At 39.8% G+C, this 121,896-nt stretch overlaps 2 protein-coding genes across 6 annotated transcripts in view; both read right to left on the reverse strand.

Moving 5' to 3' along the window:
- Nucleotides 1–731, reverse strand: part of LOC6502221 (uncharacterized protein CG3556) — a 5,976-nt gene extending 5,245 nt beyond the window's left edge. The window contains exon 1 of the mRNA XM_001965971.4: nucleotides 300–731. The gene's annotated coding sequence lies outside the window, so the exon portion shown is untranslated. The remainder of the gene's footprint in view (nucleotides 1–299) is intronic.
- Nucleotides 732–58,505: 57,774 nt separating this feature from the next.
- Nucleotides 58,506–121,535, reverse strand: LOC6502220 (optomotor-blind protein). Of its 5 annotated transcripts, none has more exons than XM_044717222.1 (7): nucleotides 120,037–121,535; nucleotides 94,975–95,088; nucleotides 94,346–94,499; nucleotides 65,424–65,570; nucleotides 65,248–65,324; nucleotides 60,470–60,720; nucleotides 58,506–60,368 (listed from the first exon to the last, which is right to left on the reverse strand). In XM_044717222.1, exons 1-7 carry the CDS (start codon nucleotides 121,095–121,097, stop codon nucleotides 59,254–59,256), a joined length of 2,919 nt encoding a protein of 972 aa, XP_044573157.1. In that variant the 5' UTR covers nucleotides 121,098–121,535; the 3' UTR covers nucleotides 58,506–59,253. The 5 variants fall into 5 exon arrangements, with proteins under 5 accessions (XP_044573157.1, XP_032308719.1, XP_044573156.1 ...); XM_032452828.2 differs by having other exon boundaries at nucleotides 60,470–60,723; XM_044717221.1 differs by having other exon boundaries at nucleotides 94,337–94,499.
- Between the last annotated feature and the right edge of the window lie 361 nt (nucleotides 121,536–121,896).

Below are 121,896 nucleotides of genomic sequence, written 5' to 3' on the forward strand. Positions count from 1 at the left end.
AATAAATGCAACAGCAACAACACGGCCCCGTAGACAAAGTCCTTTTTTTGGGTTCGTTTGTGTTGGTGAAGGGTGGCATAAGGATACCAGAAGGGTAGCTCAAGTGCTGCAAGGATATAGGGGGGGCTGCAAAGAAGACGGGACGGGGGGGTAGGGCGGCAGGACGGCAGGACGACGAGGACGACAACGACGTTCAATTGCCTTTGACAATACAGAGTTCATTGCGGGGCACAAAATCACACAAAAAAAAAAAGAAACACAGGCTTACATAATAATAATACAATAACAACACAACTCACAGGGCGAAAAGGATATCCCACTACGAATCGGAGACGTAAGCTATATATTCCGAATATAGCTATCCGACTTTTTTCTTTTTACTTCGACTCTATATATGCTTGTATATAAATGTCCTGGCGAGGTGTTTTGTGATATTTCCGTTTCCGGGGGCTAAAAGGCGGGGGTCGGGGACGAGGGGGAATATCCTTTGTTCTTCCCAACAAAAAAAAACAACAAAATTTTTGGGCACAAACAAACGGGAATTAAAGTTTTCCGGACTTTTCGTAAATTTTTTTCGTTTAATCAAATTAGCGGACAGGGCGGGGACACTGTTTTTATAATTATTTTTTATTCCGTCTAATTTTTGTGTCCTTTTTGGCTCGCGTCCTGCGTTTCTGCGATTTCCGTTGGGGCGAACCTTTTAGCTTTTTTTGGCCCCCGCGGCATTTACCAACTCTGTTTTTTGGCGTTTCTCAATACCCTTTCCGGCTAAGCGTTTTCCAGCACTCGTTTTCTGCAGGTCCTGCAGATTTCACAGGATTATCTTTTTAATTATTTTATTAACTTCAAAATTATCTAATAAATAGCTAATTATGTTTGAGTTTTAATTTTTTGAAACATTTTGCAGCACTTTTCTTGTCCTTTTCAATGGTAGCGTTTTAGGCGTATTTATGGTTTGAAACATTGTTGTTGGTTTCATTCCAGGACTCTTTCGCAGCCAGGACATCTTTTAGTACTGCTACCTACCGATTGAGGGCGCTATTTGTGCTTTCTCTTCAAAGACAGGGTCGTTTGTCCTTTCTCTTTTGAATTTGTGCGCCTTTTTGGAGATTTCTTAGCTTTTTAATATTTAAATATTGTTTTAATATTATTAAATGTGATAAACTATTTATATATATTTATTATATATTTAATATTAAGAGTAATATATTTTGTTTTTTGAACTTTGTAAAATAATAAAGATTGTAGCAGCAAAAGTTTGTAAGGATTTTGTTTTAAATTTAAAATAAACTGTGTTAGTTTTAATTATGCCTTATTATATTATATCTATTTTATTTTTAAAAAATAAATATAATGATAAATATTTACGTTAATATATGGTTTTATGGCTCATTTGTTAGACCTTTTATTTAATATTATTTATATATTTTATTTATTTTTTTTATTAACTGCAACTTGTGGAGTTGTGTGCTGTTTCTATTTCCCTCTCCTGTCCTTGACGCTGTCTCTGAGGCCAAAGTGAGGCCAAAATGAGGGTGATATATATATATATTATTTGTGTGTGTGGGTTGTCCGATCCCCAGTCAGTCAGTCAGTCAGTCAGTCAGTCAGTCAATGAGCTAGCTGGATATGTAATTCGATATAGTTCTGTGTTGGCCGCAAAAGCCGACAATCAAAATGCCGCCGAGACCGTCCGACCGCCAAATGGACGCCGCCCTGTCCCTGCTTCCCCCTCTTATACACCACCCTCCTGGCAGTACCATATCCATATCCATATCCATGTCCTGATTCCAGACTTGCCGATGATGATTGCCTGTCATTTTGGAACGTTTGCGAGCAATTAAAAGAACAAGCATCCAGCCATCCAGCCAGCCATCCAGCCATCCGTATCGGTTACCGCCGACAAAATGGAATGAAATCTATATGGGGAATCCGGAGACCGGCAAGGAATGAACAAAGGAAGGAAGTTGGAAGTTGGGAAGTTGCCAGCCGCTGCCCGCGAGTCCTGTGATCCCATTGTGCAGTTATGACAGGCGTCCCCCTTTTAGCCGGCAGGATCTCTTTTCCACAATAAAACACACCCAAGGGAAAATGTTTGAAGGGATTATTATGGGTTCTGAATGGGCCAATCGGATATTAGCAGGATATGCTAATTTATTCCCAGAAAGTGCTCGAAAATGCTAGAGGGTTTTTATAACTAAGGGGGTTGGGTTGTACTTTCTTATATACTTTGGTTTTATTTTTTAATCCTTACTCTTACTTGACTTTAAAGTGAGATAAGAAATGGTTTATAAAATTAGTGACGAAATTACTTTTATTTTTAACATATATTTTTGGAGATTATAATCTCATTTATTAATATTATATTTATAAATAAGAAATATAAACAAGAATGGGAAATAATATAAACATTTATTTGTTTTATTTTAAAATTTAGGAACTCTTACTTAAAAGCTTAAGATTATTTGTGACAAGAGCACTATGAAAAAACAAGAAAAGGTAAAGTTTAAGTTGAATAAAGGCATTAAAGATAATAATGTAATATTTAATAATATAAATATAGTACCAATTAGCAATATTTCTCCCTGGCTGTATAATTTTTTCTGTCAAAGTCGTCGGCCACTTCAAAAAGTCGGGGCCCGAGCTTTTGTCCAACTTCTTGGACGACGAACTCCGCCGAGTTGGCCTCTGCTCCTTAGTCCTTAGTCCTTGTTTTTGTTTATTGTTTATTTTGTATGCGGGATCCTCGACAGCTGGCTGCACGCACAATTAGAGGCGATTGATCCTGGAGGATTTGCGGGTAATCCGGGGACAACTCTTTCGTATCTTGTATCTGTAAGTGGGTCTATCTAAGAGCGGCAATCGCAGCTATTTAGCTTCTCGGCTTAGACTTAAATGGTGGCCTAAACATCCTTTCGGCAAGGATATCAGCTCTCGGCAATCGGAATCCCTATTCTATCATTCAATTGTCTGTTTCCGCCGACTCGCACAGAAAAAAAAGAGAAGAGAAAAGAAGAAAAGGAAGCACCTTCAGCTCATTATCGGAAATCTTGAAATCATCGAAGGATGATTCTTTCAAGGAAGGCGAGGGAGTGCGAGCCGAGGGAGATCCTGCGCAATATTTGGCAACCCAATTACTTTGTTTGCTTAGCCGACAAATTGTTTATCCAAGGATCCAGAACCAGAACCAGAACCAGATCGAAATCGAGGACTCGAGGTCCTTGCATCCTGCAGAACAATAGAGCCATACAGCCTTGAGCTATTATCCTGCCGCTGGCTGGATCGCTAACGAAATTCACGTTTCACGTTTTTGCGCAATCGAAACAATTGTTTTGGAGGGAGATTGAAAGCACCGACGAGTCCTGCGAGTCCTCTGAGTCCTGCCTCGAGTTCAATTCAACCAAATAGACAGATGATAGCTGATAAAAAAAAATATATATACAAGGGAGCCGACACCGAAACCGAAATGGTAACAACAGCAAAAAAAAAGCGGAATAAATAAACAATAATAAAGGGAGAAAGTAAATCCTGCGAGGGCACTGAACTGCATCCAAAAATATCCACCAATTATCCTGAATTCAACAAATTGGGTTACTTTCCAGGACGATGCTTGAAGCGCGGAAAATGAAATATTTATGGATTCATAAAAAGGCTGGGAGCTTAGGATTTAGAATCTGTACAGAATTGCTGGATAAAAAAATTCAAAATAAAGATTTTCTGGCAGGATTTTGATGCAGAATAAAGGGGAATCTATTCAAAAATATTTCAAAATACTCTCCTTAAAAATGGGATAAAAATTAGACAAGATATAGCTATCCCTAGGAGCCTATAGGCCTTTGGAACAGTATCTCATTTTAAATTTTATATTAAAATATAATTTTTGAGAACTATGCTTCTTAATAAAATTGTCCTTTTTATAAGTTCCCCTCCTGCATCATTTTCTTTCAAATTAAATCTTTTTCTTTCACAAAAATATAACTTTTAATCAAAATCTTAAGTTAAAGAAGCCACGAAAGGTATTCGATCCTGAATATCTTTCCTTTAATTCCAATGAAGTGTGTGTTAATTAACTTATATTTGCGATTTCCCTGGAGGTTAACGGTAAGTTCCTCCCGGGAATTTTCCGTAGTCATAGTATCATATACCACAGGGGCAGGGGATTGCCAGGATATGCCAAGGATACTCCAGCCGGGGCGGGGAGGATAAGAACACGGTTACGGCTAGCAGAACGGACACGGACACGAACACGGATACGGACAGGACGTAGCAGGGTTGTCATAGCAACGCAGGATAACGCGTCACTTTACGTGTCGAATTCGGGTGTTGGCAGCCATATTTGCTCTTATAGCGCTTTACTTTTCCTCGCTTTTTGCCGGCAAACCCTCCCCTATATAGCAACCCTCCTTTACCGTTATATACCCCATACAAATACATAAATATATATCTATATATATATCTGTGAGTATACAATATATAGCGTACATGTCTGGAGTGGCTGCGGGGCGTCCCTTTGTCACGCTTCTCCCAACCTTTTCTGCCATCATCCTGCCATCGTCCTTATCGGGCTGCCCCTCGTCCTTTGGTCCTTGGCCTGATGCTTTCGGCCATGGCCGTGGATCTGCAGCTGAGTTTTTGGCCCAAACTTTCAGTTCAAAACACACACAAAACAAATCCTTTAGGTTTATCTTAAAAATTATGAATAAAAATATTATTTTTTATGTTCCCTCCTTATAAATCTTAAATTTTATGTTTGAGGCTCTTAAAATATTCTTAACCCCTTAAGTTACTCTTAAATTATTATAAAATAATTTACATTTAACATTAGTTTAATCATTTTTAAGGTAAACACTTTTGTTTCTGTGTAGCCAGCCAGGTAGTCCTTGTTTTATTTTCGCCTTAGTGTCATCTGTTGTGCTGTCCTGTCGCGTCCTGCCGCGTCCGCGTCCGTGTCCTGTTCTGTCCTGTCGTATCCTGTCGCCTACCGCCTCCTGCTCTCGTCCTCCGCCGGGATCCTTCAGGTGTTGTTGTGCTCACCTGTCTGCCGCTCCTCTGCTCTTTGGTAACTTTTCGCCCCAACTCCCCCCAAAAAAAAAAACCCAAAAAGCTCTCCTCCTACAACTGTTTTATTTACTTTTGTACTCTTTCCGGAAAGGTATTTCGGTTTTAAAGGGATTATTGAGGTAGATAATTATTACTTTATAATATTTAAATATAATAAAGCTATTTCTTTAAGTTGTTTTTTATTTTTTAACTATTTTCCAGGATAAAAGATATTCCAGGAGGTCTAAGGCTCTTTCTAGATTTCTAGAAATTCTAAATTTTTAAGAGCACCCCCCTTACTTCTAAGAAGGGTATTTAAACTTCATCCTTACCAGAAGGAGGAGCTTCTTATATATATTTTTTCGTTTTATTTTTGGGGGGCTTTTTGGGAGAAGTATATAGAAATCGGATGGGAAGACTTATATACCAATGGCGGTTGGGATTCTGATGTGGCCTGGCCCTGGTCCTGGTCCTGGGCCTGCTCTGGGTCCCTATCGTTGCTGTTTCAGTTGTCCTGCCTGGTCCTGCGACACTTTATCCACACCAATCCGGCACTTTTTGTTGGGATCTCTATCTATTTTTGTTCACTCTTGCTTGCCCCATTTTCTGTTTGTTTGTTTGTTGGTTTTTTGTTTTTTTTTTGTCGGTTGACGAAATCATTTCGTAATTTTCCCAGAACTCTGGCACAGGATCTTTTCGTTTTCCGCCAGAGAGAGGAGAGACTTTAAAAGGTCCTTTAATTTCAAATATCCTTATCCAATTTATTCAGAAATTAAAAGTGTCGCGATAATGTCGTTAGATGTTTTTTCAAAAGCTGCCTTTGAAGCGCCAATTTCAACACAATTTCGACCGCAAGGACGCAGGTCCTTCATCAGGCTTCCGAGTCCCGAGTCCTTCTCCTCCTTTTGGCCAACCACAAGGCTGGTAATCATCAGTGCATTTGACTTTTCTGCTTCGCTGATGTGGGTCTAATAAAGTGCAAGCCAGATGATAAGGTGCAGCAAGTAGAAATCTTTTGTTTTGGCCTGCCACTCGAGGAAATGAGCACGTCGAGGTCGCCCCGTCAATTGCCCCGGGGGGGGGGGGGTGGGGCAGGATAAGCCAGGAGGAGGAGGAGTGGTGGTCTGAGAGGGTCTAAGACCCACCCACAAGGACCCCGGGAACAACATCAATGGCACTCACACATTTCTAGTGACTGGCTGGCAGAATTTTTCTGTCATCTTCTTTTTATTTTTCAGTACCTCGGGAAATAGTTTAAAAAAGGTATATTTAAGATTTATGTAGTTTTAAAATTAAAAAATAATATTTATTATTAAGGAAGGAAGATAGAAGACATTTTCTTTTTAATAGCAATGGTTTTGTATATTTTTATTTTCTATTTGAAATTATATCTTAAATTGAAGAACTAAATAGGTTTTCAAAAAAGGACATTCCTTTAAAAAATATATTAAAATATATTACAGAACCTCAAGGAAAACCCTCTACAAAAATGTAAAAAAAAAACACGGTATAGAAAATGTCAACTCAATATCCTTTTACACAGTCCTGTCTCTTGCAACCGCAATTCGTCATATTGGCACATGTCCTTTGAAAGGATAACCACTTCCTCCGCCCACCCGCCTCATGTGGCTGTAATTATGTGGCTCGAAAGCTGGAGGAGCTAAAGGATTTGTGCAAAAAAAAAAAAAAAACAGAAAAAATAGGGGGGAAAAAATGAGTCTGTGTACAGGCCACGCCCCTTTTGGCTAAGCACCTATACCAGCACGCCCACATGTGACATCCTCGTACATCAACTTGACAGTTATTAAGCTAACGACGTTGAAAAGCTTTTTGTCATAAGCATCCAAAGGACGAAAAACAACAACAGCCAGGCGCAAAAGGATGCGAAAGGATGTGTGCATCACACATGACTTATCAAATAACGGTTCTTATTTACACAATCGATTTCCTGGCATATCCTGCTGCTTCACATATCCTTTTATTAAAATACTTTAAACTTTTAAAGTCTAAATGTTTTGAGAGACAATAAATAAAACTTGATATTATAAAATCTTTAATTAGACTATGAAATATTATTAAATTTAATATTTAATCATTGTAACAGACTAAGTAAGGCTTGTAGTTCGTCACCTCGTGAACTACCGTCTTCAGTGCTAGTTTAATAAAGTTTTTAATAAAATCCTTATGTTTATTGTGCCTGTATATTTTTAAGCTAATAAATTATAAAAATAAATATATAAATACATTAAAAGTAAAGCCTAAATTGTAATCTATTCTTTATTTTTTTTCTTCGAATTTAAAGAACATTTAATATTTTTTATTCAAAACTCCAATTTCATCGCAGTTATGTTCCTATTTTTTACCTCTTACTTATATATTGTTAGAAAATGCCATAAAAATGAATGACACTATTAAAAAAAATGTCAAAGTGAAATATTAAAGATTCTTCTTCCGAATTAGAACTTCCGAAGAGCCTGATAATTGGTTTCCTCTTTTCAAATCTTGCTCGTTTTTAATTACGCATATTGCGATGCTTGGGATGCTGATACTTGGGGAAAAAAATGCCTTGACAGCCTCCCCTTGGCCACGCCCACCTCTGACAGTTCCCTGACATTTTCCAGGACTCAAAAAAAAGGACGAAAAAAATACAGAGAAGTGGGGAGAGGGGGAGGAACCAACGCCGCCAACGGCACTCCAGTCGTGAAAATCCAAACGGAAATATGCGCAAATTAAGCCGTTTGTTATTTACGGAAATTATAAAACGCGTCAAGTGCGCCAAAGCCAAAGTCCCCCACCTGCCAGCCCTTAGACCTGCCAGCTCCCCCCTTTGATCCAGTGGATTCAGTGGCGGCATCCCCCCCTTTTTTGATATTACCCCAAAAAAATACTGCGGCTCATTACGAATCTGAGGCAAGCAACCCTTCGGAGCGGCTAAAAAGGCAAATGGCGGTCCCAACGACAACAGCAACAACAACATTAGCCCCCCCTTAAGTCCCCTCCCCCCTTGACAGACCCTCGAAAGGCACCCGCCCCCTTTTTTACCCGCCCTATTAAGATTGGCTCAGTCAATGCAAGAAAATGTCATGAATGCTATTTGTTGACAGAACCAAGAGGCGGCGTAAAAAGGGGGGCACACTTTTCCCCCCAGGGGGGGGGGAGGGTGACAAACAAGGGTGGTGTACAGAAGGGGGGAGGGGGCTTAGGCCACTTGAATGCATGTGAATGACTGGCGGATTCGAGGGAAAAACAGGCCGAGAATAAACCTTCAGCCTTTAGACTCTTGGCTAAGATGGCTGCCGTATCCGGGGGGTGGTAGGATGGCGGATGGGGCAGTTAGGGTAACGGTACTTGAACGGCATTGCAGCGCCATGCAATTTTTGCAAGCTTCAATACCTAGACGAGAGGGCATCACCGTCACAGCAGTCCTTTCGCCAGGGACAGTGTCCTGAAACAGGGATTTCAAGGGTTATATAAGAGGATATGTTAAAAGATATATTACAGGATATATATATAGGATATATCTATCAGATACAGTAGATCGATTTTAAGTAGTTTACATCGAGAGTAGAGTAGGAGAAGCAGCATTAGTAGAACGTATTATATAGAACTTATTTATTTTTTGGAATCTATTATCCTTTTGTTTTCGAATTTTTTAATTTTATTTATAGGATTGTCCTTAAAAAGGGATATCATATTAATAAATACAAAGAGAGAGAGTAGAACCTACAGAAGAGTAACACAAATAGTATAAGTACCGGGTATCCTATAGCATCTACTTTATAATCCTTTTTTATTTGATCTTTAAAGGACTATTATAATTTCTTAGCACGTCCTAAAGATAAAACCAAGTACCAGATATTATATAGCACTTATAGTTTTATTTTAAAAATATATTACCTTGATTATTGTATATTTTTTTGGGAACTTTTGGGACAATGTTCGTTTGGATTCTTGACTGTTTGCTTCCTATGGCCGCCCCTCGCCGCTGGGTCCTGCCCCTCGGCAGTCCCTTCTTGACTTGTGTTTGACTTGCATTTAGCGCAGACGACGAGTCCGCCACTCCCACTCCCGTCACTCCCATGCCCAATCCCTGGTCCTCCTCCGACCAATTCCAATTCGGAAACCAGAAGCCAGGACCGGGGAGCATTTCATCATCATATTTGCAGATTGGCTGCCGCTGTTCCAGGACACAAAAAAAGGGGAATGGCATTTCTAGGACAAGAGGCGGATAGGGAGTGGAGGCAGCAGCAGCAGCAGCAGCAGGATGAAGCTGGCCAGGATGTTGTATCTTTGGCAGTGCATGCAAATGCCATGTTGATTTGATTTTGCCAATAAAGTAAGCTGTCACAGTCAGCACTTTTGCCTGGCAAGGACCCTGGCATGGCATTGGCTTTTGTTGTCCTTGCCCAGGATGGGGATGGGAATGGAAATGGGAATGGGGGGAGCAGGGACCCGGTTACAGGACTAGGAGCTACCAGGAAATACGGCTTATTGTTGACTTTAGGCCGATTCTTTATCCATCTACCATCTGCGGCTGATTATGGCGCAATTTTCTAAGTGCTGCGGCGCAAAAATCTCCAAACGGGGCGTCGAGTGGTTGGGTGGTTGGGTGGCTGGGTGTCTGGATGGTTCCAGTGGTGCACTGATTCCTAGTCGGTTGGGTGGTTGAGTGGCTCTGTTCAATGGCCAACAGTCAGCCAACTGGACAAGCACTGAAAGAAATCAACTATTATTTTATAAGCTTGGCAAAAAAGAGGTTTTGATGGTTTTTAAGTTTGTTTTTAAGCTTTTTTCAATAATAATTAAATAAAAAACTGAATAATTTATATATCATCGATTAATGAAATAATTTAAAAATATTTATTCCCCAGTGATGTCCTTCTTAAAATGCAATTGCTGTTATTTGAGGATCACTAATTGGGCGACCCGTCTAAAGTTGCAAGCATAGTTTGTCCCTGCCTCGAATTGTGTCCTTTCGTTGATCCTTGCTGCACCTAGTCCGCCACCCAGCCATGTCCTTTGGCCAGGACAATGGCCAGCTCATTAGGAACTGCACACTGGAGACATTCGAGATGTTTTTGGTGGACTTGCGACTCGTTCAGGATAATGGGATGTCCTGGCCGGCAAGAAAAGTGTATGTTTTGAGAGGCAATTACTTGGGTATTTGTTTCTCAATGTCTCAGATTTGTAGAAAACAGTAATATTACTTTTTTTGTGACGAAATAGCATGCGATTATTAAGTAGAAGTTAATGATTAATTATCTGCTAATAAGAGGGAAATATTGATCATTTTATCATCATATTCCTTCAAATGTTTCATTTCTCCTTTAAATTCCATCTAGAAACTATTTGAAAAATTTCTCCAGCATTCGTCATCAGTCTTTGTGTCTTTTCATATTATTTCTGATTAGTATTAATTAGTATTCCCAGCCACTGGCATGCCTTAAAGATTCAATAACGTGAGTCTTCAAAGGCCAAAATCACATTTGAATTATAAGGCATGTTTGAATAAATCTCATCAGCCAGTGCGAGGAGTAGTTAGCACCCAGGGGCCACCCACAGACATCCTGTTGAAAGGATATGTGTCTGTGCGTATATATGCTTATCTATATAAATATTTACAGAAGCCGGAGTGGCCAGCGAGCCAGGAAGTGGCATCAAATATTGATGGCGCCTCTTTTAAAATTTGTCTTAAGCACCGGAAATACAAATGCTCCGCCATCATGACCTCGTCCTGTCGACCCTCGCCCCCGCCTCATACTCCGCTCTTTTCGGCAGGAATACGATTCCGGGTCCGGGTTCCTGTCCGGCGCAACACATACAATATGCATGAGACAAGAGATCCGGACAGCAGGTACAGTCGCCTCTCGACCTGTTAGTTCCGTGTCAGTCAGACTCCTAACCAGCCCTCCCCCTGCCACCAGCCACCTGGCTCCTGTCTCCTGCCTCCTGGCTCCTGGCTGGTGCCCCCCACCGTCCACTCCACCTGTCCGACTGTCACTTGCATGTCTCAGTTCGCCTTCGCCATCCGCTATCCGAACATCCGGAATCTGAAATCCGGATTCCGCCTCCGCCTCTGTCTCTGCCCAGGCGCCCTGACTCTGAGCCGAATTTTCGGCTGTCAAGCTCAAAGTATATCCCAATTTTCGAGCCCAAATCAGCGGCACTGTGTGAATGTAAATGAAACGTCTCATTTCCGTTATGGCCACCCAACCACCCACTCAGCCAGCCACCCACTTAGCCACCCAGCCACCCAACCACCCAGCTGGGCAACCACCCTCTTTTTCTGTTTTGCAAACAACCACCGCCAACAACACCAAGTGGCTGGAAACAAGGGTTTAACTTAAAAATACCCATTAAAATATTATATAAATTATTAAATTTAAAATGTTATTATATTTAGTATAAAAAATTAAATTATAAAATTATAATATTTAGAATTAAAATATTTAGAATTAAACTCTAAAAGATTAACTCTATTTCTTCTGACAACCAGTCCTTTAAGTTTTAATATTCGACTTTGTAGTGTAAAATACTCTAAAATATGTAAGTAAAAATAATAAAAAACATAGAAAATAAACAACTCATTAATTTAAGAATTCAATAATATTATAAGAATGATTTTTTAAGGGTTTTAAATAATAAATTACAATATTAAAGTTATTCCATGTCCGGAAAAGGAAGAAAGTTTCAAGACAAGAGCTAGTCTCCTAATAGAATCCTTCTTTAGTAAATAATAACCTAAGAAAATAAAATGTTGAAAATTTTTTAACAAGATAAATTTATATATTTTTAATAAAAGGACTCCCGGCATACCCTGTATCCTTTCGTTTGGGCGGCTTTGGGTGTAAAAGGCAGGCACAAAACAAAAAAGAATGCCTTTAGCAGCCCTTGGCCCTGTTCCTGTTCCTGTTCCTGTTCCTGTTATCCCACACCCACACACACGCGCCCCCCCTCTACAGTACGAGGGAGAAGGACCCGTGTATCCTTGTTGTCCTGGCATATCCTTGTGTTCGTGTCCGTGTCAACCATTCGTCAGGCGTGGAGGAGTCCTTCAGTGGTTGTTGTTCCAACATCTTATTGTTCACATCCCATAAATATATATATATATATATATATATATAGTATGTATGTATGATGTATATATTATATGTGTGTGTGTATTGTGTATATGTATGTGTAAGTGTGTGTGCTTTTGTGTTTGTTTGTATGTATGGCATGTGCGGGCAAAAGTTCTTCATCAGCTTCATCATCGTCACCGCCTCCGGATGTGAGTTATTAAATTGAAGAATTTGCGCCTCGCATTTTCATCCTGTGCCTCCCCACCCCCCCCCCCCCCCCCCCCCCTCCTTGCCACGCCCCTGGGAACACCCCACCCTTATAGGTGTGTCTGTGTGTAAGTGTGTGTGTGTGTGCTTGCCTCAATCTGCGTGAATTTTTGCTCTCTAATTAGAACGCCTCTCCACCAAATACTCGTACATACCACACTCCACCTTCCCCAGCCCTTATTTATATACTCTATATATATAGAAGGCGATGTCATGGCAAAGAGGGTGCCATGGTTGTCCAGGAAAATGCTATTTTATTGTGGTCCCCAGGACCTCTTTGGTCCTTTTTTTTCCTCTCATCTCAGGCACACTCACTGGCAAAGGAAATGCGAAACGATTTCCTAAGCGGCAAAATTAATTCACAGACTAAAAGGCCATTTAATTCGAGAGGCACTGCCTTCGGCCATCAAATACTTCTTATATCCTTCCTGTCCCAGGGGATAGAAGGACAATGGCCACGAAACAAATAAATCCATCCATCCATCCTGAGAATGCGTTTTTAGCTTTTGGTCTTTTTAATAAATGGTAATACAAGATAGTAGTCGTTTTTTCATTTTTACTATAATTATTATAAGGATTTTGACGCAGAATGCCTGGAAATCGATCCAAAAATCGCGCCAGAATTGGCAGAGATATAGCTATGAACATGGACCAAGTACGAAAATCCAGCATTTTGAAGGGCATCCCCCACAAAAAATTAAAAAAATTTTCAAAAAATATTTTCTGTCAGGATTTTGACGCAGAATGACGCGAAATCGATCCAGAAATCTTTTAAGGTATTCCGCTTAGGGATCGGATCAGAATTGGCTGAGATATAGCTATGGATGTGGGCCAAGTACGGAAATCCAGCATTTTGAAGGGGATGCCCCACAAGAAATTGAAAAATTTTGAAAAAATATTTTCTGTCAGGATTTTGATGCAGAATGACGCGAAATCGATCCAGAAATCTTTTAAGGTATTCCGCTTAGGGATCGGATGAGAATTGGCTGAGATATAGCTATGGATGTGGGCCAAGTACGGAAATCCAGCATTTTGAAGGGGATGCCCCACAAGAAATTGAAAAATTTTGAAAAAATATTTTCTGTCAGGATTTTGATGCAGAATGACGCGAAATCGATCCAGAAATCTTTTAAGGTATTCCGCTTAGGGATCGGATCAGAATTGGCTGAGATATAGCTATGGATGTGGGCCAAGTACGGAAATCCAGCATTTTGAAGGGGATGCCCCACAAGAAATTGAAAAATTTTGAAAAAATATTTTCTGTCAGGATTTTGATGCAGAATGACGCGAAATCGGTCCAGAAATCTTTTAAGGTATTCCGCTTATGGATCGGATGAGAATTGGCCGAGATATAGCTATGGGTATGGGCCAAGTACGGAATCCAGCATTTTGAAGGGGATGCCCCACAAAAAATTGAAAAATTTTTAAAAAATATTTTCTGTCAGGATTTTGATGCAGAATGGCGCGAAATCGATCCAGAAATCTTTTAAGGTATTCCGCTTAGGGATCGGATGAGAATTGGCTGAGATATAGCTATGGATGTGGGACAAGTACGGACATCCAGCATTTTGAAGGGGATGCCCCACAAAAAATGACAAAATTTTGAAAAAATATTTTCGGACAGGATTTTGATGCAGAACGACTGGAAATCGATCCACAAACGTTTGAGGTATTCCGTTTAAGAATCGGATGAGAATTGGCTGAGATATAGCTATGGATGTGGGCCATGGTCGGAAATCCTTTGAAAGTGCTTCGTTGGGAAATAAATTCCATGAAGTCGCAGGATCAAGGCCCCAAATGGGTCATAATGTCCCTTGTTATATCACTTGGGTCTCTCCCGTTGTTTGCCCACCTCCTCCCTCCTATCCCCACTCCCTTTTGTTGTTGTTGTTGTTGTTGCTGGGTGGAGTGCTTTCACTCCGTTTCAAAATGGCGGCATTACAACAAAACAATCTTTTCAGCAAACACCAAACAAAGGCGGCAATATGCCGAGGACCTCCTCCCACACCTCCCACCTCCCACCGCTCCCGCAAAAAAATATCCTCTCATTTCGTCACTCCCCCCACCTCCCACCTCCCACATTCGCCTTTTGTCAAACGCCCAAAAAAAGAGGGGGAAAAAAATATAAAAGTAAAACAAGAAGAGAAAAAGAAAAAACACTTGCTGATTTTTTTCTCTCCTTTCCTTTTTTGCAGCCCCTTCTCTATTTTCTCAAAGCCCCAATGAAGTTGTGGGTGGAGGGGAGGTGGAGGTTGGAGGTTGGAGAAAATGAGAGGGAGCAGCAGTGGGTGGGAGAGTGGGAGAAAGGGAGAGAGCGACTTGCAGTTAATTAAAATCGCTCGCTTGGAGCAGCAACAAAATATCCTTGAGAAATGACAAAAAAAGCCATTTTGCAGCTCTGGGTGTCCTTTTTGTCCACCTCCCCTCCCCCCCTTGTTGTTGTTGTTCTTATTTTTGTTTCCTTTCCTTTTGGCCATATGTTTTCGATGGGCGGAAAATTCTGGAAAATGAGGGGGCAAAAATCACAGAACGTGCTCAAGTCGCTGAAAATGATTTTCCTTTTTTTTCCTCATTTTTTTTTTGCTCTTAAACTTTTCCATCACAAATGGAAATTTTGATTCCGACTTAGTCCTGACTAATTTTGTTGTTCTTTGAAATCTTTTTCGACTTTTACTTACTTTTTTTTTAAAGATTTCTATTTAAATGGATTATCTTTTTAAGATTATTTAAGATTAAGATCTTTAAGACTTTCAAAAGAATAAGGTTACCAGGTATCATATAGTCCTTTTTTGAAGGTTTTCTCATTTCAGGTTTCTATCTTTTTTAAATGTGATTGTAAATTAAGAAAAAACTTTAAAAATAAATAAGAATCTCTTAAGAAAAATCTGGAGTAAGAAAATCATAAAAAATAAAAATCTGGAGTACATATTATACATTTTAGGAATATTTATACCCGGTACTTATAACTTAGAAAAAATGAGACATATTTATGGAATTAGTTAGAAATTATGTAACATTTCTTCGTTTTAATAGAATATATTTTAAGTTTTAAATAATACTTTATTATTTATAGAGTTTAAATGAAAAAGAAAAGTACCGGATAGCATATAATATACTGTTTTTACATTATTATATCGTATTATATACCGTATAAAATCGTATATCGTAGAAACTCCACTACTTGGCTATTCCTTCTTATTAACAATATTATTCCATAAATATAAGATATAAAATTAGTAAAAAAAAAAAACTAAGTAACTAAAATTGTTAAAAAATAGTCAACTATTCCCACTGAAATCCCAAAATCCCCTTGATAGCTTCTTTTAATCCCCGTATCCAGTTGAAGCCCCCTTGATCAACTATCAATTACAAACTGACAAAAGGCCAAGGATTGGCACTCGGAACTATCGGACTAATTAACTATTTGAATGCCAACAGGACGTGAAGGACTTGTTCTTTTTTTTTTTTTTAAACCATCAATCATCCGCATTATCCACTTCCTTCACACCTCCGCAGGATGCGCCCTGGCAGGGAATCGAAATCGGAATCGGAATCGGTTGGAATTAATCACAGATCCCATCCAGGCCATCCAGTTCCTAATACCCACTTCGGGCCCTAATCGGGCTCCTCTACAAACTTGGCTCATTAGAGGTGGTGGTGGTGGTGGTGGTGCTGGCTCCCCCAAAAGCTGGCCAAAAGCTGGAGGGAATGAGTCCGGAGGGGGAAAATGGCAATGGGGTGGTGGGCGAAAATGGTTGGAAAATGCAAAAATGAAAAATCGGGCGAAAATCGTGTGAATGGCCATTGAATGAGTTGGGACTAATTAACAGCATAAATTATGTTCAAGTGCATTACGGCAACACCCGGCACCGGTTTACTGTTTACGGTTTACTGTTTACTGTTTCACGGGTTCCGGCACACACATTCTCCGCCGGATGCAGTTACCGGAAAACGAGTGCCGGCCCGGGTAGTGGGTGGCGCCAAAACTGGGGGGTCTGGGCGCTCAAATCGACACTTGAGCGTCGAACAAAGGGCGGAACAAAAGCCATTGGACCTCCCGAATGCCCAAGACACTCGGAAAATTCTTTATAATTACATAAGGGGTTACAACTTCAATATACAAAATTTGTATATTATAGATACCCAGTATTTCTAGCATTAATTTGTATTATAAAATAATAAAATCTAGAATAGAATTCTAGAACTATCTCAAGAATATATACTATTTTTAATAAATAAAGACCAAATTTTAGAGAAAGGGTATAAATTTCATAAAAAAAAACATTCAATAATAAACAAATACTTGCATAAAAATAAGTATTTTTAGTCTAAAAGTATCGGGTATAATATATTCTAGATGGATTCTAGATTCTATGATCTTTTTTGATTTCAAGATATAATAAAAAACTTATTGTAGATATAATTTATAATATAATATAATATGAATAAGTTAATATGAAATACTAAACGTTATTGAATTATTTAATCTTTAATATAAATATTTTGATTATAAAATGGTAGCTATTTTATATTTTTAGTAGTTCTAGCACCAATTAAATTCTTTAAAGCTGACAGTACCTTAAAATTAAACCAATAATAATCCCAAAAAACATGTTCAGAAGAAACAAAACTATTTAGTTTTATTTATTATTTATTTTTTAATAAAATACCAGATGAAAATCAATCAGATCAAATAAAGTATTTGTATTTTCCTGCCAAAAAGTACAGCAATTTATTAGTTTTCGGAGTGAAGAGCCTTGTTTCTGGAAACAAAGTGGGGAAAAAAGCGTGAAATATTTCCCATGTGTACAATGGTGGTGCAAAATGGCCGGGTGGTGCATATTCATTTCATTAAAAGTCAAAAGGTCCAGAGGGGGGGAGGACTGGGTACTGAGTACTGAGTGGTTGGGTGGGTGGCTTAGTGGGGTGGTTACACGTGTCGCACTTTCATCTCATCTCTCTCATCTAATTTCGTTTTCATTTTCATTTCGCTTCGTCAGGCTTTTATTTTATTTTTTTTTCAATATTTTTTTTGTTGTTATTTAGGCTTTTGGCCAGGGTTGCCACAGCACCGCCCAGCATAAAAATGATTGGCATAATGGCGGCCGCCCTGGCACTTTATTTCACTTTTCTTCTCCAGCTGCCGCTGGCGGCGCTGCCGTTTTTATGAATACAGGATTTTCGAGGATATATGTATGGAATGTGGCAAGTCCTGGGTGTTTTTTGCTTGCTTTTTTTTTTTTGCAACCCCCAAAGCGATGAAAGTCGAAAGCAAAAAGCATAAAGCAACCCTATAACAGGCTTCCACAACAGAGGTGGTGCGGCAGCGTCGCCAGTGGTGGTGGTGGTGGTGTGATGATGGTGGTGCAGATTCGGACGCGGCGACACAGCGAACGTGTTATTTACCAAACACTCGACGACGGCACGGCACATAACACATAGTCCTGCAGGACGAAAGGTCCCAGGATTCAGTCAGTGGGTGTAGGGCACCCCCTTCTCACTTTCCTGTAAGTGTGTGTGTGTGTGTGTGCTTCGTATATACAGATCATACAGATATAAGTATAAGAAGAGTCCTGGCTCTCGTCCTTTTGTTCTATCGCCCTTTTCCCGATTGTTCAGCCACTCTGCCACTAAATCCTTTAAAAGGTTCAATTTAATTACAGGACACTAGCGGTGTATTAATAAATAGAATAAGGACAATTGGGAGGTATTAGGGTTGAATTAAATATTAAAAAATAGTAGTACTATAAGGATACTAAATCTGTTTTTTAGAGTTCAGGTTCTATAAGATACACAAGAGTATCAAAAGGGACAATGAATCTTTTATCCTTTTATTCCATATTTAATTAAATATTATTAATTTAAACTTATTTATTATTAAATTAAAATTATTTAAAAACGAAATATCTTTAGTCCTTTTAAACTTCGTGACTATCCTGATTCAAAAAGAATTTAAAGTTTGCTTGTATATTTAAGGACATTAAAAAAAAAACTATAAAATACACACAAAAAAAAAATTAAGAAGAGAATAAAGAGAATAAGAGAAATGTGAATAAAAGATAATAAAGGGAAGGGGATTGGGGACATTGGAAAAAAATAAAAATAAAAGTAAAGTAAAGTACATCGTCTATTAGTTTTCCCTTTTTTTTGGGGGGAGGACATATTGGTCCTTGTTGTTGTATTTATTTTTGTTGTTGATTCTCGTCCTTTTGCAAACAAAAGAAAGAGACAGCAAGGAGATAGACAGAGAAGGAGAGAGAGGGGGAGCACACATGGGTGTTTCATTTCATTTCGCTTTTTATTTGCCTGTCCTGTCCTCCCTCCCCCTTTCCCACCTTTGTGCCACACTCAGCTTTTGCCCCCAAAAAGGGGATACAAGGGGGCGTGGCAAGAGCCAGGAGCAGGAGCAGGAGCGGGAGCAGGGGCAGGGGCAAGATTTTGGCGAGTGCGCGTCAACTGTGTCGCCAACACCAGAGGAGCAACTTTGGCAGGATCACTGAAAAAAATAGTTATCAGAAAATTAAATTCTTAAAATAAATATATATAATATTATTTTTATCCTTTAAAATTACTAGAAAGAAAAATGAACTCAATTTTGTTTAAATTCAAATTTTAAATCCATTTTCTTCGATTTTCTCTCACTGTAGTTGAGTCCTTGGTCCTCAGCTGGAGCTGGTGGAGCCTGGGTTGCATGCACAAAGGATTTGTCATGAAATGTCGCCTCCCCGCCATCCTTGCCACAACAGCTCCACCATCCAGTTCGTCCTTTTGGAGGTCCATCAGGATATGTGTTTGTATTTGTAAGCATGGGTGTGCTCCTTGTTCGGGATGCTCTTGAAAAACACACTACACAGAGCAGACAAGGATGCGCCAGGACGAGGCGGGAGCTCAGAGTGGGAGTCTGAGTCGGGAGAGTCCTTTTGTGTAAATAGATTACAAACGACAAAACATTTCACGTGACTGGTGCTGGAGCCCAATACGAATCAGAATCAGGATCTGAATCTGGAGCCTGCTATCCTTGCACAAATAAAGGATGCAGGATACAACGCCTTAAAGCAGCCTTAAGGACTCGGTCTGGTGGGCCGTTCTCTTACGCTACTTTTAAATAATTTTATATAAAATATACTTATACTATTATCACTAAAATATAAAATAAAAACAAAAAAATTAAATTAAAAAATCGATAATAATAATTGACTTTGAAAAAGGACACTCCGAAAGCTGCATAATTAATTTCGTGAAAGTCCTCATGTTTGCCAATTTCGTTTTGTTTTGATTGCTTGTAACCCTTTAATAAATATCCTTTATCCTTTCCCCCAAACCATCCAAATCCATATCCTTTTCAAAGCTTTTGCCGCAAACTGCAGTTTTGTTTTTTGGGCGCAAGGATGTGGAAGTGGATGTGGATGTGCCAAAGTGTTTACTTCCTTGAGGCCTATCGAGGACTTCCGCTGACGGCTGTTGTTGTGTCGAGTGTCCTGCCAGCTCTCTCTCTCTCTCTCTCCTCCAGCGCGAGTCTTTGCTGCTGGCTGCTGCCAAAGTCCCGAGTCCCGAGTCCTGGGTGCCCGGGGTTGGTCCTTTTTTGGAGTGCTTTTTGGTCCTGACTGCTGCTTCAAGGGGTGGCTGTTATAGCTCGCTTATCCCCGGCTTAGCCTCGTATCCTGTCCCCGATCTGGTCCCGGTCCACCCTCCTCCCCTCCTCCTCCTCGCCTGTCGTATCGATTTCAAGGACCAGCGTCGGCGACGTCATCATTATCCTCGAATGTTTTCATTATTTTTCCACTTGGTTCAACTCCTTGTCAGTTCGAATGGCCGCTCCAGGATATTTCTAATATAATATCAGGACCAAGGGGGTGTCGTGTGGTGAGGAGGGTGGTGTATGTATGTATGTGTGTGTGTGGCACAGGGAGTGTCGCCTAAGCCCACAAGGGGTGGTGGCTGCCACCATTTTGATCTGACTCCCGGGAATTGTCGCAAGTTGTTTGATTTGATGAAATGCCTGGGTAATCCATATCAGAATCAGGCTTTATTGTAACCACTACCCCCCCTCTGGAAGCCCCTTATTTTGCACCCCCTTTTCACCCTATTTACTGCTGGCACATGTGCCAGCATTTGATTAAAAGCGCTGAAGAATTAATTTCAGCATCTTTTTTATACGCGGTAGGAGTAGAGTATAAGGGTATATTGTATTTCTTGGAATTTGGACTAAGGGGTATATATATTCATGATTTTTTGCCACTTCTATTCAAATCTTTACACAAGTTTTATCTTCAATATATTCCAAAGACCAATCTGTCTCTAGAAAACAAAATTCATCCAAATCGGACTATTTTTACAGGATTTATTGACTTGTTTCAGTGGCGTCTTCCCAAGCCCCTAAAAAGTAGGCAACAAAATTGTATTTTAAGAAAATAAAAGAAGTGTACCAGGTATCATACAGTCGAGTCTTGTTTCCACAACCTGGGGTGCTGGTTTATTGATGTTAATGCGGATATTATAACGGATCTTGAAATGCAAATGCAAATGCGGATGCGGATGCGGATATGCGGATGTGTCGCCGTCACTCGACAACTTGAGAAGCACTTGAATGCTAAATGCCGGCCTTTGTATTTTAGTTTCGAAAGGGTTTCCTTTTTTTAACTCCCGGGTTAGGGGTTTTTGTATTAATTAGGGCGACAGTTGAACCATTACCCCCCCATACCGCTCCTCGGAAGCGCAACCACCCCCACGGGCGGCCATTTTGTTGGCATTTGATGGGCTTCGCTGGAAATTTGAATCCTTTTTCTTGATTTTTTTTTTGATTTTCTGATGGCATGAGAAGAATTTCATTTACCAAAGTGGCATTTATTGCAATAGAGGGGAAAAAAAATCAAGAACTTCAACTGTACTTAATTAAAAAAAATAAAAGAGAACAGGGGGGGTGGCCATCACAAAATAACAAAAATAAATAGAGAAGGGAGAACCTTATTGAACCACTTTTAAGGACTTGGACAATTTCTGCATTCTATATGTATTTTAATTAATGACCAGAAAATCAAAAGCCTGCTACCGTTGGTTGGCTAACCAAATGTCGCATATACATACCTCCTGGACGGGAGCAGGACCAGCAGGACCTCCCGCCAAAGGACACTCGAAGGGAAGTTCTCATTAGCCCAGGATTCGAGTCGGGGCGGTGCTCATAATTCGAATTTCGAGTGGTGCTTGACGGTTGAGCCACCACTACATTTATTTACAACATGATGGCATTGCCACAGCCAGGAGCCAGGAGCCGGGAGCCGGGAGCAGTGGCAGCACCACTTGTCGCACCACCCACCCACTGCCACTGCCACCGCCCCCGCCAGCCCCCCTTTTCACTTCGGGCTTCATTTATGCCAATTTTTCAAACTAATTGGTGCTGTTGACATCTTTCCTTTTTTTTTTCCTGCATTTTTTTATTTTTCTGCCCCAAGTTTCCACTTCGGAGCTGCGCTGGTTGGTTTCGGTGGCTCCCACCAGGTGGGGCAAGTGGTGGTGGTGACGCAGGTGCTGGTGGTGGTGCCTCCACCACTCCAAGGCCCACTAAAAGCACTCAGCAATGAAATTAGTGCACATTGCTGCACTTCGACTTTCAGCCATTTCATCCCAACTTTTTTCTATTCCCAGCGCCATTTTGGGGACAGCGGGCGAGTGGGCGTGGATAGCTGCAAGTGGGCGGGGCACTTGGCTGCTACACAAAATTGGCTAAAGTGATTTTAACCCGGCTTAAACCAAAGTGCTAATCGAAATTGTTGTGTTAGAAGGGCACTTCTACGAACCAGAATCCCTTCAAGAGCCACGAAAAGGGTTTTGTTTTTTTAAGAAAGGGTTTTTTTATTTTTTTAACTGATTATTCAACTATTAAAATGATTATTTTATTATAATTAGTCAATTATAGTGTTATAGGTTGATAGATAAAACCTTTTAGATAATACTTTCTTTAAATTATATACTCCTTTTAAAATAATCAGTCTCTTCTCTCTAGAAAGTTTGTAGAATTTCCAGTCCACCTTTCATTTAGAGAAATATTAAATATTACATTAAACATTATTTACTTGATGTATTATTTATTAAAATACTTATACTTATATAAATGCACTTATTTATATTAATTATATATTATTAGTACTTATTAGTTATTTTTTAAAATTGAAAGGCATATGAGTTTCAGTCTTTCTAAGATAAATTATGAATCTGTTTCTTAAAGACAAAGATTCTTTCTTTCCTTTTCTTAAAGAAGATTCCCTTCTTTTTATTTATAAATAACATTTTTTGTAGTTAAAGTATTAATTTAGTTTAAGAAATATCCACCAAAAAATTGTTAATACAAGTACTATACCATTTTCATTGCAACAAACCCCCTCAACTAAACCATGTTTCATGCGATTTCCAACTGCCTTCAAATTTAAAATCTATAAAGTAAATAAAGTTTCCTTCTCTAAAAAATAAGGATACTTTTACAAAAAAAAAAATAAGTAAAATAAATAAAAGGAATGTATAAAAAGAAGGTAGGAAAATGCACCCGCAGGAAAATCTGGACAATGCCCAATTGTAAACAATATTCCAAATTTGAACACTAACAATGCCAGGTCCTGTGGGTGCCAGGACTCCCATGTGCATGTTTCTGTGTGTGTGTGTGTGGGTGAGTGTGTGTGTTGAAGGTGCAAGAGCCACTCGGGCCGTTGCACAATCAATTTTTGATGGACGTGCGAAATTTATGGTGAAAAATATTTGACTATGCACAATGAACTCGCACTGCCCCGCAGGATCTGCCAATTCCATGGTTTTCAATAGTGTTGAAGGAATCGCCAATGCACACAAACACCAAATCCGAATCCGGATCCGGATCCGGCTTGCTAACCGGAATGGCTACCACCTCCTCCATAGTCCTTGGTAGTCCGTAGTCCGGACTAGGACTCCTCCTCCTTCTCCATTCAAAAATGCGGCTTCCTGTTCTGGCCATCCCGGTTCTTCCTAAAAAAAAATTCATACTTTCCGTGCTTCAAATAACTTCAAATTGTTGGATGTTTTAATTAATATTATATAAATATATTTTAAAATTAAACTTGAAGTATTTTTAGGAAAATATATACATATTTTCAGGAATTTAGGGATTATGGTTTAAGTTATTTTTTTATTAAATAAAGAGCACTGTATTATTTGTTTCTTAAAAGATTTAAGTTAATATATTTAAAGTGAAAAGTTCAGATCCGTTTGATCCATGTTATATAATATTATTTTTATATTTTTTTTAGAGTTTCTCTCAGTGTAGGGCCATAAAAAATATTTCCCATGTCCGCCCACACACATTCATGTATGAATTTGTTATGTTTTTGTTTTTGCTTTTGTTTAATTTTTATGTTTGTTGCGTATTTATGACGCTAGGGGGCGTTGCTGTGCGGTGCAACTCCTTTTCGGCCAGATGCCCTGTAATGTAGGCTATGATATTTAATTAAAAGCTTTGAAATAAAATATTTCTAGAGATTAGTGCAGGAAGTATAGATTTTTATGAAGTTAAATAAAAAAGAAAATAATACAGAAACTGAGAAATAAATAATCACAGTATATGGCTGTTCAGAAAGGTGACGAATAACCTATAATATAGAACCATTTTTGAATTCTATAAAAAGTTGTAGAACTAAATAGAGTCTAGGTTTGTTAAACGAACAACTAATTCTAAGAAATCTGAAGAAAGGGAATCACATAGTCGCTATTTATTGAATTTTGTTGGAAAACTGTTGGATCAGCAAACTTTTGAAAATGTTGCACTTGTTTTTGGGCGCTCTATGGAGCGTTCAGAGCGCTTCCAGGCAATTTGCCGATGAACAATCAGCGCGAAATACAACATAAAATATTTAAAAGTCCTTCTGCCTTGTGCCTCGCCCCCTCTTCTATGCCTCTACGCCTCTTTTTCATTATGTCCCTGGACGCTGACCGCTTCGGTACAGGACCACCCTTCGTCCACGCCCCCTTTAGTTGGCCCTGGTCAGCGAGGCGCTTGGTGTTTCTGCCGGTCCGTTACCTCGTGCGGCGCGTTTGATTTGATTTATTTTGAATTTGCATATTTGCCGCCCATTTGAATGACCCCCTCTGGACACTAGCCTCCTCCACCTCGCACCCTCCCTCCCTCGCACTTCGTTTGCATTTTTAAACACGTTGCATACTTTCGAACGCCTCTGCATATGTGAGTGAACGAGATTTGAATTTTGAATTCGATTTTTGATTAGCTTCGAGCTCGATTGCGTCAGGAATGCCGTTCCGTGCTCTCGTTTACGATTTATTTTAGATACATTCATTTACCATCTATTTCCAATTAGTGTCTAAATTTCTAAATATTTATTTTTCACACATTTTTGGGCAGATATTACTGGGCAGAAATTTGTAAACTAGCATTCTACGCAAATATTTGTTAAAAATTAAACCAAAGTACCTGGTATCATATACCATAGCCCTAGAGACTCTCATATTTAACCCCTTTTCTTATTTTAATTTAAAAAACAGTCAGCTCTTTGTTCAAGTAAATTGTAAAACTTAGAAAAGCCAATACCAGATCCCTTTGAGATAAACTATTTTACCAAAAAGTAAAACCCTTAAAAATAGATAAATGTCATGACTTGACATACTTAAAATCAAAACTATTTTCAAAGAATTCTCCCAAAGAGGGAAACGATATTTTGTGAAAAACTGGTTTTCCTTTCAATTTCACAAATTCCTGATTTGGACATTTTGTATCGAAAGGACTTAATCCTTTGGCCAACTGGCCAACTTGCCAACTGCCAGTACAAATATGTCAAATCACTTGGCAAACTAATAAATCGGTGTGCTTTCCTGTATTTTATATTTTGTTGGAAATAAGACTTCAACTCGATTTGATGTCGGGGTGTTGGTTAAGTGAAGCCCAAAACTCAAAACTGCAACTATAAAATAAACAAAGTTATATATAAAATATTTTCAACCATTTCTCTGTGGGCTTTTCCCCATTTTTTTTTTATTTTTGGGAGGTTGGGTTTGGGGTGTTGTTGGTTGAAAGTTTTTGGCCAGCAGCTGTGCATGCAAATTGCATAGTGGCCGGATTTGGTTATTAGAATTGCATTGGATTGGATTTGAAATTGAAATATTTAACACACACCTCCGTCCGGTTGGGGAATCCCATTTGTTTCTTTTTTTTTTGGCCCAAATTCAGGCTAAAACAGAAGCCCCCGGGGTCTGTTTCTCATAATAATATTTATTTACCTTTTCGCCCGGCATATCCTTATTTATTTTGTATCTATTCCTTGGGTTTCCCTCTTTTTTATATTCTCTATAGATTGTTGTGTTTTGTGAAGGATCATCTGCTCTACCTGATGGTGATTGGGTTCATTGGCGAGTTGAGGAAATTTCAAATTTCAAATTTCAAATTGCGCAATCAGGCGCAAATAACAAACACAACCAAAACTAAACCAAGGCATACAGTTTCCAAATAAAATGAGAGAAGAGAAAAAAGTGCGCAGTGAATTGAAATGAAGGAAATTGCGGGGCAAGGACTAGGGCGGCCAAGGATAGCAGCCGCAGAGGCAGCCGCCGCCCTTAGATCATATCGTTGGCCAGGTCCTTGCGCTGGGTCCTTGTCCCTAGGGGCTGCAAAAAGCGGACAGGGACCTCGCCTGGTGAGACCAAGACAACAACGCTAACTAATGCACTGAGAGAAAGTTATTAGGAATAGTAGACTTAAAGATAAATGAGTTAAAAATAATTAGTTAATAAATTTATTAATTTAAAAAAAATATAAAAAATAGTGTAATAATATATTATTAATTATGTATTTATCGATTTAATAATATATTATTTCCTAAATTAAAATCTATAGCTAACAAACACAACTATTCTCAAGATAAGACGACCGGGTATGGGTATTCCCAAAATAAAATGAATATTTTATCCCCTAATTTTCTCTCTCTGCACAACTACAGCAACAACTATAACAACAATCAATGATAAAAGTATTTCAATTAGTGTTGGCAAATGGCCTCATATTAGGTCCTATATCTTTACCGTTGTTTTTGCCGCTTCCCGAGCAAATCAATATACATAAATGATGGCATCTTGAATAATTTGCAAGCTGCCGGGTGCCGGGTGCCGGCTGCCTCTCAACCTATACGTACTTACATAATAACAACAAAAGCAATACAACTACATAAATATATATATTATTAAATACATACTTATATACACCATGTACATAAGTATATAAGTATATGAGATGTGTGTTGTATGGGGTGTGATGCTGTGTATAAGATAGATGTTGAATGTGTCTCTCGCTTGAATGCCTTATTTTCACCCTCAGGGCGACAACGCCAACGCCAAAGCCAAAACAACAACAACAGGGACAACCAGGACAACAAGGACTTCAACAGCAACAACAGCAATAACAACAACAACTTGGCAAAAAGTTGAAGAAGAACAACAATGACGGCTGAAGCTGACGACGGTTGACACGAGAGCTCAAATTGAAAATATCAAAAAAACAAAAAATTAAATAAAAAATACGGCAGGACGAGGAGATTGGATGGAAAATGGTGCAAGGAGCAGGAACTGAGCAATAAGGAATAAAAAGAGGATTCAAGAAAATATTATATGAACTTCAAAAAGAGCACACTTCTTTCAAAAACAAAAATGTAACATAAATAATAAATCATCTTGAAAAGAAAATACAATCCAATGAGACCATCTAATTTGTATTATTTGTATAATTTGAGACAATGGTCACACTGATTTAGTCAATATTAATATCATTTTTCTACAGAACTATTTCTTATAGAAAACAAATTGTTGCTTAAGTTTATACTTCGGCAAGTATTCTTTAAACATTTATATTGAGATTCTTATACATATAAGCTATAAATAAGATATTTAGAGTGGAATTTAAGAGAAAGATTAAATAGAAAATAAGATGTACTTTACAGGGACTTTCTTTCTTTCTTTTCACAATAGGTCTCAAATATAATCAGAAATTCTATAAATTGAGGAACTATAAGAATTAAAAAATAAAGCAAATTAACTATGTACAGTTTTGTATTAAAAACTAATTTTAATGAACTATTTGTTAAATGTATATAAAAAAATATGTTTAGTTTTTTATTAAACAAAAAGTAATCCCTAAAATAAAATTAAAATAAAAGAAAATGAAAGGGAAAGCAAAAACTTGTTTACATTCGGAAAAGGCCAGGCAATTTATTTTCGGGAAAAGATCAAAACAAAGGACCATCTCGAAAAAAACGCGACGTCGACACCCAATTTCATCAACATCCTTGTCAAGCTGTCCTTTTATTTTGTTGAGGGGGCGATGTCAGCGAGAGGGGGGCTGAGGTTGAGGATGAGGATGGAGAGGGATAGGGTCCTTGCTTTTGGCTAGGACACGCGCTGCCATTTTATTAGAAAAACGCCATGTAAAACGGCAGCAAGAGCAAATTCACCATTTTGTCACAAAACAAGCCACACACACGCACACACACACACACACACACACGCCGGGTGAGTGCTCTCTCCACTCGCCGTGGTGAGAGTGAGAGTGAGAAGGCTGGCGGGCGAAGAGAGAGTAGGCAACAACAACAACCCCACCCCCTTTGGCATCCCCACCCCCTTGGCGGGTGACGTGACAAATCTAAAACAGCGGCGTCGACAGCGACAGAGAAACTCACCACGACGTCGCCGCTAACAGCGACGCCAGCAGCGCAGCTGGCTGACAGAGCAGAGCTCGCTCTCCCTCTATCTCTCGGTGGAAAAACTACCCTCGCCGGGCCGGCTCTCGTTCGTTCGCTGGCTCTCTCTCTCTCACTCTCGCTCGCCTTTGATCTAAGTCGTTGTGGGTGCAGGTGTGTGTGTGTGTGTGTGTGTGTGTGTGTGTGTGTGTGTGTGTGTGTGTGTGTGGTGTCTTCGTTGTCCTTAGAGAATCACTTGGCCAATGGTGACACATGACCACCAGGACACTGCTGGCCCATCGACACCCACCCTGTCGCATCCCCACTCCCACACTTTCTCTTCTCTTTCGAGCCGAGCCGAGTGGGTGGCATTATCCTTAGAAATTATCCTGCCAAATCCTTATATTTTATATCCTTTGTTTTTTGTTTTTTTGCCAGATATAGCGCATGCTGATTTCGGCAAAAATATCCGAAAATGCAACAACAGGGCAACAAGTGGTGCCGGCTGGAAAATAAAAGGATAACAAGGATTCGTGGGAGAGTTTTCTGTTTTTGAATTTGTTTACAGTTAACTGTGAAAAAGGATATAAACTATTATTTTAATTTATTATTGCAATTAATTCTATATACATTCTTATATCCTACTTAATTTTTTTCTTTTTAAATCCAGCTATATGTTCTTTTTTCGATTCTACAGGATATACAAAAATTATGAAAATATATGTTTTAATTTTAAAAAATTCAGTTCAAATTAAGACTATATCTCTTAATTTTTTTTGTAAGTGCCGATTTAACGATCTTTCTAGGCTACCATCAAGTATCCTTACAGGATAATGCCTTCTGCCATAGTCTATTTGCGAACAACCCTGTCTTTCAAGAATCCACCCCTAAAGCAAAGCTACCGAAGACGACCAGCCCCTTTGGCAGTGTTTCTGCTTTTCTCAAGCTACCAAGAAGCACGTCTCGAGCTGCCGGCACCATCCCACAGGTGGCGGACATGTGCTGGCGACGTTGCCCGACAGATGGCGGGAGAGTGAGCTGAGAAGAAATTGAATAACTCTTTTAAAAGGGTTTTTGGTTTGTTTTTCTTAAGTTAAAAAAAGAAATTTTAGAAAAATTATTCAAGAAATAAAGTGGGCTTCATATTTTTCTTAAATTTGTATTTATTGAAGCCCCTTTTTCTTTCTAGGCCCCTAAAAATACCCCAAATTCCAAGCAAATCAATATTTTATTTGCCTTCTACGATTAAATTAAAATGCCAACTGTGACACTGGCCAAATTAAAATTAATACTCGACATACCGGAGACCCAGGCCTTGGCACAGCCGGACGGAATGCAATACGCTTACGGATTCACTTAAAGACTGGGGGGAGAATGGGGGAAATTCCGGGGACCACCGACATGTGAGCTCCATTTCGGGTCACTCTAATAAAGAGTCCTTCCCGGGCTATGTCCCTGCCGTCCCTCGGCCGAGTCCTGCTGGGTCCTGGCTGTGTTTGCTGCTGCCTTGTTGACTGGAAAATATAACCGGCAGCTGTTTGTTGTTCACAACCAGCCCCTCAGCCTCCAGTCCCCCATTAGCCCCACACTCCATCACCAAGAAACATGGGAAATTTATGCACTGATGGACCAAGTCCCCCTAAAACAGGACTCTTCTCTTTTTCTCTAGTTAGTTTTAGTTGTTTTTTTATATTTTATTATTGGAGAACAAGGGTGATGTTTATGTGATGTTGGTGTTAAAAAATATTACTTAAATTGTTCTTAGAAAATATTAAAAAATATTCTTGAGAGTCTATGGAATAATAGTTCTGAATAAAAGAAAAATAAATATTTAAGAAATCATTTGAGAAAAAGGATGTTTATTTAATAGTAAAAAGGAGTGCTTTATGATAGAGTAAACGGTTAATATATATTACTTATAATTTAATGAAATTCCTTTACTCTTCAATAACATTCTTAAAAAAAAGGTCAAATAATTCTTTAATAAAAATCTTTTAATTAGCAATGGTATTATTAAAATAATAAAAGTTTAATAAAAGTAAAAGTCAATGTATGTAGCTCAGCCTGTCTTCTGTTTACAATTTCCTATATATTTTATATTTATTTAATAAAGATTAGATAGTTTACTAAATATTCTTGAACTAAAAGATACTTGTTTATTAGAATAAGATAAATATCTGTAAGTATAAGATTCTTTTCATGTTTTAAAAAAAATCTAAGTCTGTAATATTTATTTAAGAAGCTAATAGTGTCATTTTGTAAAGCCCTCTTGTTTTAAAAATATTTAATAAATTGTGAGGCTTGGTCAAGGGACCATCTTGATTAACTTATGGCTCGAATTATAGTGGGTGGAGTCCTTGTATTAATTTGCTGCTTTGTGATTTTGGCACATTCATGTATTTTTCCGGAACTCCCAATTGGGGTCGAATCAAAATGGCCGACTCTCTGCCTCTCACTCTCACTCAGTCCTCAGCCCCAGATCACATCCTGGCTGCTGCTTCAACCTCATTTCCATTCCCCTACCCACTGCCCATTTCCATTTCACTTCCCATCCGCAGGACACACTCAATTTTCACGGGCGCACCAGTGTGTGTGTGTGTGTGTGTCCAGTCCATAGCCAAAAGTTATGGATTCAACTTTTGGCCAATTTAATTTTCTCGCCTGAAACGGCTATACGGCAACGTCAGCAGCAGGAGCACCAGCCAGTGGGCAGCAGGACCCACCCACCCATACACACACACACACTATACACACGCATCCTTGTTGGCACACACATGTGCGTGTGGTGGCTGCCCGGCTGCCCGGCTGCCTTCCTGTGCATTGTGAGGACGTGGTCGACTGTGCTGATGGCCATTCCTGATGATGAGGCCATTCGATGATGCCGTTGAGTAGGTGGCTCCAATGGCCACCACCCCTCCATCCCCACCCCTGGCTCCATCGGCATCGAAAACCCAAAACCCCCAACCAACTAAACCAAACTTAACTGAACCAAAGAATACACTGAGAAAGAAATTGTATTTTTAATAAAATAATTTATAGTTTTCATTAAAAAATAATTATAAAAAATAAATAGCCATGAATATGATTTAAAAAATTGTAGAAATAGAGCCAAAAGGACATGTGCTTAGAGGACAGTCTCCGAATTTCTATACTCAGTTTCGCTCAGTGTAATAAAAGTGAACCTTGACTCTCGTGCCGAGGCCCGCATTTACAGATGATTTAGCTCATGTTTAAGGCCAGGACTCTTTGCTCTCGACCCGAGGCGATCTGAGTGTGTGTGTGTTGGTCTGCTTATGTGTGTGTCAGTGTGTGTGTTGGCGTGTGTGAGTGTGGACACATTGTGCCCCATTAGTTTCTGCCACAACAACGAGCAGCAGAAGAAGAAGTAGTAGCAGCAGAAGGGCTGAAAGGAGCAGCATCGCTTCCCCCCGAAAATTTGCATCGAGCTCCTTTTCGTCCTGTGTACAGAATTTGTGGAATGTTGTTGTTGTGGGCTTCGTTTGTGTCCCAGGATATGGCAGGACCTTTTACTTGCTCTTACTATTCAAGCTCTGCTTGTTGTTATTGTTGTTGTTGTTGGTTTTGTAATAAGCTATGTTTTATGCACGCACGCTCCACAGGATGAACAGGATGGATGGCAGGATGGATGGATGTCCAGCAGACGTATGCATGAATCCACCCTCGCTTTTCCTCGGAAAATTTTCAGGTTTTTGTGAGAGCAGAAGCAGGAGCAGGAGGAGGTGACCAGTTTTCCAGTCCATTTAATTTTGCTGCCAGCCCGCAGTTTTTCGTCCTTCGTCCTTTCGTCCTCTCCTGCAATTTGTCCGGCTTTGATGATGATGATGATGATGGCTTAATAAAATTAGTTAATAGAGGGGGAGTGGGGAGAGTGGGGGGGAGCAGGACCTTTCCAGGAACCTCTCCTTAGCAGTCGGTGAGAATTTCGATATGTTTAAATCGATTGCAAGGACCTCATCGACAAACTATTTAGGCTCAATGCCATTTATTAGCCATCAGGTGGCATTTGTTTTGGCATCTGTGTGAAATTTTTGGTAATTGACAGGCTTTCTGGCCCTCATATCCTGGCCAAAGGAGCCTCTCGGCCAGTCTCTGGATATATTTGGACAGGAATTCGACAGAAATTTTACGACATGGACACACATTCTCAAAGAAACTAATTGGAACTAATAGAGAAATGAAATGCCAGTTGAAAGTTAAATATATTTTCGTAATTATTCCCAAGGTGATTGGGGAATTAAGGATACAGCGTAAGGATAAAGAAAGGATTATGAAATTAAAGGAATGAGTAAAGAAAGGCATTCGCTTTTCAAGAAATTAAGAAAATCCGTCAACTATTTCCCCCAAAGAGATTTGCCTTTTAGAGAGTCTTGCTTTGTTAATTATTTTAAATATTTTGAATTGCGTTAAAGCCTTACATATTTATTGTTTTTAATAAACTATATAATAAACAAAAGGATGAATAATTTTCTGCCACATTTCTTTCTTTTGAAAAAGCCTGTCTTATAATTTAAAAAAAAAATTCCTTAGACCTCCAAGAATGTCGTTTTGGCCGCCCTTTTCTTGCTCGTCCTGCGGGCCAAGGAGTCGTCGGCAAAGTTGCGCAAAAAAAAGGCATCTACTTTCAAGTTGAACTTTCTCCAACACACACACACACTGACACACACTCCACACCCATACATGTGCAGCCAAGCGGAGGGCAAGTGTGTGTGTGTATACTCTCGAGTGGGGCAACTTCATCTTCATCTGCAACTTGGGGCACCGACTTTGGCGGGTAAGGGGTCGGCACTTGCTTTGAAAGAATGCCGACAAGACTGTCCCCAGCAGGGGCGTGCTTCAAAGGGGGATTTCTTTTTGGTTTTCAAATATAAGAAACCCCTATTCCCCAGAGCCCCTGGCCAGGACCTGCATGTGTGTGTTGGCGGGCCAGGAGCTGAGTTGCCGGGCCAGGACTGTGTTTGGTTTTGTTTAGCTTAATTTGTGCACTTGCTTTGATGTGTCGACTTGGTCGAGAAAAGGATGGCTAACAGCCCACTGCCTCACTGCCTCAGTGGCTCTCTGGCATTTGCCATTTTATATATAATTTTGTTGAGGAGGCCCTTCTTGGGCCGTTTTGCGATTATCTGACGAGTGGCCCTCCTGTCCGGGAATCATCACGGGGCTTCGACTGGATCCGTGGCCAGGCCAGGGCAGGTGTGAACCTGACACAAACACACACACACACACATCCACACCCTAACACACACATATGAGACCGGAAAGTGCTCCACTTGGGCCTTTGCAGGATGTCCTCAAGTCCTGCTCTAGTCTTCCCATTATATTCATTTTTCTTTTCCCTTTTTTTTTGTTGCTGTCAAGGACTCGCTCAATCAAGTGGCGCCCGAAGTCCTTGGAAATAATCTCTTCCTTTTCCTTGGAAATATTTTTAAAACATTTAACTTTATATAGAAATGGGACTTTTAATTTAAAGGACATTCGACAGAGGAAGTATGGAGAATAAATATTTTAAAAATAAATATGTATACCCGGTACTTGTTAAGGAAGGTACTAGGAACTAGAATAGGTATTATAAGGTACTATAACTATTAAAAAGAAAAGGAAAATTTGCCATAAAAGACATTAATAAAAGAGGTATTAGGAATAAGTATAGTTTTCTAAACTTCCCTAGCATTTTTAAAAAATTAAGAAATAGTTCGAGGATTATTTTTCCAATCTCTTTTTTAAAAATATCAAAAAGCAATACCCAAAACAAGTTCTCCAGAGCACCTATGACCCAGAAAGCGGGTTATAAAATATGAAATAATGGCCAAGCCAAGCCCACTTCCTCAATGGAAAAGCCATTCCTGGAAAATAGGGCCATTTAAAGGGCAATTGTCACGTTCCCTGGCCCCACACCAGAAATGTGTTAAATATATATGATTTTTGTGTCTTTTGTGGTTGGGATCGACACGCTTCCAAGATACGATCGCTGCTCCGAATCTGGGATTGAAGTCAAATCCATTCATAAAAGAGGCAACCTCTTCAATATGCATGGCTCGTCGGCGTTCCATTTCTTCGTTCTGGGCCTTCTGGGGTAATTTTCTTTGACTGAACAATTGCCATCGGAGAAGTGTCACATGAAATTTGTAATTTTCTTATCCCCGGCGAGTCACCGGACAGGTGGAGTGAACTGGACAGAACAGGACAGGACAGTGGAGCGTTTAAAGTGTCTGGCGACACTCGATTGGAAATTTGTCAGCCTTTGGCAGGCGGCGGGGTCAGTACTGCTTGCGGTCAGTGTAATTTTGGCCATTATGGAAATTGGCAGAATTGCGGGCCATGTAATGCCATGAATGCTTTTCGCTTTTGGCTTTCAGGAGGGGATAGGGGGTAGGGTTGAGTAGCCCCGAAAACAATTTATGCCGCCGCACACTTGCGGGCCAACTTATGGCGCATAAATTTGTCGACCATACCAGAGAACCATCCCAGAGCCCGCCACCAACAACATAATTAATTTCAATTGACTCCAAAACTAAGCATGGTGGGGCAGTATGGGGCAGAAACTTGCTTTTTGGATAATATTGTTTAGACAATATGTTCAATAAAACTTTGCTGCAACTGCCCCCCTTGAATATGCAAAGCTGGTCAAAAGTTTACGATTCTGCGGTGGGTCTCAGAGGTGCTACAAAAAATTCTATAAAATAATAAAATAATAAAATATTATCTTTAATAAATATTCCATAAAAATATATCAACAATTAAGTAAAGAAAACTATTTATGATTTGTATTATATAACGCTGGTCACATTTAGCCAAAAACTAGCCAGACTGGCCACACTGGCATGCCTTGCAAAGGATGCTAAAGGAGCCAAAAGTGGGGGTGTGGTCCGCCACAACAAACTGGCCCGCCAACATTGTGTAAGCGAAGATTTATGAGAGTTTGCCCCAAAAACTTGCCACACATACACACACACACACATATACATATACGAAACAGGCAGCCGCATGCAACACTGCGTCCGTTTTCGTGACTGTACTTCCGCTGCGGTGACTGTACTTTAGTCCCCCCATATGTGTGTGTTTCAGGGTGACATGTGTATGTTCGTAATTTGCATAGAAAGTGTCGCCACAAATTTTGGCCCGAAGGCTGGATGCTTGGATGCTGCTCCAGGGTCTTCTATGCTATGTGTCCTATGCTCTGTGTCCTGTATCCTGTATCCTATGTCCTGTGTGTCCAACCTTTTCTTAATTTGCTGTGAAACTATTGTCAACAAAGCGTGGCAACTCCGGCTGCCCAAGTTAAATAGCCTGAAATTGCCCGACATCCGGACTCGGTGGCGGTCGCGTCTGTGGATTGGCCCCCGGGTCGTTTGTCAGCGGGCTATATGCTTTTTTTTTTTTGCTTACCCCACCACCACCCAGTAGTAGCCCCCCCCCCTTGGGCTGGGAGGAACTTGCAACGGAAGTGGCAACTGTACCCGGAGCAGGACTCGCAGCAGCTTGTTCTCATCAGAGAAGCGGAAAGACGTTCAAAGTTGAGGCAGAAAGGAGGCGAAAAGGACATCAGAGGAGGAGGATTTTCTGAAAGGTTATCCAGGAATTAATTGGATTTTAGTTATAATTATTAAGTTTAAGAATTATTTATTATACTTAAGAGTACTATTTTAATAGAAATTGTTACTTATTTGCACTTAACTCTTTTTAAAATAAATTCCAGAGTAGTTGACTCATTTTACTTAAATATTTTATGGTATAATGATTGCTTAAATAACTATTTAATTTTTACAAAAATTTTTATTATTTATTAAATACTATTACTAATTTTAAGCTAATTTATTTAAGGACATTTTAATGGCCAACCATTAACTTGAAACTAAGAGGAATAATAAAGGACTGCTTAAAATGATTGTATAATTTAGTGTTCTTGGAATCCTAATTTTGTGGCTGACATTTTGTGGTTGCACCACCCCCTCCTACCCCACCCATACCCACCTGCCACCACCCTGCCACCACTCCTGAGGCGAATATCCTTGCCTATCATGGTGGTGCCGTCTTTCGTGCCTGGAAAAAGGACAAAACTTAAACACTTAATCTTTTCATTTAATGTTAATTTGTTTATTTTTATCGACATATTTTTCCCTTGAAGAGCCGGGCTAACCTCTGACCCCTCCACTATTTTGTTTTTTTTTTTTTTAAGCCTGTTACGACAACAAACTCATTTCAGGTTATGACAAATTGCTGCCAATCAACATAATTCTGTGGCCAAAACTCCACCCCCTCCCTCTCTCTGCTAAGAAAAGAGCGAAAACTTTTTGCCCCTCTGATTAAAAGGGGCGGAGGGGGAGGTGGAGAGGGCGGGGGTGGATCAGAAAAAGAGGGGCGAGGGGTGGGGCATAACCACCAAAGGTTATGCCTCGCTGGCGCTGCTCACTTTAACGCTCATTGCTATTGCCACGCCCACTCATCAGTGTCACTAAATAAGCGCGAGAGCCTCCGTCTTGAGACCCGCCCCCTTAGCCTCCTTGCCCCCTAGCCCCTCCTTGAGCACCACCCCCTCCGCCCCATGGTCCCAGGTTGTTGTGGTTGTGGTTGTTAGGCTATGACCTCGAAAACAGTTGACAGTTTGAGTTGTTTTCGAAACGGGCCGCGACGGTAGGAGACTTCAAGCCTTCAAAACAGTACACTTTAAAAAATACTACAATATTCCAGGACTATAAATCTATTTTTTCTAAAATATTCAATAAAAAACAATGGTATTTTATCTTAAAAACAAGCTATAGAACAAACACTTTCTAAAAAAGAGAATACAACTTTTTATCCAATTTTTAAATATTTTATTATCAAACCCTCAATTTTAATAAAATTCGAATAAATTTCTTTGAGTGTTATCTGAATATGATAACTCGAAACTGTTTGAAATTCCATAAGGAATCCAAAGGATCTTATTCTAGGGGAAGAGTTCTACAGTTTGTGACTTATTTTTGTGATAATTGCGGCGCATGAATTACAATTAATTGGCAAAGGATTCGTGCCCGCCAGCCACTGCCAGGACCCTAGCCGTCCTGTCCGCGTGTCGTTAGCAGCGCCTGTTTATTATTCCGTTAATTTTTTCAGCTCACCCACCCACCTGCCCAAGAACCACCCAGTGGTGGAGGAAAAAAAAAGAGAAAAAACCACCCACCCAAAAACCTTTTGCAACTCTTTCGTTTCGGTGGCGCTGTCTCCTTTTGTGGATTCGAGACATGCAACGCGGCGGTGACATCGCCGAAAAGGATCCACCAAAAGGAGGTGGGGGTAGGAGGAAGAGGAGGGAGTAAGTGAGTGGGTAACAGGACCTCTGGCAAAACACGCAGGTGGATCCGAGAGCCAAATCCAAAGAGGCCTAGGGCGGTGCGGGTGGTGTCAACACCCGGCTATGGCAACCATTAGGTTGCAGCTTATGCTGATTAATATTGATGTGCCCCATTGGGTGCCGAGGGCCCAATCGAACGAGGGTTAACGAGGCTCTAGAGGGTTAAAGGGGTTACCAAATAGGTCGAATATTACCACCACGACGGTTATCCTTCTAGGGATATAACTAATCATAGTTTTTTTTTTAAAGATAACAGATAGATTTCAATATTTTTTACTATAAGTAGTATTAATAACTAAACTATTATTATAATATTATTACTATTATATTACTACTATACTATACTATTATTATATTATTAAAAAATATATTACTTCCCAAAATTTCTTCCCTTAAACCCTGATTTATTTTTTAATTTTTTTCCCAACCAATTAGAGAGTCGACTTCTTTTTCTTAGAAGCACAGTGAACTCTCGTCTTGAAGGGCAAGCGTTAAAGTTGAAGAGGCTGGAGGCCCTGTTTTTTATTGCTGTTGTCATCGTTTTGCAAAACAGTTTCCCCTTTTTTTGTTGTGATTTTTGAAATCCACGATTTTTCGTTTTCGGACCTCGTTCGATCGCTCCAGACGCCAACCCGCTGCGATTTTATGAGCCGCAATTGCACAAAACATTTCTATTGAGTCAGCGTAAAAAATACAAAAAAATAAACAGCAACAACGCGAATCGATGGGGTGCTATCCCCTGCACCTCCCCTCTATCTCTGTTATTTTTTTGGCATTTTTTTATCCATCCCCCTGGCACCCAACCCCCCTGGCTTATGATTACAGTGATTATGCCGCAAAGGAAGTGCGTACGGTTTTCTGCTGAGAACCTTGGACATAAGTGCACTGGCAAAAAATATAAAGAGGTTTTAAAAAGCCAAAAAATTCAAGAAATATATAGTTACATTGTAGCTAAAATTTTATTTATTTTTGTGAAGTAGTTTGGGAGTTATAGAGCTTTGTTCTTTCAAGAAATTATTTAGAAAATGGAAAATAATATTTAATAATCTTTTAAACCAATTTGTATTTTTTATTCCCCATTTTTTCTCAGTGCAGTGGAAGGGGTGTCTGTATCGCTTACGCTTAGCAATAATAACAACTGATTTTCGGATGTATTATTACATTTCCCGCGGCGACTGGAAGCTGCACCCAAATTATCACAGCCACCCCAGGAACAAGAGGAAGTTGGCCGCAAAGAAGGGGTTGCCTGACAGCGGGGGGATGATGGGTGAGAGGGGGTGAGGAGCGCGGGTGGTGGTGGTGGTGGTGCGAGGCTGTGACTTTGTGGTTGTGACGCCGAAAACCACAGCAGGGCATCAGTTCTAGTCTCAGCATTGGAATTATTTTACTTGTGTTTTTGATACTCTTTCCGAAGGGGTTTTCTTATTTTGTGGAGGAGTTTGTCAGACTAAGTATCTCTTTTTTTATTTTTGTTATATATTTTTGTTCGAAATTATATCCTGAATCGTTATAAGCTTGTCCGCCTGTCCGTTTGTCCGCAAAACACTGTTTAAAGTCCTTTCTTTTAAGAGTTCCAAAGCTATTAGTTTTAGATTATGCATATAACCTATTTTTAGAACTGCTTAGAACTGCTTAAATCGGTAGACTATATCTTATAGCTAATATATAAGTTTATGACAGTAGACTATCCAAATGGCTATAACTTCCCTACCCTTAAAGATATAAACTTCCAACCAGTTTAATACAAATTAATCCTAAAAGTATCGACTATCTATATAATTTATCTTGAAGAGCGTACAAGCTTCGTCTATACCCTTAAGTAAGCTCTCCTTTCCTGGTTTTTTTTTTGGTGCTACGGTTGGACAGCTTCCTGACTCTGGATTTGGCTTCTTGGACTTAACGAAGTTCCGCGACAAAGGCCTCTTGATTGGGGGATCATTTCCAGCAATTACTATGGCATTTTGTCACCCGAAAGCGGATCACCTGCTGGGCCCAATGTGGCGACACATTGTGCTTTTGTCTGCCAAGACCCAAAAAAAATATATATAAATGATTTAAGAGGAAATTCCTACCCATTATCCCAAAAGTGAGATATTGTAGAGTTTTCAGAGAAGTTCTATGAAAGATCTAAGAGTTATAGTACAGAGAAGTAGTATTATTTATTTTAATATTACCTATATTTCACTTAAAACTATTGTTAACCAAAGGTGGAAGGACAATAGGTGCAGGTCCTTCAGGTTTTTGCGTTAAAGTCCTTTTGGAAGTGAAGGCTTAATCCAGTTGGCCAGTCCACTGGCCCGAACCACATATAAATGATGCATACATAGTACTTTGCAAATATTCTGGGAGTCTCCTCTTGGCTCGCTGCTCGGCATCTGTCTCTGTGGTCCATACTATATAATCCAGTCCTCTTGCCCCGCCCCCCGCACCCCGCCCCCCGACACGCATTTGCATGAGGCAGATATAACTCCATTCCGGTTAAGAATCCGGGTTGGATAGGGAATGGTGGTTTTGCGGAAGAGGGGCAGGTCCAGAGGCAGAGGCAGTGGCACGTTAGTTTCGAAGGGGGGAGGGAGGCACGTAAACCATTTGTTGTTTGCCCGTTCATCTCTGCGGCTGCTGGGCCCAGCAAACAGGACCTTTGAGTCCTGCAGTCCTCGGTCCAGCCAGTCCTACACTCCTCCTATGCTCCTATAGTCCTGGCAGTCCTGCAGTCGTGGAGTCCTGCAGCCCCTTGGATGTGTGCGCTTCGGACACAACTCAATTGGCTGAAGTTGAATTGTACTGAGCTCTGCATAGCTCTACACTGAGAGAAACATAAGAAAAACTAACAATTTTAAAAGGTTTTGAAAGAAAAATAACAAAAAATGAGTATGAGTTTCTTCGTAACTAGTATTTGTAGCTTAGTTTTTGTTGAAGATCTCTATTATATATAATATTAGTATTAGTATTAGATTAGAGTAATAGTAATACTAGTTATACTTAATAGAAATACTAGTAACGAAGGCACTTACAGAGACAAAGCCAAAGCCAATGTTTTGTGACGAAATAAAAATGTTCTTAGACTCTCTCTTTACTATCTCTTGTTCCTAAGAACTAATTCCTTATGTTTGATACAAATTTTAAATATTTTCTAAATTGCAATAAATTGGTATATATTTTCTCCAAGTGCATATCCTTTTTTGCCGCCTGTCGCCGTGTGTGTTAATGATGATCCACCATCGTGAGAGTTAACTTTGAAGCTGCCAAATTGCGCCCGCTTCGGTTGCTGTTTCTGTTTCTGTTTCTGGTTTTGTTTTTGTTTTTGTGTCGGGTTGCAACTGACGCACATTCAGAATGGACATGGAGATGGAGATGGAGATCCTGGAGGAGTGGCCACACCACCGGACACCAGGACACGGGACACTGGACACTGGACGGAGGACAACGGGCACATTTCCGTTGCAGCCTCGAATGCTTCTGGAAGGAGGTTCGAGAATGTCCTGCAATTTGAGCGCTCGCTTGGCATTTTAATCGGGTCGCCGAGCTGGCCAACTGGCTGCCCACGGAGGCGTGGCAGTGGGCAGAGGGGCGTGGCAGGCAGCAGTAGCAATTTTTGGGGGCATGGGGGGCATGCATCATTCGCATGCGTGTGGCACATCAGGAGGCAAGCAGCTCACGAGAAGGAGTCGGCGGACGTCGCAGTTGCCGCCATTTAGTTCATTAGAGCAAATGTGTACTCCTGCTGCACGTATCCTTCGGAGCAAGGATATAGGCAGGGGGATGCACAGGAAGAAATAACAGAAGAGATTAAGAATAATAAGTTATAGAAGCCTTTTCAGTCAGCTCTTCATGTTTGGCAGACATCTGTTCCACCCCAGACTCTCTTTCTTTTTAATTCTTTCACTTGGTTATCCTTTACTTCTTTCAGTGTTTTTTTTTGAAGAATATTCTCGCTAGGATAGTGGCTATCCTAGCTCCTAGTCCACTACGCATCTACGTGATTAGCCAGCTGGCCACGTGTGTGCATCGCTTTTGGGGAATTTTTCAGAGGATTTTGGGCATTCGGCAGTGGTAGTGGCAGTGGCAGTGGCAGTCGGCAGTCGGCCATATGCTTCCAAGTCATGCAAAGTCCGTTTTAATTGCCCCAAAGGGGGAGGGGCGGTAGCACTTCAAGCCAGACATGGATAGATCCACGGATGAATCTTTAACCAGCCGCAAAGAGGTCACTACCGAAGGACTCGACGGCTGGCGAGAAGAATCCTGCCCATCAGCAGGCAATTACTGGAGATAGCGGAGTGTCTCTAGCTCGAGTCTTCTCTTAAAACTACAATCTATGAACCTTAAAATAAATTTAAAAAAATATATATAAATATATTTAGAAGGCGGCGCGAGAAAGAGGCAACAGTTGGGGCATTGTCTTTTGTGGCAAGACTGGCGGGGCAAAGGCAACCAACTTATCAAACTGACACCCAACAACTGCAAGAAATTCCAATTTCAATTCCAATTCCACTGCCACAGCCGATCGAATTGAATTTCAATGCCAGGCCAGGGCCAAAGCCAGGGCCAGAACAGACCAGAGAAGACCAGACCAGACCAGGCCTTGGCCAGAAGAACCGCCAGTAGCCGGAGACATGGCCTTGTTATTTGCTGATTAAAACGCCCAAAACTCAAAGACCGTTTGACAGTTGAATACGCAATGCATTCCCATTCCCATTCCCATTGTGGTAGAAACAGGCAACAGAAGCCTGAAAAAAAGCAACCTTAAAAAAAGGACCTTCGTGCCAAAAATTATAGCCAAGCCAACTGGCATAACCGCAAGAGCCATTTGTGGAAGCGATCCGATCCCAGACCCAGACCCAGACCCAGATCTTGATCCGTCAGGTGCATCCAGGCATCCCTGGGACCTCGTCGTCCTCGACATTCGGCCAGAATTTTGACCTCTGACACTGACATGGCCGCAGCAAGCCACTGAGCCACTGAACCACCGAGCCACCGAGTCAGTGGTGCATTTAACCAAACCAATTTTCCCATTAGGGTCAACACTTGGCCCGCCACTCCACCATCGATCGGCAATCGATCGGGGATACAATAGAGGTGGGAATTATAGTTCTATTATAGTAGTTATATATCTACAATATTACTACAAAATATATATAATATATAGAGATAAATAATATATATATTTCCGTTTTAAAATATATTAATATTTTTCTTATAAAGAAGTTCTAAGCTTATGACCTCTATGGTCTGTAAGACATATCGGTTTAGGAATCGCACTTTGGCCTACGCCTATGCGAATACCATATAGCCATGCCCCTTGGCAGCCCCCAGCCCCTAGCCCCTAGCCCCTCTCCTGTCGATGGTTGTTGTTCTTGGAGGGCTAATTGATCGGTTCCAAATGGTCGATCGCACGAAACGACAGCCCCATATGCACATATCCGATCAAGGGATAGAGCTGGCTGGTTAAGATCTTGCAAAAAATAGCTAAAAAATAATAAAATTAAAAAATATATATAAAATAAATAAATATATAAATATAAAAAAATATATATAGCTTTGAAGATATTGTATTTAAAGAGAAAAGTTTAAAAAAACAAGATTCTATAGGAAGTTTATATACGAAGCTTTCAGTAAAGTTAATGATATTAAAATAAATACCGATTTAAAAGTATTATGAAAGTTTAACTATTAAATTTTATCTCAATGGCTTTTAATTATAGCTTAGTTTAAAAATGTGGAATATATATTATAATACTTACAACTTATTTAATAAAATTTATGCTACAATAATGGACAAACTGAAAGAGTGTCTAGGAAATACATATTCAGGATAAAGTTACTCTTAAAAAATACTCTTTTTAAGCCATAAAAGCTTATATTGTTATCCCCAATTTTATATAAATTATAAGCTATATTTTCAGCCACAAAACAGCCAACTGCTCAGCACTGACCTCTTCCTGGCGCGAAAACTATAGACGAAGACGACATTCGGCTATGCGATCGTATCACGCGATAGGCCTTAAAGGGCAACCTTTTTCCCCCGAAGATAATAAAAAAAACCCTTTCCCAGAGGAGTCATTGAGGCGCATCGACCGGACCTTAACCCAAAATAAAAACTAAAAATAAAAATATACAAAACATACAACATCAAAAGGCAAAAAGCCAAAGAAAGAAGCAAGGATCTTGCCGTCAATTTGATCCAAAAAATGGGTTTGATTAGATTTCATTTGGGTTTCTTTTCCTTCCTTATGAGGTGGAGGTTTGGAGACCTCTATAGGCTATAGATTAGCCCTAATTCCAATCAATTTTGCAACTGAGTGGTTTTTGGATCATTTTTTAAAGAGACACCAAATAGACAACGAAAGTTAATTCCTTAAGACAGAGATGTCATTTGAAATTTAAATCGAAGCAGATAATTGGGTCTTTGAATGGGTTTTTTAGCCTTCCTTTTTTAATAAAAATATCAACTCAATTCCCATTTAATTTTCCCTTCAAATAAAGCTCAATTATAAGTTATTTAGTTTCCAATAATTTCCTACAACTGACACTCTTAAAAAGAAAACAAATTTCCGGAAGAAACTGACAAGATAGTCGGTTAATTTTTAATTCGATGTCCTGTCACTGCCAGGACCTCAGGCCCCTTTGACAGAGTCTCATTAGAGGATTGCTTGGAAAGTATTGAAAAGACATTATCCTGATGGCTTAATCCCCTCGATAAATATGCTGTTCAACCCCTGCTGGGATGCTGACCTCCGACCCATCTGTTTTTTTTTTGGCAAATCGTTGTAATTTACGAAATTGACACTCGAAAGATTCCCAAATACAAAAATAAAGGGGGGAGTCTCTCATTCGCCACCCTGACAATTAAATTTTTCGTGCGGGCCCATATGGAATCGAATCGAAATATATATACTTCTGTCGATGGGTGGAGGGGGTGGTCGGACAATTTGTCACACTGGGCAGCGTAAAAAGTGCCAATTGCAGGTCCATGTCCGTGTCCGTGTCCGAGTCCGAGTCTGCTGCAGGGTCAGCTGGCCAGGCGTAAATTAAATCAACTCTAATGTCTTTAATTTGTTTGAGTTGGCCAACACACCACACCTCCTCTTGTCCTGGCCTCTGGTCTGACCCGTAGACACCCCCACCCTCGGATGCCCATCGATCGGGGCAGTCAAGTGTGCAAGCAGAGCGTCCGCCAAGTCAGTCGGTTAGACTTTCAGTTCCTAGACTTCCATACCCACCGATTGGCTACACTGTGAGAAAGGGTCTTAACATAATCCTCAATTAGATAAGGAAATTAGTTAAGTCCCTTGGAATATTTAAAGATTTTTAAGCCGAGTTATTAAGAGTACCGGGTATCATATAGCTAAGATCTTGTCTATTTTTATATATTTTATATTTATTTAAAGTATAATATAATATATTAAATAATACTCTTAAGTTTTTTTTATATTTTGTTATGATTTTCTTAATATATATATATCCTTAAATTTGTAAGGCATATTTATGAAATAATAACAACTCTTTAACATCAGTTATCTCTAGTACCGGCTATCATATATATTTAATATTAAATGTTATAACATTTCTTTAGAACTAGTTTTAAATAAATATAATCCTAATAAATCCTATTAATATTACTATATTTTTTATACCACCTACTACCCTCAAAAATGAAATTTGTATAATATATATATTTTTTTGCAGTGCATTTTTCCCAATCTCCCAATCGAAGTCGCATGTCGTCGCTGACGCTTGGCCATAAATTTCGTATTAAATTGAGTGTTAAATGCTGGACGCAGCACCCCTGTGCCCCTGTACCTCCTCACTTGCCACCCACCACCCCCTTGCTCAACCGTGCGTAGTTTCATAATCCCCCCACCTCCACCCCCAATCCCTCCTACCCTTTAACCCCACCCCCACCGGACCAATGTCTGCCCACAATCCGTCAATGGAAGCCAATTTATTATGCCTCCGATTCTTCGGAGCACATTCTTGTTGTTATTGGCATTGTTGTCGATTTCTTTATGGCTCGAAACAGAGTGTTTACTGTAGTTCTTAATGCAGATGTTGTTGTTATTGTTGTTGTTGTTAATATTACTCTCATTGTCCTTACCATTTTTTTGCCTATCGGAATCAATATCCTTATTTTTCATAAAAATATGTTCAATATGCCTGCTGTTTGTTTACAGATGGAACAAAATTGGCAAATAAATGTAATATTTTAATATTCATTGTGGGCTTAAAAAAAATGAGATTTAAAATAGGGATTGAAGGGATATCTCAGATATAGGATACACGGTTCTTCGACAAGTATCTTTCAATAAAGAGCTGTTCTTTGATTTTTAGTTCTATTTAGTTTGGTAATTTTATGAAATTTATTCTTTAATTTTTTGTACTTTTTCTAGAAAATATTTTATTATATTAAATTGAAGCATTTGTTTTCTGTGTATATATTTTTTTTGCCTAACTAAGCTGTATATGGATATGTCTAGACTTTTTAAAAGGATCTTAAGCAGGGCTTTGGGATTTGTTTTGATTTTTTAAAGAAAAAAAGGCTCTAAAATGAGGAGTTTGAAGAAAAGAAGTAATAATAATAAACATGATTATTAATATAATATTTTTAAAGCAATAATAATAGTTTAAAAATCAAAGAAATAATTTATATAAAATGTATACTAAAATGTAAAAAGGCAGAGAGGGTCTTAGAGTATAGAAATAAATAAATCAATTTTTAATTACCTTTAAAGCCTTAAATTTTAAACCTTAACCCCACAAGGTCGGAGTCAATAGTAATTACTGAGGAACTCCTTTAATCTGAATAAAATAAGCCGCGAATTAAGCCAAGTATTCAAAGTGAGGAGCCTCCAGGAACACAACAAGTTCAAGAAGTCCGATTTTGAGACAAAGGATAAATCGAATCGAAACAATAGGATCAACCCGCGCGGGCCCAGACGCCGGGGGTAATCAGAGGAGTTGTGATCCAAAAAAAATAAATAAATAAAAAATAAAAGAACTTTATTGTCAGTGCTCCGTTTAAAATTCCAATCGACACCCGAATGCGGCAAAGTTCAAGCGTTTAAATCCCTCGTCGATTGGGGGACTCAATTTCTTTTATTTTTTGGCCCACTGTTTGGCGAGTGTGTTTGTGCATATTTTATGCAAATTATCGCATCCCAGCCGGGATTTATGTGGCTGTATGACTGGCCACTGGCCACTGGCCACTGGACTCCTTTCGGCCCCAGAGCCCCCTCGGCCGGGCCGAAAAAATGTAAAACAATTTAACACTTTACACGACATTCAAATACTTTTGTGGGAAATTACGATTATTCGCGACTCTCTGGCTGATTGTTGTGGTAGTGACTCCACTGGCCCTGTCCTGTTCATGGTCCTGGTCCTGGCCCCTTTTGGCCAACAACTTGGCTAACTTGGCTAACTATATAATTGGCCGACTGTTTATTGGGTGTCGTCAGCAATCGGCAATTGGCGCTGGCTGGAAATCCTTCCATCTTCCTAGCCATCTTCATCTCAAGTATCTCACATCTCCCAACCCATCTACCAATCTACCATCTGCATCTTCATTTCGCCAAGTATCTGTATCTGTGCATCTGCTAGATAGTTTCCAGATCCCGGCATTCAGACGTCTCTATCGTGGGCCTCTGCCTAGTTGCAGTTGCATTCTGGCGTGCTTTTGGGGCACAGAAAGAAATAGATTAGGTTGAGACCTAAAAAAATATATATTAAATTTAAATATATTAATTATAATTAATTTTATTTAATTAGTTTATGTTTAAAACATTTTTTAGACTTATAGTTTTTTAAAATTAATATAAAGTCATGTGAAAGAAAAGTGTTTCTTCAAAAGAAACCTTGACCAATTCCTAAATAGAATATGTATAATGGAAACCCCCTTAATTCTTTCTTCTTAAACCCCCCTTAATCCCTCCCCGAAATCATTCGAAATCGACACGAAAATCGCAGCACAAAAAGTCAAATCAATCAAAGTGACGACAACGGCGCAGACGAAATTGCGATGCAAGTGGAACACTGCCTCGGATCAGAGGCGGGGGAGGGGTGAGGGGGTGGGTCAACATCCACCACCCCCTGTGGGGGGGATGGCAGCCGATTGTAGCTGCCGCAAAATGTCAACTGGCTTTGCATATGGAAATTGGATAATGGCAGCGTCGGGCAGTCAGTCAGCCCGGCAGTTGGCAGACCAGGGAATGTCCACCGTTTACTCATTTCGATGAAAATCCGGGGGGGACTGGTGGACTGGTGGACTCTGGCCATGGGCGGAGGTGGGTTTGGGAATGGGTATGGGGATGGGGTCAGCAATTTACCGCAAATAGAGTTCCGCGGAACTGGAGGCTCAGATATCGCGGCACATCATCTTGTCATCTTTTGGCAGTCGCCGGATCGAACCGAATGTGGAAAATGTTTTTCGTTAATAAGTAAATGGATCGATGGCTACCAGTTTGTTTCGAATTACACTTCAAAAAATATAGATTTCAAAGAAAATAAAACTTATTCTTAAAAAGTATTTATTACATTTTATTTTATATATTTGAAAAGGAATTGTTTTTAATTTTCAATGTCCTTGAGTGCAGTTTAAATAAGTTTGGAGCTCTGACTACCTCTCTATTACATAAATCTGGTTTATAAATCGATTTTAAAATAGTTAATATAATTAATAGATATAGTAAAAAAAATTATAGATGTACCATAACATATTCTTTCCATTTTTATAATTTTAGAGATAAAAAATATCCTGAATTGTTACTCCTTCTGAGAACTATCTTAGAACTTCGAGAACTATTATTCTCAATTAAAATCTGACCAACTAAATTGGGTTATAATTTTGATAAATATTCTTGATGTTACCCCTTTGAAAATTTTGGAAAATCAGTAAGGATTTAAGGCATCAATATAATGAAGGGAATTATGGAAGATGGAAGAGTCAAGCTCGAAAAGGTATACGATTTATATATCGGACAAGTATTGGCCAAGTTATGTGCTTTAGGACTTGGGCAATAAAGTGTCAAAAGTAAAATGAATTGAACATATTTAATAAATTATTGAACTCTATTAAAATCTCTTTAATTATCCCCAAGTATAGGTGGAATTTTTGGAGTGCTGTTGAGGCCTGAGTTAGACAATGCCACACTAAGCGGCACCGCATTATTTTCGACTCTTTGCGGCCGGCCACCAAATTGGCCGTTAACTGATTTTCAAATTTGCGCCCCAACCGCCGTGAATCACAAACAACAACAACAACAACAGTAGTAGTAGTAGTAGGGGCACAAAAAAAAAAAAAAAAATAAAATAAAACACAATGCAGGCAACTCCCTTTCATTACGATCCGAAAAACCATTCCAATTCGAACCAATTCGATGTGATGCAAATGCCGCACCTACGTCACAGCTCAATGGATGGATAGGGGGAGGCAGGGTGGCAGAGAGGGTGGCAGGAGGGATAGGGGGGAGGCTCTACTCTATCTGGTAGCTCTTTGGGCTTTTTCGGTTTTTGGTAACTCAACTTCCGGCCCGAAACTCTGTGCGCGCCAACAAAAGCAATTTAATCGAGCATGACTTTTGGTTAAACTTGTAGAGCAACGCCTACGCAGCAGCAGCAGCAGCAGCAGGAAAGGGGGGATCCCAGCTCAGAGCCAGGGCTTTCAAGGGGTTAACCCCACCCTCCTGGCGGGGTGGTTATGGTGCGGCGGTGTAACTGCCGGATGTAGGGAATTTTAATTTGTCGCGTCGTTTAAACGCGAGCATGGCAACCCTTTAACGCCAATGAAGCGTTACTGGAGACCCCCCTCCATTTCCCATCTCCCATAGACCCCTTCTTCGCGGTCGCCTCTTCTACCAAATGCCACGCCCACTACCTTTATTCATTCGATTTTGGCAGCGTTGGTATTTTTATACCCTACAGGAAGGGTATTATCGATTTTTATGGGGGTTCTGTATGGTTTTTAAGGAGATATCTTTGAGATTATAGATAAGGGGATATATGTAAGTATTCTAGAGAGGGTTCTATAGAACCATGTCCTTTTCATGATTTGTCCACTTGTCCGTTAAGTTGTCCGTCTGTCCGCTAAAGAGTTTCTCCATTTTATGCCTAAAAAGTTGAAATTTTGCTTAAAAAAAAGGTTTGAAAATATATAACTATATATAGAGATGTATTCTTCCCTAGAAAATGTAATTTGTCCGCTTGTCCGTTAAGTTGTCCGTCTGTCCGCTAAGTATATTCTTCATTTTATGGCTAAAATCTTAAATTTTGTTTAAAAATAAGTCTGAATATCTGAAACCTAATAGAAAGATATATATTCTTCCTTAGAGTTTGTAGCCTAAAATATATAATTTTTATTTCTGCGCTTGTCCTTTGAGATGTCCCTTAACTAATATTCCCACTCCTAACACCTGTAAGAGTATTTAAATTTCGTATAGCCCCAAAGACCCACCTTTCTTTACTTTTTGTTTCATTTTATTTTTCACTCTTTCCGTTTATTTGGAATATTCTTTTTTTTTAAATCGTTTGGGTGGTTTTTATTAGGCTGTCTGTGCACATTATTTATGGTCGCGCATTTGCATTTTGATGGTTAAACACACACACACACACTCGCACACCCAAAATATATATAGAATATATATATATATTATACCCTTTTGTCAACCCTTTATATATATTTTTGTATTTTTTGGATAAAAAAGCCCGGTACAGGTGTGTGTGCGTGAGCTCTTTTTTTATGACCGCTGCCAACGAAAAAATTGAAAACAAATTTCCACATATTGGTAGCTGGTTAGGTCCCCCCTGGAGCTGGAGTTAACCCTTTGCCGGTTGCGCTTGAAAGGATAATCGTAAAAAGGGGGAAATTACGCTTATGAAATGATCAGGAAGCTAAGGATATGCCAGGACCTGCAGGCTGGCAGGCCTGTTTGCGCTTCCTGGCTTCCTTCCTGATTAGGCCGTGTCCATTAATCGAGGTGCTGACTGTGGCAGCTTTTTAGTGGCACAACCCGGTTGCCGCCCAGCGATAATGCCACGGATTGGTTCTGTGGCCTAAGCCAGTCCTGGCCGGATTTCAAACTCATGAGTGCCAGAGCTATCAGATAGGAGGATAGTGACAAGTCTTTCTTTGATTTTAAGGCCATAAAAAAGTGGCAGGAATGACTGTAGACTGTGGAATCATTAAAAAATGTTTCCAGCATCGAGTATCTGAAAGCCAGACCCCAAATCGAGCGAATCATTGCCGCGTCATCATCACCCCCAGGGGCCCCAGTCCCCGGATCATCATCATTATTTTCATCGTTGGGTTGTCAACAGCTTTTGGACTTTTGTTGTCCACAAATCAAAGGACTGACAGGAGCTTTGTCAAGGGGTTGACCTTAGTGGTTCGACTAAAGTGGTGGGGGTGCTGGCGGAATGCAAACCATTGCGTTGACAAGTTGAGCATTTTAATTGCTGCCGTGCGGCAAGAACACAACTCCGCCCACAACCCAAAGCCAAAATAACCCTTCTCGGTGTGCCTTTCTCGGTTATTGCACGCAAAGAGTCAACTTCCTGTGCGTATCCACAAAATGCGCTAACTAATCAAATATGCATAACAAACTTGAGCCACCCATCCAACCATCCAGGCCATCCAACCATCCAACCATCCAACCATCCGGCCAACAAATGCCACCCCTTTCTAGCCAACAGGAGCTCACGCAACGGCTACGCACCGTCAAGGGGTTAAAGGACACACTCGGAATTCCAATTCTCAGCTCTAGGCTTTAAAATTAAATTAAAATCATTTAGAAGATGAAAATAAACAATAGCTCTTGTCAAAAGATTTAATCTAATTATAGGAATTATTTGTTTAAATATTAGTGAATTTTAAAAAGTGCTCGAAATTATATTATATATAAAATGTTATTATTATTATGAAGGGCTTGTATTATTTTTTATATTATATATAGTCATTATTATATCATTCTAATGTAACTTATATTATAGACAATCCTAAAGTCTTCTTAAGTCTATAATATAATCTGTGGAACCATTAAAGAAAACCTTTTAAGTCATTTTTAAAAAGCATATTTTCAACTTGGGATGAGCTTAAAAAAGGTTTAGTAAAGCTGTTTACAAAATACTTAGAGATATAATTATTTAGGCATTTCATTATCCTTTTCTTGACACTCATATATATTTTCTCAGTGTACAACTAGGTAGAAACAATAGGCATTTCGTCGATTTAACCGAATGCCGATTTGCTGCTAAATTATTGCTGCTCGTTGTCGCTGTCGCTGCGACTGTGACTTCTCTAACCCGTAAAACTATTATTATGATCATTATGGCGGGGAACCTGCCACACTGTCACCGCCACCGCCACCGCCCTCCCAGGACTCTGGCAGGTTACTCCTTCCGCAGGACACCCAGCCGACTTTCAACACGCACTTTGACGCACACTCCACACCAATCGCTTTAACCCCCAACCCCAACCTCTGACCCCTGCCATCGTGTCGTCAGTCTCATAAATGTTTTGGCAATAAAGCCCGAGTTATGATAATGCCAATTCATGTTTAGTGGCGTAGATATCTAAATATTTATGCCGGCGAGTGTTTGCATGTTCGACCCAATGACATGCACAAACTCCTTCATGTTCCTCTTGATGGATGGCTGATGGCCTGTTGGCCTGATGGCCTGATGGCTGTCGGGGATCAGCAGGTGGGACTGCGTAGATGTTCCATATAACATCATCTGGGTGGGGTCTCTTCGGGGTCACCCTTTTCAAAATATTTACCAAAAAGGAAGTAGATATCTTTATCGATTCGGTATTCATTATCCATTAAAAAGAGTTTAAAGAACCTTTTTAAAAGACTTGTTTTCAAAACAAAACATTACTATTTAGACCAAGAAAGTGGCCAATTAAGGATCTAGGATTTAAAAAAGCTAACTTAGTTGGCTTTGAATCTCTTCCGATTACTCCGGTAATCGATTATTTCCATTTGCAGCCCTGGCTTGGCATAAGGAAGCTGCCCTCAGAAAAATATTCATTCGAGAGCTGGCCTTTGCAGCACTCGGATCATCCTCTGCTTTTCTTATTTTAATATTTCATTTTATTTTATTTATTAAACCACAATGGCTTAGTTCTGCATCTGCATCAGCTGTTCAGTAGTGAACACTTCTTATTTATTTTGTAATATTTTTTAAAGAAAAATATTCACTGGATTGCCAGCCTTTGAGGCATTCGGTTGTCTGCCCTCTGCTTTTCTTATTTATTATATTTAAATATTTAATTTACTCTTACTTTATTTTGAATTGGTTGCCTTAAACTATCAAACGTGCTATCCCTCCTTTTTATTTTATTTTTTAAACCAAATTTGTTTATTTTTGAAATACTATGGACCCTGGAACTCCGGGAAAACGTACGTAGTTAAGCTTTTGTTGCTCTAGGATTTGTGTCTTCTGATTTTCTTATTTTAATTTTTTTTATTATCCTTTAAATTAAGTTTTTCCTTATATTTGAATTGGTTGCCTTAAACTATCAAACGTGCTATCCCTTCCTCGTTTGTAGTTCTTATTTATTAAAATAGCTGTCTTGAGGTCCTGTGGCTGAAAATTGGATATGAATTATCTTGATTTGTTTTCCTGATTTACTAATCTTTAATTTATTTTATTTTTTAAACCAAATATTTACTCGATAAACCATAAATGAAGTTTTGACTTGGCACCTTGGAACGCGTTTTGTACAAATATTACACGTTTTTTTGTATATCCTTTGGTGGAGTTTTTATTTTTTTTTAATATTTAACATTGGGTTCTGGAACTCTGGAAAAACGTACGTGGTCGAGATGGAGTCTCTTATTTACCTTCTTAACCGTTTATTTGATTTCCTTCTTTGCTTCTTTAACTATTTTTATTTTTAAGGCATCCCTCCTTTAATATTAAATAAATATCATTGCTTTTTATGATAGTGATAATAAAATATTTATAATTTGTAAATTCTTATTTAATAAATTTTATATTCTAAATATTTAAATAAAATTTAAACATCTTATTCTTATTAAAATTTGTCTTTCTTCTCGAACTTATCGAATGGAGTGCGTGGGATCTCTGGGGTTGAGGCAAGTGTGGCATTGTGAGGAAAACCGAGGCAGTTATTGTTGTCAACATCAACATAACCCTTTTGTCGAACAGTTGGTGGTTCCAGTGGATGAGTGGGCTCAATGGTGCGGTGGTGGTGGTGGTGCTGCTGTCATTGGTGACACTGGCGACAGCGGCGGCGGCGGCAATTAATAATACGTAATTTATGTTCCGCATTCAATTCTATTTGACTTTCGGCCCAAAACACTCAAACCCATATTGACAGTTCTGTTTGTGTGGGCAATAAAGGGTTAAGCCGGCAATGGGGTATGATGAGGGGGTTAAACTGCCGGCTTTTACTGCCGCACTTAAACTCTTTGCGCCTTTCTAGTGAAGCGTTACAATTTACAACCGAGTCGGCCAATTCAAGCGTAACCAAACAAATTCCCCAGTTGCATTTTCAGTTCAACAAAAAAAATAAACTAAAAAAAATGCGGGTAAGTGGTTCGACTACGGGGCCTTTCAATTACACATCCCAAAATAAATATAAAACTTAACTATATCCTTTGGATAATCCGCTATCTGGCAGCCACGTTTCGTGCCAAATTCTATTAGCCACTTTTTCAACGCTTGGCTTAGCCGCCGATAATCACCGATTTGGCTAATCCCAGGCCTTCCTTCCTGCTTTCGGCCAAAACGGGCAAAGTTTTCATTATTAAATTAAATGTTACACCTTCGACACCCGGCTTTCGTAGTTGGCCGAAGCAGTTAGCCCATCATAGCCCGCTTGGCAAAAGTTTCCGGCTATCCGGGTAATCGAATTAAGACACAAATCGCAAAAGTAATCCATATGGCAGCCGAACAAAAACTAGTTTTATCTAAACTCAATTATATGAACTCCAAAAATTCTGGCAAATCGATTGAAATTTCATTTTCTCAACGGGTCTGTCGTTACAAAGTGCAAGAGGTGCGTGATTTTTATTAAAAATTATAACAAAGTTCATGCCAAGCAAAAGTTTTAACTTTAAAGTGTTAAAAGTGTTATAAGGGGGAAACATGGTACATTTTATAAGCCCTGGGGAAGATACAAGCAAAATAAATTCTATCCAAAATGACAAGTCCAAATTGAAAAACATATAGCCAAAATTGTATGCCTATATCTCAGCCAATTCTCATCCGATTCATGAGCGGAGTACCTCAAACGATTTGTGGATCAATTTCCAGTCGTTCTGCATCAAAATCTTGGCAGAAAATATTTTTTCAAAATTTTTTAATTTTTTGTGGGGGTCCCCTTTAAAATGATGGATTTCCGCACTTGGCCCACGTCCATAGCTATATCTCGGCCAATTCTCATCCGATCCTTGAGCGGAATACCTCAAACGATTTGTGGATCGATTTCCAGTCGTTCTGCATCAAAATCCCGACAGAAAATATTTTTTCAAAATTTTTTCAATTTTTGTGGGGCATCCCCTTCAAAATGCTGGATTTCCGTACTTGGCCCACGTCCATAGCTATATCTCAGCCGATTCTCATCCGATCCTTAAACGGAATACCTTAATCGATTTGTGGATCGATTTCCAGTGATTCTGCATCAAAATCCTGACAAGAAATATTTTTTCAAAATTTTTTCAATTTTTGTGGGGCATCCCCTTCAAAATGCTGGATTTCCGTACTTGGCCCACTTCCATAGCTATATCTCCGCCAATTCTTATCCGATTCTTGAGCGGAATACCTTAAACGATTTGTGGATCGATTTCCAGACGTTCTGCATCAAAATCCCGACAGAAAATATTTTTGCAAAATTTTTTCATTTTTTGTGGGGGATTCCCTTCAAAATTCTCATCCGATTCTTAAGCGGAATAGCTTTACCGAAGGCTACACACATTTTTTTTAAGCTGCCAACAATATTTTTTGAGAATGTGGCCAACCAAGTGGGCCTTGAAACTCCTCCGACGACCCTGTAATCGATAAGCTCCACTTGCATCCCTGGTCTTGGCACCAGGGGACAGCCCTTGGAAGTCAAATTCATTCGAGCGCTGGCCTTTGGGGCTCTCGGATCGTTGTCCTCTGCTTTTCTTATTTAAATATTTTATTTTCCTGAATTTATTTATATATTATTATTTAAAATTTCCTTAAACCACAAGCAATGGACTGTCCTTTTACATTTTCAAGAGAACTGCTCCTTCGAACACTTGCCAATTTGGTAATCGGGTAGTTTTTCTCTGATTTTCTTCTTTAAATTTATCTTTTATTTTTTATTTGAGTCTAATTTTATATTCTCTTTAAGTTGGCTTTTAAGTAAAACCTGTCACACGGAGATAAATGAGAGCTTAGATTCCTGATTTCCTGATTTATTTTTTATTTTTGACTTGTGCCCTTAAGTAATGGCTTTTGGTGCTTCTGCTTCCTCTTCTGGAGGTATTAATTATTATATTATATTCTACTTTAATTATTTTTTATTTTGTTTACTTAAATTATGGACTTTGTTGTAGTTGGGTTGAAAAATATTCCTTCGAGCACTTGCCGGTTTGGCACACATCTTTTTTCACTGATTTTCTTATTTTTCTTAAATTTCATTTTTTTTATTGGATCTTTGGTGATTCTGCTTCTTCCTTTTTTGAACATTAAATGTATTTTTTATTTATTTTCTTTATAATGCTCTGGATTTCGATGTGCACTTCGACAATGAAACCAGGTACCACTTGGATAACTTCCCTCTGCTTTACTTTTTTTCTTAATTCTTTCTTTTAATTTGGGCCTAATTTTATTTTTTATTTAATATTGCTTATGGCTTTTTGTTGCGTCTGCTTCTTCTTCCGGAAGTCATTAATTCTTGCTCCAAAATTAACATTTATCTATTTTGAAACTATATTTTAATTTTATTCTTGAATAAATATGGTTTATCGTGCTTCTGCTTGGTCCTGGACTTATTATTTTTCCCATGAAACTTTTCATTTTATTTGCATTTTTTAACATTTATTTTCAAAAGTTTTTCATTACGATCCTTCTACAATTCAACGACATCCTTGTGAAACCCTTTCTATTTAAAATCCTTTATGTTATTTAAATTTACTTCTTTTTTTTTTAGCCTAAAAAAAAACAGAATGGGGATTGAAGAGCCCACTGCCTGGCAGTAAATACCCGGCTTTGTGATTGCCTGGCAACTCTGACAGACAATTAGGGGGTGGATGGCACCATCCCAGTCCCAGCCCAGGACGAGGAGTTAATTATGACACGCACTGTTTGCCAGCAGCCGATGCAAATCGCCATTTATTTGTTCATTTATTTAATATTCCCCCACGAAGCCCCCTTCAATGGACGATGTTCTTTTTGGCAGGGCCATTCAAAAGGGGGGGATGCCATGAAAATAAAGGGAAATAATGTCCGAATTCAATGCAAAATAAAACAACTAATGAAACACGAACTGATTTTACGTTCATGTTCAATTTTTCAACTTTCCGCCATTAAATAATTTTCGCAGCTGTTTTTGTTTTTTTTTTTAGTAATAATTTTTATTTAATTTCCTTTGTTTTGTTGTTGTTTAATTAATTTTTATATATAATTGCAGTGACATGAGGTGTTGTTGCTTCTTCATTAATTTTATCCATATACATATATATATATATATATATATATATTTAAATATATATCATATATATCCTTTCGTACATATACAAATACATATCGAATTTCTTGTTCTTGTTCTTGTTGTCCTGTTTTGTTTTTATTTCATTGTTGTTGTTGTTGTTGTTGTTTCGGATTGTTTGCTTTTGTTTTTTTTGTTTTAAATTTAATTAACTATAATTAATATTGCTTTTGCGTTTAATTCATTTTTCAAAAAACAGCTAAACCAACAGAATGAAAACTATATACTCGTACCATATAGATATATATCTTGTAGTTCTTTACGGATTTTTAAATGCAATGATGATGATAATGATAATCATAATGACAATGTTACACCGAAAACAAAAACTACAGAAATTTAATTTTCAAAAAAAAATGGTCTCTTTTTTTTGTGAATTTTTCGCTTCTGCTCTTTATTTTTTTTACCTCTGGCTCGTTTTTTCTTCGAGTGTATTACAAGTTGGTGTGGGTTAGGTGTATGTGTGTGTGTTAGTGTGGGCGTGAACGTGGTGTGGGGGGCGTGGCCTGTCTGTTAGCTGCGTCTTTGTCGCTCTCTCTTAAATTATGCGAGGAACATGCGTTGAATTCAACTTTTTTTTAATATTTTCTCTTTTAATTTATTTTTTATAATCTTACTTGACACAAAAAAAAATTAATTTTCTTTATATAGTTTACTAATGTAAAAAAAAATTATATTTTTTTTAAGTGTATACATGTATTAGATATATATGATATAAAACACACACGAAACTCATGCCCTAATCAGGTTTTGGGTAAAAAAATAAAAATACAAAAAAAAAATTATTTTGTTCTTTGGTTTTAGAACTTAAATGTACGAAAAAAAATAATATATATATCCCAAAAAAAATAGTAAATATTATAGTTAAATTAGGAAAACTCCAGTTCCCCAAAAATATATAGTTTTTTTTTTGTTATAAGCATTTTCCATTTTTCATTCTCCGCTGGAGAATTGTTCACTGGTGAGTGTTTCTCTGAGTGTATTTTATTTTTGTGTGCCTTTAGAGGGTGGTGTGTGTGTGTGTGTGTGTGGGGAGGGGGTGGTGCTGCTGCATGTGTGTGAGTGTTTGTTGTTGTTGCTTAAAAACTACATAAATTATTTTTAAATATATATATATAATCGTGTATATATATGTAATTCTAGGTATATAGGTTTTATTATTTCCATTTACGTTTACTAAAAAAAAAATTCTTCATCCTAAGACTAAGAAAAAAAATTGCATATATATTTTTTTTTGTTTGTTTTTTCTTGTTTTGTTTTATGTTTTTTTTTTACTAAGGTTACAATCTGTATATATATTTATTCTTCATATATATATATATCAGCATCTATATACTCTATATACGTTTTCTAGATGTTTGTATATAAAGAGGCGCCATCTTTGATGTTGCTATTATTTTTAATTTTTTTTCATTTTTTTGTAATTGTTTATTATACATATTTATATTTATATGTATGCGTGTGTGGGTGTTGTTCTTTTTTTTGTTTATTTTAATTTTTTTAAGTGTGATGCATATATAGATTTTAGCTTTCTTCTTCTGGATTTTTCCGTCTTCTTCTTTCTCTTTGCAACTTTCCCTTTTAGGTTATGAACCTAACTGTTCTTTCTTCATTTTCATTTCTTTATTAATTTTTTTTTTATATTTTATTTAATATTGCCCGACTTATCTTAAATTAGACAAAAAAAAATCATTACCAGGCTGTAACTATATTTTTTTTTACATTCTAAAGCGGGTTTCTTGTTTATTATTTTATTTTATTTTTTTTTTTTAACACTATATCCCATTTTTTTTGTTTTCTTCCTTTCCTGTTTTTAGATTTTGTTGTTTAGCTTTTTCGCTTAATTGTTTTTTTTATTTACATTTCCATTTTTTACGCGTAGATCCTTTTTTTTCATTAAACCACCGATACTAGAAATGTCCTTGTCAGAGGTCGTGGCTAGAGGTCGTGGAGTCCTTCGGTTCCCGGTCAGACATCGACGTCCAGGTCGAGATCGATCACCGAGCTGCGGTCCTCGTCGTCCCGGTCCCCCTCCTCATTGCCCTCCAGCTCATCCAGGTTGTCCTCCTCCATTTCCAGCTCCAAGTCCAGGCCGCCTCCAGCTCCCCCGCCACCGTCCTCCCCCCCCTCGGAGCGGCCGTCCAGTAATTGTCACTGATCCACCGCCGTGGCCCCGCTACCATGGTGCTGGTGGTGCGCCTGGGTGTGGTGGTGCTGCGGCTGGTGGTGCGACGGCTGCTGCTGCTGCTGCTGCTGCGGGTGGTGGTGGTGATGGTGGTGGCCCTGCTGCTGGGCTGCCTCCTCGGCCAGTTGGAGGGCGGCCGCTGCTGCCACCGCTGCCGCTGCGGCCGCCGAACCGTTGTGCTGCACCTCCAGACCGTTCACCATCTTCTCCATGCTCTTCAGCTCCGAGGGCGAGTGCTGGGAGTTCTGGGTGGAGCGCTTCATCAGGGAGGGCGGCGTGGTGGGCGACATCGAGATGGGGCGCGTGGGCGGCGAGTGCGAGGAGGGGCGCGGCCGGGGGCTGGAGCTCAGGCTGCGCGGTCCGTTCTCCACCGATAGTCCGCCCGGCGGCATCGGTCCGCCCCCATCGCCGGACCTCGAGCCCGGAGTAACTGCATCGAAGGCGGAGCCCAGACTTCCCGGCAAACTGTACGGCGAGAAGCGATGCGACTTGAGTCCTTGCAGCGGCGACACCGGCGTGTGTCCTGCCGCCGCGTAGGCATGACCGAACAGGGCCGGGTGCTGGGCGGCCAATGCCAGCTGGGCGTTGAAAAGCAGGCCCGGATTGAGGCCCGCCGGGCTCATGGCTGCTGCCGCTGCCGCCGGATTGTGCAGCAGGCCGAGATGGGGCGGCGGGTAGAGGCCGTGGGGGTACAGGTAAGGCAACAGGTGCGGCGAGGGGTGGATGGGCGGGCCCACCGATATATTCGGGGAGGGGTAGCTGCCTCCGCCGCCGCCTCCACCGCCGGGATTCAGGCCCGCCGCCGCTGACGCTGCTGCTGCCGCTCCACCACCGCCGCCATTGCCGCCTGCCCCGCCCATCACCGCCTCCTTGGGGCTGCCGGTGGAGGTGGGGCGAAAGGCACCGCCGGTACTGCCGCCGACGCTCTCCGAGCAACTGGAGTCGCTTCCATCCCGCTCCACATCAGCGTCGGCCTGGAGTCGCCGTCGCAGGGCGTCCTCGGCGCTGGCGTTCGCCGCCGCGGCATGATCGCCGGCTCCTGCCCCGGCTCCGGCCAGGTGATTGAACCAGGCTGCCAAGGCTGCAAGGGATTAAGAGAGAGAATAGGAGAAGGATAAGTTATAGCCTTGGAAGCAAACGAGGGCCACCACTGCGTATGGGTGATATGGAGGAACTACTCACCGGAGTGCTGGTGGGCGTGCATCTGCTGCAGCGAGTGGCTGAGTGGGAGCAGCGGGCTCTGTGGCGGCCCGACAACGTCCAGGAGCTTGTCCTCGTCGTCCTGCTGCTGGTCGAGCAGGGAGGCGTGCGGATGCAGGTGGGGCGGCCGGCCGGCATGGCCCAGATGGAGCGGCGCCCGGGAGCTGCTGACGTGCGTGGGATTCAACTTGTCCGAGTCGGACCCTCGGTTGGACATCAGAGCTTGCCTGTAACAACAGTTGTAGGAGTGGCGATGCCACAAATTAGAACATCCAATTGTCAACTGGGAAGGAGGTCCTTAAACCTTAAAGCTTAAATCCCATTTCCAATTAAAAACTAAAAACTAAACCAGAAGGTAACCCATTTGTTTATTTTCGCAAAGGCTTTACTTTCCCAAATCCCAAATCCAAAATCCCGACCAGGTCCGTGGGGGAATCTCTGGCAACGCATTTTCTGGTTGATTTTGTAGCGGAATTTTTGGCCAGGATCACAGGACCAGGCCCACGACCAGGCCCAGTCCCAAGCCCAGTCCCTGCTCTGATAATATTGTTGGTAACTGGAAATATCTCCTAAATGATAAACCAGCGCTGTCGGCGGTTCAACTGCCCTTTTCCCAACCACCCCACCACTGCCCGCCACTGAACCTTAATTGAAATGTAACAATGCGAGGCGGAAACGGATCCATCCGTCCGTATGTCCGCCTGTCCGTCTGTCCGCCTGTCCGCCTGTCCGTACGTTTTCGGCGTGTATGTCTGCGGCTGACAATGAAATTGAAAAATAATTCAAAACACGTTAGTGTAATTTAGTGCCTGCGCCTTTCGTCCTTACGTCCTTCGTCCTGCGGCCTCCTCCTCTTTCTCATGGCTTTGCCATTTCAATTTTCCTTATTTTTACCCATCGCACCACCGCACCACCGCTATTCTTCACACATCAAAGCCGTCCTGGCCTGCCTCGCAAATTGGGCAATTTTAGTAACCATCGGTGTTGTGTCTGTTGTGTGTGTCTGTTGTGTGTGTCTGATGTGTGTGTGTGTGGTGTGTGTGTATCATTATCACAGCAACCACACCCACTCGATCCACCCAACCACTGGAACCACCCACTCGATGCATTGCTGGCAGAATGCCAGAGGCGTCTTCTTTTACACTTAACTGTTTTTTCACCTGCCTAATGTCTAATATGTGTCTGGTGTGTGTGGTGGTTGTGTCTGGTGGGTGGGTGAGGGGCCTAATTTAATAGCAAATCAATTTGTGTTAATCCAGACAAGGCATCTGACCCACCCATTCAGACCGCAAAGGGCAAGACATTTTTAGAAAAAAGAAACAACCTTTTTTTTTGTTTCTTAATTGTGGGGAAGAAGTTGTTAGTTTCGAACTCTAGACTAGATTTTTTAGAGAATTTGTCAAGAAGACTATCTAGTTTTAAATTAAATAATACAATTTAAAAAAAATAATAATAATAAAAATATTTATAAACTCTTTAGCCTTTACGACAAAAATCAAAGATTTCTCATTGTTATATTTTTTAAAACTTGACTCTCTTCCCTAAAAAAATAACTAAAAATCATTTTTAAGCCTTTAGTTTCGAGCCCTAAACTCTAACTGCAGGACACTAATCCGCTCCTGTTTCTCTCATGCAGCCAGGCCATAAAAATCGGTCCAAGACCGAGCCCCCAAGACGTTTATCTATTGCCCTTTTGTCCCTCATTGTTGCTGGAATTTGGAGTCGGAGTTGGAGGAACGCCCCTGTTAGGCAGTTAACTCTATATCCTCCGATATACCCATTCCCATTCCCATTCCCAATCCCATTACCAATTTCCAAGTTCTATATCTATTTGTGGATGGGTGTGGCTGATGGTCTGATGGCCTGGTGGTTGTCTGAAGAAATTGCCCTCCGTATCTCCGGCTCTGTAATTTTTGAATTACGTCTAAATTTGCGGCTTAAACAGCCCACGCACGCCCACATTGGCTCTGTTATTTTTTTTTCCTATATATATAATTTATATATATATCCGGCAGAATGCTTCTATTGTCAACTAACGCCTCGGGTTAGCGCAAAACAAAAAAAAAAAAAAAAAAAAAAAAAAAAAAAAAAAAAAAAAATAGAACTGACGATGGCAGGGTGGCTCAAAATAAGTGCCCGGGACTGAGGTCTTGGGGTGTGAGAGTTTTTGCGAATAAATCCCACAACAAAAGCAGCGCCGCACAGCAAAGAGAATTTCAATTGCTGCTGTTAAAACGTTTTCACTTTGGATTTCCGGTTCTGCCGCAGGCCAAAAAATATAAAAAATAAAACTCAAAATACAGCGTAAAGGGTGCTAAAGGAGTTTAACCCATAAAGAATGGGGCAGGACTGGGCTGGGCTGGGCAGCTGGGCGGGGAGCCAGCCAGGCTAGAGATGAATATCATTCCGGCGGAAGTTGCGCACTAGATTGCCACCAATTAGCATCTCTCGCTGTGAAGGACTCGGGGAATCAGGGCCATCAGGAGCATCAGGACAACACCCATCGCTGCCTTTATTTTCCATACCCTGCCAGGGGGTATACCTATTGTGTTTCAAGAACTCTTTTATTTGTGGCTCTTTTTTACGATTTACGGCTCATTTTTATCTTTACTTCTTTTACGTTAGGCTTTGTACTTTGTTTTAGAACTCTAGTGTGACCAAAACTGAATGCGAAGCAAAGTCTTGGTTCGAAACATTTGTTTAAAATTTGTTTTTATTTAGTTTTCTTAAATACTTTCCAAAATAATTGCTATTTCTGTTAAATTTTAGTTTATTTATATTTTATTTATACTTTTTCAGCCACTAGTGTGACTAGTGTGACCAAACCTATATGAGAAGCACTGTCAAAGTTCGAAAAAAACAATGAAAAATATATTGTTTTTATTTATTTATATTTTTTGTCCAAAATATTTCCTATTTCTGTTAAATTGTCTTTTATTTAAAATCCTTAGACCACTTTGACAGTCTCTAGACACTGTAGTGTGACCATAAACCGCGACCCGAGTTCGAAACTTTGTCTTAAAATGATTTTTTTTCTTATAGAGCATTTAAAAAGTTTGTTATTTCTTTGGAAGTTTCCTAAAAAGAGCTTTGTTTGTTGTCAAGGAATTGCTGTCGCAGCCGCTAATGAATAAGGCGAGGGGCGTGGCAGATGAAGGGTTGCCGTCGGAACAAAAAAAAAGAGTTGACTAAGTCGTCACTAATTGCCAGGGATTTTTGGCAGCTATTCTCGAATGGCTTTGCCGGCTTTTTGTTTTCTTCCTTGAATTGTAAGCGGTTTAGTGGTTTGTTCGCTTGCCGACTAGCTGCCTGAATGATGGAATGACTGAATGACGGACTGACATTTGGCTGTCACATCAATGACCAGGCAACTAACTCAGTGATTCTACTTTTTTTCGGCCTCTAACTATGAAACAATTGAAGGGATTTTTTGTCAGTTAGACAGACACGCTAATGCCAATCAAGCCAGAAGTAATCAGTTTGGTACAAAAGCCAAAAACCCGACTTGAGTAAATTGTTTGTGTCAATGGGGGCGGAGGGTGGAGGACAGAGGACAGAGGGAGTGGGTGGTTGCTTTGGTTTTCCCATCCAACCCACCAGTGGGTGAAAATTGATTTGTAACATTTAACATGGACATGGACATGGACATGAACTGTCGGGCTATTAGATGTCATTCATCATTATGCCAAGTCAGAGAGAAGAGTAGTGGTGGCACCACCAAACACCAGGGGCATAGATGCCCTTTCTGCTTAGACTTTGGAGTATAAATGTATAAACTTCCTCCTCCAATTTCTCTCAGTGCACACCACACACATCCCTGGCCGGAAACCGGAACCACTCAAAGTGCGGGGATCCCTACAGAGATTGAAAAATCAGAGTTCGCTAAAAACTCAAAGCTTGGTCAGAAACCAACATCATCATCATCCTCATCCTCATCGATGTTAGAAGCCCTTGGGGGTGGTGGTTTCTGGGTGGTGCTATTTTTTTTTTTTTTTTTTCCAACAGAGACAGGAAATTGAAATCAATCCATCAATATGGATTACATGTTCCAGCTGGCAGTTCGAGGTGCCAGTCATCAGCCGAAGGCCAACCCAGACCAGACCACACCAGACCAGACCAGGCCAGAAGCCCAAAAGCCAAAAGCATCAGTTTGTATTAAGCCACGCCCCCTATTGGGTTAATGTCGCCCACTATAGTCTATAGAACAGACTCTTGTATGACTTGCAATTTGACAAGCTTCGGGGCTAATTAGTTCCGCATAGATTTGACAAAAATTAATGTCTCTTTGGCTTGTATCTGCATCTGTGTATGAGTATCTGTATCTGTATCTGTATCTGTATCTGTATCTGTGTATCTGCAGCTGCTAATCAAAGAGCAGTTTGAGATTCAGATGATTGTCATCCGGAAACAAAAACTACAAGCCAAAAAAAATAAAATAAAAGTATTCTAGACACAAATGAGTTTCGAGTAGCTTTTGGAAAGTTTTTTTTTTATTTTTTTTTGTCATTTGTTGAAAAACCACAAAAGGGTCTGCTGTAGTTATCCTTAATTCTAGGCATCCTTTTAAGGTTCTTAAGGACTGAAAAATGATGTATTAGAGAGGCTATCAGATCTCCCTGTTTTAAGGCATTTTTTCAAAGAGTTCCTCCTATAATCATTTTTAAAAAATATTTCCTCTTATTTAAAGACTAAAATATAGTCCTTTTTGTGTATATTAATTATATTTATAATCCCCTTAACTAAAAACTAGTGATACTCACTTCTTTTCCCGCTTTCCAGCACCAGTATCACGAAAGCCCTTGGCGAAGGGATTGTTGTCGATTTTCAATTGAGTTATCTGCGTCGGGGGAAGGTGAATAAAAAGTGAATATTAAATATAATGTGGATATGTGTGGATAGTCCCCAGTTGGATACCCATTCCCAGACAAGTACTCACCTTCTCATTCTGATATGCAGTCACGGCTATGAACTCCGTCTCCTTGAACACGTACGTGCGAAACGTGGAGTACGGCAGCTTCAGGATGTCATTAGCTCTCACCAGGTGGAAACGCGGCTGGTACTTGTGCATCGAGTTCAGGATGGTCTGCCAGGTGGGAATAGAGAGAAGAAAGCGAATGGTATAGCCAAGATTAGTCAAATGGTCAGAAGACTGGGCTGCGAACAGAAAGACATGGGACCAAGAAACGGCGCAAGAATTCACTAAAAGTCTGACAGACACACTGAGAAAACAAAAGCACACTTTACCAGATTATTTAGGACTTTTTTTAATATTTAATATTAGTATTTAATATTTTTTAAAGAAGCCTTGAGATCAGAGAGCCCTTTTAGCCAAAGAACTACCTCGGAACTCTTCAAACATTGCTGTCTGACTTGCAGATTGCAAGTTGCAACACAGGCAGCAACATTGCAACATTGAAACATGGCAGCAACGACCACCCACCAAAAGGCACGAGAAGAGAAGAAAGGAGAATAAAAAGGAGCTGGCAAGGAGCTTCCAATACAAAGTCTCCTTCGTTGTCATAAAATATGAATTTGTCGGGTCTGGAGAGTCAGTCAGGGAGTCGGGAGTTGGAAGCCCGGTCTTTAGCCGACAGAGACCCCCCAAGAAAAATGCAATCCCCCCACCACTACCTCCATTTCGATAGGTTTCGTTTCAGTTTCGGATCGGTTTTTGGTTCGAAAGGAACACCTTTTTAATTACCATAACTCGTCGGCTCGAGACTCCGACTTCGACTTCGACTTCGATTAAGCGACAAACTGGCCTAGACGATCCGGACAAGTTGTTGGCAGTTTTTTTCTTATTTTTTTATTTTTATTTTTGCCTTTTGCGTGCCGAGACCCCACAAGCAGCACCCGTCGCCATTTTGTTCGTGTAATTTCCAACAAAAAAAAATAAGTAAAAAAATAAATATAAAAAAAAAAGTAAAGAAAAAAATAAAGAACACGAAGAAACAACTCAACTACAAACAAAGCAACACAAAGATAACAAAACAAAAAGCAAAGCAACACGAAGAGAGCGAACAAAGACAGCCCACAATGTGTATCTCATAGTACGAGTATCTTGTATCTGCGCCGGATTCGCACGCCTCTCGAAAAGCCAAGACCACCAATGGCGACGGGCCGCAAAAGGTGTGACTAATGTGGCTAATACAGTTGACACCGAAATGGGCTTAATTTTAATTAAGAAATCAAGGCTTAAACTCTTGATATTTTTATCCCTAAATATTATAAAATAAATATATTTTTTAATAAATATTATTAATGAATGCCAATAGCCTCCATAGCCCAGATCCATTGGCATGAGAGCCGCGTAGAAGCCGGGCCAAAAATGGCCAGCTAAATGGCAATAAAAAGCCAGGCTCCACCCGCCTTTAAATATCAATCCACAAACAAATATATAATATATATAGTCTGTACTATATACTATATACTATATATATATACAAGTTGGAAGGCCTTTTAGAGACAAACACTTTATGGTCGGCGATCATCCATCAAACTCGAACTAGCCTCGAAAGGCAATAACTACAGTGAGAATAATTTCATTTTAAATTATTTTTTTGTTATAAGAAATGTGGTATATTTTTTGCAAGTGCATTTAACTGGCTAGCAGTCCATAAATCGCTGACAAAAAGCGTCGCAGTTGCTGGCGCGTCTACTTAAAACGTCATTTGCTAATTTGCTTTAAATTTATTGACACATAAATTCATTTTGCCCAACAGACACAACACAACCAACAGGCAACAATCATCATAATTACGACTGAGCCAGAGACTGAGACTGACTGAGTCAGTACATATAGAATTTATTGATAAAACAATTTGCATTATTACGTTAATTTTTCATTGGCCTGCCATGCATGGCGCACAAGGCGCAAAATTGTCATTTAAAATGTCATTTGGTTGCTGAGTTGTGCTGAGTTTGAATTGCGATTTAAATGAAAATAACCGTGAAGATAGCCATAAAAAATAGTAGGAGAAAAAAACTATACACACATATAGTATAGTATATTGTATAGAGAAGCATGCAATGCAATGCAATGCTGATGTTGCTCTGCACTTTTCCAAATGGGCATAAACAAGTCTAATTAGACATGAAGTGCGATTACACGGACGTCGTCACTCAAACAGCCAGCAACCAGATTGCAGTTGCTCTCGTTACACTTCAAGAAATTACACTTTTTTTTTACCTTAAATATAATCTTTATATCTTAGGGAGTCAGGTGGAAAAGATTTCTAACTCTAAGATATTTTTTTTATATTTTTAATCTTAAGGAAAAGTATTTCTTTTGGTGTTGCATGTTGCTCAGTTGATTGCAATTGCTGATTGAATTGATTGGCGAACAGAACCTCTGGCAATTATGCATCAAATATTGCCTAGATTTTTAGCACATATGATTGCTGGCACACATTGTTGCACGTACCACGTACCAGTTGCAGTTCATGTTGCACTTTTAGTTGCCAATGTTTCTTATGTTGCTAGTGTCGCTCTAGTCGCATATTGACAAAGTACAATCCAATCCATGGAGCAGTTAATCACTCTATATATCGCCCGGGTGACAACTGATTGAGCCGCCGGCGGTCAATACCAAAAATGGTGCGACAATTTCATGTTGCCTTTGGTGTTGCAGTTGCTGATGTTGCTGTTGCTGCTGTTGCTGTTGCTACTCCTTGGTGTTGCCTTGCTACGTGTCGCTGGTTGAGCTTCTGTTTGTTTTGGGCTTTTGCGTGTTGATTGCTAAAAGGTAAAAATCGCAGCTGCTGTTGTTGCTTTTCAGATTGCTGTCGCATGTTGTTATTGCTTGTGCTGTTGCTGTTGGTGTTGCTGTTGCTCCCGCTGTTGTTGCACACTCATTGTTGGCATATTATCACATAATTTAACTGATGATGGCACTGCTGCTGCTGTCTGCCTACCTTGTTTGCCCAGCCTTGTGTGATTGCTGTCGTCAGGTTGTTGTCGGCTTTTGGGTTGCTCTTGCTGTTGCTGTTGCTGTTGGTGTTGCCGGTATTGCTGTTGCTGGTGTTGCTGTTACTGGGTTGCTGGCGTGCTGGGTTAATTGAATGATCACTCACACTTTGATTCGATTTGGCATGTAACCAGCGAGTTAACGGTGATCGCCAGTTAGATTCAATTGACTCGAATCGCATCGAATCGCATCGGAGAGTTCACCAAAGGTGATCGTGAATGAATGTCGGACTAGAAAATTGCCAATTGTTGCACGCAGAACAATTTCTATGGCATCTCTATTATAGATCTCTATATATCGATTTTTATCGATTTTTTTGTAATATTCTAAACGAGGTAACAGTTCCCTTTTTTACTTCAAACTCTATTTAAATTTTATCATACTTTCTTTCTCTAATTGTTTATGAAACTTATAAAAAAATCGATATTTATCGATAAATGCTTTATGGTTTATCATTTAAATCGATTATCTTATACTTCCTGATGTATAAATTAAGAAATACCCTTTCTTTTTACTCTCTACTTCATTTCAACCTCTTATCTCCCCTTTAATTAAATATTTTACAGTTTTTAGATTACTTTTCGATTCATTATCGATTATTTTGCTAGGTGTATCATCGCTTTTGGCCACTGACCATAACAAGTTCGTTTTAATTGGCTTTAAATAAGTTCCTTTTGGGAGAGAGGTGATCGAACGTTTGATTGATCAACCGATCGCCATGGATCGTGTGAAGAAGATCGATGCCGAATTGAAATTGGCAGCAAGTGATCAACAAAATGCTTAGCTCGTTTGCTGAATGGCCTGGACTGGACTGGAAACTCTGGACTGGACTGGGGACTGGGGACTGGGGACTGGATCAGTGGTTTAGTGGATCACACAAGTTCAGTGATCGGTCGTAGCCAGCCAATTGAAAACGATCTAAAGGCGCCGCGCAATGACAATCCGATCCGATCCGGCTTTAGCTTCGATCATCTCCGATCTTTGATCTCTAGATATTCTTTATTTTTTATTTTTTTATTTGTATATTCGGTCTCGGTCTCAATTAGGAAAGACAGCCATTTTCGGCTACCTGTTGACCAATTATGGGCATAATTGAAGCGCCGACTCGCCGTCGACTTCGCCTCCGATGACTAAGCTCTGATAGACTCTGAGTTTGAGGTTGTAGTTTATGAAGCTGTATTAAGCGGGACTTGGGTTAATCGATATGCATATTGAGCGATCTCTATACCATAAATATCAACACGAAACGCAGCCTCCGTCGCCTCAGAGACCATGTCTTAATTAAGCCAACGGATCAGGTAGAAAAAAAATAAAAGTAAGAGACTCTGACTCTGAGCAACCGTCGGGCCACCATGGTGCCTCATATTAATCTGTAAATTATGCATAATTTTAATGCCCCCGAAAAACGAAACAAAAAGAAAATAAAAACCAAGGGGGGGGAGTCCTACTACAACCAACTAAAATATATAAACAGCCACCCAAGTTAAAACTCTCATGTCAAAACTAAAACTGCAGCTGTTGGCGGCCGGCAATCGAAACGAATTCGACTTTGGATTTACATTCAGATTTTCTGATTGAGGTTCGACTATGGGTTGGAGGATATATATATATCTTTTAGTTTTTTTTGTTGTTGTTGAAAATTTATTTACAATTTATAACAATTCTTTTTCGGAGGCCTCTTATCGGCCGGTGGTCGTCGTCGGACATCAGGGGGAAAATGTTAATTAAACGGATTTACATTTTAATGACAACACGAAGCGAAGGCCACAAAAGCTCCAAACCGATTGAGATACACATTGAGTCCCAGACAGAAAAGGAAAAAATACTGCGGACTGCAGACTGTAGCCTGTAGACTGTAGACTGTAGACTGTAGAAGACAGGCAGCAGCCAATTGCAAATTTGCTAAACAAAATGGGCGGCGTTTCAAGCCAAAAACAACAGAAAAAAAAAATCGAAAGAAAATCCAAGACATTCGATATTCAATGTTGTTGGCTGCCTAATGATGCCGTTGCCTGTCCACTCTGGTTTTCTTTTTTTCTATGGCTTTTTTTTTTTTTTTGTTGTATGCAAATCGATCGTGCCGCCTTCTAACAAAATATATACAATACCGATACCACCACCACCACCCCCGTCCCACAAAACAAACAGCAGTCACAGTCGATTGGCCAAAAGCTGGCTGGAAAGGAAATGCTCAGCTTAACTGAACACGGAACACGAGTTCTGGCACTCAGTGATTGCGGTTGGATGCGGCTCGATAGCCACGGGTTATCGATAGGCAGGGCAGCCCTCATAGGCATTGTCGTGATCGCGGTCGCGGTCGCGGTGGCGGTGGCGGTCAGTTTGGTAATTCAAGCAGAAACTTCAAACTATAATTGCAAAGAAGGTAACCATTTGAAAGCTACAAAGTTTGGTTAAGAAGGCTATGAGCCTTTTACTTTTTCAACGATTAATAATCGATAAACAATCGATGAATCTGTTTATAGTTTTCAAGCCAATTCAAGCAGAAAGAAGTGGGATTTCAGAAGTCATTCATTTGAAAGCCAGGAAGTTTGGTTTAAACCTTAAACCCTAGTTCTAAGGCTATTAGATCTTAATTGTTTAACGATAAATAATCGATTAATTTTTGTACAATTTTTCGGGGCTTGAAACAAAGGGGTTTGATAATTCAAGAAGAAATAAGTTAAATCCACCCATTCCCTTAATAAAAAGATAACTTAAGTTAGAAAACTTGACTCTTGAATAGTTTTCTTGATTAATTATCGATAAATTCATTAACCCACTAATTCAAAACCATCTCAATGCCTAGTAATACCTAAATCACGCCTAATTTATGCAAAATAAATAAGAAACACTAAACAACAAGTACACTAGACTGCGGACATTAATCGATTTGTAATAACCAGCGGCCACCGGTTCATTAATAATCGTTTTGTACGAGTTGGGGTGTACCACCCACCTATAGACCAAACACCTATACCGTCTATCGATGATTATTTATCGCTTTTACCCCCCCTATTCCGGAGGAGAGCCATAAATTGGCGGCTGCTCAAGAGCCCCGGCTATGTGAAGTCCGCCGCCACTGCCTGTTTATAAATGAGCCAAGTTATGGAGATAGATAAAAAAAAAAAAAAGAGAAAAAAAACAGTAGAGGATCGGATCACTAATGGTGGTGGAAGAGAGCTACCAGTTGCGATCCCCTTTGACTATCAGCGAATGACAAATATTTCAAATGATTTCAACACTTTGCCGATTCCGAATGCCGACGACTATAGCTGGATGATTTGCGTTTTATTGCAGCTAATAAATTGAATGGCGACCCACCACTGAGCTAACTAGCTGCCTAGCACCACTCACTACTTCACTGGATTGCTATTTGCTCCGATAAGAAATAGTCGACGTTGCATGCAACATGCAACCGGCAACCGGCAACTCGAAGACCCAGCAACTGGCAGCTCAAGCAACCTGGCAACTTGCAACTGCCGCCGCGGCGCATGCGTGTGTGCATTTCAATGCAACACTGATAAAGGTGTTCAACGCTCGATGACATTAGCACCATCCAAATGCCGCAATCAACCGACTCCCTTTTTTTTTTTTTATTTTACTTTCAAGCCCGCACTTTTTTTTATACATATTTTTTTTTTTAACGTTTTGCCATATTTGTCGGCGCCTTTTGTTCTTCTTTATTAAAAAGGCGAATAATCATAATAAAGAACCAACAACTCCCGACGTTGTCGTTCAAGTTGTTGTCGTCCATTTAGCCACTGAGTTTTGGCTGAGCAGCCGTCGATGAGACACCAAGAAAAATTATTAAAAAAAATAGAATAGAACTAGGGATCAAGTTCTATAAAGAAAGTGATTTTTTTGTAGATTATTTCTCCAAGAAAAATAAATAAATTAGAGCTATTAGTTTAGTAATTTTATTAAAACATATCTCTCCTTCTAAACTGTATAACTTTTTTTTAAAAAATAATATTTATAGAAGAATAGTATGACTTTATTTCAGTGCACCACCAAGCGGGTTTTGTCAGTCGCATCTTTCTTCGATTTCGATTTCGGTTTGGGTTTGGGTTTCTTCGGGTTCGGGTTCGGGTTTTTGGGTCCCAGTTTCTGGGGTTCTTTCGCTTTATTTCTGTGGGTTTTGGGGTTCAGGTTCAGCCGCTCGTTCGGTAGCCGCTAGACTTGGACATTAATCGATAACACTTGAGTATTTTTTCATGTTCCGCAGGCGAGCCATTAAGCGATTGTCCACCAAAGTTGCTCGCCTTTCTGGTTGTTGGTGTCGCATGTTGCTTTAGTTGTTGGTGTTGCGATTGGTGTCGCTGTTTACCTTAAGTAGTTCTCAGCTGCTCTTTAAAAGATCACCGATCACTCCTTTACCGACTTGTATGCTCTACCTTTTCTCAGGTGTCTAATATTTTTTATAAAATTTTAGTTTCTTGCATCGATTGTTGTTGAATTTTTGTTGGTAAAGGTTTTTCTCCATTGTTGGTGTGTTGGAATATGTTGGAATTGTGGTTTTCTAGAGTTCAGAACTTTATTTAGTATTAAACTATTGCTTTGTGGAGTTTCTTTAAAAGAATGTTGCAGAAGACTGTTTCCAACAACACCGTTTTGTTGTTGAATTTATTCCAGTATTTGTTGGTGTGTATTTTAATAGAATGGAGTTCTCTAGAGATTCTTTTATATATTGTAGTTTATTTAATAATTTTTAACCTATCCTTTTGTTGGTGAACTTGTTGTTGAAGTACTTCCCTTCTCTGAAATCTATTTAAAGCCCAAATCCACAAACAGGTGCTTTTTCAATATCTTTGTTTTGGTTTCGCGGCCCTCCTTCAACTCTATGCATATTTTTGTGGCCCTGGGTGAGCCAGGACACGGCTCATCCGCCTTAATGATATTCAACGGGAAGCGTTAATGATTCCCATCCAGGTATTTGGGTTCCCGGGTCGCCAAGATCTTAGGGTCTGATCAGAGATCACACTCCTTCCTTTTCTCCCTTCTGTTTTTTTTTTTTTCTCAAAAACTCGGCAATTACTAAAAGACAAATTTATTTGCACGCATGCAGAAGAGATGCGGCTGGGTGTCTTTTGGTGGATTGCGGATCGGGATTGGGGATTGGGGATTGGGGATTCGGGAAGCCGGACTTGAAATGAGACCGAGGCTACTGTTCGACAAGTGTTAAGCATAATGCAGACACACACTCGGAGCTGTGCTGGTTGGGGAGGGATGGGATGGGATGGGATGGGATGAAACGACTTTAATTGAAGTGCGGCCCGACTCGCATCATTGACATTAAGTGTCGATAAATTAAGCATACGCAGTGTTGGTCCCGCGAACTTTTTTATGAATGGGATGGGAAGGCCCGTCGTCGTCATCGTCGCCATCGCCGTCGCCAGAGAATTAAGAACCAGAGAACTCCGAACTGAGAAATGTGAAAGGTTCGAGGCAGAATCGACCGCCCCGGCCGGCGCATAAATTGCCGATAATTTACTGAATATAAAAATCAACACAAAACATTTTATGTTAATGAAACAATAATAAGGAGAGAAAAAAAAAAGCGCAAAGCCAGGTAGGCCAGGGCCAGGGCCAGGTGAGTGAAAGCCGGGGGAGGAGAGGACCATGAAGAACTGGATTTCGGGCCGAGATGACAAATACAGTAGCCGGTAGCAGCCGGCAGGTCAAGATAGCCCAGATATCTAGGCAATTAATGGCCAAAGCATTCAGACTAATGAGTAGCATTTATTCCAAAAAAAATATCAAAACAATCAGGGTCTCAGGGTCTTCTCCTAAATATTGAAAGTGTTGGATCAGCCGCTATCTTATCGGAGGAGGGAAGAGCCATTAGAGAATTAAAATTACTTTATAACTTAATTACAGAAGCGGACAGCAGTCAGTCACTTACAAATCGTCACTTGTTTCCATTTTATTCAAAATAAGGTAGTGTTTTTTTTCCGTTTTAATGAATGAAAATTGAAATGGAAATGGAAATGGAAATGAGCCTGATAATGGGTCACACAGCCCAGCATGTGTGTGGGCAGGTTCTGGCTACAAGAAACCCAAAAAAAAATCCCAAGCCAAGCCAAAAAAAAAAAAAAAAACAGAAAAGAACACACGCTGTGAGAGCCGCGTTTTATGGCCTCACTAGTTGGTAAGAGGGAGGGCTACTAGTCCCAGAACAGAACCGAACCGAACCGAACAGATATTTAAGTTCTTTGCTTAATTAACGAAAGGAAAAGGCCACGGCGAAGCGTAGCGATGAGCTGGATATAAAAATTAATTAACAAAAACTGAAATCAAATGCCACAAACTCTAGAGAAGGCAGCCGGAATGGGTGAGAGGTTTGAGTCGGTCTCAGGTTTGATAGATAGCCTTTTTTTCCTTTTTTTTTCTAAAGTTACTATTTCATTGAAAGCAGTGTCCAATTGTAGATGTATTTTTAATTAAATAGAGGTCATAAAACACTTGATCGCCACTCGAACTTCCACATCAAAAATAAATAAACAAATTCCCCCTTTAGAAATTAAGTGTAAAATTATGTTAATTTTTTTTTGGATTTTTGTTGATTGAGGAAATTGTTGTTCATTCATAGGTCGGTCGGTCGGTCGGTCGGTCGGTGGGCTAATCAGTTGCAACGGAAATCCCAAAAGTGGAGAAAATGGAAACATGTCTCTTATAAGGTTGTGGGTCGGCTGGCATCCGATGCCCACTATTTCCGTGTGCTCCCACCACTTCAGTCCTCAACTAGCTATGCTAATTAGTTTCGTCGAAGAAAGCCGGCCAAAGTTAGAAATTAAATTTTGATTTTTTTGGTTTTATAGAAGCGGAAAGGAAAGGCCGGCCAAGACCAAGACTGAGACCGGAGACCAGAGACCGGAGACCTGAGAGTATCGCCATAAAAATTTGCGTTAATAACATTGCCGCCAAAGTAAAGTTGGCAATAAAATGGCAGATTCATGTGACGATGAGAGGACCACAATGATGATGCTTCTGAATGTGGATCTGTGGATCGGTGGAATGGGCAATGGCGCTGCTACCGATGTTGGCTTTTTGGTGGGAAATACGATGGAAGATGACGGGCACATAAATAGGTAGGCCAGGGGGATCCTCTATGCCAAGTACATATCGATCCCATGGCTGGGGACATAAAAATTAACGTCCCATAAATATCCACACAAGGCTTCACAGATAGTGGATGTGTTGTTGCTTCTACTGTTGCTGTTGCTGTTGCTGTTGCTGTTGCTGTTGCTGTTGCTGCCTCGGATGTTGCAGATTCGCATTTATGCGTTTAATGATAAAGAAGAATGGGGAGAAGCGCTGAGCTTCGTAGCAAGCTGCGTAGCAAGCTGCCAGCGGTAGCCACCTTAAGTGCCACATTGCGTTTTTTCGCGGACCACACCGCATCTCGCTTCTGCCCCATCTCGCTACCGGTGGTCCACACCACACCACCATACAACGCAGCGGTGGTGCTGCTGCAGTGGTGCGACTCTGACGCCACAAACGAGCTGCGATAAGGCGCCGCAACAGTGGTTGCTGGGCCACCGCTGCGGCGGCGAAAGTTTGCCAGCAAAAATATATATATCCCCCCATTGTTGCAGAAACGAGATGGCGCCCCGGCCTAGAGAGCTATTCAAATTAAACCAATTAGGGCACACTTTTTTTTAGTTTTGTGGTGGTTTTATAGAATTAATCTTATTTTTATTGAGTAAACTGCCTTCAAATGTGTTCAGAATAGTTTTTAAGTCTGAATAGTTCTATTTAGGTACAGTTTTTGCTTGTTTTATCTTTGCTGTAAGTGTGACCTTAGCTGTTTATGATACAAGGGCTAACGCTTTATCTTCTTTACTTTTTAGGGAGTTTGTCATATTTCTGATAGAAAGAGAGTCTCTAGTCTCTAGCTTCTAGTCCTAACTCTTTTCTAACTTTCTTGAAACAAGGACCTACCTCTTGTTACTGCCACACACTATCCCCACACTTGCCCCATGTTGCTGCCAAACAAGCAAACCCGTTAGCCAGAAATGCACATTGAGAACGACCTTGTCTCTGTTTCCCAGTCGTCGGATCGTTTGTGGCTAATTAACAAGTTGCCGGCGTCATCCAGCGCACGCCCAAAAGCAGTAGCCACATCCACATCCTCCATGCAAAGCAGGAAGGAAGGAGGTGGGTTTCTTCAATTGGGAGGTTGCCACTGCCACTGCCACTGCCAAGCTGCAACCTGGAGAGGAGAGTTACATTGCCCTCGAAAGCTTGTTACAGGACGGCGGCTTAGCCGGCGCCTGTATTGCCGCCGTCGCGTCGCCTCTTCCTCAAGATGAATGTGTGTCTCTGTTGCTTTTGCTTTTTTTTTTTTTCTGTTTTTGCCGCTCACTGTTGTTGTTGTCAGGCCTTGTATTTTGTATGTAATTGGCTTGGCTTGGCTTGGCTTGGCTCGCTTAAATAGATGGCTGGCTGGCTGGCTGGCTGGCTGGCCACTGGCGTCACCTGTCGCCCACTGTCTTCCCGCATGGTCTTCGAGGCCTCGGACGAGAATCGGCAACCAAAAAGCCAAAGACATTTGCAAATCTTTTGTTTCCCATGTCCGATCATTTCTCATATAGTGGCGAGCGGTCCACCAAGCCGACGACAAGCGAGGACCGACGACAAAGGAATACCGCAGGCGCCAGCCAGCCCAAAAACGACAGAAGACAGAGAGTGGAACAAAAAAAAATAAAAAGAAAAAAAATCAAAAAGCAAAGGAGCAAGCAGGCCGAGCTTGGTAAGCAAGACAAATAAAATAAAAGAGCCCCCAGACAACGATGCAGACGACCAGACCAAGACGACGACGTTAAGGCCACCAGCGTCCAGTCAAAAAAATGCTCTTTTGGGGGGATCTTAGGAGAGGTAGCCAGAAATCGAGGGGATATGGATTTTTCAAGCACGAGCTTTTGTGAGCGCCACAGGACGACAACCGGACAAGAGGACAGTGGACACTGGACAGTGGACATGGGGACAGAGGGACACTGGGCATTGTCTTCGAGAAGGCGAAGGAGGAGCGACATTCAAATCTTAACTCGAAATCAACGAGACCCCAAACTGAACCTGGTCTTTTCTGTTCCTCCACTGTGTGTAGTATAGTGTGTGTGTGGTGTGTGTATAGTGTGTGTGCTTGGCGCTACTCTTTCGTTCAAAAGGCCAAAACAAATTCGAACTGCCAAAATAATAAGCAGCATCTTGCCAGCATTTTTATGGCGTAGAGACAAATGCGTGGACTTCAGGACTTATTTTATTTTTTTTTTTTGAATACCCTTTTTTTTGAAGAGGTACTGCTGTCCGCGTGTCCGTCTGTCCGCCAATCTGTCTTCCAGGCCGATTACTAGCTGGTTTTCAAAGCAATTGATCTAAAAGTTGGTAGAGAGTCTAATAGTAGTTATAGGTAGCATATGAGAATATATCTTTCGAGATAATTTATACTTTCTTTTGGGAAAGAGCATATCATGTTCCATCTTTATGGTATTCTTCTGGTGGCGGTCTCCAAGAGCGACCTTCAGCTGCTACTAACGCCGGCTTCTGCCATAAAATTTTTGAAAAACCCCCATGCAAGAAGCTCACATCGAAAGATAAGAAATTTTTGCTGAAAACTCGTGCAGCAGCAGCAGCACCAAAAGGTAGCGACACAAACCGACCGGTTTCATATTGTACCTTGTGGTCTCATCGTATATTTGATGTCTTCCCCACCACATCGACTTGGACTGGGACTTGGACTGGGACTGGAACTCTGGGCTTGAGCTGGGCTTTGTCTGGGCCATACAAATTGGCTTAGGCAGCCGCCTCGGTAGCAGGGATGGCCGTTTAGATGGCTATCAGTAAATAGAACACAAATGAAATTCATTCGATAGAAATCGAAATCGCATTGGGGGCGGTTGGCCAAATCAAAAAAAAAATAAAGAAAATAAAAGGGTCTGGGAGCCCTTTTTGGTACTCGTGGTCGTCGTGGAAACCATGTGATGGGGTACACATGTTGCTGGCACGACAGCAACAGCAACAGCAACAGCATAACCATAAGCACTGGCAACATGGCTTTGAGGCTTGAGGTTTTAAGCCAAGGGGCTGACCTTTTGGCAGCCACCGAGCCACCAAAAAGACGACAAACTACAAGCCAGCCAACACTTAGCGCCAACAAGGTGGTGCAGCAAAAGGTGGAGGTGGCAGTGGTGGTGCAACCAACCTATCAGCAAGCCAACCAGGCGTCGTGAAAAGCAGCGGGTGGCCGCCCCAAATGGCCGCCAGCCACACACAACCACACACACACTCCCACAGTTACAGATACAGATACAGATACAGATACATTCGATGACTTGCCGAGGGATGGTTAATGTTGGGCCAAAAAAAAATAAAATAAAATAGAAAACAAGGAGGAAAATGCCTCCAAGCACAACCAGAAGTTGCCACCGTCAGATGGTGGCCGGAAAAGTCTCCAATCAGAGGGCAGATGGAAACTAGGGGGTTATTGGGGGGAAAAAACTAAAGAAAATGGATTTCTCACTATCAAGATACTTTATTTTTATAATATTTTATGACATTTTAGTTATTATAAAAATAGATACTGAATAATATTGCTTATGAGAAGGGCTATGCCCATTTTTTTAGACTTTATACTAGAGTGTTTATAGATGGAGTCTCTATATAGTAGAGTCTATTAAAAATGGTATAAACAATAATTTAAAAATGTACATATATTACTCACATTATTTAGATCATCAAAATAGGTACTAATTAAAGTTAAAACAAGAAGCCCCAAGACTCTCTAAGTCAGAAAACATTTCACATTTTATTTCAGGATTCAGTTCTTTAGATCAATACTTATAGAGAACTCCTATGAGTCCTTCTTTGTAAAGATCCTATTAGTCCTTCTTTGTGGAACTCCTAATAGTCCTCCCTTGAAGAACTCATAGTTCCCCTCCTATAGAACTCCTATAAGTCCTCCTTTATAGCTCCTAACTCCCAAATCCTCTTAAGAACTCAAACACTTGTCTCTCAAAAACCACAAAAAAAACAAACCATAAAAAGTCAAAAAAATACATCCTTAGGGCACATCGATTAATAAATGGGTTTAGGATTACTGATTCAAATATCATTACGCACTTCCCTTCATTAGCGATTCTGAAAATCAGAAAATCCGAAAATGTGGCGTTCAAGTAGCAAATGGGCATTATGTCGGGGGGTATTGGGTCGGAAAGAGGGCTTTAGTCAATTAATCAACGGGGAAGGCACAATAGAAAGCCACTTGAAGCCTTTGGCGACACTCGACAGAGCCAGAGACACAAACAGCCTACAGATACAGATACCCTGACAGCAGGAGATACAGATACAGATAGACAAAAAAAAAAAAAAAAAAAAAGACGAGTGTATAATATGGCTCTAATGATGCTGCTTCTGCCTACGAAAATGATGATGATGATGACAAAAAGCCAACCCTGGGGGTCTCTTGTCGACAGCTGCCACAGAAAGGGTTCACAGAAGATGGTACTGGGCTTTTGGCATTCAGATACAGATACAGATACAGATGCAGATAGAGATTCAGATACAGATACAGAACCACACACTCTGTCCGCAGCTCGTTCTCACATCATTAATTACAAAATTATTGGGTCTCCTGCTTGGGTGTGTGTGTTTGTTTGGCAGTCAGGTAATCAGGTAATATTCGAATATACACAGGTGTATTCGATTGGATTTTAGCCGCAGGAACTGTAACAACAAGCCAATGTTTAAGTCTTGGCCCGAAACTCCAAACCCAAATCCAAATACAAATCCTAAAACCGAAAATCCAAACCCAAAACAGCCAAGAGCCAAAGAGCCAAGCAAAATGTTAATTTTAAGATCTCCGTGGGAACTGGAAATTAGTAGTTAACACAGATACAAAGATAGTCAGATACCCGATGAGATAGATACACTTACGGATGCAGATACAAAGGCAAACATTAAATGTGGCTTTTGACCTGCGGGCGGCCTAACCCGGCCTGGCCTACACATATTAGCATTGTTGATTTTGGTCAGAGATCTGGACGGCTGGATGGCTTATTGATAGACGAAAATTGGCCGAGTTTGGGATTAGAATATCATCGCAGCAACTCGATCATATTCTGGGGGGTTCTACACTCAGAAAAAGGGGGGTGCTTACAAGAAATATAATATATTCTAGGCAGAGTTTCAAAGCTATAGGATGGAGGGTTCTAAAGACATACTTTCTATACTTTTTATAAATATTTTTATAATAAAAGATATAGGGGTTCCCCAACTATATGATACCTGGTACTGATAGGTAACTCTTTCTATTAAACCTACTAATAATACTTCTCATTATACGTTTTAGTATAAGTATAACACTTGAAGTATGAGTACTTCTAACATTATGATACCCGGTACTCTTAAAGAACTCTTTACTCTACTCCCTTCCTTATAACCCCTACAAATACCTACTCTGATCCACTTACTCTTATAATACCATTTAAAAGACACCTCATTTCTCTATTATTTTCCTTCCAGTGTACTCATCTCTTCACCTATCAACCATAATTGGGCTCTAACTGACTCACAAGCCCCATCTTAAAGAGCTCTGAGGGATGGATGCCAGATCCCAGATCCCAGACTCAAAATCAGTTTGTGGCAATTAAACGATTTCGTTTCGTGTGCTGTCTTCAGCTGTCTGGGCCTGCTGATGCGGCATGATTAATATGTTTTTGAGTAGTTCTTAGCCAAGGGCCACCGTCGGCTAACAAGCCACGATCTGGGCCCAAATCAAACTGAAACAAAACTGAAATACAGAAGAGAAAAAAAAAAATAAAAAACAACAACCAAACAACCTGGTATCATGAAACCCAAAGTTGACAAATCGTTCGTAAATGGCTGCCAGACAAAAGTGGAACACACGCACTCGAGGGGTTCATCCCAAAAAAAAAAATAAAATAAAACAAAATAAAAAAAATTGGGTAGAACCCACCGATGGCATGACCTATTGATGGGTTTAAACGGCCAAAGGAAAAGATTACATTTATTGGGTAAAGAGCTATGATTGTGAAGGGGTTACAAGGTGGATAGTTGTAGTTCTGGCTTTTATTTGAATCATTTTTCTAGAAATGGTGACCCCGAAGGGCTGGGAAGGGTGACCCCGAAAAGTATATCCTCAAAAATGATTTAAACAATAAGCAATTAAGTTCAAAATATAGAATTCCTTAAGATTTTGTCTATTAAACCCTTTTTTGTGCAAATGGTGACCCCGAAACTCTTCAAATGGTGACCCCGAATAGACTCTCCTTCTATTTTAAAATCTCATTTCTTAAGTCTTCTTAACAAAACGGCAATAAAACTGAAAAATCCAATAATGCCCGCTAATCCCTCATCTGCATGTCGCACTGCCAACACCTTACCACATGCCACCTTGCCACCTTGCCACCTTGCCACCTGCCACTTGTTTGGGGATTACTTCGAGTAGCTATTTGGGATAAATCCCATTTACCCGGTTTGGCCGTTTACCCAGTTCGCACCACTTGAAACGGTAAATCGGCAATCAGAGAACCAGAAATCCACTTGGAGGAGGCTTTAAGGAATCCAATTAACTGTCGAAGGGAGTCCTGGCGGGCAGGATGTGAGTTGTGGCATTGAATCCTTGCATAATAATCCTAATAACGGCGATATAATGAGGAAGTGCGAGGGGGGCAGGATGGGTGTGAAGAGTGCGAAGCACTCGAAAGACATTAGCGCACTTGAACCGTGGCGGGGAGGCAGGGATGGGGAGGGGGGAGGGAGGAAGAATGCAAGGATGTGGCATGCCACTCGTCTAAAGGAAATGTTTTTCCTGCGGTCTCTAATGAGCGCCAAAATGCAGAAAGAGATGGCCGATTGGGAGGGAGGGAGGGAGAGAGAGAGGGTGCAAGGACACTTGTGCTTTCGGGTGTTTGTCGAGAGCGCCAGCCACCCCTCTCCTCCTCCAGCCTCTCCCTCAGCCAGAGAGTGGGCTCCACACTCTTCGCCTTCTCTTACCTTCTTTTCCTTTTCTCTCAGGTGTCGGGTTGCGTGTGCAAGGGAGATGGCCAACGAATTTGCATGCAAAATGCAGCGAACAAATGAGCAGAATAAATTAAGAAAAGGTGATGGAGAAGGAGAAGATGGAGGAGGTAGGTGGAGTGAAAGAAGTGCAGCAGCCATGACAAAAGACACTTGAACCGGCTAACAACAACAACAACAACAACAAGGAACATACATAAATAAAGATGACGAAGCTGGCCAGAAAGAGAACGAACGCATTTTTTAAAGCCTCACACACACACACACAGGAACAACAACAAGAGAAATCAAAAGAAAAAGCCCAAAATGCCAAAGGCCAGAAAGAGAGGTGCGAGGTGAGAGCACAATGCAATGGCTCTACCACAATGGCGGAAATGTGTGAAAAGGGCCCACCTTTTACAGTTTTTTTTTTATTTTTTGCCAAATGAGAGCGAATGAGAGACCAGGTAGAGCGGGAGCGGGAGTGGATGTGGAAGAGGGAGGACGAGAGATCCTCAAGGTGAGACAGAGCCGAAGCATAATTAGCGCGCGATTTAAAACGCACGCAAAACGCACTCGTCCGCCCAGGTAATTAAAGCGCGACTTTTCCAGCCTCATCCTCCTCCTCCGCCTCACCTGCCTTGAGTGCATTTTAATCGCCACACTATGCACCTCAAATCAAAATACTAATCGTAACAGCAAGAAAGAAAAAAAAAATAAATATAAATAATAAATAGCCGGTGGGACCTGCGGGTTAATTGCCAACCCACTTGGCGTCGATCGTCGCCCGCTTAATTACCGAACGGGAGCCACCACTAGAGCCACTGCACCACTAGACCCACTACCCAGTACCCAGTGGGTCACTGGAATTGTTGACTTGCACAAATTGCTTTATAATCGTCATCAATAAATGAAGCCGGTCATTAGGCAACTACCGATGGAACCCAAAGTCCCTGCTAATAGTTCTAGTAGTCCCAGTCCCCTCCTCTCCATAACTGGGAAGGTAGGCCCCGAAATGGCCATCTAAATTGTTAAGCAAATAAATTGGTATTTTCTGGGTTCAATAGACCTCTCTAAGGGGGTACCAGCTATGAAGAAGAGTTTGGAAAATTTTTATAGAAATTTATTTGTTTCTAAAATCCTTTATTTTCTAAAAAATATTCTAAAATAATAATAATAATAATATATAATATCTTTTAGAAAAAATGAAGAAATCTCTATAGACACTCTATTTTTGATGATTTTAAGACTAAACCCTTAAAAACCCCCTAAAAATAATCTTAAATCTTAATTATAGTTATTCCTTTCTAACCTTTTTTAAAATCATATAATATTTTCTTCAGTATTTTCTTTGGAAAAATATAGAAAAGTGACTATAAGCTCTTCTAAAGATGTCCAATCTTCAAAAATCTCTTCAAAACTAAATAATATTTTTTTAAAATATCATAAAAGTCTAGAAACTTTTTTCTCCTATTATAATTATTATTATTTACAAATAAAACTAAAAAAACCCTTAATATTTTCCTCTACCCACTTTATTCTCAACCTGGTCTTCCCATTCACTTTCTGTTTATGAAATTTATGAAATGCACATAGTGTGTTACCCCCACAGGTACCTCCACTCTTCGCCACTCCACTCCACTCCATATAGTATTAATAATTCAGCCTTGAATAATTTCTGATTGCAGTTTCTGGCGAGGTTGTCTCGGCGCTTATTTATATTTTATTTATTTTGTATTTTTTGTTTGTATTTGTATTTATTTTTAGAAGTGATCGCATCGAGATCGAAACGGGAATATGTACGAAAAACATTGATCAGACATTCCTTTCGAGGATGGCGTGACTCAGAAACAGAAACAGAAACAGAAACTGAATCGGAATTGAAATTGGAATCAAAATCATTGGGAGGAAGGCGCCCGTCGGGAATCAAACAAAAAAAAAAAAGAATAAATATTAAATGTTTTATGCACATGCACCCTTTTTTTCTTAAATTTAATTCGATGGAAAGACAAACCAACCGACTACGTGTCACAAATTATTAATAATCTATAATAAAACGTATAATTTCATTTAATAATGAGACGCGTGTAGAAATGCCCCAAGCCCCAAGAGGGGGTCCTGCATCGAAGAAACTTTCAATCCAAAATTTTTCATTTAATAAATCATCAAAAAAATGAAATTGCCGACGCATACTAATTTTTAACATTTTTTTTTTATGCTTTTTTTTTGTAATTTTTGGTGGTTGACCACGTTGCGCCCATTTTGTGGCGCCAGCTTGGACGATGTTGCATGTGCCTCCTCCTCCTCCTCCTCCCTCACCTTTATTTTATTTTTTTTTTTGTTGGTTTTCCAACGTGACGCCTGTCAGCTGCTAGTTAGAGCGAGAGGGCCTTACAATTAAATGCCTAATTTTGTGTTATACCCCCCCCTACTGCTGGCCACTCCACCCCTGCCCTGGCGTTTGTTTTTCCAAATAATTCATTAATATTTTTCTGTTTCTGTGTGTTTTTTTTTTGGTAATTATGATGGTCGGCGCTTGGCTGCCTGAGTTGCATGTGCAATGTGTGGCAGAAGGCGCAAGAGGCAAGGTGGCAGGGGGCAGGGGCACGGGGCATTAGGTGGGCGGGGAGCCGACCAGGTCGGGTGCCAATTTCATGCGCTTTTCTCGTTAAGAGCGATAATTTATCAACAAGCTGGAAAACACGATTAAAAAACAAAGCCAGCGACTGCAAAAAACATTAATTTAAATCTTAAAAAAAAGGTAGAAATTAAAAAATAATTATATAGTTTTTTATAGTATTTTTAAGGCATAAAAAAGTAAAGAATTCTAACAAATAAAATGTAATTCTTCTGCTGTAGTAGTCTCCTCTGGCTTACTGCCTTCGTCACCTTCTTGAACACATATTTTCTTTAAATTTATTACTCATATTTAAATAAATATTAATTTAATAATTAAAACACTATTATGTACAAGTTTTTTTATATTTTATTTTATAGAAAACAAGTAGATCTATTTATTCATTATAAAAAAAAAAAACTGTAATTCCTTCGTCACAAATACAATTTAATTTAATTTCCTTACGAATTTCTCACTTACTAAAGGCAATATAAAAGGCATTTTTATTATTTTCTCATTTCCAGTTTCATTTTGATTATTATTTGAATTTTCACGGCATTTTCCAGCAGCATATTTTCCACTCGAGCGGAGAAAACTGCGCCACAAGACAAAACGAGGGCATTATCTGCCACTGCCACTGCCACTGCCACAGGCACTGCTACCTTTGCTGGCACGCCCACTCTCCGTAGCAACGCCCCCGAAATATATATAGTCATTCATCTTAAAGTCAGGTAGGAAGATATATAGACTCTACCCTGGACTCTCATCATCTGGCAGGCGGACAGGCCGGCAGGCGAGGTGGGTCTTGGGCCATTATTTCTGGGGAGAATACTTAGTGGTATTAATAGGCCTAGGCTACGGTCCATTTACCTGCCCCGGGTCCAATCGATTGATTCAATTAATTAGCCAACTAATAGACCGTTTTTCCTCCAGTTTTCTTTGTATTATATTTTTATGAAATGGGAAAGTATCTAAGCTCCCTCCTACCCTCTGTTTTTGTGGAAATAAACACATTCATGCCTTTGGAAAATTATTTTCCCTGTGATTGACGCTTTGGCAGAGACAACTTTGTTGTCAACACGCAAGAGTCGTGTTCACATCGCCCAGATATACCATATATATATATATGGATATATAGACACAATCAGTCTTTCAACAACACCTCCCCTTCTATACCATTTTTTTTTTTTTTTTTTATTTATAATGAGAGGCAACACAGAATTTGCGTGTTCTGGTCGATGTTGTTGCCATAATTGCCGTCATTCTATATATTTAATAGAGTTAATATTTAATAGAGCTAATTCCTGATAGTTAATGGCTAATGGCAGCGACGGGAAGTCGGAATCAATAATCGTATCACCTGGCTCCAAATTGCAACCATAAAAGTGTCGGCTCTAATGAAAAATTCTGCCTCGAACAACAGGTGACATCTTAATGACTTTCACTGGAGAAAAAAAATCTGAAAAAAAATCTGAACAAATCTGAAAAGTAAACACAGATAAGATGCATTGGCAAACACAGAAAAATAAAAGAAAAGAAAAGAATGAATGGAGTTTCTTTGGAGAGGCCTCTTTAAACACTCTTCGAAAAAAGTAAAGATCAACACGTTAAGGTTCCCAGACTTATGGTTGAATTTTTTTAGGCGCCAGATCCACATACATATATTTAAAATATTTAAAAAAAAAAAGAGAGAGAAACCCCCACAACTTAATATTCATATTGAAAAAGAAAAAGAAACCTATAAAGATAACGCCCACCTATCTGAACGACCTCCAAGATTATAAAGATTACTAGATTACTTGGCGCCAGCTGGGGCAGCTTCCGTTTCTACTGCCACTCGCGTGTTGCAAGCTGTCTGGCTGATAAGCCGCCTCACCTTTATCTGCGGCAGGTGAGCCTCTCCCGACTCTGGACTCTCTGGCAGACAAGGCAAATATCTTAAATTCAAATGGAAATAAAGGCAAACAGACCGACAGACCGACAAGACCAGTCCGAGTCGGAGACAAACATTTGAATTCCAATAGAGATTTACACACAGAATGTGGTAGCATGTTTGAGGTGTTTAACTGTCACCTCAGACTTAGGCACTTTCCACCAGACTCCATCTCCGATGGCGCTTCTCTGGCCAACAAAAAAAAAATTATAAACCAAACAGAGACTTGAGCAAACTTTAATTGACAAAAAAAAGGGGGTCTATGCACTGGAGAAATAATAATAGAGAGATATAGTATTTTATTTGGAAGAGTAGCGGGTATCATACATCATCTCTTTTATGATTTATTCCTATTTTCAAGCTTAGACCTTAAGAAGACTAAGAAATGTCTAAAGAAGATGATCTAAAATTACCAGATATCATACATTCAGAAGCTATTCCACCTATTTAGAGACAATAAACCACTTATTTTCTATTTTTTTCCAATATAAACCCCATAATACATCTTCTCTAGCCTTTTCATTGAATTTCATTTATATATTTCCCATTTTTTCAGTATACTAGGCACACTTCAGACTGTTTGTGACTAGATAGTCGCGTTTAGAAATCTATTTGGCTGGCAAATATTGCACTTCCGCCTCACCCCTCGAAATCCAAGTCAAGCTTGTCTTATTTGCTCTGGCCTAATGGAAATCCACTGCCACTGGCACTGCCCCCCAGCCTCCCTTAGAATTTCCTGTGATCTCCTTTTTTGGCAACAATGGCCAAACAATGGTCTCTTCCTTGCCAGCTGGCGCTGCTCACTTGGAATTCCAGTTGCCACAAGACATGAACAGGAGATGAGAGTGGTTGTGGAACTTAATCGCTAGATTTCGGATTTCGGATTTTGGCTGCCTCTCTGCACGCACACTTGCCATTGTGCCCGCCCAGGACTCGCAGGACTCGCAGGACACTGGGGCATCGCAGCATGTGGGCATCATCATCATTGTCCTGGGCATCATCATCACAGCATCTTCAGCTGTCGTCGCGCGCCCTTAATTCCTAAGCATTTGTTTAGACATGCACCGCTGGGAGGAACAACAAGACAACAAGAAACCCATCCGGAGACACAACAGAACCCACAATAGAGAAAGTGGTTAGGGGGACTGACTGAGGAGCTGGGGCGCCGGAGGCCAGAAGATTGCGGTGACTGCACCGCGGGAGACGCCCCAAAAGGCCGAGTGGTGCAACCGCGGCGTATGAGCAATCTCGGCAATCCACCAAAGAAACCAAATTAAGAAAGGCACTTGGGGAATATATATAAAATAATATAATATATTAGATGGCATAGAAGATATAATAGATCTCCAACTCTCCCCTAACTTTTAATCTCTTTAATTTACTTTAAAATTCCAAACCTTCTTCTAAACTCTTTTCTTTAAAGAATAAATATTACTATCTAATACTCTTATCCCTTAAAAATTTCTCCCAGTGCATCTCACACACTCACAAAATACCCACAAAGGTTCAAATAATAAAAGACAAGCCACAGAGTAGAAGAGCCCGAAGGAAAAGTGGGCGTGGGTCTGGTTAATTATGTTGTTAGACAACGATCGAAAGATGCGTCTTTTTTTCTCCCTCTTTCTTTCATTTTTTTTTTTTTTGTTTCTTCTCATAAAGGAGAAGCCCATAGAATCCCATACAGATTGCCTTTCCCTAAGGACATTAGAAGATCGCAAGCAGGATAATCTTGTTGCAGCGGTTTGCCAATAATCCTTCCCAAACGAGGTCATCCCGATCCGATCCGATCCGATACGATACTGAAATGAAATGAAACCCATTTAACCGGCAGAGGGTACACTTTCCAGGGGCGGGCTGCAACTAATCATCAAGGGGATTAGCTGCCATTGAGAAGAGTGCCCTATATATAGACCCTATTCTGACTTTTCCTTATTGTTCGGGGCTGTTAATGAGGGAAGTACAATGGGAAACCCTCTTATAAGGAGCCAGGAACATAGACCGAATAATTATTGACATTTATCCCTATCAGGGGCTAGGGTGTGGGTTTTTCTTTTTTATTTTCTTGTTTTTAATAAATTAGGAGAGGAATGAAAGAGGAATTTGAATTATAGATGGCTCTAGAAGAGCTTCAGTTAATTTTTAATATAAATAGTGTTCTTAGAAGTACCGGGTATTATACAGTCTTTTCTTGAGTTTTAGTTTATTTTAAGGATAAATAGTAGTATTTTCTGACAGTACCGGGTATTATACAGTCTCTCCTAGAGTTTTATTTAATTTTAAGGATGATTAGTCTTCCCAGAAGTACCAGCTATCATATAGTCTTGAAAAACAACCTAAAATTGTATTAAAATTTGAAAACAAAATCACCTTAAAGCCATTGGGCTAAAGAGATCTCTGAAATGGAAACTGAAACTTACCCCAAAAGCGAATCCTACATCTTTGTATTATTTTTTTTCACCCCCAGACCTTGCCGGCGACTTCATTTGAATATTAAAAAATTCCAAAACACAAAATGGAATTTTTATTTGCGATATTTTGTCGCACCTCAGCGACAACGTACTTGCCACCTTGTTCTCCAGTGGGGAACAAAAACAAAAAAAAATGTGGAAATGGTAAATGGAAAATGGAAAAATGGTAATGTAAGTGGAAAATGCCACCTGGCCACCCCTGGCAGTCTGGAGGAGGATGTGGAAGGATCTCGGGCTTAATTTAACATAAAAGCGCGTTCGCCATTAGGCGCTCAACCAACCAACCCCTCTCTCCTTCTCGAAAAATATATAAAAAAAAAAATATATACGATATAGAGGGAGTTGGCGGTGAAATTTATGAGGCATGCTTGGGTTTTTATTAGATTTTAACTAGGCCTGGTGGCGCCAAGGACCTTCCTGGTTGTAAGGCCAGGGCCCAGCCCAGTTCGGGAGTCACAACGTGCCAAAAACATTAAATATGTTAATTAGTTTCAACGCCCAGCTTGAGAGAGAGAGGACCAAGAAGGACCTAGCAGGACCAAGCAGGACCAAGGACCAAAAATTTTGTTCGCTCCTAAGCGAGTTGACAAAACACCCGAAAAGTCGGACCGAAAGTCTGGGATTTAAGTGCCGTTGGTCACGTTAGTTAGGAGGTCCTTTAGGCGGCTCTAATATGCTAATGTTTCGAATGGCTTTACCCCCTTAACCCTCTTAACCCTTGATGGGCGCAGTCTATGGTTGGGCCGAAGAATTTGCTTCATTTTTTTTTTTTATCTACATCGGTTTGTTCGCGTTTGAGGCCAACACTTGGCCAGGATAACAAAGGATTAGGGCACTTAAGGCAGGAGCTATTAATGGGTTGGGTCTATAATATACTCTATAAAGTATTAGACTCTATGATGGGAGTCTAGAGTACTTAATAAAATCAATCTCGTAATTAAGTTTCAATCAAGTGGCCTGTCCAACCACTCCAATCATAACTAACCACTCCAGATCCTTGTTTAGAAAAAAAGTTTAGAAAATCATTTTCCAATCACGAGCTTCGACTTAATCTCCCCACCTGCCATTCTACGCTCTTTTTTCTTTATAAATAATTATGGTTTATATATAATATTTTTTTATTCGCATTCGCAATCCCATTACCATGCTCCGACCGAGTTACGCCCTCCGGCTGATTGCGTGTGGCTTCCATCAGTTGAATGATTGATGGCCAAGACCAGTTACCAGTTACCCAGTCAGTTACCCACGAAAGAGAGGGCCTCAACTGCAACCGATAGAGACGGCAGTAGCTACAGTTGGCCCAGCTGTTGCAAAAAAAAAAACAGAAAAACAAAAAAAAACTAACTGCTGTTGCTCCTTTCACTCGGGAATGAATCTTCTAGCCGGAAAGTTGATCGCAAACTGATAGCCCTTTGGCCCGATCGGACCACAATTGATGGCATTAGGCGTTAGATAAGAAATCAGACAGTTATGGGCACAAAGGAGAGGCCTTGTGGTTGCAACATCATCAAAAAAAAAAAAAAAAATTTAGGAAGCATCCTCATTAATGGCCTTGGCCCTTCAAGGGTTGCAAGTTCAAGGGAGTTCGGGGTTGCACATCCCAGATGCTGAAAAACTATTTATTTTTTTTTGATAAGGACTATCCCATAACTAGCCTTTAAAACACATTATTTAAAGGTGGAAAGGTGGTCCATAGCAACCAGGACCTTGTCCAGGACCTTAATTGGTGGCACAATGAGCATTCCATCCACTTGAATCCACTTCAATTGCACCACTCCACTCTGCACCACACCACACCACACCACACTCCCTTCCGAGGCTGTCAACTTCAAAAGAGCCTTTCAAATTGTATTTCGGGCAACACCTTAACCATTCAAGAGCCTGCCAACTACCTGACCTTTAAGCGGCAGACAAATTGGCCATATATATAGACCATATATCCTTACATCCTTATATCCTGAAATAAAAAAAATATCCTCACACACACACGTGCAGTGGGCCGGCCGCCTTTGATTTTCTAAGCGAATTGTTTCAAGAAAACCACCAGAGAACACTGGCCCGAGATTGAGGTTGATCCTGTTTGCAGGATACTGCGATTGGAAGGGGCCAAAGGACTCGTGTGTGTGTGTGTGTGTCCCTGTGTGTGCCTCAATTAATTTGATGTCCGGAAATGGAACTCCACTTGAGTTTAGTTTGTCAACCCGTTCCGCCTTTATACATATTTTTTTTTTTTTCTTCTCAGCTTTTTGTATTTTTCGCTTCGCTTCGTTTTTAGATGTCGGACGGGGATACTGGCTACTGGGTCTCTGGATTGTGGGACTCTGGATTCTGGGATTCTGAATTCTGGGATGCTCGAGACCACTTGGCCATGCCTGAACGGGCACAGAAGATGGCCAACTATGCTTTGAACTATGGGGAAACTAATGGCAGCAGACAGGGCAGACAAGAGTCTTATTTTATCCCACTCTGCCTCAACAATTTCTATATATATTTTGTTCTCTCCTTTTTTGCCCTCGAACTTTTGGACTGGATGAGTTTTCAGCAAAATATTGTACGAAATTGTGGCAACATTAACTAAAGAGTTGTTTTAATTCAAGTTTTTGTTTAATTTTAATAGTTATTTAATATAAAGTTTCTTGGCGATTAAAGGGAGAAGGAAAAGCTCGTGTTTCTCCCAATTCGGGGTCACCATTTCATTAGTTTTTATGAAAGAAGTGTAAAAAGTAAAAGCTTTTTCATTAAAAAAAAAGCATTTACTTTAAAAAATGTGTCTCTATGTTAAACATTTAAATATTAATTTATTAAACATTTTCCTTTTAAATGCAAAAAGAACTGGAGGTAGATTAAATCGGGGTCACCAGTTCAGTTAGTAGGCTACCCTAGCTAGTTTTATGTTTTTAGGAGTTTATTTAAATAAATATTATAAATTTTCTTAATTTTCATGATTGTTTTAAACTAAAATCTTTATTTTAAACTTTAAAACAAACAAAAATTAAGCAAAAATATTAATTTTAGGAAAGGTCTAACCCAAGTTCTTCCCCCAAACAGCCTCATCCTTTGTCCTCTTTCATACACTCGAAAAAAAAGAGTGAGTTGTAGGCAGGGTGTTGGCTAATTGGGGTGGAGAGTGTCCCAAGTAGAGTTGCAACAATTAAACGCATTAGGCGACACCTTCCCGCCTTCCACCCCGTTCCGAGCCACCCCCTTCAGACCGGTGGTTCATTATACCTTATTAGGGTGGCTCTCATTCTCTTTCTCCCCCTCTTCTTGCTGGCCGCAACATGGCCGACTAACACGCACACACTCACACACATACACTCCTATACAAAAAAAAAAAAAAAAAAGGAAACGGAAGAGGGCAGCTCGAGCTAAGGGCGTTTAAAAACGCGCGCGATTTCTGCCGCCCGCTAAGTGCATTTCAATGTATGATTCAAGCCTCTTCCGTTGCCACTTCCACTTCCATAGTCCACTTTCCGAAAACCAAATGAATCGCTTCTCTATATAGCCCCACAATTACGGGTCTAGGGGTCTGTAGGTCTGGTCTATGGGTTTACGGGTTTACGGGTTTTCAGAGGCCTTATGGACTCCGACTCCGACTCCGACTTTGTGGTGTTGTGACACGCAGCCAGCGAGAATATAGAAAATAATAATAAAAGGCACCAGGTCGCACCACTGACCCCCTCGACCGCAAAAAGTGTTAAATTATAGACTTCAATATCACATGATTATATGATTATAACGCTTTTGAGAGCCAACAGCTGGTGTGGAACTAGAACTAGAGGGTTCTACGGGTGTTGATGTTTTAGAAACCATCCAAAGTTTAATCGTCCGATTTTAATCGTAGCTCTAATTAAACTACTATTTCTAGACTATATAATATAGGATAGTATTGCATCTGAGATATTTTCGAATCGAAATCGCAACCACACGCAGCGTCGGCATTTCGCTTTTTGAACTTGGACGGGAAATTAATGGCCAACACAGGCTACTTAGGCGGAGGCCCACGCACCACTAGCACCACCACCACCGTTGCCGCCGGACACGAGAGGGAGCAGTGGTGGAGTGGTGCACCACCGCCCTTATCCGCACCGCCTTGTTCGCTATGCGATTTATGACTCGGCATGCAAAACGATCCGCAAAAGGAGGCGGAGCACCGCCAGACATGACTCCGAACCACATGGCGCCCGCCCAAGATCATAATGACCATCGTACAGAGAGAGAGAGAGTAAGAGTGGTGTAGAATGGTCACAACGGGTGGGCTTAGCTGGCTGGCTATGCCACCACCGACAGTCGGATCAATAAAAAATGAAAATTTGCCCAGCAGTTGATGAAATTTACGCGATCGGCGTCGGCACAACTACAAAGTCAAAAGAAGCGCGCCAGTGGCCTTCAAATGGAAAGTCCATCGCCAATTTGCTTGGCGCCCTCCTCCTCCTTGGCCACCATTCCTCCTCTTTTCGGATCTTTCCCGATTCCCGGGACTTATCCATGCGTGTGAGAAGTTTTAGATAAGCCGGCTGGAGGAGGAGTACTCACGGTCCCAACGGGCACATCAAAGCGCCTCTCGGAGGATGGAGGATGGAGGATGCCGGGCCAGTTCGCGTTGATAAGCGATGGAGTTGGGGTTTCCTCCAGAGGCACTCCAGAGTGTTGGTCACAGATAACTCCACACTGAAGTCTAACCCATCCACTATTTTTTTTTTTTGGGACAAATCACTTCCTCAAACATACATTCAGATTCAAACTAAAAGGAATAAATGATCGCCTTGGTATCGTTGACTTGGATTATTTGGATTTTTTTGGATGTGTTTAGCTTAGATAACTAATGCGGTAAACAAAGAAGACGTACAGTACTTACAAATCCATGTTTATCACTAATATTGTTGGTCAATTTTAATTTGTGAAATGAAACAACTTTCTGCATCCATTGCTCACCCGTTGTGGGCGAGTCTGGATGGATATACATGCGTTTTGGCATCTCAGGATCCGCTTTCCCAGCCACCATCCAGCGGCTGTAATTGTATTAAAATATAAATAAATAATTAATTAATAATAATATATGTTTTAGGGATGATATAGACTTTGATTGACTATCGAAATTATCGATAAGTCATCAGGAGTTAAAAAATATAGTTCAAAATGTCGAGAAACCTTTTTATTCTCAAAGATTGAATATTTTTTATAATTTTAAGCCAAAAAAACTAGAAGAAAGAGAGAAAAGCTTCTTGATAAGCAATCGATTGTCATCGAAATTAATCGATAAATCATCTAGATATACAAATTTGTACTTTAACTCTATAGAAACCTCTTTATTGTCAAGAATTCATGATTTAATTTCTAAATAAAATCGAAACAATTAGAAGAGAGAATTTTATTGTCATCGAAATTAATCGATTAGTTATCATTTCTCTTCAAAAACCTCTCCTACACTTTTTCCCTTATTAATCATAATTTGTTGGATAATTTAAAGAGTATGTTATGACTTACCTATTATGAAATTTATAACGATAATCGTCCGCCGCCACAATGTCCAGTAGCAAGATGTACTTTGCCTTGGCGTCCAGTCCCGAAACACGAAATTTCATTTGCGGAAACATTTGTCTGAAACGAGAAATGAAGGATTAGAGAGATGGTTTCAGTTATGTGTAGTGGAGTGTGTGGTGGTGGGGTGTGTAGTCATTTTGCCTGGATAATCAAATAAAACATTAATCAGGGTTTCGTTCTTATGCTGGTTGGTTCTCAGGGGGGCCCACCTTTGGGGCTGAAGTTAAAGCCACAACCATGGAGCTGGAGCTGGAGTTGGAGCTGGAGCTGTAGCCACAATCCACAATCATCATCATCATCATTATCAGATTCGGACCAAGCCAGAATCGGGCAGAAAAGCAAACAAACTTAAGACCAAAATGCTGAAACGTCGGGGCCAGGTTATCAAGTGGCGCCAAGCCACAAATTGTTTCGACTCGACTCGGAGGAGATCCCAAAAAACCCGGCCAGGCCAGGCACGGCACGGTACGGCACGGCCACAAAACGAAGCACCTCCAAGCCTTGAATTCAAATTGGCCCAAAGAGTGACTCTCTAGAGCCAGAGCTGGAGCTGGAGCTGGAGCTGGTTACCGGCCAAGTTGATTAGCCATGTTGGTGGCAATGTGCAAACTCGAAAATTACATGGCCCAGCGAAAGAAAAGGAACAAAAATTAAAGGGGGAACACACACAGGCGGCGATGCGATGTCGTTGTCCCTCCACGATCCGATCCACATCCAATCCACCCAAAAAGGGACCCATTTCGTGGGGGGCTTAGGGGTCTAAGGAGTCAGAGGCAGGAGCAGAGTCAGAGGCAGAGGCAGAGGCCTCTGGCCAAGGGAGATCTCGCCCTGCACTCACACACACCCGGGCATAAATATGAAAATTATAACTTTAAGTAGCAATCACTCAATCGCTGTTCGGGTTCAGGTTCAGTCACAAAAGCACTGAGAAAAATTCTTAGTTCTTATTTCTTCTAAAATAACAAGATTTTAGAATTCTTAACACACTTTTTAATACAGTTTTTCAAAGTTTCTCCTTTGTTTCAAACAACTTTTATGCAAAAATTATCTAAAAAAGTGAATTTAAAAAAGAATCTACCAAGAATTCTCTTAAAAAAAAAAGTATCTTAAAGAAATAATCTAAAAAAAATGTATTTCAGTAGTTTTTTTCCAGTTAAAAATTATTTTGTAATTATTATATATTTTTAAGCTTAAATCAACAAAAATCAATCATATTTCTGCATTTCTAAAAGAATAGTTAATAATTCGTCAAAATTATGACTTAAAATGTATAAATTAAGAAGAGAATATAATATTTAAATATTTTTTCGAACAGTGGACTGCAGTTTTGAGCTTGAGGTTGGGAGTCTCGGGCCGAGAGCGCCTCATGAATCAAATTTAACGAACGTCTTGTTCATGTTCACAGATCATCATCAGCTGCGACTGCATTTTGATAAAAAACCAACAAACATGGGCGGGGGCTGGCTGCCATCCAGTTGGAGGGGGAGAATGGGGATCGGTATGGGCAGCTCCAGCTCCAGCTTCAGTTCCAGCTCCAGCTCCAGCTCCTCTACCTTTACCTAACAAGCTGACTGATGTCTGAAGGCTCGTTGGTCGTCATCTTGGAGGATGTTTCTATTTGGAGGAGAGAGACTGAAGCAGAGGGTGTCTGCCTTTTTCGACTGCAAATTATTTTTTATTTGCCAGGAACCAAGGCACGTCTGTCTTGCTTCGTTTTTTTAAGGTTTTTTTTTTGTTTTTTTTTTTTGTAGTGTGTGTATTTGTGTGTGTTGTCTTAACTGAATAGCTCGTTAACATTATTGAGCACTTGGCGCCAGTTGTTGGCAGCTTGTTATGGCCAGAAACCAGGGTCCAAAAGGCTGGCCAGCAAAAGACTGGGAGACCGAAGACTGGGAGACTCAAGACTGCAACAGTGGAAGACTAAAAGACTGAAGACCAGAGACATGGCCCCAAGCGAGGCCGACTTTGGAGCCAGTTTCCTGGGCCCACACCGCATGCCGCGTTATTTTTTCGCCTTTTTTCTGGCCTTAAATTTTTTTTTGTTTTTTTCTGTTTTTTGGCTCTTGCTCGACAACAAAACGATTTGCTCTCGTTTGTGTGTTGTGTGTTGGTTTGTTGGTTTTGTGGAAGAGGAAAGGCCAACACACACACAAGGAGTCGGTTAAAAGCCTGGCTCTAAAACTGACTGTGTTGCCAAACTCTGTCTGAGATTTCAGGTTCGTGCAAATCGTTACGTGTAAAACTTGCACCTTTTGACCACGTTGTTTGTTTTTGCCACCAACATTTAACCGACTCCGAGTCCGAGTCGAAGTCCCAGTCCCTATGGATCCTTGGGGACTGGGGATCTGGAGCCGGCTAATTCAATTTCCCCGCGCCAAAAGTGTTGAAGGCAGTTCTGCCAGAAAACTGCCACAAAGGGAGCCCCTGAGCCCATAATTAAGCCTAATTAAGCCAGTGCCAGTGCCAGTGCCTCTCCTCAGGTGTGTCTTCTTGTAAGTCTGCTACTTCTCAGTCCCAGTTCCAGTCCCAGTCCCAGCTCCAAGTGTGTGCGTATATTGAGGTGTCGCTCAGTTGTCCTTAGCCCACATAGGGGTTAATGGCTAATCAATTAGCCCGCACCGAAAATAAAATTCCCAGCGATTGAGTTGTAATTGCTGTTGGGGTTCTTTGAGAAAATACTCTGACAGTAGCGGGTATTGATAGTTTATAAGAGGATAAAGTTAGGATCTATAAGATATAGTAATAGATCCTTAAGATTATAGCCTAGCTTGTAGTTAGGGACAGTAGGAAACAACAGGAAGGTTAGAACAAGACTTCTTCTGAAGCATCTACACTTTTACTATCTTTTTAAAACAAATCTATAACCTTTTGTGAAATAGTAGCCACTCTTTTTATCTGAAAACAAAACAGAAGAAGCCATCCCCCAATTGAGTCATTCATCAAGTGGAAGTGGAAGTGGAAGTGCCACCGGCGGCGAGTACAGTGGGCACTCGACTTATCTAAATCTTGGCTGGCCATGTAATCGATTAGCAATGCCAGGTGACATCTGTGTGCCGTGTGTCCTCGATGTCCTGGATGTCCTGGATGTCTTGGTTGTCCTGTCCCCCTAAACGGCGTCTATTAACGCACCTGTTTCAAGATCAGAAACAGGACAAGGACGAGGACGAGGGTCTGCCTTAGAAGCGTCAATACATTATCTGATAGTCAATCAAACAGCCGCCCAAAAAAAATTCAAGAGAAACCGAGGAATGAAAAGAAGCTGCAGGCAAACAGAAGGAGAAAAAAGGTATTTTTTTTATTTTTTTTTGTCAACAAAACTGCGAAGCGGGGATTAAGGTAGCACCTGCCGAACTTTGTTGAAGAAAATTGTCAAGATCAGAGGGCATTATAGGGGCTGGGGAATAAAGACTGAGGACCCGATGACAGTTTGGCTTTTGTGACAACAAAATTGTTGTCGAGTTGGCCAAGTTTTGTGTCAACAAGAGGGGTGCATAACATCATTCTTACATCATTTGCCTGCCTAGAACATCTGTCCTCCAGGGCAGTTGATTTATTTATTTATTTTTATTCTTTCAGTTTTTGTTTTCATTTAGCATTTAATTTGAATTTTATTGAATGCCAATTGCATGCAAATTGTACGAAAAAAAATAAGACAGAACGGGAGATCAATCTAGTGGATATTTGACAAATTTGTGTATTGTCAGTAGGGATCAGGGAAGGATCAGGGAAGGATCAAGGTACGAGGCATGGGTCTGGGCCCAGAGGCAGCTGCATCATAAACCTTAATTACCCACACAGGGCAAAGGATCGGGGCAAATTAGTTAAACCAATAAACTGACAGGACTGAAGGACAGGACAGGACAGGAGAGGACAGAACAGGGACTCTGTCCAGACTGAGACCAAGTGGCTGGGCCATATATCAACTCTATATAATAATAAAACAATTTATGAAGGCATAACCACGGCCCCAAGTCCTCGTAAACAGGCTGCCCGTTTGTTTTAGTCTGTCAGTTAGTGGTAACGCCCACTCGAGAGTCTCGTTTTGGCTTGAAATGGATGGCCATGTCATTAAGATCCCAGGGCCCTACAAAAAAAAAAAAAAACACAAAACAAACACACATACTCTGGGCCAGTTTCTGGGCAAAAGATGCAGCAGCAGGTTGTCTGGGAAAAACTATCGCTCTTCTGATATTCCTACACTCTTATCGATAGACGACGGACGCCTCGACCCTGAAAAATAAATCAAATGCGGCGGGCAATCGGTTGCAATTACAATTTGATCGCTTCATTTTCGAAGGGAGCGGTTAATAGGCGATTCAAAACGAATTAGAAATGCTCTTTTATCGAATTGGGGGGAGAAATATCAAAAATCGATAAATATCGATAGGCGATAGGCTTGACTTTTTAAGAAAAGGTATAGCTTCTATTTAATAAATTAAAATATGTAGATATAATTTATTTACCTGTCTTATTTAAAGGGATAAAGTGGTAAGAAGTATAAGATATCGATAATTATCGATAGGCTAGATTTTATCACAAAAGATCTACCTAGAGATACAATTAAAAAAAGGAATCTATAAACTTTTTTGTTTGCTTTAACAAAATATTATATATATCTGTCTTATATTACTAAATATGATGGAAAGTAATATAAGAAATCGATAATTATCGATAGGCTAGACTTTATCAGAAAGAATATACCTAAACTTAGATTTAGAATATAGAATCTATTTACTTCTTTGTTTGTTTTTAAAAAAATATTATATATATCTGTCTTATATTACTAAATGTAATAGAAAATAATATAAGAAATCGATAATTATCGATAAGAAAAATATCTTTTAAATAAAGACTACTAGTCTCTCTTTTTTTTATATTTTTAAGCCTCTCAAGAGACTCTAATATTTTAAAATACAATCAGAAACCCCCTTTCCGAATATTCTCGTAAAAAAAACCCCAAGCTCCGTATCGACTCGCCACGATTAGATTCTGTTCGGCTGTCATCGCGGCAAATGTGGCACGATAAGGTGGCAAGTGTCCCTCTTAAATCACACATGATTCCAGTACAATGTATTATTTATTTATTTTCTTTTTTTTTTGGGGAGGGTTAGCCCCACTGACCCTGTCAACGATTAGAGTGGTTCCTTTTTCAGATTTTTTCTGTTTTTTTTTAATTGTTATGAATTGAAATGCAGTTGTCACGCAGATAAGCGGAAAATATAGAAAAGACAAGGGTTCTCGGTGGCTGATTTATGTTGTCTGTTTTGGATTTCGACTGGAAGAGGTCACCACCTCTCGAAAAAACACAAAAAAAATATAAAAAACAAACCTCAACCTCGGGCCAGAGTGCGGATGTTCAACAAGTGCGCTAAAAATGTCACTTTTTAAGCGGGTTTTTAGGGGGGGAGTAGTTATCATGGAAATGTTTTTTTTTTTAAATAAATCTCTGACATAACTCGCTTTAAATATAAAAATTAACTACCTCAACTCTATTACTTTATAGTTTCTCAATAAAAAAATTTCCATAATCCCCGTAATAAAATAAAATGAAACGATGGCCATAAAAAAAAGTGAAATAAAAAATAAAAAAAAAAAAAGAATATGGTTATGTAATGTGAATCGTAATAGACTTAATTTTAGTGCCCATTTGATTTAGGGGGCCTCTTGGAAATAATTATTGGCATGCCATTGTGTTGGTGAGGTGCACCCAGCACCCAATTGATTTACAAACAAGGTCCACCCCTTTGAGCTTTTTTTTGTTTGTTCCAGCCTTTGTTTTGTTTTGTTTTTTTTTTCTTTTATTTATTTATTTTTTTTTGTCATAATTGCTCATAATTGCGGCTGACGACACACACACACACACACACACACTTGCGCAGACATTTGCGCCATTTTTGCAGAAAAAGCACTTTTTTTTTTTGGTCGCCAGTCGCCATCATGTGCACATGTGACACCCCCTAATAAGCTTACCCCTTTACCTGCTCTCCCCCTTCCCACCACCCTCCTATCCTTCTGCCAAAAATCTAACCTTGCGCTCTCTTTCTTTTCTTTTTTTTTTCACCTGCTCTGCTTTCGGACTGTTGCTGTCCCTCTCGGCCGCCATACGAGCTCGCCGTTGGCCAGAAAGAGAGGCGGCGGCGGCGGAGGCGGCAGGCGAGAGACGCCCCCGCATGTGTGCTGGCATTTTGCCCGCTTTGCTTTGTTATTTTTGCTTTGTGCTTTTTTTGTTGCCCTGGTCAGTCTTTTTATTTTTTTTTTTTTTTTTGCTCTGACACTCTGGTCCGCCCATCACCCCTCTCGCTTGCACTACACTTGTCACGCCGGCGTCGCCGCCGACTGCGCTGCCTCGTTTGCATGCAAGGCGCGAAGGGTTCTAAACTTTTTCAACAATTTTTTGCGCTTTTTTTTTTTGTTTTTGTTTTTCTTATTTTTTAATATTTTTTTTATTCCGCTTTTTGATTTCGATTTGTCAGCAGTGTGTGGTGTGTGCGTGAGCTGCGCTTATTTACATTCATTTATTAATATTTTTAGCGTTTTTGCTAAAAAAAAAAAAAAAAAAAAATCCCAATTCTGTTTAATATTCAAGCCGTTGGCTCCGCCAGTTGTGTGACTTTTCGCACAATAATCGGAGTCAGTCTCATACATACATATATCCGACTATAAAAAATAGTAATGATAATAAAAAATAGTAATAAAAAAATGAGCAAAAAGTGGCAACAATTTAGCGGCAATTTTTATTTCATTTTCATTTATTGTTAAAAGCGACATGCAAAGTACGTTTTATTAATCAATTTATAGCTTAAAAAAATAGAAAATTTATATTAATAAAATAATATTATATAAAGGTCTTTTGATTTTCATTGTAATGGAAACTAATTTACTTTTTTGGAAAATGCGGGTTTTATCTTTTTTGCATTTTAATTGAATTTTAATAATTGAATTAAAAAAAAATAAAATAAAATAAAAATAAATAATTGAAATAATCTCCCCCTTAAGGGAAAGGAAAATGTAATTGGTTCAACCTCAATTAGGTCCTTGGAGCGAGTCCCCCCCTTGCAACCGGCAACCTGAAACTTGCGATAAAATCCCAACAGCAAAAGTATCTCTCAGATACTAGAGACGACCTAAACTGGGTGCTAAATTATTTATGGCCAACTTTTAAATACATTTTCTAGAGCAAGGGGGAGAACAGTTTGTCTTATTTTTACTTTTTTTTTTATTTTTTTAATTAAATTGTTCGTCAAATGTTTTTCAGCTCGTTGGCCAGAGGCCCATGGAGTGGTGGGTGGTTGGGTGGTTGGCTCTGAGGGGGCGTGGCAGCCAGTCTCCGCCCCTTTCTGTCAATGTTTGCCCGCCAAAGTGTAAGTAATTTATGCGCATTTAGTGCTCAAGTGAGCTCAAAAGCGACCAGATAAAGAAAGATGAGCTCAAGATGCTCTCAATGGCTCCAAAAGGGGGCGTGGGGGCGTGGCCAGTGGTCCAGAGTCCAAGGGGGGGACATTAAATAGAAACTTTACTTGTTTTTGAGGCTTGAAATCTCAAGAAATTGAAGGGGAAACTTTTTTTATTTTTCATCTTAAAACTAGATTATTTTTATAATTAAATAAATAAATTTTATTATCTAAATTAAATAGTATCTAAAAAATAATACTCTTATATTTTTTAAATAATATAACTATCCTCCCTCCCATTTTTTAAACCATTTTTTCTGAAACCCCCCTCCTTGAATTATTATTTTTTTTCGAATCTCCTCTTCATTTAACTTGACGTACAGTGAGTAATCGCTAAAACAAACAATCCCGATAGCTGCCACGCCCCCAGCGCCCACGTTTAATGTCTAAATTATGGTGGTAGGCGCCATTAACGCGTTTTTTGTTTGTTTGCTTTTGCTTTGCTTTTTGTTTGCTTTTTTTTTGTTTTTTTTTTAAATAAAACCAAAGCAGGAATATCCTTATTTCGATCACGATCACGAACCAAAATGATCATCATCGCAATGATGATGATGGGGGCAGTGTGGGTAGGATAGAGGGGAGGGGAGGTCTGAAGGGGGAGGATACAGTGATGGCCATGTCGATGCACACATCCGCACATCCGCTTAAAGAGCTCTGCAAAAAAAAATTGCAAACTGTGGAGGTTGTTCTACACTAAAAAAAAAAAATAATACAAAACTAGACAAGTTAAGGTTTTTTATTACAAAAATTATATATTTATTTATTTTTACTTTAATTTTTTTAATGAATAAAGTTTTTGTTGAAAAAAAAGAGACTATATTGTCAAGTACTCTAACTTCGTAAATACCGGGTATTAATAGTTTTTATGGAATAGATGGTAATACCAAGTTAAAGTTCACCCTAAGTACCAGGTATTAGTATTCTCTCTATATATTTTCACTATTCTATCTATATATTTTCTTAAAAAAGTACTTACTCTCCCTAAGTACCAGGTATCAATGGCTCTTTATAGATCTGATACTGTTAGTTTTCTGTATAATATAATATAATTCATATAATATAATACCAGTTAAGGTTCTCCCTAAGTACCAGGTATTAATATTCCTTTATTTTATGATATATTATATTCTTCTTAAAAAAAGACTATATTTGAAGAACCTCCTACCTTATAATCAAGTCAAGTACCTAAGTACATCCCCCCAAGTACCAGGTATCTATAGTCCCTATAGATCTAATGGATCTGTTTCTTTAAAAATATACTACCAAGTACCAGCTATATATATTCTCTAATTTTAAGATGTAATATTTTCTTTAATATTGTAATATTTTGTATTATTTTGAAGCCCTCTTGAAAGCTTAGTGTTTGAATATTTTCGTAGGTTGTTGCAACAATCGCAGTTGTCGTCTTGTCTTGTGTAGAGTTGTCGAGTGGCTGACTTGTTGAGTTGTTCAGTTGTTGGGATGGAGAGTTGGTTGGAGGACGCGGATGCGAACCCGGCTAATAACAGTCATCACACACGTCAGACACTCATAAATCCTGAACGCCAGCAAGACGGAGGGCCGGCTAGAGAGACCTCCTCCCAAGTACCCCGGATCTGATCGCGGTTGCCAGGTTGCCAGGTTGCACAGTTTCCAGTTTTCTCAATGGACCAGAAGACCAGAGCACCAGAGCACCACCAACTCTTCAGACTCTAAACGAGCTGCGTTTAAATGTTGTTAACATAACCGACATGGGGAGAGAGAAGACCCCGAAGGACCAGGACCAGACCGGATTCTAATGTGTCCCACACACGGCGATCATCATCATGATCGTCTTGCAACACACATTGCAACTTGTTGCAACCCACAGTGCTGGTGCTGGTGCTGGTGCTGCAAGTATGGGTGGTGCACTGAAGAATACCCAAACGCATGTTTATATAATTCTTATTTATGATCGAAGAGCGATAAGTTGCGTTTCTTGCTTTTCAAAAATAAATCAAATCAACACGATTCGGAGAAACCTCCTACCATCTCCTTCATTTTATTTTCGAACCGACTCTTCCGATAATCCTTCGAATAAAAAATAAAATAAAAAAAAAGAACACAAACCCCTGGGGGGAAGAATCTTGCCAAAGAGATCTACTGTTCACCTGTTCGATTCTTTTTCTGGTGTCTGTTTCTTCGGGGATTTCTTCTCTGAAGTATCTTCAAAGTATCTGCCAGATATTAAAAGTGTGGTACTTGAGAACTACCAGATACCCGGTACTTTTCTTCTTCATAGCTTTCAAGGACTCTACGAAGAAGAATTCTTCTCGATTGCGTGATCTCCTCGAGGCGACAGTTGTGCTCAAGGACTCGGGACTCGGACTCGAGAACTGCCCCCGATGACCGATGGCTGTCATAAGGCCACAAAAAGGTACCAGCCATACGCATATTTTTGCGGTCATGCGACCAACAGAAACTTACAACTGCTGCTGTTGTTTTTTTTTTTAGTTTTTGGAGGAAGAGCGTTCTTTTTGCCCCAAGCCAGAGTCTACAAAAGGTGTTGACCAAACAACTGGCCAAAAACAAAAACACGAGGGGCAACTGGGTACACGCGTCTTAACAAGAACAACAACACCATCATCATGAGAGAAGTGGAAGCCAAAAAGAATGAAATGAAAGGAGGTAGGGAGACCTGGCTGGCTGGCTGTTGTTACCAACAAAACCAGCAAGCCAACAACCAACAACCAACAAACCAGCAAGTAGCAAGAAGCCACTTGGCCCCGGATGGCTCCGATGCGATGCGAAGCTGTTGAGCGCATAAAAAACGTTATAAATAACACGCTCGAGCATTTAACGCGCCAAACATGTGTTCCACTGTCCAATTTGTGGTCTGTTTACCTTTTGGCCAAAAGGCCAGTGCCAGTGCCCAGTGCCCAGTACCAGAGCCAGTGGCAGTGCCAGCTCAGAAGTGAAAAAAAAAATAATAAAGGGGGAAGCAGAGCACCACAGCCCCCGGGGGCAGGAGAACAAGAAACTAAAGCTCACATTATCAGCTGATGCAACTGACTGATAAATCAAGAAGGTCTTGATATTGAAGAAAATATCAACTCAGAGCTAGGTTTAAAATTTCATCAAAATATCTGCAAGACTCTGGAAGTTATGAACCAATATTCTCCTTAACGGACAGGCGGACAAGCGGACAGTGAGAGTATTAAGAGAGTGATAGTGCTAAAAAAATCTAAGAATTAATAATAACTAAATAAAACCAATTTTTATCCAAATATCTCTTAAACTTTAAGAGTTATGAACCTATATTCTCGTTAACGGACAGGCGGACAAGCGGACAGTGAAAGTATCTCAAGAGCTAGATAGCCAGCTAGTCATGAGATACAATCTAACCTGAATAGTTGAAGGATCATCCAAAAATTTGATCCAAATACCTCTGCAACTCATAAAGTTATGACCAAATATGCCAACGAACGGACAGACGGACAAGCGGACAGACGGACAGGACAGGAGATCGTCGGAGGGAATCGCCGGGGAAGAGGCAAGGAAGCCAGAAAGCCCAGCGGCTCTTGATGATAATAAAGTGGAGATAGAAACGACAGGGCCCGGACGAGGTGAAAAGCAAACAAAATAAACGAGGAGCCTAAAGAGGAGAACGATCTGACATGGATGGGAAGGAGGGAGGAGGAGGATCAGGATGGCAGGACGATGAGGATCGGCCGGTAGAGGATGTGGCTTACCTGGCGCTACAAACAACAAAAACAACAAACAAACAAACCCCGAGGGTTGCGATCGGATCCCCTTTGGGCAGCTGACCTTCTCCCTCCCCCCTCTCTCTCTCACTCTGAGCCTGTCCGCCACTATTGTCTCTCTTTTGTTTGCGAATTTTCTCGCAAAAACCCACAAAAAAAAAAAAAGAAAGAAGAAGCTGAAGCGCTCTGGCGCCGGCGCAGGGTAGCGGGAACAGGTTAAGCGAGAGGGATTTGGCCATTGGAGCGAGAAGGAGGATTCCAAAAAGAGGGAAAGAGAACCGGAAGAGGGCAGAAGCGTAGAGGGTGGGGGGGCAGGGGAGGGGAGAACTGCTAAACGGGGATTAGCCCCCATTGTGTATCTCAATTATGCTAATTAGCGAGCATTTGTGAAGCGAGTAACGAGTAACGAATTGGTTTTGTTCAAAAAAAATAAATAAATAAAATACAATAAAAATAAGAAAAAGAAGAGAGAATAAATTAAAATACATATATAACATAACTGTAACCACCAACGAGTAACAATTAGCGAGTAGCGAGAAGTGGCAATTAGCGAGCAATCTGAGAGGTAGAAAATCTTAAAAAATAAAACAATTACCCAGTCGATGAAAGGAAAACCTCCTGACCCAATAATTATAGAATCAGTTGGGGAAATAACAATTTATCTAACGCCATAATCACCCCTAACGAGTGCCAACTAACGAGTAACGAGTAAAGAGTAGAAGGTAATGAAGCCCCTGGCCAGGCTTGTCAATTAGAGTTCCTGGGCCGTGTTGCCAAGTTGTTACTGCCTGTCACCTCACTTGTTCCACTTTTTGCCGACCGCCGACCCTCCACTGGTACTGGTACTGGTACTGGTACTGGTCTTCCTGCACACTTGCACTTCCGCTTGCGCTGCTCTTGTGTGTGATTGCTGACGACTGACTGACTGACTGCCTGGCTGACAATGCCTGCCAATTGGCAATTGGCAGTGCAACAAAATAGCTATTGACAAATTATGACCAACTAAAAGTAATTACACGCGACGCTACGCTAAAGCGAGACGCAAGATAACGAGTTCCACTGACAACGCGCTAATAGTACAAATAATCAACGAGTGCAACCTGAAAACTGCTAACTGCTATCTGCCAACTGGCAACTGCCAACTGGAAACTACAATGCAACTGCAACAACAATAATAATAGCCAGAGCAACACCGTCAAGAGCGAACACTAAACATACACTTAATATTAATTGTTTTTTATTAACACGATCCCCGGCTGCTGTACCGGACAGCACTTGCTTTTTTTTTATTCTTTCTTCCTCTTTTTTTTACAGGTGGGGTTTTTGGTTTACCCTGGAATTATGGTTTTAAAAGTTTTATTAACTATTAGGAGGGTTTCCCTTTATTTTTTGACCTAGAGTTCTACTCCTGGTTTGTTTTTTTTATTTTCTTATTAATTTTTTATTGGTTATTGATGCTTTTTTTGAGGTAAGCCTTGAAAAGTAGTTGATTTTTTTACAAAATACAAAATCTAAGCCAGAGTTCGACTCTTATTAGTACATTTTTATTATTTTTATTTTTTTGTTTTTTGTAATAATTATAGATATGTTAATTCAACTATTTTATCTTCTAGGTTTTGAGTTCGACTCCCTTTAGTATATTATTTTCAATAATTATAGTACATATTTTATACTTTTTTATCTTCCAAGTAAGAATTCAATCTCCTGCTCATACTAATTTTTATTTTTTATAAATTATTATTTTTTTTATTTTGTATAGGGTATCCCTTAGTCGTCCCCTATTAACACCTCCATCTCCGCTCCTGCTGTTTCTTTACGCCCGTTGCTGAGATTCATTAATAATTCAAAAAATTGCACATGGCCGGCGGCGCTGACAGAGGCGTCGACAGCGGCAGAGCTGCGTGTAATCGAGTTGTTAACTCGAGATTGAAGTGACAACAGAACGCGAACAGCGACGTTGACGTTGACGTTGACGTCGACGTCGACGTCACTCCATGTGCAACAATTAAATGCAACGATCAGGCCAAAATAAAAAATACAAAAAAAAAAATAATAATAATAGATAGAAAGAGAGGGAATGATGGGCATGAAGTGTGAGCTCGACTTTGACTTTGTTGCTGCACTTTGTTGCAATTGTTGCAATTGGAATTGCTTTTAATGAAATCAACACTTTGCTGCCACTTGCACGCAAACTTCAGGCTGCTGCTGCCACCTCTGCCCGCCTCTCTCTGTGTTTTGGTTACAGTTGCGATTTGTGTTGTTTTTGTTGTTTTTGGTTTGCTTTTTCATGCTGGTTTTGGGGCTGGCAGCTTAATTAAAAGCCAAAACAGCTAAAACATATTTCGCGCCTTTGTTGCTTAACAATTAAAATCAACAGCGAATACAATAACAACAACAAAAGCCCAACTTCACACTCAATTAACGCGAATGCAGCCAGACAAACAACAACAACAACAACAACAACAGCAACAGCAAAAACAACAAAATAATAAAAACAAAAAACAAAAATAAATAAAACCAAAAAAAAAAACAGACATATGTAAAGCATTAAACGAAAAACTTTTACTGCAAAAAACACAAACACACACACATATATTTATATTTACATTTTATTTATAATTTTTTTTTTTGTTTTTACATTTTGCTTTTGTTTTTGTTTTTTTTTGCCACCCCACTAGTAGGCGGAAAAACGCAGCAGAGTGCAAAACTTTTGTTTGCCGTTAATTGACTCTCTCAGAGAGTATGGGAGTGAGAGAGAGTGGGTGGCTGGGAGCTGGGGGAGCTGCTTGCAAAAATTGCAGAGTTCTTGTGGCGAGAAAACAAGAGCGGAGAGCGGAGAGAGAGAGAGACTGGGCCATGAATGAAAACTGATAGCGCACGTCATTGACACCTAACAATAACAACAAGAACAAGAACAAGAACAACAACCATGGTTCAGTGCCACTACAGTAGATCCTCCTTAATATCTCAAATTTAGAGCCTATTTATTAGGGTAAGAAAATATTAAACCATTTTTTTTAAGAAAATAAATTTGAAGGGATTATAATTTTTATTTTAATATTATCTATATATATTCTTAATTTTTATTAAATATAGTATAGTTGCTAAAATCTTTTTTTTATAAATCCAAAATAACCAAAATACTACTTGGAAATATATACAAAAAAAAATAGAATATACAAAAATAGTAGATTTTAATTTTTTTATCTACAATTATTACCAAATCAAGTCTTCTAATAAAAAATCAATTAATTAACCCCCTAAGCCCTTTAGATAGTGACTAAAAATAGAAAAAACCCTTTTTAAATGCACTTTTTCCACCAAAACCCAGTGCCCACTGCACTCTCTGGTAAGGGGAACAGTGGACCCTCGCTAGTCAGATGTGCGTGCGTAATTGCCTTTTGGGTTCGTGTTAATTTCCCTTTGTGGAAAACCCTTGACAGGAAAAATCAGAAAAGTTGAAGGGGCAAAAGGGGCATGGGTAGTAGGTGTGTATAATGTAAGGTGCTACATAAATTTGATTTTTATTTTCCCAGAAAACTGAAACCGAAAATAAGAAGAATTTTGATTCATAAAAATCAAGTGGCAACATAAATTCGAGTGTGTGTCCAGGCCAGGTTCTGTTGTTGTTACCAAAAACGTATTTTTGTTTGTATTTGTATTTGTATTTGTTTGGCAGTTAAGCTAATCAGGCAAACAGAACACGCAGAGCTCTTAAAACTCACCAAATGCCCCATACAATTTGTATAATTTTTCAGACCACAAAATATTAAATAAATATGTAGATGTGTGTAACCCCTAACAGACATATATATGTATATGCCAGAGCCGCAATAATAATAATAAAGAAAAAATAAAACCAAAGCAACTCGTCAATTTTTGCCACTTAAAATTCATAAAGCGTCGCCTCAAGTCTCTGTCTCAGTCTCAGCCAGCGTCGCAGCTAACGTGGGCAGAGGCAGAGGCAGAGGCAGTGGCAGCAGAAGAATCTGAAGAAGAATTGCATTTGACCAAAGAAGACAAAGTTTAAGGCAAGTATCTATAAGATATATCATATTTTCAATCATATTTTTAATAAAGAATAATATTATTTCATATTGTCTTATATAATTTATTAATATTTAATTTATTTATCGTATTTCTATATCTTTTTATATCAATATCTTTGGAAAGCCACTTGAAAACGATACCTTTAATTTCTGGAAAATCGAGAGACCGCCACTTAAAGATAAGATCGGGTTCAGGTATATCGCGTAGATCAAAAGCCCAGGAGGTAGTGCCCAGAACTATTTCCGCGAAAATTTCCCAGCTCACTGAGCGAGGGTCTCGTTCTTCTCCTTTTTTTTTAAATTTATTTCTTATTTTTTATTTTTTTTCCCCCTGTTTGGGCCAATTAGCGTTCTAATCAAGTGTAAACTAATGCTAAAAGCCAAGCCGAGTTTGCCCCGAACGCGTGAATATGCCACGAGACAAAAGACAAGCCCCAAAAAAAGGTAAAAAAAAGGGGAGTACACAGTAAGAAAATATAGGTATTATTTAACATTATAATCTTTTAGATATTGGAACTATTTTAAAACATTATCTTTTGTAGTTTTATGAAAAATTGAACTCTTATATAATTTTAATTTGAAAAAACCCATTGTATTTGTTAAATTTAATATTAATTTATATTTTAATGTAAAAATTTTAAAAATCATAGGAGCCATTTAGGATTTATAAGCTATTTTTAGAAAAAAAAATGTAATTTCTATACAAAAAATACTAAAAAATACTATTTGAAAATAATATAATGTTTTTTAATAATATTGTTCTATATTTCCAAGTGCCCCCCTATTTTTCCCAGTGATAAAACGTAAAAGGAGACAAAACAATGGACCAGAGACAGAGATTTGATCCTTCAGGCGATCGCAAGGATGCTTACAGACAGTGAGAGTGAGAGTGAGAGAGAGAGTGAGAGGGTTAGCTAATTTGACTAATTTGCTTAGAGTGTGCGACAGAGATGGCAATGGCATCTGCGATCTTCGTCTGACTTTGTTGCTGAGGATGCTGAGCCGCAGCAGCGCTGTTGCCGTTGCCGTTGCCGTCGCTGTCGCTGTCGCTGTCGGCCGCTCTGCCGACGTCGGCAGATCCCTTTGATCTGCCAGCGCACATCTAGGAAATGTTTGTCAAATCCACTCGACCGTTTTCATTGTTTTTGACATTTCTTTTAGTCCCCGCTGCTGTAGCCTGTAGAAGGCTCTTCTTCTTTTTGTTATTCTTCCTCTTATTCTTCTGCCTTGGCTTTTGTGCTTCTTCTTCTTGCTTGTCGTCTGCTCTCGATCACTTTCTCTGATTTTTTTCCCCTTTTTTTTGGGGGATTTCTTTTTATGAATTTAAAAAAAAAAATGCATAAAAAAAATAAATAGTAAAAATGTATTTTAATTTTAGAAACATTTTGTCACATCCTCCATGACTCCTTCTTCTTGCTATTTTTTTGGCCAACATTGTACTGGAAGACCAGCCTCCCCCCACTCCCCCAGGAACCCTCAACGCACATTCGTCAGGCATTGTCGTTATTTTTCTGGCGCCAAAAAGACGCCGTCTCCGTCTTCGTCCTCGCTGCTCCTGTTGCTGTCTCTCTCTTTCGTCATAGCCCCCTCTCTTTCGTTTGCATGGAATTTCGTTTTTTTTTCGGTTGTTGTTATTGTTGGTATTCCTTCCTGCTCCATTCTTTGTATAAACTTTTTTTTTTTCTTACTGGCTCTCCTTCTTCTGTTCACTTTTTTTTTAGTTTTTATTTAATTTTTTTTTTTGTATTTTATTTTTAGTTTTTTTTTTTTGGGGTTCTTCTGAACTCATGTTGTTCATTATAAGGACGTCATCATCGTCATCGTTTTTCGGGTTGTTGCTGTCGTTGTTGGTTGTCATATTTTGCGTTGTTTGCTTTGTGCATTCAAAAAAAAAAATAAAATAAAATAAAATAAAAAAAAAATAAATATAAAAAAAAGAGGAAGAAAAAATCCTACAAATGCGTTTTAAATATTCCATTCCTGGCGGGCTGTTTCAAATTCCCGAAGTAGAGTTTAAGGGTTCGAGCCCTGTTCCATACCAGAATAAAATTGTATTTTTTTTCAACCACCTGGCATGATCACTCATTATTTTTCTTATCTTTTAATAAAAAATAAAAAAAATAAATAAATAAAAGTAGGAATCTCATTAGCTAAGCGGAGCGTGTAAACACAGGAATTCTCTTCCGATTAGAGGGAAAGCCATTTAGCGGCATTTTGGCTGCCCATTAGGCCAAGTTTAGACTTCAGGCGGGCTTTCGGCTTTTCCCAAACTTACCAAAAATTAACACAAGTTGCAACTTCCGTTCCGACGGAAGCGCCCACTTAATTAGCCGCGATCCAAAAATGGCCCAAAAATAAGCCAGTCAGTTAGGCCCCCCCTTGAAAATTTTTCGGTGTTCGTCAAATTAATTTCCATTTAATTCCAAGTGGGCGTAAATGCAATTTAAATAAACAGCCACTTAATGTCTTCCCCCCCTCAAGCACTCTCCCTCTCCGTCGCTTTTTAATTTGTTTAATTTTTTTTTATGACATTTTTATTGTAATTTAAGCAGCTCAGATTTGGATTTAGATTTGAGTTTTTTGGTTTCTGGGGTTTTCTGTTTTGGGATTTGGGTGGTGCTAGTGGTGGTGGTGATAATGATGATGGTGGTGCGGATAGTAGTTTCATTGAAACGGGTTCTCGGTTAAAGACTTTATAGGGTGCGGTCTTAATTTTGATCGAATGCGGCGAAGGGGTGGTCTGGCGGCGGCCATGATCGAAAAGTTCTCATCGCAGGGGATCAAAAATACAAAAATACAATGGAATTTCCACAAAAGACAAGACCTTGAGGCCACAGGGTTAGTTTGCGGGATGAGCACAGGGCTTTGGCAAAAAAAATCGATAAATATCGATCATAAGAAGCTTTTCAAGATAGAGATGAGACAGATCCTTCCGCTTTTTGATCATTTTAGAAAGAAATCATAAAATAGAAATCATCTCGAAGCTCTTCGTGATGAAGAGATGTGAAAGAATGAAAGATTTTATAAAAAAATCGATAAATATCGATCATAGGATGCTTTTTTAGATAGAGATGAGACACATCCTTTATCTTTATCGATAAACAGCGATCATCTTGAAGCTCTCCAAGTTAGGGATGTGAAAGAAAACACAAATACTTATCGAAATATAGAGATCACTACTCTCCCTACTGAAAAGTAATAAAATTCTCTTAAGAAATCGATAAAAATCGAACCTTTATCGAACAAAATATTACCCGAAAATTCCCCGACAAAGTCCAAGCACTATAATTAAGGGTTTACCTCTAAGAATAAACGATATGTCCAGGTATCTATTAGATTCCTGCAATTCCTGCAGTAAGCCACCTCGCGAAATCAATTTGAAGCCAAATTACGCGCAAATTACCCAACGGACTCATGAATTTTCCAAGAACCCCCCCTCCGATGACCAGCGGATTTCGAATGCGAGACACGTGTCACTATATAGCCACTATATACATCTATCGCAATGCCAATTATTATGCATTTTTCATCAAACTGAAATGGGGGGCTTTGAAAGCCAATACCAGAATAGGAAAAATAAAATGGAAAAAAAAAAAGTCCGGAAAAATGTCCAAGTTACTAAAGCAAATTACGTATAATTTTGAAAAGGGGGTGGTGTTGTTGTTTTTTTCCACGGGGGGTTATTTGTCAACTTAGCACATCGATAATTTTACTAAACACAGTGGGTCCTGGTCCTTTCCCGCCTGCTCCCCGAAGGACGACGAGGACGAGGACGACAATTTTAACGCAATTATGAAAAACGTTCCCAAGATGGTGGAGCTCTTGAGGGGTGGCAGTCACTGTAACGAATTTTTTTTTTATTTTTCCCCCTAGCTCACCCCCTTTGGGGTTGACCCCTTTTCACCCACACCCCTAAGTCGCGGACGCGGACACGCCCACTTAATTGGGGCGGTGGTGCGGGTGGGTCAGGCCAGTGCACTTTGATTGCGTTTTGGTGGCCGTCAGCTGAGTTTTTACCCAAAACCCAAAACGCCGTTTCAAGAAATGGAAAATTTTTATTTATGAAAATTAAACAAGTGAACTTTGACAGGCGGTTGCCCAGGGGTTGACCCTAAAAAAAAAAATTTTAGGGGGGGCGAGAGGTTAGTCGGAGGTAGCGTGTCATTAAATATTTTTGTCTGTCACATTATCGCATGCCTAGTACCGAGTCTGACATCAATTAGAGAGCCCAAGGGGGGGTTCTATCACAAAAAAAAAGCAAGGCCTGTCACTAAAACAGATTAAGGGGGGGCCACTAATAATACTTCAAACAAAAAAGTATCAAAAAAGTTGAAAGAAATCAAAGATATCCTACGGAAAGCAAATAATACTATAAAAGAGGTAGTTACAGTGACGAAAGGGCTTAGTTTTTATGGATTTTAGATGAGAAATGATTTATTTTAGAGACTATGATATACTTTTAATAAAAAAAACTCTTCTATTTACAGGTAACTTTGAGGTAAGCTTAAGAATTCGTCACCTTCTCAAACAGCTATCCCCAAAAATGTATTTAAAACTCTCTCTATCTCTATGGTTTTTTATTTTCTAAGCGTGTTTGACTTAATTTCGAAATTTATTTCCTTGACTTCGCACTAAAAGTGTCGTCAAGTGTCTGTCCAAGGGGGAAATGGCGGCCCCTCGGCACTCTGCCCTCGGCACTAGGCAGTTTATTTATTTGCGCTTAGACAGCAATTTCAATTAATTGATAAGTCAGGGCAACAAGCTGCAGAGGAAGCGGCAAAGATTTCACGCAATTTGCTTCACCGATTTAATTGCCGGCGACAAATAGAAAAAAAGATGAGAAAAAATAAAATGGGGGGAAACAAAATGGAAATAAATAAAAATCAAAGACTCGTGTTCTTCGAAGAATCTTTCAATTGAATAGAGAGAAGGAGAAGCGTCTACTAGAGTCTCGGCAATATTTAATTTTAGCTTTCAAAATAATCAAAACAAGATGAGTTTATTTTTAAGAAAATAAGAAAAAGAGAGAGAGATCTCTGTCTAAGGTTCTGGTGATAAGTTCTACGAGTTCTATTGAAAAGTGGTTCCATTTTATGATTATAATTAAAAAATTATATGAATTAATATGAATTGTGTTTTATTTTGTGGAATTTCCTTTAGAAATCTCATTTTTACAGCTTTCCTAGAAGAAAACATAAAAGCTTCTACTGATTCCTAGAAATTATTTAAAAATAAACAGTGTTGTACAGTCTCTTTTAATACAAAATACAGTTTTTGTACTTTTCCAACACTATTATTATAAGATTCAACTATTAATTGTCTAATTGATTGTTTTCTTTGAAAAAACAACAACTTTTCTGACTAAAAAATAGAACAAAAAAAGTGAAAAAGCTAATAACTTTTTGTTTGTGGCAACAATTGGAGGCATGTGGCAAGTGAATGCAAATCCACTCGCAAAACATTCAAGTGGCACTCACATCGAGAGGCCAAAAAATAAAGAGGGGTGGGGCAGGTGGCATGAGGCATGTGGCAGGAGGTTGTGGCAGGAAAAACAATAATTTTGACATTGATGATGATGGGGCAACACAACGGCGCTGCAACACAGAAGCGGCAACAATAATTCTGTTTGCCGTTTTCAGTTTGCCGTTTGCAGCTTGTTTTTGTTGCTTTTATTTCGCACGTCTCCCAAGCATGCAACAACTAATATAACAACAACAACAGCAACAACAATAAGAACAATGCATCCAGCCGTGTGTGGCGTGCAAAAAAGTTGCAAGCACACACACACACATGCCACACACCACACACATGAGTGTGTGTTAGCGAGGTACAAGTACTTAAAACTTTTACAAGCCACTCTGCCTTCTCTTTCTGGGCCTGCCCCACGCCCCACGCCCCACGACCCACCTCCCACAACAATTGCATGCCACACTTTGGGGCAGGCTCCCCAACACCCATTCCAGCCTGCAACACCCATCCAGCAGCGGGTCATGAACTCCACAAAATCACGCAGAAAAATTCTCATTTTTTAAAAGGGTTTTTCTTGTTTTCTTAATATTTAAATTAACATTTAGTTTTAAGAGCTTAAAATATATAGAATTTAACCTCTATATATTACACTATTTAATAAAAATATAGGATTTTGGAAGGCTCTAATAGTTTTGGAATCATTTGTCATTACTTTCCTTCGAAAATTATTTTAAAATATTGAAAATTTAGTTTCTTTTTCATTCTTAATTTTATTTTTCTTCACATTTAAGTTTGAAATTGTTTAAAAAATATATAAGAATTGTGTTTAAATATAAATTATTTTATTAATTTGTTTATTTTCCTTTAAAAACTAATCTAAAGATTTTGAAAAACATTTTTTTGAAGGCTTTCATGTTTTTTTTAAACCACTTTTCTTTGCAATTTTTTTGAAAAGAAATCTTTTTCTCTCACAAATATCTCCTAAATCTATAATAATTGTACAAAAAATATATTTCCTTTTAAATAAATGTCCCTAAAATTACCCTAAATATGTAAACAGTTAAACAGTTTTTCTCTCAGTGCCCTTATTTTGAACTCAATCGCAAAACTCACTTTTTTTTTGGAGGCAATGGGTGGCTGGGTGGTTGTGTGTCTTTGTTTTTTATGGCCACCGACTAACTGGCCGACTGGCCACTTGGTTCAGTTTCACACTTCAAGTCGCCAAACTGCTAATGAGCTTAAGGATATGCCTAGAATGGCCCCCCGCCCCCTTCCCGGCCACCCTGCCTCTATAACCTTTTAAGTTTTGAGTCGAAAACTAAAAACATAATAATTCTCAACTTTTTGAGTGTTTGCTTGTTTTTTTCTATTTGTTTTTTCTGTTTTTTGTTTCCGGAAAGTGCGAACAAGCAACAAAACTATAGGAGGCGGTGGTGGGTGGAGGGATGTAGGGGGCGTGGCCAGGGGCCTCTAGACATCCAGACACCTGCCCAGACGTAGTTGCAACTTTCTGCTCACAAAACTATTTTGCGAATATTTTTTAGGTTGTTTTTTGTTTTTTTTTGTTTATAGTTTTTTTTTGTTAGGAAAAGTGAAATGCCACGCCCTCTTGGCCAAGTCAAGGCTAAAATATATAGAGTATATAGGGGGCGGAAAAGAGGGCGAAAGCGAAGGCGTTGGCCAAAGAAGCTTAGTCGAGGCGTCAAGCAATTTGTAGCTTAAAAAAAAAAATAACAAAAAATAGAAAAAATAAACAACGCCTCTCGGCTGGCTAATTGAATTTGGCCAAATAGGCTGAAAGGGTTAAGAAACAGTGGGTTAAGAAGGGGCACAACAAATAGAAGAGCAAACACTGGGCAATTTTGTACGGATATTTATTTAAATCAGACTTTTGTAACGAAAATGCATGAATTGTTTTGGGGTTAAGGGTTAAAGTTTAAAAGAGTTTGTGATTTTTGTTAAAATATTTTGAAAAAAAGACTGGAGACTGGAAGAAGGTTAAGAAAACTTGACACATATTTACTTTTATTTTACTCTTTACTCTTCAGATGAATTATTCTACCAAGCACTCGGTATTTAAAGGGCTTTGGCCACACTTTTTGTGAAACTTTTATGAAATAGTTTAATATTTCCAAGAAATAACTTAGATTTTACTTTAATTTGCAAAATCTATACAAGATCTTCCACTTTCCTGTCTAAAATAGCTCTTTTTGAAATAAAATAATATATTTTTGGCTTAAAAGTTCTACTTCGTCACCTTTTTAAACAGCCCTCTCTAACAAAGAGCTCTTATTATAATTATTATTCTAGTTCTAAAAAATATGTAACTCCTTTTTCTAATATTTTATTCTCAGACAAAAATAGGATCTTCAAAAATGAAATAAAAATTAAATTTTCCAAAAATCTCCCAGCAGAAATTATGCAATTTCTGAAGACTGCATCTCGGCACTCACTTGACACTCACTCGGCGCTCTTGTCTGAGTATCTGAGTGTTAATTTTTTATATTTTATATTCACAATTTTGTTCGGGGGGCGGGTGTGTGTGTGTGTGTCTCGGGGAACACTTTCTCAAGTAGGTGTGAAGCTCAAAACGCATTTTCACGCGCCAACGCAGCTTGAATGTCAGCCGCGTCGCCGGCTCATCATCTCGGGTGGAAGATGCCCACAAGATGAGGATGGAACTGGAACTGGAACTGGATGGAGGATGGATGGTTGGAGGATGGGCGTCTGTTCACCTACTTTTCGAGCTAAAGGGGGCGTGGAACTGGGAGCGGTTAACGGTTAACGGCTAACGGGAGCTTGAGACGTCGCCACACGTGCTCAAGTGGCCAAGGTTGCCGTCGCCGGCGACTAGTAGACCCGTAACCCGTAACCCGTAGCCCGTAACTCGTTCTCCGTAAACAGAAACCCTCCGTACTCTCCCAACGATTCCGGCACGGTCTGTGACCTTCAGTTCTATAGATTCAACGGCCTATAGATTCTAATCCTGGATCTAGGTTGGATTTTTTCAAAAAAATAATTCAAGAAATTCTAAAATACAATTCCATTCCATTATAGAGTCCCTTTTCGATCTATTTATTTGATTTTTCGGCTTGAAAACCTATAATTGTTCTAAAAAATAGTTTTTCGAAAAAGTTCTTTGAAAACTTTCGAAAATTATTTCCATTTCTTTCGATAGTTTTTGGAACTAAGGTTTTGGAATATGTTTTTTTTTGTAGAATATTTTATTCAGAAAACAGTTTCCATGGATTTTAAAAAGAGTTCTTATAAGTGTTTTATTATTATTATTATTTGTATTTCAATTTTATTTAATCTTGATAGGTTTTCCACTAAAAAAACACTATTAAGAATTTTGGAAGTTTCAAAAAACCTTTCTTCTAACAGAGGTAACAGAGGTTCTTTGCGATTTTAAAACTGTTTACTATAAAAGTAATCCTACTTCTAAAACTCTCAAAAAAAAAGGTTCAAAACCTTTGAAAATTATAGATCTTTTTGTAAAAATTCGAAAATGATCAATTTGAAAAACCTCTCTTTTTAATATCCATTTTTTTGAAGCAATATTTTGGTTATATATTTAAAAAAAATAATATTTTGGAAAGTTTCTTATAGATTCTATATTCTTTTAAGATTTTGTAGAAATTGAGAACTGCCTTTTGGGTCTTTTTAATTTCTATATTTTTTATCAAAATCTATATCCAATTTATTTCTAAGTAATCCCAAGGGAAGTAACCCTAAACCTAGTAACTCCACTAGATTTTAGAATAAAAATCTTATTTTTTTTGGAAGAATTGAAAGAAGAATCAGCAGGAAGAATTGGAAAGTAATACGATTTGGAAGAATAATACTATTTTGACTTCTGATTTAACTGAAATAGAGGTACTACTCTCAGACCTATTTGTGTTTAAAGAGTTAGTAGTCCCATAAATACTAGTTATATATATAATTATTATTATTATATTATATATATAACTGAATTATATAACTATTAGTTATATAATATAGTTCCAAGTTTGGATAGTTGGATCCATAATCCACTTAGATCCATACCGCATACGAGTTTAAAATCATAAAAGCCTATTTATTTTAAACTTGAGATCTCCCGGAAGCCCCAACTGTTTTCGAGAAGTGATCGATGACTAATGATCCTCGTAGACCAGAGCTATGGGAACCATACCCATCGAGTGTTATGGAACCATCCCCACCAGCACTTTCTCCAGAAACAATATTATTTATTTGCGAAAGATGTTTTGGACTTTGACTTTAGTGTTATGGAAGTGACTTTTGGGAGAAACAGACTCAGACTTTGGAACTCACCTGCCGCTCTTGGTGATGACCATTTCGGTGCCCAGCTTGTGGAACTTCTCCCACAGGTCCTTGCCCTCCAGTGTGACCTTGGGATCGTCGACAACGCCATCGTCCTCCGGCTGGAGGGCGCGGAGTGGTCGCATCGCCGGATGAAGCTGATGGGCAACGGCCGAGGCCAGGACGACGTCCTCGGCGGTGGTATAGGCACTGCCCAGTGGGTGGTGGTGCGGATGGGGATGCGGATGGGCGGCCGGATGGTGGGGCGGGAAACGGAGACCGCCGCCGGGATACAGGCCCGGATGGGGCCCGGCCGGACTGCCGGCCAGAGCGGCCAGTGCCGCCGCCGGGAAGTAGGGGGGCGGTGGCGGCGGCGGACCACCGACGGGCGGCTGTGGCTGCAGATGCTGCGATGGATGCGGTGGTGGCGGTTGCGGCTGGTGCGTGGGTGGTGGTGGTGGCGGTGGTGCAGCAGCAGCAGCAGCAGCACCAGATCCTGGCGAGTGATGTGACGGCGGGTGGTGCGACGGCGGGTGGCTTGAAGAACTGGAGGAGGACGGTGGTGCAGCACCACTTGCACCACTTGGTGGTGGTGTACCAGCTGGCGAATGCAAGTCCTCGGTGGTGCTCAGATGATGTCCTTTACTATTATTATTATTATTGTTATTATTATTATTGTTGTTGTTATTATTATTGTTGTTGTTGTTGTTGTTGTTGAGCTGATTGTTGTTGTTGTTGTTGCTGCTGGCGGTGGTGCTGTGGCTGCTGCTGTGGTTGCTTTGCGGCGATAGCTGTGCACCACCACCACCCGATGGAGAAACGGCAGAAGAAGCGTTTAAATTGTTGTTGTTGTTTGAGTTTGTTGTGTTTGAATTGTTGTTGTTGTTGTTGCTAGTATTACTAGTGTTGTTGTTGTTGTTGTTGTTACCCGCCGTCAACAGCGAGGAGACGCTGAAGTCAGTGGGTCGTTGCGTTAGCTGCAGAAATGGATGATATGCCATCCCATTGGCGAACCTGGCGAAAGGATCCTCGGCAGACTGATGAAGTAGCAGCTCCTGGACGTCGTATCTCATCACATAACCGTTTCAGACAACCATGTGCGTCATGCAGACAATTTTATTTATTTAATTATATAATTTATAAATTTTTGTAATTTTTATTTTTATGTTTTTTTTGTTCTACAGGTACTTATTATTCTCTTTTCTTTTTCTTTTTTTTTTTAAATCTATTTTAGCACTTGCACTTTATTTCTTTCACTGCACTTGTTTCTTCTTCTTGCTCTTGTTGTTGTTGTTGCTTTTGGTTTACTTTCTATACAAATACAATAAAAAAAAAATGGATATTTTCTTCGTTTATATACAGGATCAGGATTATAAACTATATGATTTTTTGGTTTTCCGCTTTTGAGATTTAATTTCTTTTCGAATTTCTTCAATTTGACATTTTTTTCAAAAAAGCGTCGGCAAAATGTCAAAAAACGTTTTCGAATTTTGTTTATGTTTCTTCTTGTTGCTTGTTTCTTCACTTTTATTTCTTTGTTTCTTTTTGTCTTGTTGTTTTGAAAACAACAACTTTGTTTCTCATTTTCTGTTTCTTCTGTTTGGTTTGTTGTTTGTTTTTTGTTGCAAATGTTGCAGAAACAAAAAAAAAAAATAAGAGAGTAGGAGAGGCACAACAAAAATACCGTGGAAATAGGAACAAAATGACAGACAGCAGGCGACACTCAAGCGACAAACAAACAATTACAACGGCGACGGTGGAAAACGCGACGTTTCTTCACAATTTTCATTTGAATTTTTTATGAAAATTAATCACAATCCTAATCGCTTCATTTAGAATCCATTTTGTGGCGCCTACTTTTCCTTTTCCGTT

This window comes from Drosophila ananassae, chromosome XL (genome assembly GCF_017639315.1).
Source record: "Drosophila ananassae strain 14024-0371.13 chromosome XL, ASM1763931v2, whole genome shotgun sequence".
In the NCBI taxonomy this organism is placed as follows: Eukaryota; Metazoa; Arthropoda; class Insecta; order Diptera; family Drosophilidae; genus Drosophila; species Drosophila ananassae.

Coding starts and splice junctions, on each gene's coding strand:
- LOC6502220 (XM_032452827.2), bottom strand. CDS start 121,097: ATGAGATACGACGTCCAGGAGCTGCTACTTCATCAGTCTGCCGAGGAT. Junction 94,500..94,974: donor CGTTATAAATTTCATAATAG/GTAAGTCATAAC, acceptor ATACAATTACAG/CCGCTGGATGGTGGCTGGGA. Junction 65,571..94,336: donor AACATGGATTTGTAAGTACT/GTACGTCTTCTT, acceptor CCCACCTGGCAG/ACCATCCTGAACTCGATGCA.